Below are 109,139 nucleotides of genomic sequence, written 5' to 3' on the forward strand. Positions count from 1 at the left end.
GATGTGCGAGTAATTAGATTGTGGAAATTAAAAGATATCCAAGGGCCCTCTTCCTTCCTCAGCCCGGCCTTTCTGCTCTCTTAACTACCTGCTAAGGAAGGTTTTAGTCTCTGCTGTCTAGGTGAAGACACCAGTCCCAGGCAGGAACCCCTGTTTTGAAAGGGTTGTCCCGAGAGTCTCCACGGAAGACTTTTCACAGTGCATTAGCAGTGGTTGCACATGGAAACCTTCTCCTTTTGTTTCTGTGCCAGATCATCCTCCACTCCATGCACCGTTACAAGCCTCGCTTCCACATTGTGCAGGCAGATGACCTCTTCAGTGTCCGCTGGAGCATCTTCCAAGTCTTCAGCTTCCCTGAGACTGTCTTCACTTCTGTTACTGCCTACCAGAACGAGCAGGTACAGTGTGCAAGTCCTTTGACACATTGTTAAATATTCTGTCCTTAGAAGTCATGTAGAGGGAGATGTCTCCTTCAGAGCTGGGTGCCTGTGATGGACAGGGGAAAGAAATCAGCACGTTATTGTTCTTGTAGAAAACGTCTACTCAGGGATTAGATGAATCCTGCACACTAATTGTATTAAGTGCCCTGTCAGTGATCAACAGAATCCCAAATGCAGTAAAAAGTAGAGACAGAGGTCCAGATGTAGGTACCGGCCCTGTGTATGTGTCTGGTCAGATCAATATCACTCAAATTCCCACTGAACCTGTGAAAGTCACTTCTCTCTAGATCTTACTTCCTAATTAATAGAGGGAACTGCTGGGAGAGCTCAGATGCTGTGGCAAGGGCATCCCCCAAACACCTGCCCCTGCCCTTCTTCCCCCAAAACCTGTTGTGATAAATACTGAGGTGAAGGTCTTGAAATAATAATGAGCCCAACCAGTTACCACAATACTGAATCTTGGTCCTTTATTTTAAGATCACAAAGCTGAAGATTGACAACAATCCATTTGCTAAAGGTTTCCGGGAGCATGGGAAGAACACTCGACGGTAAGCTGTTTTTTCCATCTCAGTTTATGTATAACCAGAGTTTACTTGTGAATTCTACACAAGTCCACAGAGCAAAGTATACCAGCTAGTTCTGCAGAGCTTTTTGCTCTGGACATTGCATTTATCCGTATCTGGGAATGATGCTGTGCAGAAGCTGCCCAAGAGGCTTGGGGAATGGGAGGAAACAGAGGATTTCCTACAGAAATGTGTGAAACGTGACAGATTTGATACCTTACATTGTGTTGTAGTTTGGATCTAGATTGGAATCTGACATGGGAATAGTGGTGATAAAGGTAAAAGGACTCCACAGTAGATTGTTCTGTCCCTGTGAGATCAGCTTGCTTCTGACGTTTGAAGGCTCTCACACCTCCTTTTCTCTTTGGTGGAAAAGTGTCTCTTCCAGCAGCAAGTTTTGTCTGCAAGAGAGAAGTCGAATACCAGTACAAGTGAGGTCTCTCTGGTCTGAGCACAGCCAGTGGATGAGAGTTTAAACAAATAAGTAATCTTGAATGCAACCCACAAACTGGTAATAGGGAAAAAATGGTTTGTTTGTGTTTGTTTGTTTTTCCCCAAGCAGAAAATAGTACGAAAATATCTGAGATTTAGTTTTATCTTATGCCTGAAAAAAAAAATCCTGCAGAAAAAAGGCCCAACCTGACTCTTGTTATTTAAGCTTCAAAACTGTCAGAGATGTTCTTTCTCCTCATAACAGGATCATTTCTGTCTAAGCTTTCCATTTAGGAAAAAGGCTGCTTTTAAGCAAAACACCCACCCTACTATACGCATATCTAGTAGTATGTGTATCCAACACTGGGTACAGTTACTAACTCAGTGTAAAAACCTGCTGAGGTTTCCACTCTGATTTTGCCTTTTGTACAAGCATGAAGGGAGCAGCAACCCCTTTACTGATTTATCCCCAGTATCCTGTGGGGCAAGAGCTCTCCCTGGAAGCTGATGCTTGTGGCAGGCAACACAACTCTGTAAATCAACTGTGGCAAACATTCCCCATGGATCTGTCAAGTTGCTTTGTGAGCAGAAAGATAACATGCAGGACATCAGAGAGGTTCATCCCATCTTTTTGTCTTCCAGGCCTTTGTCCAGCATCCCTTGTGTTATTTATCTAGGTAGAAAGCTAACTGCAAACTACCCCCATGCACTGTTTCTTTCCCAGGGAAGGACGAGCCAAATCCCAGAAGCCCAGTCCAGCCAAGGGCCAGAAGAGGAAGCTGCCTGAGGAAAAGGAGTCTGGTGCTGAGGAACGTGGTAATCTTGATAACAACAAACCCAGAGTCAGTCCCAAACACTGCCTAAGCCACAGGAAGGAAACCAGGCAGTGACATTGCTCTGCTCTGTCTGTTGTCTGGGGAGAGTGGCCTGGGCAGGGCACCCAAAGGGTGTTGCATACGGCTTTGCAAAGCTGGAAAGTGGTGTTAATTCCCTAATTCAGGGAGGATGGCCAGGAATAGGGAATGACCGAGGGGGCAGCTTGAATGAGTAGGGAGAAGTGTGAGACAGGACCAGCGCATCCCTGTTTGAAGAAGATTTTGCTCTATGCAGGTGAGAGGGAAGCAGTACAGCCTGCTCTTCCAACACTGCATTTTCTGACATGATGCTTCCAGAATGCAGAGAGTGCACCACTTGCCCCTGCCCACAGGTGGCAGCCCTGGAGGGAAGCCCCAGCACAGAAGTTTGGCTAAATAGAGCAGGGGACTGGGATGGGGAGCCAGAGAACATGCACAGTGACACGGATTCAGCTGCTTAAAATTTCTGATGCTTGCTTATGCTTTTTAATTGTAATCCTTGAAGGGCACCCACTTTGCACCCACGACAGCAGCCAGGAAAGCAGCTCAGAGAGATGTCTTTTAGTAGAATGAGCCAACAAATGATGACTGATCATCCTTTGTGAGACCTTTCCCTCTCTTAATTTCTGCCTGATATCCCCCCACACACATTCAGTTTGTGTTAGGATGAGGAAGGGGTTAGGAAGTCTTCTGACTGTGTATGGTCCACAGGAGCCTGCTCACATGTCACTTGTCATTAGAGACTGCTCATCAGCTCTCCATGCACCAGCCTCCCAGCCATGCTTTGTGACCACATGTGATCAAAGGCTGCTCTTTCAAAACATTTTCTTTTCAACAGTGATGCCAGCTTGCAGTGTCGCCCATGGCTTTCTTCTACCCATCTGCCTTGGTTCTTGTGTGTGCAGTTGTGCCAGCACTGGCGCTTGTACAGCTGGGTCGTGATGCAGATGGGGGAACTGATACCATTTTAAAGTAATCTTTACTCTTTTTGTTAGGTTATTTTTAAGCTTGATCATTTGGTGTTCCAGTTCAGGGCACTACTTGCAGTGGCACAGCTAGGGAGAGGGGACAGGGAAGGACTGAATGCCGCAGTGTAAGGACAGAGAAAAGCAGCAAAGGGCTGGTTCCTTAAGGCAGTATGACTGCAGAAGAGGTAATAGTGGTTTCCTTCCACCACTCTGCAATTAATTCCGCTGCTAATAAACCGTTGTGAGCCCTGGCTCTCTCTTCTCCTTTCTCATTTTTCCCCGTTCTTTCTTTCCCCACTGTGAGTCAGATTTTGAGAAAGATGAGAATGTGGATGTGAAGGAAGAGAGTAACCCCATCGCCGTCAGCAGTGGCTACCCCTTCTGGATCTCCGAGCAGAACGGCAGCCATGCCTTTACTGCAGCATCGCCGGCGCCAGCCGACCAGAGGGAGGGTCCAGCCAGAGAGCAGCAAGTGCCTACCCCATCCTACCAGACATACCGGTAAGTCCCATCTCTCGGCGCTCGTGTCCAAAGCCACCCTTAAATTGATGGGAGTCCTCCTCTTCTACATGGTGTTTCCTAAGAAAAACAGCCAGAGTGAGTGAGGAAGGATATCTTTTTTTTGCATGCCATACTTGGGTGATAGGTACTCGAGCAGCATGGAGCTATCCCTGTAATAAAGCCTTTGTGTTACTTCTAGCCCACTGCTTCTGGGCATACTCATGTCTTAGTAGTGCTCTCTATTTCCCTGTCCTAAAATGCTTTCCCAGCCAACTTCATGTACCACAGAACTTGCCTGTCCTTTGGTGGGAGTGTGTTGGGGGAGTGGCAGGACTCCAGTGATGTTTCCCTCTTTGCCATTGCAAATTCAGACACGAGTTACAGTAAGCCCAGGCTAGAACTTAGCCAGAGCTAGGGCAGGCTGAGCTTACCTTCTCTGGCACTTAGCCCTTCTGTGTGGGTGACAGCTAGGTTTGGGCTAAAATCCACGTTAACAATAAGACAAAGCAGTAGGTGAGGCTGTATTTGCGTGGGAGTTAATGTGCAATCAGCCAACACGTGAAGGTGGAGAGTGACTGAGCTGATGCTCCTCTGCCCCCTTCTGATATGCAATGTGTGTAAGTGCATTGGAGAACAGGATGGCTCACTTTGCTTTCATGCAAGTATTCTCACGTGGGAAATCATTGTGAAATAGCTGACACATTGCACGTTCCCACTCCGGGTCAAGGCTTCTGGAAGCAAGGCACACGGAGGGAGTAAGAAGCCTGTACAGAGCCAAATGGTCCTTGTAGACATGCTTGTTTTGAATGGACAGCAGATGTTTGAAACAGTGAGGAGAAAAGGGCATGCTAAGGGCTTGCCCTGACTTTCCCTGGGGAATCTCTGTGGGTTTTCAGTGGTTTTCTGCTGCGGTAGGTTTGACTTGCTCTTCTCTCTGCCCTCGGGGCTCAGGTTCCATGAAGCTGGGGACAGCCAGCAGCTTCCTGCCCGCGACGTCGCCGCCTTGAATGACTTCCGAGCAAGGTGCCACCCCTTGGATCTTGCCACAGTGCCTGAGCATGACTCCAAACAGCTCCCAGAGGGCTTCACCAACCTGCCTCCGCTCCCCCCGCCTCTGCCCCCTCCCCAGGACTATACGGGAGTGGTGAACATGGCTCTGGACTCGGTGGGGAAACCTGGAGCCCGAGCGCCCATGTACAGTCCGTACGGCACCGAGCAAGGTCTTGGCCAGTGGATGGTGCCCTCCCACAGCCAGTACAGGGCAATGAGCTACTCGGCCTTCTCCACAGATTACAACGCACAGGGGGCTTCAGGACATGCCCACGGGACCGTGGCAGAGTGGAGCCAGTACCCGCTGTTCCCCTATGCCTGCTGGTGAGCAGGGAAGAACCTTCTCCATGAAAAGACTAAAAGAAAATTGTAAATGAGGACAAATTTGCTCTGGGGTGTTAACCTTGAAGCATTGAAGGAGGCATTGCCACACACGGGAGCATGGGACACCTTCAATTCCTTGTCTCCTTGCACAACAGCCCTCGTGGTATTTCACAAGCAGCAGCAGAAGTGCTGGCAGCCCTGGCTATGGCAGTGCACATCTGGCTGAATCAGTGTGTTCTGCATTGTTTGTTTCCAACAGGAGTGGCACACAAGCTGTAAGAGCAGTAGTTAAAGAGCTGCCAAACCCTGTCCCAGTCTGCATTTGCATCTTGCATGTGGCAGCTTCCAAAATCCAATCCTCACAGGAAAATCAGTGCAAGGAGATAGGGGCTGAGGAGCTTCAGTTAGCCTTCCAGGTGGCCAAGAAGCTGTAGAAGATTTTTGCGAAGACAAGCAAAAAATGCAATCCCAGTGACTCTTTGAGCAGTTCCCTCACTTAGTATAGTCAAACCGAAGCTAGAGTCTTGTCTTTTTTTTCCAGGAGCATGTGACAGTAAAATATGCAGTGAAACGTGTTTGCAGGTCATGCAGGCAGGGAAGAGTTTGTCCTCTGCAAGAGAATCAGCAGCAAGGCTCTGTGTTGTGTCTGCGTGTCCCTCATGCCCACCCCTCTTCTGTCACCCCTAGATTCGAGGTTAGTGAAATACTTTTCCTTCTGCTGGTGGTGGAGGGAGGTCGTTCACAGAATTTGGGGCTGCTCCGGGGGCCTCTGAAGGCCTGTGCCTGGCCCGAATAGGGCCCTGAGCAGTGGTGCTGGCCGTGTCACTCTGACCTCTTCCTTTCGAGGGAGAGGAAGTCTTTCGCTGTGAACTTCTTCCTTCCTCCACCCCCTGCCACCCCTGGGGAATTTAACTTATAGCTGTTGTGTGCTGTGCTATGAGAAAGCTTAGTCAGAAGACACTCCTGACCAGCCTGGCGCTGTGCTTCGCCCACATCCTTTAGCACAGTGAAAGCACCGTAGGCACGGAGCTGTGTGCCACGCTGCTCTCTGCCCCGCTGGAGAGCTCGGCACAGTCCTCGTGCTGCTGCTCGGGTGCCTGTAGGGATCTGCTTCCATGTCCAGTCAGCTGTCAGTGCTTTCACCTTCCTTACCTCTGGTCCCCTCTCCTGGAGGAGCTGTTCTGTCTGTGAGCAGCCTGCAAGGTGCCTGGCACAGAGGATTTATTTTTGTCCTTGTGTTCGAAGGGGGAAGTGTCCCCGTTTGCCCAAGTGGGGTCTTGTTTCAGACAGGCTCTTTGCTTCTCAGAGAGGATAGGTGTGTTCCTTGTTGTTATTTAGGGAATGTTTTCTTGTAACACTTGCAATAAACTGCTTTGTGGTCTGTAGCCGTCAGTAGGCAGTGAGGTGTGTCCTTTAGTCCGTTTGCCAGATGGCATCCTGTGTGTGTGTGTAGCAAGATGTTCTCTGAGCAGACCAGGCCAGCGCTGTGCGTGTGCATAGTGTAGAGGTGTTAAACTGTGTTTATTATTGTTAAAATGACTTTGAAGAGTAGCCCTACGTATTTGTGAAACTCCACTCCAATGACTACTTCCTTATTTAAATAGCATATTGCTAACCGGCCTTGCACCACAATTACATGTACAGAGCAGCCAAATACTTCCCCTCAGCCTCACAGGATGGGCGTGAGATGTGCAGCACACAAATAAAGGTCAGGCTTCACCACACTGCATGTGATGATGTCGGCTCGCTGCTCCTCCGGCAGCACCCTCGCCAGTATTGACCTGTACCCGCTGTGCACCACACGCCTGCGAACGCGAGTGATTCACTGCGGAGAAATCACTCGGGGAAGAAACGTGGAGGAGCTTGTTGTTAGCCCCAGAGCGCCGTGCTTTCCTGCTGCCCACAGGCCAGCTGCGTGCAAAGGGCAGCTGTAAAAGCCTGTCCTCTTCGGGCGAGGAGAGGTCGTGTCTCTGAGTGTCGGTAGTTCACTTTGCCACCGCTGCTTTTCTGAGTCTTGGAGATCAGGTGAGAAGCCTGCCGAGGAGTTGGCTAGTTCCTAGGTCAGGTCCTTTATCCTAGAAGTCGGGCTGTATTTCCCTAGGGTGCTAATGAGGATGGAAACCGTGCTGTGGTGAGTACGATGAGCTGAAGAGACCCGGGCTATTTTCAAACCTTCAGAGCAGCTCTGGGGGTGCTGCTGCCCCACAGGGCCTGTTGGTAGGGCTGGCTTGGCAGGCGGCCGCCGCGCCCGGGTGGAAGACCTAGCTGTGTGCATAGGAGGAGCCAGTAATTACTCATCAGCCTTCTGCTGCAGCAGGACTCCTTGCCCTTCAGTGAATCATCCTGCTCGTTAGCGAGGTACCTTCACTTGCCTCCCGCCCGCCTCTGGTTACAGACTGCAGCTCTGCTGCTCTGTGAAGCCTTGGAAAATGTTGCCCGTAGGTGTGTGCGCTCTGGACTCTGCTGCCGCCTCCTCCCTTTGCAGTTTCCACTCTGTTTTCTTCAGCTGTGGCATTTAAAATCTGTACGAGCTTGACTGAAGTCCTGTTTTTGCACACATGTGAGCTAATGTAATGCCTCCCTGACAGCTTCAATAAAAGGAAATGAGACATGCGGAAGGCAGGCCATTAAGAGCAATAAAATAAACTCTGAAATGTGGTTTTTGTGCATCTCTTTCCAGCACGCCAGTGGCTCCGCTGTGGTCATGTTACCTGGAGCCAGTTCCTACCTGGCACACGCTGTTGATCTCAGCGCTCGTTGTTCTCTGCAGCTTACTCAGCGAGCCCCAGGTTATCTGCTTGCAGTGCTCGCTATGACTCAGTCTTGTGCTAATTCTTTGCAGCAAGTTGTTTATTTTCTCTGTTTTCTGCTCCTCTCCCGCAGCGGAGTTACATAAGGATGGGGACAAACGGACTCGAAGTGGGATCTAGGTACATTTCCTATGGGAAATAAAGACCCTGATTTATTTTGGTTTCTACTGGTTTTGCAGCCACAAGCCCAGTCTGAGGCTGTTTCAATGCAAGTGGGGATGGCAGAAAAACACCACCTCGCTGCTCGCCGACCACAGACAGTGGCAGGGCCTGGGAGAAGCACCCGTGGTGCTGCTGCCATGACCCCACGGGGCGCTCGCCTCTCCCCAGGCCCTCACAAGGCACTGCGGTTCCTCCCAGAGGCGCGGTCCCTTCTCGCCTGGCCCAGGATGTGGCCTCTGCACGCTCAGCCACCCCCTGGCCCTACAGAAGCACCCCGCTGAGGGCAGTGGGGGTGGCGGTGGCGGGGGGAGCATCCTGCTGTGCCCTTCCTGCCGTAGCGCATATCCTGGGTCACCTCCACGGGAGCCGAGCGAGCAGCAGCAGCCCCCTCCCAGGAATAACAACATCCTTCGAGTCAAATGGTTTTTTATTGCAGGGCTTGAAAGCCACTTACACCGTGAGCCCCGCGTCGGGGTCCCATACGGAGCCTCTTAGCAGGGGGCACGCAGCATTTGGCTGACACCAGCAAACAGCAGCCGGCACCTGCTGGCCCCCGCTGCGTGGGGCCGTGCTGCTGCTGAGCCCAACACCTCCTGCCTGGCTCTGGCAGGAGCCTCAGCAGCGCTGCCAGCCCCTCTGTGCCCCCTCCTCAGCCCCCAGGTGTGCAGGGCGCAGGTGTCTTCACCTACCTGCATCTCGCCCAGGGGAGTGTGGGGGCAGATCTGAATTTAAACACCCAAGAGACGGCAGACAGAGGGGTCGGAGCATGCAGGCAGAGAGGAGGATGAGGGATTTTCCTCGAAGCGTGGGGAGGGGATGATTTGCTGCACTTTTCCCCTCTGCCCTGGGTGGTGCGTGCCCCAAAGCCCCCCTGCGGGCTGCGTGGGCTCCTGCAGCGCTCAGAGGTACGGTTTTGGTGTGGCGGCACCGGTGGGTGCCTGGCCCTGCCTGTTTCTCCAGGGCTCAGCTCTCGGTTCCCCCAGCTGCGAGGTGCAGGCGTGCTCCTGGCCAGGCTCCCAGCCGCTCCAGGTAAGCTGGTTTTGCTGCTGTGCTTTGTAGAGGTGTAATGAGGTGGAAATGTGGTTTCTCGAGGTTGCAGCCAGTGAATCTGAGCAAAGAAACCCAGGCAGAGCTAACGCTGCTGCTCGCAGGCTCCCAGGGCAAAGTAAAGCAAGCCAGGGAAGTGTTTCTCCTCTGCAGCCGGCGTTCCCTGCAGCGTGCAGCGTGTGCTGCCCCGAACAAACGCTGAAGCATTGCTGAGAGCTGGGCCCAAGCAGCAGCTTTAGACAAAATTTTAAACAAGTGTGAAGGAATCCTTTAATGCAGCGGTAACGAGAGGCCCTGCGGCCACGACAAACAGCCAGTCACCCTGTGCTTGCTGCTGGGCTTGATTTAGTGTTGTTCCTTTTTTGTTTTTCCAAGTCATGTGAGTTTGTTTTATGGCACGAAGTACTTTGCTGTAGGGTGCTGAATTACCTCTGACACTTCTGTAATACTCCATTATTTTTGCTTTGAATGTGCAGGTGTACAGCTCCAGCATTCCTGCCCAGACAGTGCCCCGCTCGGTGAGTGCAATGGGTGGATTCAATTTCCATCCCCTACGGTTCTTTGGGGGCATGCTGAGATTTTCTTCTTCCTCTCTGATTTTTACTGAAGAGGTAAAAATTTTGTGCCTCTGTAAAGGAGAGTCAGAGAGAGTAGCTTTCAGCCACACAGCTAGGCACAGAGCAGGGCTCACTTTTGGTATCTTTCCCTCGTGTTGGAACATGAGACCGTGCAGGTGAACTGCAGCAGCTCTCTGCAGGAGAAACCTCCTGCCCGCTGGCACTGCAGCTCCTCCAGCTCTAGCCGTGCTGAGGGGACAGCTGCATGGAAATGCAGATACAGAGCAGAAGGGGGTGACCAGGCCTGATTTCTGTTATGCTGTGGGATTCATCCCCGTGCTGGCTCTGTTCTCACTCAGCCTCTGCACTCCCACAGCCTGGTTTTAGCTCTAATTTACCACCTCGAAGGGGCTCTGTGGAGAGCGAGCTTGTCCAGAGCAGCTCAGCCCCCAGCCAGCACAAGGCACTGGGGTGATTTGAAAATTGTGGGTGAGAACAGCAGGCCAGTACAGCCCATTTTTTAACCCATCTGCCTCTCCCGAGGAGACTCCTGATGCTGCGTGCTTTGTGCTGAGAGCAGCTTCACACTGCTGCAGCGTGAGGCTGCATCTGAATTGCTGGGGATGCTCACAAACGAGATCTGCTTCATGGTTAGAAAACAAACAAACAAACAACAAAGCAGATGCAGGATAAATGATGTTATGTTGCTAAAAGAAATGAGCCTGGAGCCCAGACTGTCTTCCAGCCCTGCAGATGCTTCTTTGCCCTCCCGAGGTGTGTGGGTAGATGTAATGCCCCACAGAAGGGCGGCTGTCTCCTGCCACATGTGGCCAGCTCGGCTGCTCTTTTGGGAAGGAAAGGAGGACAGCCTCTGGCCCAAAGGCTGCCGGTCTCGCATGGAGCCTGGCCCCAAGTCTCTCATCCTTGGCTTCATCCTGCCCGTATGTCTGTTAATGGTCCTGCCCTGCCTCCATCCTCAGGGACTAATTGCCTCACACTTGAGCAAATGTGCTCGGTGTTTAAAAGGAGTCTATCGATCGGTGAGTGTTCCTGAAAGCCTCACAGGGCCCCGTTTCCTTTGAAGTGTAAAAGCATCTGTCTGTCTGTCTCTCTGCTTTGCCAGCAGCCTCCTGCTCCATTTTGCATCCCCAGCTACAGGGGCGCATCCTGGGGACCTGCCCCCGGCCCCACACCGTGCTCGGGGCTCCCTGCCGCAAGAAGATGGGGCTCGAAGACACAGGTACAAACCCCAGTCCAGGTGGGGTGCTGAGCTCAGGACCGAGCTCTTTCTGAAGGCCGATTTCCAGTACGCCAAACTTTGGGAACACCTTTGCTATGCTCGGGGCAGAAGCTGATTGTGCATTCGTCTGCAGTGCTTAGAAAGGAGAAGAAACAGCCCCAGCATTTTCCCCGTCGTGGTGCTCAGCTTCTCCTGCCAGCCAGCACCGGTCAGAAAGGAAACAAGGTAAGGCCCGGGCTGCTTTGGGTGATGCACCGTGCGGGAGCTGACACGCACAGGGCTGCCCAGCATGGTTCTGACCTGTGTTGAGAAAAATCCTGTTAAAATGCAACTGACTTCCCACCCCGTGCAGGCAACTTGGCCTGTAATTCTTCCCAGTTCCCAGACACTGGAACTGGCCCTGAACAGGCTGCTTGTCCCCACCGGGGCGTTTTAATTTAGGCACAGCCTTACAGGAGTGACCGTGCTTCTGGAGCCAGTACCCAAAGCTGTGTTACTGTGCCCAGGGTGGAGGAGAGAGGCAACCACAGCGAAATCCAGGCCTGAATTCCAGGGGCTGTGAGTAGCTGTGGCCGCCCTGCACCTCCCAGATGGTGCCGTGGGTTTCCTATTTCAATGGGGCTTCGGCAGCACAGCGGTGGCACCTCACTGTTGGAGGCAGTAAATGGGCTCCCATCTGGTTTTAATGATCAGTAGCACTTTGGTGCTTGTTTATTCCCATGTTTTATGCTTCAGCAATAAAATACTGCTTTGGTTTGTTCAATCCATCTTGGTGCTGGATGGAGATGAGTTCACAGTCTCTGACAAAGAGGTCCCAGAGGTACACAGGATGTTGCTTTTTTAGACAGCTGGGCAGGATCAGATGATATAGCGACAATTAGCTTGAGATACAAATGTCAGCAGGCAGCGGAGAAGGTAGGGAGGGCAGCTCACCATGTGCCTAGCAAAGAAATTGTATCCTTGGATTAAAGGAGGGGACTCAGCAGGGGCTTGGTTATGGAGCTGGGGCTGTGCTCGCTCCCTCCTGTACCCCCAGGACAGCACAGAGCTCTGATCCGGGGCTGGGATGAACCCAAAAACCAGGCAGTGGAGAGCCCCTGTTAGCAGCCACAGTGCTGGTGAGCCACTCGTCCCTCAGAAGGAGCAAGCAGTAACACTGTGTGTGCCTGTGGCACTTCTTATCGGGATTTCTGCAAGCACTAGGGATTTCAGCACAGCAAAATGCAGCTGTGTCCCACGGGGTAAGTGGGGACAGTCAGGAGAAGAGAGATTGCAGTTAAACCACAGAGGGGAGAAACAGGCTCTTTGCCTCCCTTCTGATGCTTACGGAGACCTGGAAGCCTTTTGCTTTCCCATCTCCCATTTGTCTCCTGCCTTGATGGCTGAGGAGCTTGGTCTCTTCCTTTTGCCAGGGCTTGGAGCTGTAGCAGGTAGCTAAAAAGCTTTCAGCAAACTAATTAAATCCCCCCCTGAGTTGCTCAGGGTCCATCCCCTCGGTGCCACTGCTGGCGCACTCGTGCTAATTTTCTCTGCAGGGTCTAATGGAGATTGAGCAAAGAAGGGAAGCTTCTCGGGCTGCTCTTACACGTCAGGATGAAGCACAGCGGGCAGCCACCGCTCCCTTCGGTCATCGCTTTGCCCGGGGTGGTGCTGGGGCTGCTGCCAGGGGCAGGGCTGGGCTCCTGCTTTAGGTTTCAGGCTGATGTGGGTCTGGAGTACGGCGCTGGGATGTGCGAGTCCTGGCAATGTGTGAAGTTAAACCCATCCCTTAATCTCCGCACCCTGCCCTCTGCGACGGGGCTCCCCCAGCACCACGTGTTGCCTCCCTCCAGCTTCCCAAGCACGGGGCTGTCAGCATGGAGGGAGGTGACCTTTATAGAGCCGAGTGGTTTTACTGTAGCGAGGCTGAGAAGGGCTGCTTTGTGCTCACAAAGACGAGCCCAGCCTCTGCCTTTCAATCCCAGCTGAAGCAGGAGGCTGCCCCAGCAAACGTGTGCCCACTGCCCAGAGCGGGGCTGTGGCTGCCCTGGCTCACCCGATGGCCTCGCGGCCCCCCGAGCTGGGGCAAGGCTGTGCTGGGCTGTGCTGCAAAGCAGAAATCCTGATCCCCGAGGGGGAAAGGAGCTCCCCTTGAGTGCTCTTGGTGAGCCCTTATGGGGCTCCAGGTGCCGTGCTCCGGGAAGGCTCCTCCCGGTGCTCCCAGCCTGGAGGGGGCGGCTGGGGGGGAAATTCCTGGGAATGGGGACTGGGACAGCCTCTGAGCTGCGGAGCTCACTCCCAGTGTCCAGACCATAAAGCACTTCACAGAGCCCTTCCAATTGCCTGCCCTATTAGTTTTATGGCGGGGGGATATTGTGAGGGCGCAGTTGATCTCGTTTTACCACCGTAATGAGAATGGAGGCGCAGTGGGGAGAGCCAGCCTCGCCGGCGGCCAGCCTGTGCTCTGGGCGCTTGGGACGGCTCCGTCACCTCCCTGCGGGCTGCCAGCCACCGCGGGGCCTCCGTCCCCTGCTGCCACAGCTGCGGCCCAGCCCCTGGCTGCCCTGCGTGGGCACGCTTTGGCCGGGGCAGTCATCACCCCATGGCCTCAGCTGTGGGTGCAGGCGGGTGGCTGCACAAGGCAGGGGCACAGTGCCACCCAGTGACTGCCAGGGGACGGCTGGGCCAGGACCCGGGCAGCACACGCAGGGGTTGCTGCAGAAGATTTTGGGGCCTGGGTGTCTCAGGGCAAGAGGGAGCACGGGGGAAGCCAAGCAGCAGCCGCGGTGCTTTGTAACCGGGGCGCGGAGCTCCCGCGCTGTCGCGACGTGTCTGCGGCGGGCGTTGGACGTGAGCGGGCTTGCTCAGACGCTGCCAGCGATGGGGCCCAGGGCAAGTTGGGGCTGAGGCAGCTCGCGTGCAGGAGGGACCCTGGCAGCAAGGCGAGTGAGCGGAGGAGGAGGAGGAGGAGGTGCTGCTCTCCGCAGGGAAGGAGGTGTCTGCGCATTGGAAAGCGCAGGCGAGCTCCCAGGGCAGCGTGGCTTCGGCAGGCTGTCAGAGCTGAACCCAGCGCCGGCCTGGGAGCAGCTCCCCGGATCTGCTGGGTGCTCCAGGCAGCCCTGCGTGGGCAGGGGTTTGTGCTGGCAGTAGTGAGAGGGATGGAGGAGCCGTGAGGCTTTGCAAACTGCCTTGTTCGATGGATCACCAGTGTCATCTGTCTGTTACAAATATCCCTGAAACTCTCCTTTCTCCAGCCAGCCCGGCTGGCCCCTCACCTCGCTGCTGGGCTGCGATCCTGGAGTGCTCTGGGGCCTCGCTGTCCTCCCAGCGCACAGCACCCACCCACAGGGGGGATGCCGTGGCTGTGGCAGGCAGCTGGGACCTGGTCCCCAGCTCTCTCCGGGCCAAAGGAGCTGAGCTCTGCGCCATCCCAGCCCACTCTGTGCTCTCAACTTTGATTTCCTCTCTGTCCAGGAGGAGTGAGCAAGGCTACGCGGAGCTGGAGAGCAGCTGAATGGCCTGGAGGGGCCCCAAACATCCACGCTTCAGGCACCTGCACCTCTCGCAGTCTGGGACTCCTCACCCCAGAGCAGCCAGAGAGGGCGAGGAGGAGCAGCGCCGTGGAAGCTGTGCTGTGGCCGTTCCCTCGCACACTGGAGACTTGGGCTTGGCAATTTGCTGGCTGAGGAAGGAGCTGCATCCACACCTCCTGCACTCTGGGCAAGTACCCTGCCTGCTGAAACAGCCCCAAAAAAGGTGGCCCAGCACCGCTGCTGCCATCTGTCCCCTGGGGAAGGTCCCAACTGCAGTGTAAAGTCTGCATTGGTAGAGCCAGAGAGCCCTGGCAGGGCTTAGGGGAGAGCATGGCCAGTCCTGGAGGATCCAGGCTACTGCAGGGGCTGCCTCAGAGCTGCTCAGCCTCCTCCAAAAGGCCCCCCTGGGGTTCAGGTGGCCCTGGCTTCAGATGATAGCCACGTGTGGTGGCTTTCTGATTTACACCCAAGGTCAACACAGGACCTTTCTTCCTTTCTGCCCAAACCCTGCCTACATTCCTTGCTGGGTCGAGCCCTGTGTCATGTTCCCAGGCTAGCAAGCATCAACAGGCAGCTTTAATGGTGGGGGAAAGGGAAAGCAGCCAGGTACAGTGGGGTGCGGTGTCAGCAGCTCCCCAAGTGGCTCCCTGTGCTGTAAATTGTTGCCCCAGCAATGCCCTGACATGTTTGCAGCAGGGACTGTCTCTTGGAGGAGACACAGACTATGGCTCTTGTTTTGGGTGATGACTACAGAGCTCAGAGTGTTTGGCAGTAGGGAGGGGCATTTAATCAGCCTGTCCTCCTCCAGGTACTCGTCTCCTTCCTCCACTCCCCTCCATTTTCCAAAGCTGTTTCAGTGCCACGCTGCCTTAGGGCTGCAGGACTGCAACGTGTGGCTGAAACCAGGCCACCGCAGTGAGGGAGGCAGGAGTCCCACACATCTGACGGATGGAAGTCCTACATCCTCACTGCCCTGTTAAGGACTGTGCAAGCTTTCTGTTCCCAAGCTAACATCTCTTTATTTTTATCTATTTAAATTCAGGCCAGCGTTGATAACACAATCGCCATGGTGGAGGTCTGTGGGCTACCACTGCTGTACAGCACTAACCCTTGCTCGGAGCCCAGCGTGCTGTCCCACCGGTTGGAGAGCTATTTCCATCCCATCAGCTACCTCTGCCTCGATCAAATGATGCCAAGTGCCCGTTCTGATGCAGGTGGGTTACTCAGCCCCGTACAGGCAGGAGCTGCTACTGAGTACTGGAAGAAAGCCTTACACTGCTACTGGGGACATCCTGTGGTTTGGGATGATTTCGAGCAGAAGTTTCTGACACTGCCAATACGCTGTGTGTGCTGCTCAGCCCGGTGTTACCCTGTTCAGCTTAATTCCAGACCTGAGCTCATTTGAGCCTTTCAGTGGCCAACCCCCTAGGCTGAGGTGTCCCATGTCCAGGTGTTATTTCATGCAGGGAAATTCTCTTTTTAATGTTGGAGCTGGGTCTCCAAAGTGCTGAGTACTCACAGCTATCGCAGGTAGTCGGGGCAGCAGGAGGTATTCTTTCTTTGAAGGATGTGGCTCTTCCTGCCCTTAAGAAGGCCTGGTGAGATGAATGACACTGCCTCTGTGCCATGCCTGCATTAGGTTGGAGGCCCGGCAGGAAGCCAGCCCCGTGTGCTGTGTGTGTACCCATCGGTGCTGCCAACGAGGAGCCAGTTCCCACTGTTCGTCAGCTGCCTCACCTGGGAAGAGAAAAGCTGTTCCTCTGCAAGGTCAGTCGATTAATGATAACACTGGTCACAAGATCAGGGCAAAAAAGAGAAAATCCAACATTTCAGAAATAGATTCAGCAAATAAAAGTCCCAGTGAGAGTCTCCTGCCTTGAACTACCTCCTAATTCAGATCAAATCAGTACAGTAACATAAAGTATAGTAAAAAAACCAACAAGCTCTGGGGCTAGAGTCTAGGCACACAAAGGCTTATAAATGATCAGGGGTGCTTCACCATAATGAGTAACGGGCAAGTTTGTATTGTTTTGTTTTTTTAATGACAAGTTAGGGACAGTGACAGTGCACTCTAGGACCCGGCTGGGATTGTCACTTCTTGTCAGGAGCACACCGGGGGTCTCATGGCCTGGCTTGGCTGCTGCAGGGCAGTGGGCAGAAGGAATAAGAGGAGTGCCAAGAGTTTCCATCTGGCCCCTGATGTTCACTTCTTTCAGTCCCTTCTGTCTTTTCCAAGTAGTGCCCCTGCCACTGACTCACCGCTCCCTGAGCCAGCCCCATCTTTGCAAAGCAGACCCCAACCAGTGCCCAGTGCCCCCTCATCTGAGCAAGAGCCCTTCCTGCCCCAGGGCCTGAAGGGGATTCCTTAGAGAGCCAGACTGGGAAACAGCACACGAGAGGGCTGTTGAGTCACTGAGATCCACGCTTCCTCGTGTGTTTTAGTGCTTAAGTTCTAGAGCAAATGCAGGATTACAAGTGATGGATTTTTCAGCGCTGACTTTGAGCTGCCCTTGTTGGACCAGGCAGGACGAACAAAGCAGGAGCTGGGTCCCTGCGGATAGCCTGCATTTAGCCCTGCTCCCGATTGTCTGGCGTGCCAGCGGCAGGCTAGACTAATAACTTGTGCCGGGAGGGCTCTGGTTACAAAATGCCCGGAATGAAGCAAGCAGGTGCTGGGAAGGTTATCTGAGGAGAACGCCGCGGTAAGTCCCTGCTGCCTCTCGCTCACCCCGGCCTGCTTCAGGAACAGCGTGGGGGGCACCTTCCACAGGTGAGGCTGCATCCAGCACCAGGAGCCGCTGGGTTTCTGGTGAGCAGTCACCACACCGCTGGGCAGCTGCAGGAGCTCAGCTGCCGGTTCCTGCAGGTGGTGCCCATCTGGGGACCCCACAAAGCAGAACTGGGCCTGAGGCACAGCACCGGGGTCCCCAGCTGCTGCTGCGGAGGGTGGTCCAGCTGGAGCAGCGCGGTGCTGACCAGATTCAGGCCGGGCACGCAATGGTCCCATTAAGAAGTTACAATAATTGATGCAACTTCTGCTTGCAGGCAAGCTCGTAGGGCTCAAATTTCAGAGCAGGAGGCTCACTCTGGGACAGCTGTGATGGTTTCTTTCCCTGCTGCCTTCCTGACCCTCATGGACTCACAGTCCTGCTGCAGGAGGGCTCAGCTGTTTGCAGAGTGACCGTCACCGTTTGCAGCTCGTGGTATTAAGGTAACCTGAAATTGGAACTGCTTTACCTTAATACACTGAGCTGTGGCTTGTGGTCCAACAGCTGCTACAAGAGCAGCTGATACGCTCCCTCAAAAAAGGGCAGAGGACATGGGGCAGAAACCACTACAGCTGCTCGAAGGTGAGCCATCCCTGTTGGCAGAGTCCCAAAGAGCTTTCCTGCGTGCACGTCACACTGGTTATTGTAAACCGTGTAAAAAAAGTTACAAGGAAACTTGTTCATGTGTTGTGACAGCATTTTATTTTAGTGTATTTAGGCATACTTGCTACTTGTGTAAGCTCAAGCCAGCATAGAGCTGGTTGAAACTAAAGGGGTATTTTCTATTGTACTGGTTTAGAAAGAAAACCTTTTATTTAAATGAAGGTGACAAACCAGCTCCTTCCACCTTGCTTGCACCTGGGCTTATGCTGCCTGCTGTTTGGCCTGACCTAGCCAAACTCGCTTAAATTTAAATAAGTGAAGGTCTGCATGCAGGTAAGCCACAACTAAACTCCGTTTGAGTCGTTGCTCATTTCTTGTTACCTTTGATGTTCTGCTGAGTAACCCTGGCTGTTCTGGAGCTGGAGGCAGCTGCAGCGTGGGTGCTCCTGGTACAAACCCTGAGCCCTGAGCGCAGGCAGCGAGAGCTGTGGGCCCCACCCAGGGGTCAGCCTGGTGGCAGGAAGGGAAGGCAGAGGGAGCTGGGGGCAAGCTGGTGCTGCTGGCACTTGGGGCGAGGGCTGCCAGGAACCAGGCTGCCTTTTAAAATGCAGACAAATGGCAGTCCCTTGCACCCTAGTTGCTGCAGCTCACTCAGACTGTGTAATGCATCCCTTCTGATAACATTGCCAAAGTAAAGCAACCCCCTCCCACCTCAAGTGGTAGGAAGAGGTCATTTATTTCTAAGCGCACGACAAAACAAGGCCATGCAGGGTTCTGTGGCCTCTTACCCCTATGTAGTGCAGATTTATACCAACCTGATGCATTTTGAGACAAATGCAAAGTTCTTCTGTTCAGAACACAGGTATTATTAAACTCCCCAAGCCTTCTGGCTCTGATAGCACTTTGTCTCCCACTGCCCGATAACAGTGTGTGTGGACACCTCAGGTTAGTGTCAGAGAAACCCAATTTTACTGAAACAAAAACCAGGGCAGGCCCTGTCTGGGCTGGCTGGTGCAGGCAGCCCGCCCCTTCCTCAGAGGATGGGCAGCAACTGCCTCTGTGTGCGTTGCACACCTCTTACCGTAGCCAGGAGCGGTGCTGCTTCTGCACATGCGGTCAGAATTCGGGCTGTAGGAAGCAGACTGCTGGTAAAGCAGGGGCCTTGGTTTTGCTACATAAATAGTGAAGCAACATAAATAGTGAGGCAATGATGTCCTGAGAAGCAGCTGCAGTGAGCAGCTCAGCACTTTCAGTTTTTGCTAGAAAGGTACACAAAATAATTTGAAGCAGTTCTCAGGCTGCCTGTATGCACTTTCCTTGGTCTTGCTTGAGTATTTGAGATTTTTTTTTTCCTGAAGAAAGGTAACTTGCCAAATACGAGTATTTGCTACTACACTATACAGAGTTGGCTATAACATTTATTAAAACACTGTAGAAATCTGTACTGCAGAGAACACACCCACTAGCCTTCATTGCAGTGAGCACATACCCACGACGAGGCCAGGGAAACAATGCAAGCTTTTAAGACTTCTCCCTTACAGCATTTACATGTTTGAAGTTCTGCTTTTTTTAATCTCATGTAAGCTCACTTCAAGTTTCAACACATTGTGAATGATTTACCTGAATGATCTCAAATATTAAAAAGAAGTTACTGTAATCTCTATTTTTGATCTGGATTGACTGTAAAAAGGCAAAAAGCTGACCTCCTGTTCTTGATTTACAAAAGCAGGGCTCTGTAACACCTTATGGTGACAACTTCAACAGGGGCTAGAAGGCTTCACTTGTCCCTACCTGCACCCGTCAGGCCTTAGTTACTAAAAAATAAGCTAAATTCAAAGCAAATGCCTAAATTGTTCTTACAGGCACAGTCAAGATAATTATCACAGTGAAAGAAGGTCATAATTTCCACACAGACTTTTAAAAGCCTCTACAAAAGAAGAGTTAAATGTAGTGACAGGAAGAGCGCTGGTGTCAGGTGCGAGGGGGAAGGAAACAGCGATTGGCGTTACCGGAGCTGCATCTTTCAGTTGAGCCTGCAGAGCACAGCAGAACAGTTGGAGAACACGCACAAGGATGGAGCATGACAGTGTCATTCACTCAGCATCAGTATTTTCTCCTGCTTACCTGTTGCTTTGACTCAGGAAAACTTCAGCTGGCACAGATTTACCTACGGAACAGGCCATGATACTGACACAGTAAGGACCTAAATACTCTGCCACTATCACCATGGGTTTAAGACTAAAGACAACAAGTGATACTGTAAGTTGAGGCAAGTTTTATTTAGACTGTACAAACAGGGCACTGGAAAAAAAAAAACAGTGGCTTGATGTTGGGACCAGTTCTATGAAAAAAGTGGAGTAAGAAATTAAAAGGCACTAATCTTAAGAAAAGACACTCCATATATTCTAAGAATATAATTCATTTAATACTGTTAATTTTATAGCACAAAAAATAAAACAAGCTATGATCCCCAAAATAAATTTTAAAAGCTTACACTTTAATATTATTGCCTGAAGTTCATGGTCTTTAAATTACATATTGTGTTTTAAAGTTTACACAGTGAAGACTGTCTCGAATACAAGGCCACCTTTCCCACTGCAATAATTGTATCCTTGTCTCAAAAAACATTTTCATTTAACAGAACAGAAAATGACAGCTATACAAGAATGCTTTCACTGGTCCCAAAAGGCAGTCTTTTAGGCAGGTCTCACTTTCAAATGCAGGTATTGAGAAATATGCTTGAAAACTTGACTAGAAAACAAAAGGCAGCCCACTCGTTCCCAGGATGTTAATATAATATTAAAAAATTACTTTACAGGCACATGAAATGGCACAAAGAATGCTGTATTTCCCTTTACAAAAATAATGCTCAGGCTCTTTAGAGCCCCAGCCCAGACAGGATATTCCCTTTTGTTTATTCTTTCCAATTTGTAAACAATCATGAATTAAATTAGCGCTTATCCAGTGATGGACACTGATTAAAACAGTTTTCGTTTAAACTTTCGGACTGGTCAGAGGCTTCAATGTCTATATACACACATACACAACAGGAGGGAGTCAAACAGTAAGCCTTTCATGATAGTTAACTAGTGTGGCACCTGGTGATTAAACCGGCTGCTAGTTCAAAAGCATGGACGATTTTAATGGTGCATAGATCGAAGCTGTCACTTGCAGACTCATGCTTCATAGTACGAATACCTGACACCCCCCGGGAACATCTACATGGATAGGTTAGCACTCGAATTCAGGAGGCTTCATAAAGCAACAGACAGCACACATGTAAGCAAGCAACAAGCGATTGAGAATCAAAAGAGTCCTTCAAAGAAAAACACCAACTGATCAAATGCAGTCTTTATATGAAAATATTCGTCTTATAGTAAAATGGCAAAGACACTTTGAAGCGAGTTTACAATCAGCTTAGGCTGGTCAGTATGCTACATTTAAACCGCATTGAACATCACCAATCTATACCGCTGCTACCGCAAGAAATACTGTTCGTCTGGGGCCCAAAACCAGGTTCACAGAGATGTACGAACTCTCATCTTTGCATCAGATCCCACTGCAAACAAATTTTGCATAGTTTTGAAGGAAAATAGTTTGCTTTTCTGCAGTATCAGAACATAATTGAACCTAAAACAATGCTTGTGTTCAAAGCGTATACCTTATTCAATGAGGAGATCAGTCAAGACACTCATTTTAGTGACAAAATCCAGGTTAAAAGTTGTGTTCAAGATCTCAAATCTCACAGTATTTATTCATGGACTTTAACATGCAAAAGAAGAATTCTACAACCAGTTTTCTGAAGAGCTACCTGCAGCTAGGTCAGGTCTGAAATAAGCTTTCTCTGCAGCAGACTGAGTTTAGTGCAGTTTCTGTATTCACATGATGACTCTCAGTAGTACAATCTATGTAGTAAACTTCAGGTGGAGTTGGGGCACAGAAGAATCACAACCTCCTCTAGTTAAGAGAGCTGCATAGCTTTTCTTTGCAAGACAACCTGTCAGCGCCTATTGTCAAGAAATTCTTTCAGCACCAAACACTTCAGTCAATGCTACGCTACTTCACAGTTAATTTGGTAGTAAAATGCTCTACAAGAACTTCTAGACTGTCAGCCACCTGATTAATACTACAGAAAATAACTAACAGATGAACCGAGTTTCTTAAAAAGAAAACAACCACAGCATTTTACATCTCTTGTTGTAAATGCCATTTTCGCATTTCTTCAGTGCCTTCCATTTAAGGGTCTCACAGCACCTTCACAGGAGTGAGAACAACGTTCTTTTACTAGGAAAAAGTGACACAAATCAACAAGAAAACATGCTGGAACTTAAGATGACAACTTCCATATAATTTAACACTTGTAAGAAGTGGTACAGTTCTGCAGGTGTCTGAAGTTTCTCATTTTGCTACAACTGACAGCCTTCACAAGTTGAAAAATGAATGTATTGTAGCACTGCTGTTTTCCTGTCAGATATTCCTGGCTTTCTGCAGCAGGCATTTTTCTTTATGCAGGCTGTCTGAAAAGGGAGGTTTCATAGTTACAGTCTTTGCAGACATGTTACTCTGTTAATTTGGCGTTATTTTTAAAAGAGCATTCCAGTTCACCTAGAAAACACATTTAAAGAGGAAGGTAGAAGACAGCACTGTACCTAAGCTTTCATATCCTGTAAATGGGCTAAGGACTTACCCTGCATGGCATTAATTATACTTACATAGCTACAGCCACGTAGATCCCTACTTTAGGTACAACAGTACAGCTTATGTACAGAAAAGGGGAAAAAACTATACTGATAAAAGACTTTGTGGCCTCCTCCAGCCTGAGCATTCACTTATCTGACAGGGAACCCAGGCAGCTGACTCCAATTCACCATTTTCTGGAGGGTGCTGGGAGTAGGAGGGATCTGGGGCATATATAAGCCAGAGCCAACTCATTTGGAGGGGGTAAAAATTGTAGCATGCAGAGGATCTGTGATACAAGGGAGTGATGGGGAGAAAAAAAAGGCCCAAAACGAAGAAGAACACAGTTCTGGAAGAGAAGCACGGCAACGCGGAGACACCCTGGAAAAAAGGTACTGTGTTTAAGGAGTCTTAAGCGAGGTGGGGCTGGCTTAGCTAGGGAACTCTGGAGTGATAAGGGAACCTGCAGAGAAATAGGTATAAAAGGTTTATGCTTAAATAAGAGGATTCCATCAGTATTTACCAGGTTCTTCTGTCCTGGTCCTTTTGTACTTCTCCACGCTGTGGTGAACTGACTCTTCTGTCTACCAAGTAACAGCTTGGTAACAAGCACTGCTGTGGCAGTAAACCAGACTTTCAGCACAGCAGAGGAGCTGTACATAGACCAGGCCAAAGTGTTTCCCTTTAAAGCTCACTTACTATAGTTAGTGCTCGCAAAATCAACAGAAATGCGTTAAGTATGTCAAAAATGAGTTACGAGTATTAACCCCTCCTAAATTTCCTTATAAATAAATGCCTCAGCTTCAATGCAGCTCAATCAATGGTTATCTGTATTTAACACACACTGTTTCAAGAAGGTCAACAACAAGCTCAAAAGTTAACAGAAACGAGCAGTTACTAATACAACTGCTTAGAATACATAGCTTCAATTATTGTCCTTTAAAGAGACCATCATCGTAAATGTACTACCTTAGGACAGGTTCACTTAAAACTATGTCTTCTTCAGTCCTAAAATTGCATTTTTGTTGTTGCTTTTTGTTGGACAGTAACACGAGTTGCATGTTTGATCTAAGGTTAGGGCTCTTCCTACTAAGCAGGCCAGAACAAGCCCGTGGAAGTCTTAAGAAAGGTTTTCCTCCCATACTTGTCTGCCACACACCTTGCGGTTCAGTCTTCTCCAGCTTACAGCCCAATACAGTTTTAAAAGTGAAACCAAATTCTGGTTGATGCAACTACGGCATGAAGGTCAGGCAGTGACTTGGGTTGTATGTATTCCAAATGTATATTAAAAGAACTGTCAAACTGCAGCAAGCTGGAAAATGGGCAATGCTAGCAACGTGCCATTTAGTCATTCCACCTCAAACAATGCTAATGATAGCCAGGAAAATGAAGCAGCAGTGTAAGTTGGGTAAAGGGAATCATTCATTCTCATCTGGGTTTTGAGGGTCAAATATTTTGACATGTGTGAAGGGGAAAAGCCCTTTCCGACCGTTGACTTCTCCTTCCCACTGACCGTTTATATTCATCCTTGTAACCTTCACAATATCTCCGACCTGCAGAATTAAAAAAAAAAATAAAAAAATCACACATAAGAATCTTACCTCAGATACAAATCTAATGAAGAACAATAAATACAATCCCATCACTTAAAAGAAAATTGATATAAGCTTCAAAGGGAAAGAAAAGTTAGTTTTACTCAACTAAAACACAGACACCATTCCTAAACATGTCTGCATTTGCTTTGAAAACTTTAACTAATGGGATACTTACGTATTTCAATAAATTACTGAACCACGCCTTTTCCTGTAGGAAAGCTTACTTCATGCAGCCATATATTTAGCTTAGATGTAAACTGACATCACTAAAGCTACCATAAATAATGAGATGCAAACCCCATTCAAAATAGCACAGCCCTCACTGGGTTTAGCATTAACATGCTTATTTCAAAGAAAACTTAGCTTTTCAAAGAACGATTCCTGTGACAGAGAAACCACTACATGAAGTTCTACTTCTGACTACCAGAGCCTAAGAAACTTGTGTAGTTTTCTAAAACAATGATACACTTCTCAAATGTTTTTAATAAGCATTAGATATGCAGATAGTAGCTTTATCTGGTGCTTTCACCTCCACTTCCCATCAAAGAATTTGGAACAGGAACAACATGTCAGGCCTTTCCTATCATAACTGTCTCTTCTATTTGGTGGTGAAAGAAGAGAAAAGCTATGATAAAGCAAAACAAAAAATCCGCCCAAATTATACTTTACCATTGTTCAGTGTCTGTATTTAACCTGAATTAGGATAATTTACAAAGCAAAATACTCAACATGACAACCAGCTTTTGAGACTGACTAAACAGTCATTTCTCCCTCAAACACTTCAGAATAGCTGAAGCCGTGGCCTGTTGCAGCAGCTCTTGAACTACACCTCCCTTCCTGTTTACTTAATTGCATCTATGTGGTAACTATAGTAAATATTAGAAAAGTGACATTAGCAGCTCATAACTAACTTCACAAAAAAGGTAGAACCTGCCTATGACTAACGGCCAGCAGTTCATAAGCTTCCTCCCCAAATGAGGTCCAAGCAATTTGTAGCTGGGTTTCAGATTACCAAACTACTTCTGCAAAATCCAAAGGAAACTAGCTTTGGTCTTGAAGGAAAAATTAGATTTTATTCTTGACACGGTGTATATATAACAACTTGTCCACACTATCTAAATACCATTAACATTTACAGCTGATGCAGATAGTTCAAGGGCCTTGGCAAAGGACCTTAGATTAAAACGTTTCAGATAAATTTTTTTTTTTTGTTTTCCAAAAAGGAAAAAAGCCGAGTCCACAAAATATCTTGCAGGAAACGCATCACCAGGTGATCCAAAGCCTGTTTAAAGCAGTTACCATTACTTCAATAGATATTTTTGACAACCACTCTGAAATATTCAGAAATCTTGAGCAAAGTTTAAGACACAACCACAAACTCTTTGGCAGTCACTCAGTGTTACATCTCTTAAAATAAGATGTCTCAAACATTGAAACTCTTTCCAGATATTTAAGCTTGATGTGTATTAGAATTGGACATTAACTCAAAATGTGTTGTTCTGTTCCCACCCAAATCCTCCCTCACCCTGCTTTTCTCATTACTTAGCGCTTTCCCCCTCCCCTTTCCCATCCGGAAATTCAAGACTCGCACTTGAGACAACTTTAATCCTGTGCTTTCAAGAGAGGAGAAAGTCCTCTGATCCCCACACAGTTTTGGGATATAATTGAGAGTCTCTTAAACTGTCAACTTTATGCATGCTGCTCATAAATTCAAACATGAAGCCAACATGTCCTACTGAGTAGTTAGACATTGCCCAGGTCATTTAGCACACACAGGTAGCATTAATTTGACTGGCTTTCTTCTCTTGGTGGACTACTGCAGCACGCTTTGTGTTTTTGATAAAAAGCACAATTTGTCTGACTTCTCGTTAAATGGAAAGTCTAGAGAAAGCTTTAAATAGTAACAAGATGATTTAGACAGGAACCTAACAAAAGTCTCTTTAGGAAAAGGCTGATAACATCTATAAATAGTCAGTGTTGCACTGCTAGATTTAAAATAACCCTTGAAGACAGATTCAAGTTCCAGGTTTTAGACTCGAAATCATGAAGGCACATCTGACACAACAGTTAAAACCCAGCAGGAAACTGCATTTACCCCACACCACGCAAACAATCCATTTGGAAACACTCTAATCTTATTCCTGGGATGGGGAGGGGAATCAGTAGTACACAGAATCAAACACGTGGACTTTTTTTTTTGTCTGACAACTTAATTCTGGACACATGCTGTAGAGATCAATCCAAAATTAATTCAGAAGCTCTAGGAAAACATACTTCAGTTTGACTCTGATTTCTACAGCTTGAACAGGTTGGGAGTCTTAGTTTAGTTGAGCAAAAAATGATAGAAAATGGCAATTTAAGTATCACCTTGCAAAAAAAACAGTGCAGTCTAACAATGCAAAGTGTTCTTTACACTGCTGGGCAGGTAAAGTTGCTACAAATCAGTAGCAGCTGTTAAAGAGTGGTAGGTGAGAAAAGGTTCGCAAAAAACATAAAAAAAAAAAATAATAATATACCAAGGACTTGAATAGTAGAGTGATTTGCAATAAACAGACCTCTTTTTTTCCCAAAGGAAAGCTGCCGAATATCCCCTCATGCTGTATTATTTACACAAAATACAGTCCCTTGAGAAAATTAAATGAAACAGCATGCTGAAACAAGATTTTTGGGGAAGGAATCTTGATGTCATGATAAAATCATTCTTGGATTTCATAAAGACTCTTTTTGAGAGCATCTCTAGAATCTGGTCAAGTAGTCTCTATGGGCATCACTCCCAAGTACTAACTGCAAGCAGTATTTGGTAAAGTCTCTTTAAAGCCTGTCAGCTGAGGTGTGATCTCCTACTAAAGTTATTTAACATGCTATTGTTTTCAGAGAATATTTTGGGCTAGTCAGAAGGATTGTCTTATGATTAGGCACAGGACAGAGTCAGGAGTCCTGGTTCTATTGTCATTTCTGCCACAAACTTCCTGTATGATTCTGGACAGCTCATGGGCCCTTATCTATAAATTAGGCTAATGCTTCCTTAGTCTCAGCATCTCTCAGACAAATAACTCACTTGCAAAGCATGCCAGCATCACTAGATGGAAGTAGCACCTACTGAAGTGAGTAATATTTCTGAAATGCAGCCATTTGGTTCCACCCAAACGATAAAATCAAAGCGTATTTTAGATAGCATCCTTTCATTACGTCCCTGTTACAGCACGAATTCAAAGCCCCAGGGAAATGTGAGTTGTGGAACATGCCAGTCAGAAAGGTTACTTCATTCACTCCAGACTCCTCTGTACCTGTCTTCCACTTGAAGCTGATTCATACACTGCACAAGGTTCCTGCATGCCATTTGAGTCACGTAGTCCATTAATTCAGCATGTTTTAGACATATTCCATCAAAGAAATCACTTGATATCCCACTGTCCCCCAAAATGTATAAAACTAAACAAAAGAGGCAGAATTCAGTTGTATACCAAGGAGAACGAATCGATACTTTGAAGGAGCTGGTGCTCTAAGTATTAGAAGATTCTAGAAACCAAATGGCTGATAACACACCTTTATTGCCCTGATCTTGATGCTGCGTGCCAGAACAGTAACAGCTGATGCCTCAAGTCATTCTGACCTGAGGAAAGACCTTTGACTGTTCCTGAGATGTGAGAGCAGGTCGAAGGGCAGTGCAGAACTGCTGAAACCCCAGATGCAGTTAACCTAGCCTCACCTAGAAAGAATGCTGCAGCGTGTACCTCAAGTAGAGCCAGAGCTGGGCTTAGAGCACCACAACAAAGAGCAGTTTTCATTAAATTGTGATAGCCTGTCCCCATCTGCTAAGTATGCTGTCACAACAGTCCAGAATCCGGAGAGCTCAGAACTCCCATGAACAGTCAGTCACTCTTTAGCCACACTAAAACTCATTTTAGCACAGGAACTTGTCTAGATTATCCCCATCGCTTTCAGTTTCATCTGAAAATAAACTCTGCAAACAGTTCTGAGGGTAAACATGTGTTAAATTGCGAGGCACTGACTGTTGTCCTGATGGGAACGATAAAGAATTCTGACTGGAAAAGGAAGCCCCAAAGGCTAAGAACGCACACAGCGTCCAATGTAATTGGCAGTTGCATTTTCAAAGATAGCATACTGAAAAGTTTGTGTGTATCAGCAGATACAGAAATCCTGCCACCAACATCACTTTCAATTCAATGGGTCTCCAAGCTAAAGCTCTGTGATCAACACTTAAAACCTAGAACCTATACTTGTGTAGTTAAAGCCAAATATTTATCTTGTCAGTTAGATGCATTTTAATGTTTAAAACAGCAATAGTGAATTTCCCTGACTTAAGAGAAGCATAACACTTGTTGTCTAGTGAAAATAGCAACCTAATTTCCTAATTAAGAAAGTTCTGCTACTAGCACATCTTGCCCTACTTGTCTCAACTTTAAAGAGAAGAAAGTTAACTATAACCTAATTGCAACGAGCTCAAGAGACACATTATGTCAGTTATATAACTGTGAGGAACAGGTATTTATTTCACCAAAACATCTCAGTGAAACATTAACCCCCTGATAGCACATGGATACATCTATGTGCTTGATATGCCACACACCGATAAGCTACTTCACACTATAATGTTGGCACAGGTTTGGGGAAAAAAATCACTATGATAAAAAAAAAAAAAAAGCTATAAAAATATAACGAAGCTCTGTATATATATATATAAAACCTTAAGATTCCCTAACACTGTCATGTCAGACTTGGATGTGAACTCTAGGACTACCACTGACTTCAAAGTGGTTTATGACACTTACTACAATGCTTGCAGTATATTTAAGAACCATTATTTAAACACATGGTGTATTTAAAACATCCTTAAGTCATTCCACACCATTTGATAAAGGAATTTGTAGTTCACAACCTGAGCCAACCTTCAAACAGCTCACCAGTTTTTAAGGGAATTACCTACCATTAGTTTACCTACTGACCAGGCTAGGCACGAAGAACTCTGTTGTGTAGCTATTAGCAATTAATCATCTTCCTTGGATCCAAGCAAAAAGTCCAAATACCAACAGATAAACTCCTTTTTAAGGTAAAATGCAGCAGGTCTTAGGCTTCTGGGCACTGCATAGGCTGGTTTCAGATGAGGCTTCATTAGCAGGCTGGCTGAAGAACTCCAAGTTATAAATGATGAGAAACTCTAAGGTAGACTTTGCTGTTCTGTACCTTAGTGACAGAGCAAACAGTCCCTGCATCACCGTGCGGTGCTGGTTTGTGTAACCTTTGAACGCAGGGCTGTCCTCCTCATTTTCCCACGGAAAATCAGGGGTGAAGAGGCGCAGTACATAGTCCCGTAACGTAGAGTTCTAGTTCCCATAAACGCAGGACACTGCATCCCTGTCCTTCGTATTTCTTCCTCTAGAGCACCAGAAAGGAAGGAAACTGCCTCTTGGCTGAAAGCACACAACTAGAGGAACAGACCTGGGCTGATGCTTTTGTGTGTGTGTGTGTGTGTGTGTGCGTGCGTGCAGTATTCTTGAAAACACTACACACAGTAGTAATCAAAATTAGTAAAGTTGCAGTGAGAAACTGCAGACAATCATCCCGCTAAAAAGCATTAAATGTGAACGGCCTATGTAATTAATAGAACTGACCACAGTCATGTGTGAATCTTTCACATACAATAAACTTATCGTAGGCTTTACTAATTGTTCACTGCTGCAGTGGAATGCACAAAACTATATGCACAGTAACTGTATGTTTGGGGATGACAGCAATATCTAAAATTGGTATTTTAGCTTGTAAAGCAGATTGCTGATGTTTTATCTTAGAGAATAAAAGTAGAGCATATAATGCAACAGGACCAAATCCCCATTTCGATGTTAGTCACTCCAGGAATATAAATATGGATGCTGAACAATTTTAGCCCAGTTAGGTCCAAGTTGTACCAAATGCCATGCTACCTACCTAGTATCCTTACAGGAAATCTATTGCAGACACTCTCAAACTTTCTTGCCCTTAAACTGTCACGCTTTAAATACTACTTCAAAGTTAAGCACTCCATCATTATCCAACCAACTAGATCTTGACAAGGATTTTCAAGAGAATATTCATTTTACAAGTTTAAAAAAAACATTTCTCACATGAAAAATGTAATTACCTTCCTTAAAACCAGGTTTCTTCTCAGTAACAGTCTATGAATATTTATCTTCTCTGACAGCTTAGGTAAACAATAGCGTGCAACAGACAAACTGGACCTGAAAGCAGACAGCTTGTCCCATTTTCAAGCTGAACCTTGCAAAATGGCATCCCTCCACTTAAAAGAAGCTGAGCAGGTTACCACTCAATAGCTGTATTTACTCCTGATGGTGTTCTGGTTCTTGTAAGTAGTGTCTGTGTGCTGATCACATAAAGTTCCAGCCAGCAAGCAGGTATTTTGCTTTCTTACTTTTATCAGTTTAAATGAGATTACACACAATCAGTAGCTGTACAATTATAGGAACAATTATCAGTACAAGCTGAACCATGATTGAGAGGTCATACTGAGGCACAACACTGTACAATACTATTACTCTGAAAGAACACCATTAGCTTTCTTCCCCCAAACGCCCTCATAACCCATCCTTTCCCTACCATTAGCTACCTTCCGTGCTCTTACCAAAGAGAAGCTTCTAGTCTAAATGAACCCTATTATTTCTAAGAATGTTGAACTATGACCTCGAATGGTTCAGATTATTTAGTGAGAAGCAAAGCCCTCACAAGGTTGGGATTAATACATCAGAGCCCAGCAGGTGTTAGGCAAGCTGAAGGAAGATAATGAAAAGAATCTGGAATTTTCTTTAAGGATAGAACACATGACAAAAATGTTGCTATAATGAGGTTGTTAATGTTCCCTGTGCATGGAAGGAGAAGCTGTAACCACCAATTTTAATGAAAATGTAGATCAATTCCCAGAATTCTACTTCTGAAACCTCTTGAGAAGCCACAGTGTGACTAAGGTGAACCTGTGAAAAAATAGACTCCATAGGAAGACAAAATATACCAGGGGTGGGAGATGCAAAGACACGAAGCCATAAGCAATTGGAGATCAGTGGAACAGAAGAATATTTCAAACAGAATTTCAGCAACTTGAAGGTTCCAAAGAACTCTGACCTATATGTTGGTCACAGAATTAATCCTACCACTACATTCTGGCAGCTAAAATTAACTAGATCACTAAACAGCAAATCAGAAAAATCTATTTGAGAGCCATCCTTCCACACAGTTCTGCTACCCTGCAGCAAAGCAAGCTCCCTGAAGTAATTCCACGACACACTGATAACAACAGCATCAATTGCTGCCAAAACTATTCACACTTCTGAAAACAGAGCAAGGCAAGCGATCTTCTGTACGGTACAGCTGGCAGTGAATTTACATTTCTTCCTATGATAATTTTCACACCTTGTTCATGAATAACAAGCAACTAGTTTTCCTAAGACTCAAAAAAAATCCAGTGATACATATTTAATTTCTAACCCTCTGAGAGTAATCACTTGTAGAAATTTTACAAGAGGAAAAAGCCTTAAGGTAACTTTTATTAGCGACTTCCAATTATTCATAAAACCTTAGTCTAAGTATCAGCTATAGCTAACAGCCTCAACTTGCAAACTAACAGGGCAAGGGCAACAGGCGAAGTTCAAAAGTATTTTTAAAACCACTATTTTACTTGCTAAAACGCTGTTGCTTCCTTTGCTTGTTTCCTTGCATTTGCTCCTTGAAGTATTTTACCACATTCAAATTTCATCACTCAGAATAACAACCAATAGCACTGCTTCCAGGTGAGACATTTCTGAAGCATGAGTTAACTAACTTTCAGTATAGTCAAAGCATGGGAGTAAGAGTGTCTGTATCCTAGATATAGTTTCAAAAACTTCTTCCATTCCATCATTTATGCCAATTTAATTACAATTGTAACATTAATTCTTTACCATTTAAAGAATGAAGCTCTAAAACCTTTAAGACGTCCCTAATAGAAAAAAGTGTTTTGGCAAGCACAGGAACTTATTAGAAGCTCAACACAAGGTTAGAGGCTACACTACAGTCTTTCATCTTATAAATAAACGCACCCTTCCCCTCCCCTTCTAGGTCTTAAGACCATTTCTCAAATTCCAATTTTCAAAAAAAATCTAGAGTCCTTCAGAAGACTCTTCCGCTTCTTTGTATTTCTGATGTGCCCAGACACGAGCTCTCAACACTAGCGTACTTCATGCTACAGCCGAGGATCAAAAAATAAGTAAAAATCTGTTCATAAACAATCCTTACCTTTCTCTGAAGGACGCTACTGCCAGTTCTCAACCTGGAACACTGCAACAATTAAACACCCCTTTCCTTCCCCAAGGTAAGGTGGAGAAGCAGGTCATCCCCCCTAGCACTTACTCCCACAGTAGGATGTATACATTCTACTACCCTTGAGCGTATTTGCACTGTTGCAGAGGCAAGAAAACAGTAAATTAAGTATAGGTTCTGACATAACTTAGTCACTTTTCTCAAAGGAAGTGGTATAGATGAAGCAATTCTTGTAATCTTCCTTTAGAACCTAACAGAACTTCTCAGTCCCTCGACACAGCTGAGCAGACTCCACATGAAGTCATTTACACCAACTTTGCCACTAACAATTTTTTGCTTCTTATTCTACAAAACCATTGAACAACTGTCAGACTTGAAAGGAAAAGAAACTTACCTCTAGTGCCAGTGCAGTCTTGTCATAAGCACAGGGTACTCTCTTTTGGATAGCTTTGGCATAGACTGGTCCATTCTGTGTTGACGGCAGAGGATTGATCACTGCTCCCGGTGTACTGGATACCGAGGGAAGGGGACTTGTGGTCTGAGGCTGAGCATAAGCATGGGCAGGTTCTGGAATACCGTAGCTGTTGGAATTCCTGTTTCCATGCTTCCCATGAGATCTGACTAGCTTTTCTACATAAGGAACAGGAATCATCCCAATCCGACCATCCTTGTTTCTGGCACTCCACCACTGTTCTTCTGGCTTCTCTACGATTGCCAGTATTTCACCCTTTTTAAATGGAAGATCCTCAGCATCATTGCCAGGAAAGTCATACAGAGTCCGAACATATTCCAAATTTTCTTCTGCAGTGGACATAGGGGCAGATCCAGATCCTGTTGGTGGACTTGGATACCTAAGTTTAAAAAAGTTAGTATTATCAATAGCTATCCCATAGCTATTGTTCTGTATTTCCAGTAACAAAGCCAACCACCACTTTTACACTAGGACCACCAAATGAAAGAGAACTACCTACGTTCACCTTTATAACAAAACTATTAGCTTGGTAACACTGGGAAACGTTTAACAAGTTTAACTCATGCTCTCAAGCAATTACCTAAGTACCCATCTTATTTTCCCCATAAATCCAATAAAAAACTATCAGGGATGCAAAAATTGGGAGAAATAATGCAAACTCTTATCTATTGGTTTACTTTTTCTTTTTTGGATTGTTTTGAAGATGTTAGGATAGATTAAAATGATTTCTATAGCTTAAGTGACAAGAGGCCACGATACTTAAATGAAAAAGATTTGGGTGTCTTGGGGTGAGGAGGGGAAGGGCTCTCAGAGAGCTAACTAATCCTCTTCAGTTCTTTGCATTCACGTTTTTAACCAAAGCATCCACTTTCCTCAAGAATTCAGAAACTCTGAGTGCCAGACTTGAGGGAGCATAGTGGAAAAAGAGAAAAGTAAGAGGAGGATATGATAATCTCAAGTCTTTCTGATTCTATAGGCAGTAGAGCATCTTTGTACCAGAAAGCTGCTGTTTATAGGTAGGATTTTGGGGACACTCAGTCTTGTTAATACTGAAAACTGCTTTGTTTAAGAAAAGAAAGGCAGATTCTGTGTTTTTATGAGACAATACTTTATTTTCCTTTTTGGAAAGTAATATGGAATAAGCTCCCTAATCTTATTGTTACCTGTGATGCTCCTCTGAAAATGCCAACTTTTAAAGAAAAATGACAGCTAGCAATAACAGCTCTGACACAAGTGCCTGTCCACCCCTATCCTAAATCTAGTCCATTAATTTAAAAATAATAATCTGGGAATGCTACCCCTCATTCTTCCTCTTGCGTCAGAATGTTTCTTTTAAACAGAAATTCAAACCACCAACCATGTCATTGATTTTTCAAGAAGTTTAGAACAAAATTTATGCTAGAAGGAAAAACATCTAGTCAACCCCATTTGGAGTTTTATATATATCTATATAAATATAAAAGCATGTGAGTTCACTGTATGCTTGGGGTTCCATCTGTCCCTGTATGCTGAGAGAACAACCAATGGCTGTACGGAATCAAACCTTGAAAATGAGGTGGCGTGTTCATGATGTCATGAAAACATTCACGAAATACTTCATGCAAGATTCTATACAAACACCAAGAGAGCAAGTGGCATCAGCTAAGTTTAAGCATCTTGATAAAGCTCAGGAAGTCATTGCCATACATGACTGAGAAGAAGCTTTTACTGTCAGAGAGGCACAGCAGTATGCAGGTTAACGAGAACAGAGGTAAGCATAAAAATTGCTGTAAATTTGACTTTTTTCATCCAAACCATCCTGAAATTTAAACACGCACAAAACCCTGGGCAGCTCCAGTTAAGTGTTCCTGCACCTGTGAAAGGTGAGTGAATTTTTCACCTATTCACTTCTTTAGCCTCCGCACAGCCACTACCCTGAAGATGTCTCAACAGCTTTATGAGTTCTTGAAGCTGGTGCTTTGTCACATTCCTCCCACCCACCACCTGAGAGCTTTACAGGAAGACTTTTGATCACGTGTGGTCAAAATTCAGTTTGACAACTTACTGTCAACCTTTGACAAGTTACTGACAGTTATTAAGAACTGGACTATGCCAAGATTAAAGTGTGGTTATAAAACTCAGTTATTTTTCCACCAAATAACTTGTCAATCTGAAAAAAAATAAAATCTTAAACCGCAGAATTTAGAAGTAAACCAATTTTTATTTTCCATGTTATTTTTCTAGCTTTTATTTTCATTTTGTTCTATTCAGGAAGCCCCAAAGATAAAAGAAATATGTTCTAGACTTATCAATAAGCTGTTTAGTGATGCAAGCTGCAGGTATGTCCCCTGTTGGGCTCAGGACAAAGAATGATCTCATAGTCAAGTCACATTTTCCCATCCTCCTAGAAAAGCATTTCCCAGTGTAGTATATGCAGATACAAAGAGTGCCATAACCAAACCGAGATGCATGTTTTTACATTTTTTTGGGGGAAATGTCACTCTAGAAGCTTGGGAAATGCTGTCCTAGAATGCATTAAAACTCAGTTAACAGGGTGAAGCAGTCTAATCACAAAGGTGTGTCATTGTGGATGCAGGGCCAGAGAGCAAGTTAAGCTCAGAGGCTGTACTTCAATCACCAAAAGGAAGATTTCTGAACCAGCTTCTCAACCTTCCTGGGAGCAGGACAATACCAGAAGGTTGATACAAAGCAAGACCACGCCCTCTCGCAAGGCAATTACAGGCAGCGACAGGGATGTACACACACTACCTTAGCATCCATCTACATGCAATGTAAGGCCAGGCCCCACGCACCATCTGGACAACGATGACCAAAAGAACAACCTATATTGGTCATCGTGCCCCAGAGCGCTGAGGACGGCTATTAGGAAGGGTTCCTGGGGAGGGCCAGAAAGAAAGGCTTCCTTGCTGCATGCAGCACGGCCCTACCTCCAGCCTTAGGGTGCTGGGGCTGAGCCCCCCGCCTCGCAGCGCCAGGAGCAGAGCTGGCGGTGGGAGTGGCGACGGGAGGGTGGCACTCACCTGGGCGCAGGCTCGATGAGGGTGGTGGTGTCCAGGTAGTGGATCTTGTAGAACTCCAGCAGGGCGGGCAGGTGGTCGAACTCCTGGTCGCCGATCTTAAAGCGGCGGTTGGGCAGGGAGTTAATGATGTAGTGGGAAACCCGCGAGTTCTCGGACACCGAGAGCACGTAGTCCCCGGGGCAGGTGGACGAGTCCCGCACCAGGAACATGCCGTGCCGCTGCCCCTGCAACCGCGTCTGCGCCTCCGCCCGGGACACCGGGCCCACGTACCAGCTGGAGCGGTCCGACGAATCGAAACGGGCGGCGGAGGACATGGCTCCGGCCGGGGAAGGCTGAGGGCGAGAGGGAGGAAGGCGGCGAGCCCGAAGGCCCGGCAGGAGGAGGAGAGCCGGGGAAGGGAAGGGCCGGGCGGGGAGGCCCGGCAGGCGGAGCGGGGCTGGGGGCTAGGAGGAAGAGGCGAGCGCCCGGCCCAGCAGCGAGGAAGCCCGGGGGTGAAAGGAGGGCAGCGATGCGGCAGGAGGAAGCCCCGAGGAGCGGCTGGGCTGGGGCCGGCCGGAGCCGGCGGTCAGGGCCCCCGAGTCTCCCTCAGCGGCGGGGCGTGCGGGGCATCCTTCCCGCCTCTCCCTCAGGCCTGCGGCGGGCCCGGGCGGGCGGGTGGCGAAGAGCAGCGGCGGCCGGCGAGGGATAAAGCGGCGAGGGCGGCCGGCCGGCTGCGATAGCGGCCGGGAGAAGGGAAGGGAAGGAGGGAGGGCTCGGCCGGCCGGCAGCGGGGCGCTGGGAGGGGGCTCGGTGTCCCGGCGCTCGGTGCCGTCCCGTTCCCTCCCCTCACGGATCCGAGCACCAAAATGGCGGCGGCGCCGGGCGCACCGCCCCGCGCAGGCGCCTCGCGCCCGCCTGAGGGGAGCGCGGCGGGGGAGGGGCGGCGCCGCTGAGGGAGGCGGCCCTGGAGGTGGCGGGTGGCTCCGCGCCTCGGTCTCGTTATTTGACGGGCTGCAGGAGGTCAAACGAGCCCCCGGCGCAATAACTGGGGTCCTCCCTGCCTGTGTGTGTGGTGGGGGAGTAATATGTGTAATATGTGTGTGAAAGGCGGCAAGATGGGAGGGAGGGGGCACCGCCCGCCTCCCCGCGCCAGCTGTAGGCGCTCTGTGCCGCAGGTCGCCCCCAAATGCCCGCCTGGTCCCCTCAGGTGAAGGTGTCTGAGGGAACAATGGCGCTCCTCTGCCTTCTCCTTGTCCTCCTGGGGCCTTCCTTGCTCGGTGCTGCCCGGGCTTTGCCCCCTGCCATGCCTCGGGCTGCCCTGGGGCTTTCCTTCCCTCCCGGCTCTGCAGGGTGCAGGCTGCAGGCAGCTGTTGGCAGGGCTCGCCTTCCCTGAGGATGTGTTGCCCTATTAATGCCTATTTATTAAGGGCCAAAGTGGACCACCGCGATAATCTCTTCTGATCTAGATATCTATACAACTTCCTACAGGCTGAGAGAGAGTTTCACCCCTTTCCACTGCCGTTCCCAGACAGCCGGGGGTCAAAGCCCTTTGGGGCGCGGGCAGGGGAAGATGCTGCCGCAGCCGCTGAAGAGGAAGGAAGCCCCGGAAAGGACTCAGCAGGGCCCGCGGGCAGCAGCCGGGCAAGAGCTTGGCCTGCAGCACGCACGAGCTGCTCGAGGCTGGGAGGGAGGCCGGTTGGCGCGCCCTGACCTCAGCAGAGCAGCGCCAGCCTTGGCAGAGGGGCCTGCAGGCTCTGACGCAAATTCGGGAGAGCTGGCGGTGGTAAGCAGCACAGCCAGCTGCAATAGGTAAGGGCACGGCAACATAAACCACACTAAGTCCCCAGGCGTACTTGAAACCTTGGCATATGCTGTGATTTTAGCTGAGTCTCGTGGCTTGGTTTGTGCTTTTGATTTCACTTTTTTCATTTTGCTTTTGAAGCTGTCAATGTGAAATGAAGCAGTGTTTGAAAGTAAACATTTCAAATGAAGAAACAGATTTAAGATGACTACCTTGAACCTGCCTAGCGAGGCTGTTGTGCAGAGTTAACTCCAGCATTGCCATCCTTCTCCCACGCTGTTGTTTTCCAAAAGATCAGTCACAGTACGGTTATGGTTTTCACTTTGTTTTTCTTCCTACGTTGGCAGCCAGTGCCAACTGATTTGTTTGGATTGGAACGTATGGGCTGTGCCTCTGTAGACATTTAGCAGAGTTCAGATAATCTAAAATGGAAGACCCACCTAGTTCAGATTCTTATGTTTCAGAAAAAAAATAACTCAGGAAAATCTTGTAATGTCACTAACAGAAAAGGATCGTAAAGTAGACCCTGAATACATATGCAGGTATTGCTTCACCAGCTGCTAAGTATAGCCATCTCCTGGGTGGAAAACAACAGCTGTTTAATCATGTAAGAGCAATATTAGCAAAACAATAGACCCAGAGATGAACAGTACCAGCCGAAAACTCACATCTATGCAAAAATATTTGTTCTTCTAGGGAAGCTTACTTAGCAGCTGTACCTTTGATCCATTCCGGCTGGTTTAAGTACTTCTGTCTGCCAATGACAGTCAGTTTTAAACACTGGTAGACAGACTGCAGTAGATTAGAAGGCTATTTTTTTTCTGTCATTTGAACAGGTTTGGTTCATTTTCTTTGTGGCTATGGCAAACTGCAGAGATTAAAAGATAGTACTTGCACTTGAATTAACAAGCCAAATAATGTTTAAAAATAATTATAAAAGCCACAAACGAGCAGCAAAATCAGTAATATGTAGTACATAAAGAGGAAATAAAAATTCCTATTGCTGCATTTTACTGAATTATAATTTTTGTTATAGTATAATAAAAATCACATGTAGTAAGTCAAATATGTAGTAATCTTGCTTCCATTTCATGTGGATAATAGTAATATCTCAAAAGAGTTGACACATGTCAGGAAAAAATAGTATTTGATCATAAAACAGTCTTGGTGCAGTACTGCACGGGATGGGATCCCCAGCTGGAGAGGCAGCATACCCACCTTCCCATCCAGAGAAGATGCTAAGGCATGGAGAGGTTTTCAGTTTGGAAGGAACTGCCACAATTTTCTGTTCTGACTTGTGTTTGTGCGGGTTGTGTGTATCCTTCAAGTAATTCTCCCTTCAGTTTCAGTAACTGGTCAATAACTAGGCCAGATCTTTTAGGTAAAATATCCCTTTTTCTACTTATAGAAAGAGAAAAAGCTGATTTGTTCAAGATCATTGTTATCAGATAAGACAAGGCATAAGCTTCCTAGACTACTATCATCTCAGACGTGTTACATCCCTACAACTACATTGTGTTTAGGAAGAGTGGAGAAATGTTGAAATTTTTAGGACAGTTTAATGGCGCCACTCTACATTTTTATTATGTATAAATAAGTTTATGTTCTTTGTCTTAGGTGTTGGCAGCTTCTACCCTCAGAGAACAGCCAAATATTTGCTGCAGTACAACTGAGGAGGTAAGGATCTCTTAAAGTGCATCAGCTGCTAATGAAATAAAAACTCCATTGGCAGAATATTCCCTTGAGTAGCTCCTGCTCCTCTTACCCCATGTCCAGCTGCCTCTTTCTCCTTTTGCCAGAAACTTCTGCCCCCATCAGTAGAGCTAAATGCCAAATAGATTGTGCCTGTGGCTGGTCTCCAGGTCAGGAGGAGTAACCTTGCATCAAGGGTATAGAATGAGAATCCTTATTTCTTTCTAATCAAGTATTGGGTATGTTTCCAAGGCAAAATTAACAATACTAATTTAAACGAAGAGGAAGTGGGAAAGGATATGTTGGATTTGGAGGTAGACAGCTGGAGAAGAAATAAGTAGTGAAAGCACTTATGAAACAAAAACTGAAGCAATTACAATCACTTGTACAAATATGGAAGCCTGAAAAACTTCAGGATATCATTTCACTAATTACAAATCTAGCAAATATGCCTCTACAGCTTTACCTCTGTGCTGGCAGGAAATAGGAAAACAGATCATCAAGAAACCTTGCTGTTATTCTTCTGGACTTCCTAGTGTATCAGCACTTTAAACTTTCGTATTTTGATCACTCTGTTCTGGAAGAGTTATTTGGCTACTCTTTGAGATCCCAGAAATAATTTAGTTTTCTTAGTTCACTGTTCATCTGTCTACAATGTCTTGTACTATGCTGTTGCTGAGGAAAATGAATGCTTCTTACCGTAAGTTACAAGACTGACATATCTAGGAGAGCAGTAAAAAACAAGAAACAGAATCAGGCTAAATTCCGTATAAGTGCATGTTTTTCTTGAGATAACACAGAGTTTATGTGGGCTAATGAAGGCTACATTCTTGAAGCAATATTCTTGATAGGAAAACAGATCAATAATAATCATAGCTCAGTATATCAATCTGTAATCTCTCCTGCAATTTCTTTATAAAGGTAACTGCAGTAAACAAGCAGAACAAAGCTCTTTATATCTGCTGAGTTAGATAAAACTGCCAATTTTAAAGCACAGCAATTTTACCATTGTTACCCTATGTGTTGGTTTGGAAAAAGTATGTGCTGGACTAAAGCAAGCTACTGCTAGATGATTAGGATGGTTTAACCTAAATTAAGCATCCTTGTTTTTTACCTAAACAAAATACATGCAAGTAAGATAGTGCATCTGGTAGCTTTCAATAGTCACATTATGCTCAGATAAAATTTTGGGGGTGAAAGCAAATGAAGCTTTGTTTTTAACAAATCCAAATACATAATACCTACCCTTAGGGTTAGTTCATGTAATGTAGATGTATCACACCGGTAACTTTAAATAAATAAATAACGCATCACTCCTCTGTAAGGTATATAATCAGCTTTAAGGAGCAGTTACTTCCTCATAACTGCATTCTAAGCTTTATATTGATTTGATTTGCACAACATCCAACTGCAACGTTGAGTAAATAATGCAATCAAAAATTGCATATACTGATAAGTGGACAAACTGATTGCCTGACTATCTAAAAATCTGTATTCAAACACCAGAGGAGTGATATAGGGAAGAATCCAGAAAAAATCAAGACATTGCTTTAGCTTAATAATTTGTCACAAATATTTTACGTTCTCCTATGTAATCTAAGAATTAGCCTACCAGCTTGGTTATTTGCAATAGGAAGTAATACCCTCTAGTGGTATACACAGGAAAAGGAAAATAAGCCAGATAGAATGATTACATTTTTTCATATCATGAAATAGGCTAAAAAACATTTTGACTTGAAAAACATTAGTTATCACTGGTCTGTCAAGATATGCCAATTAAAATGTAGAATGCACTGCAGGCAATCCAGTTAGACTTGAGCTGTGTGCCTGGGTTTAGCTACAACAGCCGGATCTGGAACATGGCCTGGGTCACTACAAGTCTTGAATTGCTTGTTGAGTTTGTGGGAAAAGAGATTGCTACTGCAACATTTGCAGCCCAGAAAGAGTGGTTCTTGTAATGTCCAGAGAGGTCTGCCCTTATATATGAGGGGTAATTTAATTCCTATGCATTGAAAATAACTCTGTAGGCAAAATATGAGTCCTCAGACTCCAATATTGCAGTGTAACAAAGTCTGTATTTCCAGACTGCATGTGCAGTTCAGTGTTTGTTATCAAAAAGGATTTTCTGAGGAAGCTCATGAGGTTTTCCTGCATTTACCAGGTCTTTTGATTTATTTGCCAATTGGCAAAGGTTCAGAGATTGAGGTAAAAACTGACAGTGCTGGAGAAAAAAAGTCCAACCCCCATCCCCAAAAAAGGCTGTGCAAATCCTCAGTCTTCTCCAGAAGCCCCGTCTACTAATGAAGAGTCAACTAAATTCATTTTGAAATCATCTTTGTTTCCATAAACAAAAATCCCTATGTGATGATAATGTACAGGAATTTTTCCATTTCTCTGAAGTAGCAGGCCAATGTGTCTCTCTGATGTGATGGTAATTGACTAGTATCGTATTGTTCTGGTCATCAGTTTTGTTTCACCCTTCTCCTGCAACTCCATTTCTATAAGATTTAAAAGCTTTTGGAAAATTGTCATTATTTTCTGGTGGCACTGACTGTTCCCTGCCCCTCTGAGAAGAAGGATCCCATACTGTATCACACTGGTTTGGACTTTAAATAGCTTCTAAACTAATGTCAAGCAAGATGGTAGTCAGAAGCCAATTATTTTAAGATCTCCTGAAGGAAGGCTTTTCTATGCCTTATCTTTCTGAGCTGTAGTGATTCTGTGTTATTTTCCTGTCATTAGTTCAGCTCCCACAGGGCCTTGGATGAGTGGCATCTTCAATACCTCTACTATATCCTTATTACTTATTTTCTTATGCTGAGGAAAACTGATTTCTGCTCTCTTTATCTTTTTCTACAGTATATAAATGCCTTAATGAAGAGGCAAAGAAAATGAATGAAAATGAAGAGAACGAAAAAAAAGGCATACATCCTAAGCTGGTTTAGCTTCACTGATATTCATGTGGTAATACGGGATCTAATTAAACTCACCAACTTTTAGATTCCATGTCATGGTTAATAAAACTGTGACAGTAGTTAAAAAGAAAAGTTCTGACAAGGATTTATTAATTTATGCTTGTGAACAAATGTGTCTGACAGTTGAATGATGAGATTGCCATATTCTGTACAGAGAGCTTTTTCTAGAAGTCTTCTTTCCACTGTGTTGACAGAACCTGCAGTATAGAAGTTCAGGAGTGGGTGTCAGTTCACAGACTCTAACCCAGTTATGAGGATGGCTGCATGCCCAGATGAAATGGAGGTTCAGACCTTCTTGCTACTGTTCCTGCTTCTGTATGTTCAATCTTGCTGAAAACCCAATCAGGCTGTCTGACACCTGGCACAGGAAGGAGACACTCGGTCTTACCTTCCTGAGTTAAGCTGGCTAGGTTTTATTACCAAAAAATTAAAAAAAAAAAATAAAAAAAAATATCAAAAAGCTATTTCAAGCTAAAAGCTGGAAGGAAAGAAGCTAGTCAAGCTGAGCCTTCTGTGCCATTTTTTCTGTTCATGCTGAGGGTTGAGAGAATTCTCCTTCAAAAGAAAAAAAAACTTCTATACTTTAACTGGGGGAAAATGGCAGTTCTGTGTTTACTTTAAAAATGCTGCTTTCCAGCAGGTGGGCAGACACTGACTGTAAGTGGCATTTTGTGCAAAACACTTGCAGAAGAGCAGATATTGACTGTGAATGGCATTTTGTGCAGAACACTTATTTTTCAAACTTTTAAATACAGATTTATATATATATATAAGAAAGACATATAAAATCTTTAAATGTTTTCTCCAAGCCTTAATTTCCTCATCAACCGGCAAAAAAATAAATACTAAAATTTTCTAATCTTCACTTGAATTGTCAAATTCCTCCCAGTCTGATACGCTCATGACTTCTGATGGAAGGTCAAGGTGATACTTCATGCGGTCTGCATGCCATTCTGAGAACCACTTCTCTGTTTCCATTAAAATAGCCCTGGGCAAAGTGAGGACACAGGCAGCCATCCCAGAAATATCATCCTCCAACTGCGGTCCATCCTCCCAACAGTCTCTCTCTGCATCGTAAATGTGGACATAGTCCATGCGGATTCCTCTGTTGTGGGATCTGCCTCCCAGGACGTAGATCCTGTTGTCTAAGACAGCAATACCTGGCTCTCCATGCCCCGCAGGAAGTGGACATACATTTGTCCACTGATCAGTGCTTGGCCTATAGCAGGCAACCTATAGAAAGAAAAAAAAAAAAAAAAAAAAAATTAGTCAAAATTGAACTTGTATCTTAGTGACAGAGCCTGGCCGTATGGCAAACTATTCATGTAGCCGTGTGATACCATCAGCCTTCTGACAGGGTGTTGATAATGGAGGGAGCGTATCACCATGCAGTAGAAGTACAATGCTCAGTGGAAAATGCTGTGCGTGGCTGCCATATAGCTCTGAATCACAACGTCTGACCCTGCTGCTGTGGGAACAGCTGTATGTCACTGAAAAAATGTATACAAAAGTGAGAGATGGGGACACATGCTAATATAAGCTCAGACATACTGCATCTGTTTTCATTAGGAAAAAATGTGCTGGAACATATAAATACGACAAATCTGCTAAACTGTCTCTGCACCATATGTTGGAAAGTTTTAGACTTCACTGGGTATCTCCTTGGCTAACTCCATTTATTTGTAAGCACCTTTTTATCACTCAGATACACTTCTCACTTGATTAAATTCTATCTTCATTGGCATTGTAAGAGCAGTTACTTTTTTTTTTTTCCTTTTCACGTCTCTAGCAGTTCTAGAAGCTGGAATAAGACACAAGAAAATTCTCTCCAGCCATCACTGCCCATCAGGTACTGTATATTTAATCGCATTATACAACTGCCATCCAATCCATTCAATGCCCTTTCTAACATATCCTTATCAGCTTCTGTCCTGCAACTTCATATTGTCAATTCAAAAATTCTTGACTTGGAAAAAAAATGTGCATGGAAAGACAAGGTAAAGGAAATTCAGTTGATGTGCTAATTATGGGGTGCATGCATGCCAATGAATGTTATCCATCAAAGATGTTTTAAAATTGATGGGAATCCTAAGTGCTAGAGCTTTAATGCTGTGTGTGTTGGACAATGCATTCAAGACTGACAGCAGTGAATAAATCATTGCAAGTTCTGCGGTTAAGTGGAGGAGAGCTGGTGCTATTGCTGGGCAGACAATTTTACTTGTGTATTTAGTAGGAGGAAGACATTACATCAGAGTGCAAACATCCGTAAAGAATTGCCTCTTCCAAGAAAGACATAGGTGTGACATGCTCTCACCTGGTGAACGTCCCTTCTGTAGCCAGAGTCATTGTTGCTTCCTCCAATGACATAGAGCTTTCCTAGCAGTGCAGCCATGCCATGCCAAGCACGTCTCTCTGGACCATCTGCTAAAACTTCCCAGCGGTCAGTCTTTGGATCATAACATTGCAGCTCCTTCAAATAGTCCTCTCCTCTCCTCCCACAGGTAATATACATTTTCCCATCCAGTGCTGCTCCAGCATGTGCATATACCTGCATCACCACGTGGGAAAGCAAGAAGTTGAGGTCTGCATTTATGTATTTCTTCCAGCTTCAAAGTATGGAGTAGACATTAAGGGAGTGACATTCTTTATGACTTATGCAGGTATTAACATCTGGAAGGATTTTCTGTTGTTTTTTACAGACAATTCCTATCAAGGTGATTATGCTGAAAGTGTGTATTTCTTAATTAATTACACTAGAATTTCCAAGACTTCCAGAACTGCAGTGGGTTGTCATTCTTTATTGTTTCTTAATTAGAAGATCATTCATGCAATTACTTTTCTCCCTTGTCTACTTGGAAGCCTTTCCACTGGAGATTATTCTTATACAATCAATGTTTTCAGCAATGTGATATATCCTACTTTGTAGTACTCAATTGGATCTTTATATTCCCAGCAATGACATATTTATTGGTTGTCACATCGTGCAAGCTGTTTGTCTTCTGCCTCTGCATCCCCTTTGTAAAGCGGCAATATTTATGTTTTTAAGGTGTCCTGAGATTCTCAACTGAGAAACATTATGAAATTACAAATATTATTTTGTGCTGGTCATTTGCCCCAAAGCTTTTAAAAGGTTTAGTAGAAATCAGTATAGTTTTTTGAAAGATTACTTAGGATCTTAGCTTTCTGCCCTAACCAATATTGTTTGTGTTCATCTTCCTCTTTTGCAATCTGAAAATGAAAATTCTTGCCTTTACTAGCTATATTAGACCTTAGAACAAACTTTTCCATTCATAACCCCCATTCCCATGTTAGTACATCATTTCCTGGCTCCTGGGGTCACAACTGGCAATTGCTGTTTTAGGAGGATAAATGGTACTGATAACAAAAGATAGCTGTTCACTCACATATTTCAGATGAGTAATAGTTTCACTTTAGCTGATTGAGATGTGATTGTGCATGACATAAGCTATTGTCACCAGAACTTGTTACACAGTCTCAGTTCTGCATCCAAAAATGAAGTAATCTATAAACACCGAGGTACCTTCCTACTAAGGCATGATTTCTTTTGATCAGGAACAAAGCACGTTGTCAGGGCTGTACATGAGAAGCTTGTACTACTGTGACTCATAGGTTACCTGGCCCAGGAGGAATGGAAACTTCCTGTTCCCAGTGGTTGTGTGTTCAATTTTAAATTATTTTAAGGATTAATACAGAAGAGGTGCAGGGAAAAACAGAAAGAAAGCAGGAAAAATAAACATTAAACCTAAAAATGAAAGTTCTATATTGTTATTCTTCTTTTTGGTATTTGTTTATTCTGTATACAGAGGCTACTGCTTCCCATCTGAATATCAGCAAATTGAAAGCTACACAGGAGAAAAGCATCTAAAAAGATGAAATCAGGAATTGGGGAACTTTAGTGTCTGTGGCTAATGCACTCCTTACCTCCTTCTTCAGAGGTGTCACATATTCCCAAGTGTTGCTTTTAGGGTCATACCTCTCCACTTCCCTCAGGTCTTCATGGTAATCTCGGCCTGCGACAGCATATATATAGTTGTCCACAACACAAACGCTGAGGTCAGCATGCTCTTGCTGTAGGGACTGGATCTGGAACCATTTGTTGTGTCGTGGGTCATACCTTTTAAAAGAATGGGATCAAATAAAGTTATTCATACAGCCAAAGAATCATTGCTGGGATACAAGACAACCACACGTGGGTTACTGTACTGTCTTTGGTTGAAATTGAGCTCAGCTGTAAGTGGAGTGAAATCTGGCCTTGTCAGCATTATATTATTAGCCAAGTTCCTTTAGTCTATTTTTAGAAGATGTATTTTAGCTGATACAATCACGCTACAGAAGCCTAGGATTTCTACTGTCTTACACCACAGAGCTGTCAGGTACATATCAACATCTCTGCTTGCACAAAGCCATTCTACAAGGTAAAACATTCTAAAAATATCACAAAGACTGAATCTGGATCTTCAAGAGATCAAGACGGGTATAAGCATTTGGTGGCTTCTTTGATTCTCTTCTCCAAGTATGTGCTGCTTGAAGTGAGCCTCATGATTATTTTTCAGATAAAACTATATCTGGTCTGAAAATTTTAGCTACAGTGACAACTGGTTTTGAAGTGAAACTATGTGTGCCGTGAAACAAGGGCAATTCAGCTAAACCTAGTAAAAATGACTATGTTATAAAGACAAAAAGGTTTATATCTGTTTTTGCAATGTAATGGGCATTAAGCTCTAAACCGTTCCTTTCTCCTGCTCTTTTTCCTTGCACAGAACTTAAGAGGACCCTGGAATGCTGCTTCTGTGCACACATTTTCTCAATAATTGACCAAAAATAGCATTTTATTTAAAACCCTTTTTTGATAACTAACTCCCTTTGTATTGGGATGAGGTCTCCACATAGAGGACTTCTGGGAAATCCTAGTTCAAGAGCATCTAGACAATCTAGGATACTGGAGAATCCTAGTTTACTGCCTCCCCCACCTTTAATACTTCCCCCTTTGGACAAAGAAGAGCAGGTTACAGATAAAACACTCTAGAATGAGTAGCTGTTTCTACCCAATCAGGCTTGGCTTTGTTCTGTAAGCACTGCTGGAATCTTCGCTATGATGCTCATTTCTTTATTTCCTATGATTTCTTTCAATGAGAGGCTCCTGTTCAGCTCTTATCTTTTTGCCAGCAAGCATACGGACTGCACTAACGGCTTACTGACTCAGAGATGGGCAACAGGGTGGAAATGAGAATAATAGCAGGATTATCCTTATCTTACCTCCAACACCTTGACTCTGCTCGAAAACCACTTACATTGTTGTCTCCGCCAATTAAATACACAAAATTATTGAGAACAGCAATCCCCTGGTTGGACATTCTGGGAGCTAGTGCAGCTGTAAAATGCCTCCACTCTCCCAACAAGGGGTTCAAATACTTGGCTTGATCACTGAGAACAATGGATGGAGTAGAATGCATCCCTCCAAATCCCACTACACACTGGAACTCTGATCTCAGCTGTGTCTGGGAGCTCTGAAGCATTGGCTGAAGACATTCATTCTTGTGGTACATTAGTGCATCTGCGACTGTATCTTTTAAAGGACATGGACTTAATTTGTCATGTAGCCTTTGCAGGATCTGGGGTTCCATCAGAGGAAAACGAACTGTCTCAAGTAGCTTAAGGGGCTCCATCAGGGAGACCTGATCTGTCTCCAGTTGCTCTGGGGAATAATGGTAAAAAAGTGCCCCATCATAAACTTCAAACTCATAGTTAACCTCCAAACGGTTGCTACTGAGAAGGGAGTAGACCTTCTGCAAGGGTAGCTGTCGGTACACTTGTGTCCTTGAGAAAGCTGCAAAGTTCTTCAAAATGTAGGAGTCGAGCTGATCGCTCAAATGTCTCAAGTCATAGTGGTCAGCTAGTCTGTACACATCGAGGATGTTCTCTTCATCCACCCATGACATTAGAAAATCACAACAGAACTTAATGACTTCTGGAATCTGCAAGAGAAAGAGAGAAAATCTTTCATTTTAGACACCACTTGCCTTACGCTCAAGAGACATGACAAAAGCATGAAGTAGCAAGAAAGCTGTCGATAAGAAGGCTGCTCTTCTCACAGTCTGACCACCGTGTTTACTTGTGCCCAATTCACGTTTCTCCAGAGAAAAAGAACAACTCAAGACGGGTATGTAAGTAAATATAACGCAGATCTAGCCACACTACTTCAAGCCTTTGAGTTTTGTTTCAGGTGCAGCAGCAGCAATGCATCTTCTGGGGCACATGGGACACTGGACAGCCAGGCTGCCTGGTGTGTTAGCACGGCACCAAGATACAGGCTGCTCGGGAGGCAGTCATGTAAACAGAAAGCGCGAAGGGCATGGTGACAGCCAGGCTTACAGCTGCCTCTGGAAGTTGTTCTCTCAGAGTACTACAGACACGGTGTATCAAAGATAAACTATAACAAATATATCTGCATCACCCAAGAGCACAGGAAGTCATTTGAAAGGAAAATTAATGTTTCATATTGTCTTCTGAGAACAACCTGAAGTTGTTTCCGTCAGGAGGACTAACAAATAGAGAAATAACTACTGTCCAAGAGCCCCTCTGCTAACAAACCAGTGCTAAGTGTGCAGAAATCAACCAAAGCACCCAGAAAGTTTAAGATTAGTACCAAAGCCTGGGCAGCAGTTAGTTGCAAGGGAAAATAAAGAAAAAAAAAAGCCTTGAATTCACAAAAACTCTGCACTTCATGCAGAAACCATGGTGGCAGGATTTCCTGTAGTGATGAGGTCAGGGAAGGTTATGTGCCTGTGGACTCAATCTGGGGAAGATCTTGGCAGGCTTGAGCAGCACAAGAGTTTCTGAGCTGCAAGCTGTCCTTTACCATAGGTCAGAGGTATACTATTCTAGGGAGGCTTTCACATGCTGATCAGTAGAAATGAGTGCTATATAAACTAATCCTTTAGCCCAATGGTTTGTAAGCGATAAAACCACTAGCACAAATGAGATGTGCAAGCACTCATTCATTGTTCCAACCCTTCTGTAGTTAGTTCCAGTGGATACAGCATCCCAAAGAGATTCTTCTTATTGGAACCATGGTTTCTTTCACCTCCTAGCCCTCCACCCAACCAGATATCCATGCTTTCTGTTTCTTTCAGTCTTGCTTTTGTTCCTTGCTTCTTTTTCGTCACATCTCCCAGTACCTCACCTGAAGCTGACAGGCTGCAGCTAAGGTTTCCTGTACAGTGTTCACGCTGAGTTCCAGCTCAGAAGTATAAATGAAGTTCAAGATTTTACACATTGCATTGTAGGAGATGCCATGAATATGGACTTCTTCTTGTTCCATCTCTCTCAGTCCTCCTGCAAACATTCCTCTGTAAAAAGAGACAATGAAATGTGCTATGGCAGATTTGCACTGAAGCTACATTCAATTTGCTTATCTCATGCTGTCCTGAGAACATAACAAAATATTCAGAAAGATAAATCCTAGTCAGACACTTCTATGGGATTACCTCTTCTCTAAGTCAATTAAATAAAAAGTACAGGCCTTTAGGACCTAAGAAAGTAATACCCCTCATTCTGTGGGAAAACAGTGGGGGCCATCTGAAAAGAACGGTTCACAGCTGAGGGATTTAAATACAGACCCAGAACATAGGGGTAATCAGGGGGTAAAGGCAGACACTAGGAATGGGAGAAGAGAAAAACAGAGGAACTTGGGTCCATAGGAGTTTTTTTCTAATCTAGAGCGGTTCTTGCAGTTACAAATTTGTCAGGATTGCTTTGGGATTTATATGTTTACTCTATGAAAATAAAGTTAGTTTAAGAAACTGCTAGTCAAATTGACCTGGGGATTGCCTTGTTGAATGGACGGCAAGGCACACTATAGGCATGTAACACAGGAATGACCTAGTCTGAGGGACTTCTTGTGTATTAGGAACCGATCACCACATTGGGCAAAGTCTTCCAATGCTACAGATATGTTAAAAGCCAGCACTTATGCAGATAACCTCTCCTCTTTATATACCTGTAAGCATTATAGGCTGTGATTTCAGTGGAAGTAAGCTCACTGTGCACTAATGAGAGTTTTATTTCTACAGAGACATAATACAGAGATGAATAAAGTTAACTTTAGTATTTTGAAACCCATTCAGCTCCACCTTATGGGTCTAATTTTACATCTGGAAGCAGTATGCTAAGTGTGCTACCACAGAAGATTTGAATATTGCAGTTTTGTGTTGCACTCAGACACATGCTTACTGCTGCTATATTGGAAATGTACCTGAAATAGTCACAGGATGCAGCTAGCAGTATCCGATGAGCCTCAATAGGTTTCTCTTCTACCACCAGAACTACATCGAAGAGGATGCTGCTGTCTCGAAGAGATACCAAGCCACTGAGCAAGGCCTGAGAGTGCTCTGCACTGCGGTATGTGTTGCTGGTGCGCTGCTGAAGGGAGGACTCAAGTTGAGCTTTGTGTGGCTGAGTCAGCTCCTGATCCTCCGCCATCCCAGGCAGAAAAGCTCAGCCACCAGCTGTAGCAGAATGAGATCTGTGAGACAACAGAATCAGCAAAGGTTTGTGCCTTTTACTTACAAATCGTCCTCTGACCCCTGCCTTTCACAGTAAATAAATCAAATAACCCTTCAGTCAGTGGAGAGCCATCAAACACAGCTCTACCCTTGAGAAATTATTCTGAATAATGATTTTGGAAATAGAAAGGTATACAACAGCATACCGAACTGACAGGTCACGGCATTGCAAACAAGTTTTCTTAGTCTTGGTTTTCCAGTCCAAGAGTATGCAGCATTTGGGGATTTTTTTTTTCTTAGCAAGAGTTTCACTTCCCAGCCCATAGCCAGAACCCCTTGTTTCCTTTGCATTTGTACACCATTTATAACAAAGAACAAATCTGTCAGAGTTTTTGCCAAATTCCACATTGCCTCATGTCCTCACATAACTTTGCTGCAATGCAAACTGCAACTTCAGTCCTTCTCTTGATATTTTAAGGCAGAATCTGAAAATGCTCATCTCTCCTGTTTTTTACTGTTTTCCTTAGCCGAGCATACTTCCATTTTCTGAAGTACTATATGAAACTATAGGCTTTGAAGAGAGTTTCTTTATTGTGACAACTTCAAGCTAGCATCCACAACTGCTTTTTACTTCACTGTGGATCCCTGCAGAGAGAAGGTATTTCCTTCAGTGTAGATATTGTAGAGGTCTCTCCTGTACCTCTTTATACTACTGCCATTGACATGGCAGGAAGGTTCCTATAGCATATGGGGACATGTCTGTAAAAAGCTAGCTGGAAGTCATTGTTTCATATCTATGGTTAAGCTCTCAAAATCTCATTACTTCTCACATAGAGAGAAATCCTGTAATTTACCCTTTCCATTGTCTTTGAAGAATGTGAGATGTTGTAGCAGTTAGATCTGATAGACTCTATCCAGTTGTCAGAGCACTCACACACACAGACACATGTGAAAACACATGAGGAAAAGGAAATACCTTAGCTGATACGGCCACTTAAGGCACAGTTATTATAGCCTCTGCTCAGTAGCTCTGGGAAATAGCTTAGTGGCACGGGGGATAGTCACAAGGGTTTATCAGCAGTCAGAGAAGCAAAAGCCGAACAAATCCAAACAATGAAGAAATGAACCCATTGTTTAGTTGTGCCAGCCATAGGCAGTGAATGCAGCATTAGAAATCTCTCAAAGTGCTGTGAAGTATTCTGGGTATGGTCAGTGAGGAAGGAGCTGTCTGGATGACACAAAGAAATACAAAAACATTTATTGTACTGCCTGAAGGAAGTTACCCTATACTGTCCAAAACAAAGGAAGCTAGGTGGCATTGCATAGTGCATGGGATGGGAATATGTATATATAATATATATATATTGCTTTTTGTCTGCTTTTTGCTAGCAAAACCAGGGCAGCAAGCTCAGAAGAGGAGCTCTGATAAGACTACCTTCTAGGAAGCACATTCAGGTCGATTATGATGATGAACTATCCATCATCAGCTGAAGAGATGAGTAACGGATTCTTTTTCATTACAGATAGACACTTTTTCCTAGAAATAAGATGACTGCTTTTAAAGCAGACAAAACGTTACTGTATCACTAGATTTGCTCCTGGGGAATACCAAAAGTGATGGATTGAGACGAGGGAGAAAATACTGTAAGAAAGGCAAGTGAAGGAAGCGAGGTTTATCTGAGTTCCAGTTCTAGATATGGACCTGAGTTATCCCACAGCTACTAGCAATACCTAAACAAGCCAGCCCTTCCAGCAGATCTGTGGCAAGCCCAGTGTAGTCAAATTTAGCTGCTGGGAGTACAATTGAACAATCCCCTACAACTGATTTTTGGCTAGTCAACAGCTGAGCCTACATACTTGCTAGGCTCTGTTTTCTGAATTTTGGCAGTCCCTACTTCTTGTTCTCAAATTCTGCCCCTGGATTATATCTGGGCTCTCACTGCTGAGCTGGACAGTCCTCAGGGTGTTCTCCATGCAGTGCTGTCCACCAACACAAGAGCTGCCGTGCACATTTGGGGCACAGTGCCACCACGGTATGGAAAGTCACCACTCTGGAGCTACCTGTGAGTACTCTGCCATCCACAGTTATTTACTGCTACGTAATTTCAGATAGGTTGCTTGATGACTGAGGCTGCTGTGGAAAAAGGGTGGATTACTACTGATGAGGTACAGTGTGTGGCCTAAAACTTGGCAGTACTCAGAAGCTCTTTTTGTACCTGTATACATGATATCTTTTAATTACATTGTGGCTACTCAGAAAAGCTACATTCTGTTATTTGCAGGTACCTGCTCTCCTAAACCAGGCTTCAAAGCTCAGGAATAATTATGTCTATTATCATAGTTTTAACCAATGGTAAGAGACTACTCTAGAAAAATTCTCCCTGCTCTGATTTTCATGAATTGTTGCCTACTTATAAAATTAAAGATGGACATTTACGGTATTCATCTGTGGTGTCTGACTGACATAGGTGGTTAAGTCCTTTCTTTGATCCAAAAGCCAAGGAAAGCCATTAAACAGTGAGTGGGGGGCGGCCAGCAAGATTCATTTAGCTGATTAGTGTGTGCCCTCAGCTTCATAATAGCTGTACGAGAGGCAGCTGGGCTTGGGTGGGTACAGTTATGAAGGGCAGTTGTTGAAGCAAGGTTAGTGGGAGTGTGTTGTAGGCTCCTTTGAAAGAGAAGTGGGGGTGTTTTGGCATTCTGCTTTTCTGGATTAAGTGCAGTGTTCTTGGTGAGCTGATAGTTTTGTGCACCTCTCTGAATGCTGTGCTGTCTGTGAATTTGCTGAGGAGGGGAATCGGTGTTAGCACAGTGTCTTGTTGTGCAGGCTCTGTAGTCTAACTGCAGTCTTTCTCCTTGTGTGCTTTCTCCTGTGTGCTTTGTGTCTCTTGTTACTGACTGAAAATCCGATAGCCCAAACAGTGGAAGTATGCTGTGTTGCGTGTGGTGTACCAGCTAGGTGTGGGGAATCTGCTCATATATCTAGGAATTGTTATGCCTTACAAGTGTCTGTCAATCTTAAAAATAGCCAGGAACTCTACTGAATAACCTCTGTATGTTTTTAACTGTGAACAATTTAACCTTATCTCCTCAAAACTGTATTTTGTTCAGTCCTTACTTCCCCCTTTTTTTAAAAAAAGAAAAAAGAAAAAAGTTAAATGTAATACAAGCAGTACAGCTGTGAATGAAAGGACAGAACAGGTTTGTTCGGTTTCCTGCATGCCTCAGAAATCCTTCTATTTACTAGTCTTTCCTCCCCACCACTCAGGAATTTTGCTGCCTTGTAGGACTGGAGACCCCTTTTTCGCATGCTGACATATCTGCCCCTAGAAGCGAAGGAGCTGCAGGCAGGCTCTTGCTTCTGCTGGAAGTGCGCAGCCCCTGGAGCCATACAGCTGAGTTCCCTCTGGTGTGAGCCTCTCTACCATCAGCTTCTTGCTTGTACAGCGTTCTTGTGGCCTGTTTTACTTCTGTTATTGAGAAACTTGATCTGGGATTGAGCCAAGTTCCTAGAAATCTAATATTTTCTCTTTCCTTTCCTCTTGTGCAAGTTTATCAGTGCTGGGCAGATGCTAACAGTGGTATTCAGGGGCTGAATGCTGCAGGACTGACCCAAAGGTGGAAGGGATGAGGAACTCAGCTGTTCTTCTTTAACAGTAGCAAAGATTTTTTTAAAAAAGTAATAATAAAGTATCATCTCATGTGCTGCGGAATGTGTCTCCAGAAAAATGGGAAGGCAATTCCCTGTTCCAAGCACTCTGAAACTGCAGAGAAAATCAGCCTAGAGATTTTTCTTAGCTGGTTGCACAAAGTGTTTGAGACTGCAGTTATGCTGGTTTATGCTCCTTCTTTAGAGGGCACAGGTTAGTGTGCTGACACTAGTGGGGTGCCACAATCGAATATCTAGTATGTAAAGAGGAAGGAAATGTATGGGGTCAATAATTGCATGTGTGCTTCTATAGGCAATGCTAATGTAGGAGGACTTGCTGTTTGGTTACTTCACATAAAAGAGACGAAAGAACAAAACAAAAAACCTCAATCACCCCCAAAAATCCTCAAAACAAAAATCTCAAAACCCTCAAAGGCACCTAGCAAGACGTGGCTGCTCTTACTCAATAGACTGAAGCTTTCTATGTTCTGTGCCTGGATTCCATTTAGAAACCAGGAGAAAGCAGCCGTGCCTTCCGATGGTGGATACAGAAGAAACTTCTGAAGGAAATTAGTGTTTCCTGGTATTTCTTATACTGTATTCAAAGTTCACTGTGTCACTTGTGGTCTCTAGTAATAATGCTGCGGATAGAGGGGAAGCTAGGTATCTTGGTGGCTTGCTGATAGCTCTGTATGGTTGCCTTGTATTCAACTTTCATTACCACAGCCTGCTTCTGCAGAATACTTGCATGAAAAAAGTATGACTCCAGTGAGGTTTCTGATTATTCAGCTGAAGTAACTGTTTATCAATGAGAGCTGTGGCTTGGTGTTTTAACAACATTCTGTCTCTGATTGATGACAGATTTGCCTTCACACTAAAGTTTTGTGGCCTATGACTGAGGAGATTGGCACTGGGACAGGAGGAGCTGAGGAAATAGGTTGTGGCCTGAGCATTCCACTGGCAAAACGGTGCGAGACTGATGTGCTGGCTTGCTCTTGTGCTCACTGAAAATCTTCATCTGTTCAAGAGCACAGGGTACAGGAATAGATGAGCTCAACTAGAACATGGAAAGGAGAAGTTAAAGGCCCAATAAATAAATGTAAAATCCTGGAGTTTTGAATGCAAAGCAATTGTAACACCAAGGTGTTTGTGTGCTGTTCCAGTAAAGAACATTCTGGGGAGTGGTAATTACAAGGCTTACGAGGTGTACCCTTCCTGAGCCTGAGAGCAAAGTCCTGCTTCCCTTAGATGTACCGTGCCTGGGAGCTCCTTCTAGCACTGGGTCTGGGCATGTCCTGAGCACATCCCGATGCCGTTACAGGTATGTACAGCCTTCAGCCTTTGGTGAGATGTGCTGTGCACTGATTGTGTGCTTTAAGCAGCAGGTAGGTGATTTACAGTGCTGTGTCTGTTACTGGTATGGCAGATCTCTGGGTATGTATTTGCTCCTTCTGTGACTAGCATCTAAGTCAGACAGTGATGCTTACTAGTGTGTGCTGTGGGTGGTGGTTTTGTTGTTGTTGGTTCTGTACAGTTGTGCTGACAGCCCTGAGGCTCTACTGTAGAGAAATGGCTGGGTATGGGGGGAGTAGCCGAGTGAGTTTCTATGGAAACTCAGACATTTTTGTCTTGGAGAGCTTCTGGCTGTCAAGTTACATCTCTGTACGAGGAGGTGTCTTATGCAGATTGTGATATTTTCCTGCGCGTCAGCTGTGCCCAAAATAAAACAGAACTTGCTGGTGTTGGATATCCTAATCCTGTTTAGCTTACTGCCATACAGACAGTTGATTCGAGCCTGGTGGGGGGTCTGATGCTTTCTTAGAATTGTGCAATAATTCTGGAGGTCTCTAGTCCCATCTCCTGCTTGAAGCAGGGAAAACTTCAAAATCAGGTCAGGATGCCGAGAGCCTTGTCTAGTCAACCATGGAATAGCCATCCTTGGTATCTGGAAAACTGAGTGCTTGACCATCAGACTTCTTTTCTTCTTTATCCCTTGTGAACTTCCATTCCTGCAATTGGATGCTTGCCTCTCATCCTCACCTGATCTCTACAAATAGGAGTCTGGCTCTGTCTCTTTCTGTAACAACACATTACCTTAAAAAAACAGCAACTGGCTCTTCTCCCCTTAGCCTGCTATTCTCTGTATTGAACAAACCCAACCATTTGATGACTTTGAGTCTGGCTTTGCATGTGCTTGTATCTCCCTGGACCTGCTCCTGCCCTGTAAGGTGGTCCTCTGCTGACCTCACCGGCTTTTTGTTCGCTACAGAGCTGAAGGCTGGGTATTGTATCCCAGATGTGGGCTCACAAGCACTGAGCAAAGGGGAAAATAATCACTTTCCACAACCTATTGCTGTGCTCTCACTGACACAGGCCAACATGAACTTGGCTCCCTTTGCAGGAAAGAAGCACTGCTGAATCATTCAGCTTGTTGCCCTTCAGGATGCCCCAGCTTCTTTTCTTGCAAAGCTGAATTCTAGCTAGGTTTGTTTCCAACCTGTACTGTTCCTGACTCAGGTGCATGGTGCATGACTGCTTTTGCTGTTGAAATCTGTGGTTCCTCTCCATCCATTCTTGCTAAGTTCCTCCCCCCATCTGCAGCTCTGTGCTCATTCTTGCAAGCCAGCCTCACAGTTTTCTCTCATGCAGAGCAACCAGTATGGCACGCTGATTGTGATTCCAGTGGTTCACACCCATTGAAACCCGAGTGCGTTGAAGGAAATGTAAAATCCATTCCCTAAGGCTTCCCACACCTTCATCTCTCCCAAGGGAGTAGGAAGAAGTGGGATCTATGCCAAGCTGATGGCCTGACAAGAAGGCAAGATACAAGACTAGAGCAAAATGCTAGTTATGCTGACTGTCGGGGATTGCAACTGTAAATAGGCAGAACCTGGCGAGGTACCAGGACTTTAACAGGGCAGAGGGCGCACAAACAAATAAATCAGCTAGTCAGGGAGTGTGCAGAGAGGGGAGGCAGCTGGGTGCCTGCCAAAATAGTTCAGAAGACAGATGTAATACCACAAACAATGTAAATTGAAAAGCAAAACTATTGTTCGGTTTAACTGGAGTGCAAATACTGGAATAATTCATCAATTATATAATTTGTAATGGGCACTTGTAAGTTTGTTCACTACAAAGACAATTGAGTATGCCATTATGCGTAGAAAAGACAAGCCAATTTCGTGCTTTTTCAAGACAATTGGAAAAGGGGAGGGCTGAAAGAAAAACAGCAGCTTTGCTTAGCAGTGCTTCTTTCAGAACTATCCCTCTGCATGCAAAACTGCAAAAAAAATGTACTTCCTGAAATACCTTTCCACTTATAGAACCTTCCCCAAGTTGGGGAAATAACCTGAACAATTGCTTTTGACTGAGGTCCCCATAGAACGAAAGAAGCAAAGACATCTGGTACCATAAAACATCTCAGCATCAGTTCTGAACACACAGCGATCACAGGTATGCTTTTGCTAGGTCTGTACGCACCGTCTCTCTTTAAGTCATGCATGGAAATTTGCAAGCACATTCCTCTGAGCTGACTTTGAGTCATTTTCAGTTTCTAGCCTTGGTAGTACACTTGAAGTGTGGGAGGATACCTAAAGGCGTGGCTTGGGAAACAGTTTCTGCAAACCACACTGCCAAACATCTGTTTGTTTGTTTTTTGCAAGCTTATTACAAGGTGTTTCTAAGACACACTGAAAATAAAACATCTCATTTAAAATGGATATAGCAAAACTTGCACAAAATGTATCTCCATTTCTATATAAAATGTAAAAAGAGGTGCCCCCCCCAGTGTGGCCTAAAGAGCATCATCTTGCTAACTTCAATATTTTGCCATATCCATTAATTGCTAACTTCATTTTTTCTTGCAACTTACCCAAATTCATGGGACTGATAAGTGATGCATTATGGGGAGGTGACCTGTGGCCCAAATGCTATGAAGGAGAAATAGTAAGGAACATTAAAATCCCTTCTCCTATGGCTTTGTCATCTCTAAGAGTTTGGTGATCTCTTGCCAGTTTTTTCTTGTTACTTATCTCAGAACAAGATTTGCTGGATACACTCATCTTTAATCTTTCAATAATAACGTTCTGGCTTGGATGGAGCTGCTGCTTGTGTCTGAAGGAAGGAGTTAACCAGCTACGTTCAGGCAGCACGTACCTGTCCACCCTTAAAACAAGTGGCTTCCCATTAAGGCTCCAGCGTTCTGCAGGCTGGGCAGGAAGTGCAGTCCTCAATGTTTAGTTCTGTGTCCAGAGAGATCTGGCAAATCTGTAAAGGATATTTTCTTCTGATCAAATTGTTTTAATTTTCCCAAGAACTCTCACAATAAGCTCCTAAAACAAAATGTAACTTTTCCATAAATTGAAGAGTGACACTTTTTAAAAAAATAAAGCTTCCATAGGATCAGACAAGTACTAACAATGCCAGAACTGAGAGCCTATAAATTAACCAATGGTACATGTCCTGCCAATCTTGAGACCTGGCTAATTGGCAGGGCTGCTTCGAGCTACTTCAACCACATTGTGAATTTTTAATTGTCTAAAATACATGGGGGGGGGGGGGGGGGGGGAAGTAATTCTGTGCCAACTGCAACAATTAAGTGACCGGGGGCAGAGCGAGCAGAGGGCTCTTGCAACACGTTCTAGCTCGGCTTTCCCTAGGAAATTAACCCAAAAAGGAACTAATTTGCACTATTCGCCGTGTGAGCTGTTCCTGGGGGGCCCTGGGCTCTTCTCCCCCCGTACCTGAGGTGTTGTCACACCGGGAGATCAGCGGGCGGCTCGGTGAGAGGGGAGGGGAGCTCCCTGGGGCCTCACAGCACGGAGAGGAGGCGCTGGGCTCCCAGTTACTGCGGGGAGCTGGGGGCTCAGCCCTGCCCGGCTTCCCCGGCCCCCACCGGCCCCGGGGGTGACCTCGGCGGGGCCTCCCCCGGCCGGCAGCAGCCGGGCTCCGACCGCGGCCTCCCCGGGGGCTCCCCACAGCCGGCGGGGCTCCTCCGCGCCCCCTCCTCCCCCCGGTGCCGCCTCCCCCGCGTCCCCCCCCGTCCGCCCCCAGCCACCTACCGGGGGACAGCGGCGGCCTCCGCCAGCGGCTTCCGCCTTCGCGCGCCGGAACCCGGCGCGGCCCCGCCCGCCCGCCGAGGGAGGGGCGGCGGCGGCGGCGGCGGCTGGGGCCGGGCCGGGCGGGGGGAGCCGCAGCCGGGGCTGCCGGGGCCGTTCCCGCGGAGAGGGGGCGTGCGGCGGGACTACAAGTCCCGGCGTGCCGCGCGGCGGGAAGCTCTCGCGAGACCGGCGCCGGGACTTTGTTTCTCTACGGCCCTCAGCGCGCCGGAAGTCGAGGCGGGAGAGCCGCTTCCGGGCGTGGCGTGTGGCGGAGCGGCGGCGGCTGAGGGGCGGCTGGGATGGACGTGACCGGGCCCGAGACCGACTGGCGCAGCACCAACTTCCGCCAGAAGCTCGTCAGCCAGATGTGAGTGCGGGGATGGGGGTTCCCCCCTAGCCTGGCCCGGCCCTCCCGGCTCCCCCTGCCCCCGGTAGCGGCCCCCCGGCCTGCCCCGCAGCCGCCGGTATTGGGTTCTGCTCCGGCAGGGCCCGCAGGGCTGCCGCGTTCGGTTCTGTGCAAACCCCGGTATAGGCTTCTGTCTGGCTCTGACAGCGAAATTAGTGTCAGAGACTGAATTGGTTAGCTGTTGTGCTTTCCTAGGTCTGGAGCAGCGATCGCAGTCGGTGTCTGCACGATCGCGGCAAGGTTGATCAGAAGAAAGTTCGGCTTGGTGCCTCCTCGGTCATGCTCTGTGACACGATCCCTTCGCTCGGGTCCCTTTGCCGCTCGCCGTGCTCTTTCTGTGACGGGGAGGCTCTTACCCTACAGAGGGTGCTCACTGTCGTGTTGAAAGCACTGCTCGGTGCTTCTAAAGCAACGTTAAAATCCTTATTTCTGTGCGCTTGAAAAGCTTGATTATGCTTTGTTTTAAATACCGATTCTCATAAGCAACAGACTGTTTCTTTGTGATATGTGAAGAATATGCTGTTTGCACACGGTTTTAGTGCCTAGCTCTGGGCTTTCCTTGTGATGATGTCTCAGAATTAAAATATTACAGTGTTCATGAAAGAAATCGGACAGTGAGTGCTTGTCAAAGCTGTGCGAGCTTCTTTGGCATCAGAGCTGATGTTTTGCTGTCTAAACTCTATGCAGCATCTATTGTCAGATGAATCTGTTGCATTTTCCTCTCCTTTTTTACTTCTTCATCAAAGCAAAGCCCCCCCCAAACTACTCTCTGATACTGTGCAACTCCGGGGAAGTAAACCTGAGTCAGCTGAAACAAAGCTCAGTGCAGTAACCTCTTGTTTGTGTGTTTGCTCTGCAAGCAGTCGCTGTCTTTCTGTGAGCACCAAAAATGACAAATGTTTCAGGGGGAAGCTTACAGTAAGAGATAAAGATTGAATAGGTCAATAGCAGTTAGGTTTTTAAAGGCTGATGGCACATGAAGAGATGTCGACTGTCTTACACTTTTAATTCTTGCAAGAAAGAATTAAAATTTCCTCTGTTTAGTCTTGCATATGCGCACAGATGTATTTTTTATCTGTGTGCTTTTTGTTATCAGTGTGTTGGCAGTCTTCCCTCCCTCCTCCCCCAGGATTGTGTTCTCTGAGTGATGTGTCTTCTTTGCACACCATCGTGCTGTGTAGTATCCTACAGATGTTTCTATTCCCTGTCTTATTTAAAGAGCAAGCATACTTGGTACTGGGATAACGGTGCAATGACTACAGTGGATTTTTTTTTAAATGTATTAACTTGTACTAGATATCAGCAGATGACTTGGTTTCATGCTGGCACTTGAAGTAAATGAAGGCTATCCAGGAGTAGAGTTTATAATAGACAGGTCCCTGGATGTCAACATATTTTCTTTTTTCCATAGTGACATTATCTGGCTAAACACTTCAGGGATACCATGTGCAGTAGGTGTCTTAGCGAACGTGTCTGTGTGTAGTTGGAGCACCGTGTGAGAGGTGATCTCGCTAGGAAATGATTCCCCTGGGAAGCCCCGCTCAGCGCTGGGTCCCTGTCAGATCACAGGCCCCAGCAGGACTCCCACAGCTGTGAGACCCAGGACTGCCAGAGCTCAGCTGATGGAGGCCAGGGAACAACTTTGGTTCCTGCCACGTTGTTCCAAGAGAGCAACGATGCAGGAGTGTGAATGTTTGTGCTTTCAAGGCACCTTTTTATTCCAGCCCTCACAGCGAACAGGCACCTATCAGTACCTTGGGAGCCTCTCTCTAAATGCCTTTCCTTAATACGCTTTTAAACGTTGGTATTGCCTGAAGGACAAAGCTGAGGTGGGTTGCGTGGTGGTAACCTCAGTGCCTTGCTGTGCAGTTCCTGCGCCGAGCTGCTTCTAGCCTGGGGTAAGGGGAATTGTGTCAAACAGGGTAACTTCAGCTGCGTGATGGTCAATAAAAGTGGTGTTCAGCTTTCTGCCTGGCTTTCATGCATACCTTCACGCTTAAGATCAAGTAGATCTTAGCTAATGGTTCAGTTAGATGAGAGGAAAGAGCATGCATGAGCATAAGTAAGGATGGGGAGGTGGAGAGCACGGGAAAGGAGGCAGAGGTGGGAGCAGAAACGAGCAGGCAGGAGGCGAGCAGAGCAGCTACAGTTTCTCAAGTGTGTGTGTGGGGGGAGATCATTTGCATTGCTGCTCTCTGTGAAATATGTCACAAAATCCGTTCATAAAGCAGCCTTATTTTTATATGCCAGCCTGGGCTGTCTGATGGGATTTCAGGAAAAAAAAAAAAAAGGGCCAAGAAGACAGCTGTGCCTCCTGTCCTGGTACTACAGAAAGGGAGGAGTCGGTCGCGTCAAAATAAGCATTTATAAAACTGTGAACTAAGAAGCTTCTGCCTCTGTAGTGCAAGTGTTTGGGTTGCCATGCAGTGAACCTGAAGGAGAAATTTGTTGAAGTTAAAAATAACTGAGGAAAAGTGTTTATTCTGAAGCTGGGTAGTGCTTCGGCCCTGCTGGTTGCACAGCCACACAAACAGTGGCACTGGCGTAACCTGGCGGGGAGGCTTCTGAAGGAATCGCTCCTGCGGGAGGATTTTCTGTGCCTTTGAAGCTCTGAGGGGGTGGTTCTGTGTAGCAGGACGGGGATTTTCCTCACTGCAGAGCTGGAAAGAAAGATAATGCGTTACGTTAAAAAAGAGAAGGCCTTACAAAGAGAAGGCCTTGCAGAGGTTGGATTGTCCTTAGCCTTCTCCTCTGTGGCTGAAGGTGGTGTCATGTGGGGCTGAGGCTGGTCCTAGGTGTCTGGGGACTCCTGATCTGGGTGTTCTTGCAGTGAGGGTTGTCATTAAATGTGCTGTGTCCAACCTGGAGCTAACAGAAACATTGTGTGGGGTGCTGTCGTGTACCCAAGATCAAGTAATTAACGTTTAATGTATTTGCTGGTGTTTATCTGGAGGTTTTTTAAGCTTGTGATGTGGATGGCTGTGGTTAACGGCCTACCAGCATGCTTTTATTTTCCTTCCTGTTGTTTTAAGAAAGAAAGATTTATTTTGAGTGACCAGTCCGTTTCATGAGGCAGCATCTGGTGGTGTTAATGTGGGGTTGGTCCTAGAGCTCATTGCCCTTTCGTCTCACTGGAAGTCCTGGTGCAGTTCATGGTGTGAAGGAGAGGAGAGCTGGTGGAGTGGTGAAGAAGAACGTGTTTTGCAAGATTTTTCTGCTAGACCAGTTGGCCTGAGTGAGAGGTTGCAGTTGTAGGGCTGGAAACGAACTTCTTGGTAAGGGAGGGGGAATTCCTGAAGCTGGCAGTGGTGCTGAATGCTTCATGGCACCAGTTTTGAGTGTTGTGGAGGAGCTGAAAAAGGCAGAGCTTTAGTACACATCTTACATGCTTAGTAAGTGCTTGTGAGGCAGATGAAGGCTGTATTGGCTGGAACATCTGGTTTTCAAAGTTGTGTTGAATTTCATTTCTGGAAGGATGTGATACCTTATTTGGTACACTTATAAAGTGTAAAGCTGTCTTTTTCTAGTGACTTTTCCAGCCTTTTAACTTAGGTGTTTTTGTGCTGATTGAAGATAAATGTGGGGACAAAGAAACAGACGAGGAGGAAGAAACCACACACAGCTGAACTTGTGGAATACGAAGAGATCTGGCATGGAGTGCTAGGCAGCATCAACAAGAAATGGTGGCTACACAGAATAAATAACTTGCTGTGTTTTTTTTCCAAACTTCCTGCTACGCCATGGATCACAGTCTCTGTATCAGCCACTCTAGTACTAGCTGCACGATACATCCTTTATTTGGGTCTGTGTCACTGGTCTTTCTGCCTGCTCAGTTCTTGGTGGCCTTGAAATGAGAGGCATTGTCGTTCGCTGTGGGACTAAGGCGGTGAGGAAGATTCAGAGAGAGTAGCGTGGGTTTAGAGGCAGCTTTTCTGAAAGAGAAAGTGTTGGAAAGAGGGAGGTGAAGGACTGGATGCTCTGCTTCTTCTGCAGCAGACTTCTTTTATGAGGAGCTCACTTTAAGGCTTGCTTGCACATGAAAGAGTAGTTACTCTGTGTTATGTTTGAATTTGGCTTCATTTTAAGTAACCTTCCTGCGTAACCAGCATTTTTAGTGTCCGTCAGGCCATGTGAGCAGGTTACCGTGAGGGACACATGCAGGTGGCTGTGCTCTGCTCCCTATTTCTTTGCAAGTTACACCAGGTAAGCTACATGCTACTAGGCTACAACTTTGCAAGGTAAAGGTGTGAGTTTGGACAGCTTCAGCTCCTTCACCTAAGTCTGTTGTTTCTGCTCTTCATGCCTGTCTTGAGGGGGATACTGAGTTACTTCAGGACACTCGACTAGCTCACTGCTCACACAAGCACCACTCGCAAGGGAGGTTGTCAGAACTCGAGGGGGCAGAAAGCAGCAGTCCCACTTCAGGCTGCATGAAGCTTCCAAGGATCCCCACCCTAAGATGCATTTAGGGTAGGGTAGTTGCTCATTCAACAGCAGAGAAATGGGTTGCTGAGATGGTAATTACAAGGTGAAAGTATTTCCTGGTAACTTGCTCGTGGAATGCAGGCTGCAGCTACTAGGCTGTAACACAGAACAGGTTTTGCAGTGAAGTGAAATGTTTCCAAGAATGAGAATGCCCAGCAGATTTGAATAGGGCTGCTCTCCTGTCTGAGTCCTTGATTTAAGATGTTTTTTGTCTCAGTGCTTATGTTGCAGTGGAATTGCTTGGTTTTTGATGTGCTGAGGATACACGCTGGAGGGAAGGGATGCCAAGCAGGAGAGGGACTGGGCAGGCTGGAGAGCTGGGCCTGAGCCTCCTGGAGTTCAACAAGGCCAAGTGCAAGGTCCTGCACCTGGGCTGGGGCAATCCCAAGCACAAATCCAGGCTGGGTGGAGAACGGAATGAGAGCTGCCCTGAGGAGAGGGACCTGGGGGCACTGGTTGATGAGAAGCTTGACATGAGCTGGTGATATGTGCTTGTAGCCCAGAAAGCCACCCGTACTCTGGGCTGCACCAAAAGCAGACCCCACAGCGTCTTTCTAGTACCTAAGGGGGGCAATAGGAAAGCCGGGGAGGGACTCTGTGTCAGAGGGTGTGGTGACAGGACAGGAGTAATGGCTTTAAACTAAAAAAGGGGATGTTTAGGTTAGATATAAGGAAGAAATTCTTCACTCTGAGGGTGGTGAGGCACTGCCACAGGCTGCCCAGAGAAGCTGTGGCTGCCCCATCCTTGGCAGTGCTCAAGGCCAGGCTGGACGGGCCTCTGGGACACCCGGGGTGGTGGGAGGCAGCGTGCCCATGGCACGGGTTGGAACTAGATGGTCTTTAAGGTCCCTTCCAACCCAAACCGTTCTGAGTCTGTGAACACCCCTTCTTTCCTACCAATTTCTTTAGCAGAGTGTTTTGGTGTGGGGGGTTTATTTCCTTTTCTTCTCGTGCTTTCAATTTCTCATCCAGAGGGCAGATCTAGTTCCAGTTTACTAGTGGTGTGATGGCCCTGCACTTCTGATTGATAAATAGAAAAGAACAGTAAGGGGGTAAAAAAAGGTTTTTATTACCAACTGTCCATCAGCAGGACCTTCTTCTTATCTACTGCTCATTGCCTAAAGGCGTTTGATGTTTTACCAAGCAATTTTTGTTATTCCACCTTATGTTTAGAGGATTCTTTTGGAAATGCCTGGTACTATGCAGGCTCAAGCCCGTAGTTCACTGAACATGGATTACATTAGAGGAAAGCTGAATGACTGGATTCATCAACAGGTCCTAGTATTTTGTCAAACTAACACTTCAAGCAGCAAATAGTGACTTGCTTAGCCGCTATTCTTGAATATCTGCAAAGAACTAATTTCTAAAAGGCAACAAAAAAAAGACTTTTTTCCTCAGTTATTTGAATAAGTTTTAAAAAGCAACAATTTTAAGTAATGCCATTTTTGTTTTTTAATCTATACATGGATTTAACAATAAGAGAGGGGTAAAAAGCTGTTACACAGACATTCTAACTACAGAAAGTATTTTCTGATGTCCTCAGTTAATGCCCAGCATTGTTTTTTTCTTTTTCAGTGATGAAGCTATGAGAAAGGCTGGTGTTGCCCATAATAAGTCCAGCAAAGAGATGGAGAGCCACGTGTTTATGAAGGCTAAAACAAGGGTAAAGTATCTGGATGTGTGTGTGTTCCTTTTACCCTGAGGGGAAATGAAGTGTTTGGTGTCCAATACATGCGGCAGACTGGACTTCAGGCCAATAGAGCTTTGCTGATACTGCAGCATTTAATGCATACGTGGTTCTGTGCTTAATTAAGTCTTATCTAAAGACTTGTATGTAGTGAATTGCATAGAGTTTGTTTTATCTACAGTGTGGCATTATTCCATCTAACCAGTTTGGTGATCAGGAGAGACTGAGATATCAATAAAAAGGCTGTCTTGGGAGTAAGAAAAAAAGGAATTTCTCAGGTCTCTGTGAAAGTCTGTTTTTTGTGTACAATTCTAGGTGCTACCCAAACGTATAAGCTCTTCTTTCCTGGGGTTGTGTTATAAGAAATTGGATCCTATTGCTGTCTACAAAGAAGACATGTTTGAGATAGAACTTGGTGAAAGTTTTATAACGCTTATTTATGCCTGCTGATGGCATTCTCACTGGTGAGTGGTACTTAAAGGAGCAGGGAGGCTGTCTCAGCACTGTGGCAGATTCTCTTGTGCATTATGAAGCACATTAATAAATTGCAGCAAAGACTATTTGTCCTTTCACCTCTGGCACTTCTGCCATGTATAAGTCTTAAAAACAATTAAGTTAATATCTTTAATAATAATAACTTAGCATAAAAAAGTTCTTGTAGTATGAATATGACCTAGTTAAAGGACTGAAGTGAGTCAATGTACCCAATAAGAAATTTTGATCCTTAAGGAAAGAACTAGAATGGGTGAGAAAAGGAAAATGGATGTATTAGTATATAAGTAGGTATACACGTTATGTTCCTGCTACTGTGACAGTCACAGAAGTTCTTTCCAGTGAATTTTATGGACTTTTGGGCTACTTGGACCATCAGCTACGCTGACCTTCTGGTAAAAAGCATTTCCAGTTAGTTTGTGAACAGACTGGTCCTTGTAAGTGAACTAAAAGCTCTCAGGCCTTGTAAAGTAAAATCTGGTACACTGAGGAAGAATACTGAAGGACCAGAAAGTTGTGGTTGCTCTGTTTTTATTTCCTGCACTGATACACTTTTTTTTTTTTTTTTTTTTTTACCTTTAGGAGGAGTATCTTTCTCTTGTGGCCAGGCTTATTATCCATTTTCGAGATATCCGTAAGTAATTTTTATCCCAGTGACTGCTCATCGGGGGCGGAGGGGGAATAAAAGGAAATCTTCTGGCTGGCTTGTATGTGTGGGTCTGCGTGTGACTCCTCACAAGTTGCTCCAAAACTTCAACCAGTAATATATATGCTTAACTTCTAAATATTGTTTCTTTTATAACATCCATCTACAATTGAAGAGTCTTTGAGTGAGAAATAATTTAATGTTTTCAGTGTTTTTGTAGTGTTCTGAGTACAAAATTAGGTTATTTAATGTTTTATGTAATTACAAAGATAAAAATACCTTTTTTTCCACTCAGCTTGTTACAGCTATGATACAGCTGTCTGGAATTATGGGTTTGGATAAATTGTTTGGAGACGTAACTACAGTAGACAGTGATTTTTTTTTTTTAATTATTATGTGACTATATTTCTTGGAGAGTGTATTTGAAATGTCAAATCTGTGTGATGAGATTAACAAAGATAATTAATGTGATGTTCTTTTGCAGACAATAAGAAATCTCAAGCTTCAGTCAGTGGTAAGAGGCCTTTTATTTATTTATTTATTTATTTATTTATTTATTTTCTGACTAGAACAGCTCAAAAAACAGGGCTGTGGTGTACTAAGAGGGCAGTGGATTTCCTAGCTGCAATATTACTATTGGTGGAGGAAAGGAAAGGTAGCACAGTATCCTTGTGATTTGTTCAGTTCTGAGGGTGACAGGCCTAGATGGTGTTTTGGATGCAGCACAGGGGACTTGTTTGTTTCCCTGTTTGTGCTTCTCTTAGCCCACAACACTGAGATTCTTGGAAGAACAAGAGTGATTGAAAATAACTTCCTGCTGGGCATTCAGGTTTCTCCCTGTCGTCAACTTTGGGTTTTTCACTGTGCTGCATTAGAGGCAAACATTGTGTCTGCGGGCCGTGTGCTCTACTCTGCCACTTGACTCTGGTTAGATCCAATCATGTATTCTATCTCTGTGCTAATTCTTACAGCAGTTATATTAGGAACGTAATATGATGTTCATAGTGATGATGATGAAAATGAATACATCATTTTTATCCCCCCATAAACTAACTATGCAGTGGTTGGGGTTGATTAACACCTCACCTAGACAGTTAAAAACTGATATGTATTCCTAAGGAAGCGTTGCATTCTGTACCTAATTAATACTGCATCTGCACCCTGTGTTCTGTTTTGCCCTTCTGAATTGCCTTTCCTTCTTTGACTTCACTTTTCTACATGCCCAGGATTGAGACTGTGACAATTCTCTTGAAAGACAAAGTTTATCCTCTGTGTAAAAACATGATGTTATGGTGGGAACTTTAGGGAACTGCATTGCAAAGGACTTCCTCTGGTTTGAGCACTGCTCCTCCTCAGGAGGAAGAGGCCAATGGAATCCGCAGTGGGAGCTCTGTTCTTCATATGCTTTTTTTGAGGTTACAGGTGGTACAGCTGCATGGAGTTTTGTTGGTAGCCAGTTTTGACTTGCATGTAAATTCAGAGGCAGCTAATGAGTTCCTTTTGTCTGATATATTTAGAATCTATTTGCAGATCTGAAGCACTTTAAACAATCTTCACTCTGTTTACAGAGAGGCAAAGACCTGCCAGAAGCTTCTTGTGGTCTTGCAGGCAGAGCAGTGAGCAGTAGGTTCTCAGGATTTGCATCTAGTTGTGGTCTGAAGCCAGCAGATCAGAGAGTGGACGCTGGAAAGCAGAGGATTTGGGGGAGGCAATTGCATGGCTGGCTGCATAATGCTAACTGTTTTCTTTGTAGATCCCATGAATGCCTTGCAGAATCTGACTGGGGGTCCCCCAGCAGGGGCACCTGGAATGGGCATGGCTTCCCGAGCTCAAGGAGCACCGATGGCTGGGATGGGTGGCCTTGGCCCAATGGGGCAACAGATGAGTCTCCCAGGGCAGCAGCAGCCTCCTGGGACCTCGGGAATGGCCCCTCACGGTATGCCTGGTGTCTCTACAGCTACTCAGCAGAGTAAGTGTTTGGTTTGTTTCAACCACTGAAACTGTTGGATCAGTCTTTCAGTAAATAACTCTTTTCCACAAGGAGAGGGTACTGAAAGAATTTCATACTGCTGGCTAAATCAGCCAAGGGAACTGTTGGAAGAGTTGATTTCAGACACTGCTACTTACTGGGATAGATGTCGTCCTTAGCATAGAGAGGAACAGCCTCTCTTCTATGAGCAAATGCTTCTCCCATCCTTCAAGATGTCAACTTCAGAACTTTGTTCTGTGAAACCCACGTATACGTTCTATGGCTGTTATGCTTCCTGCTGGTAGCCTCTCTGCATATGTTTTCTTCAATAGCTTCTATTTCTTAGAGAATTCTGTGGAGACTAAGGTGTGATCCTGTTGTGGTCCTTCCAGGTGGCCACAGAGCCATACAATTTCTGCACATTTTTACATTTTTAATTCAGTTGCTGACTAAATACAGGCAGGGGGCTGTAGAGATAGTAGGCAGTGTCATCAATTCTGCTGTTAATGTACCTACTCCGTTTGAGGATGCAAAAGTATATGCTGTCAGTGATGAGTATTTTATACTTTAGCGATTATCTTTGATTATTGTGGAGTTATACTGTGTAACTGTCTCTTGTACTGTTCGGGTTTCGTGTGTTAAGCATAGCCTCCCTTCTTTTTAGCCCAACTTCAGCTTCAGCAGATAGCTCAGCAGCAACAGCAGCAGCAGCAGCAATTCCAGCAGCAACAGGTGGCTTTGCAGCAGCAGCAGTTCCAGGCCCAGCAGTCAGCCATGCAACAACAATTTCAGGTCCAGCAGCAGCAGGCAGCAGCAGCTGCAGCAGCCCAACAGCAGCAGCAGCAACAGCAGCAGTTACAAGCCGTCCAGCAGCAGCAGCAGCACATGCTGAAACTGCAGATGCAGCAGCAGCAAAACCAACAGCAGGTGATGACAAACAAGAATTACAATGGCAATCGGGGTGATCTGTGATCAGTTACTTGTCAAGTGAAATTTAGCTTGCATGGAAGTACTGAGTATCAGCTCTTCCCATTATTAATACACTTCCACTTTGGGATAGGACTTCAGTTTAGACTGGCAACATTACATTACAACCCAGAAGGAAGGCTTAACAATGAGGGTTTTTGGTTGCTTTCTTCTGCCATAATAGAGAACTAAAAACCTCTGTCTCTTTCTCTTTATAAACATCAGGACATTGTTTCATTCTGACAAGAACAGGGGTGTGGTAAAGAACTAAAAGCACTGTATTAAAAGCACTGTATTATTCTAGAAATAGTGGTTATTTTGTCATTGTGTGAATTACAGATTGCTACTTTAAAAAATGTGTACTGAGCACTTACATGCATCATCCTTAGGCACAAGAGCAGAAGAGGAAACTTCAGCTGTCATGCTCTTGTGCATTTCTGGTAAATGGCAGTGCTGATGCAGGCTGATTACATTTAAGAAGTGATTTTGAGCCCATTTGTAAAGGAAAAAGTGATGGACTTATCTTTGCTTTTGAAAACTATTTTAGTATAGTGAGAAAAGCTTGGAATAGTGAAACCACAGGACATGCACTACATAGAGTTGAGATATCTGGAGAGTGAGTTAATACGAGGTCTGGGCTTTCTATACAGGCTTGAAAACTTAGCCTGATACATCAGGATTCAGTTTGCTTTTCATCTACGCTATAAAAATAAGGCTACCATTGCACTGCTGGAAGCTTTAGCATCCTGGCTTTTCCTGCTTTTCAGATGCAACAGCAACAGCAGCAACAGCAACTACAGCGAATTGCCCAAATGCAGCAGCTGCAGGCAGCGCAGGCTATGCAGGCACAACAGCAGCAGCAGCAACAACAGCAACAAATCCCACAGCAGCAGCTACAGCAGCAGCCACCTCAACAAGTAATGCAACAGCAGATGCAACAGATGCAGCAGCAGCAACAACAACAGCAGCAGCAGCAACAGCAGCAGCAGCAGGTTGCTCAGGCACAACAGTCTCAGCTTCCACCACAATCCCAGCCTCAACCCCAGCCCATGGTATCTCAGGCACAGGCAATCTCGGGACAAATTCCTGGTCAGGTTATGCCTGTTACTCTCACACCACAGCAATTAAAAGCAATGCAGGTAAGGGCTGGTGACCATTTCATTGTTGGTTCATTATGATCCTCTAAAGAAATAAAAAGTTTCCTTGACTTTTGCTAATAACAAAATAAGAAAAAAGCATAGTTTTTTAAGAGATCTGTAGTTAGGTTGTTTGAGTATGGTGGTTTTAAAGCTTTATGTCTGGACCTGTCAGAAGAGAATGACTTAGTATCAGCGAAGAACAGGGATTCTATAAATGTGTGAAAACCATTTATGAATCTAAAAAAAATCACTGCCTTGATTATTTTTGTTCTTGAATATTAGCAAGTGCTTTGAGGCACCTAGTGCGTGTGGCTGGAGCCCGTGTTGGCTCTTTAGCACACTGGCTTTGCTTCTGCTGCCACGTTTAGAAGTTTTGGACAAAATTTAAGATACTAGTAGTTCCTGACTTGAAGAGAATGTGGACAAGATGATGGTTTTACTGTGAACGTCTTACTGCTTCATCTTAGAAGCTGAGTCATCCTGTTAATGTTGCAGCTTTTCAAACTTCCGCATTAGTCATGAGTGCTGTGTGCTGTTGAGCAAAAAGCTCAGATGTCATTCTGAAGCCTGCTTTTCTCTGAGTGTTGCTGGGGAGTAGTGAAGTGTCAGCCACTCTTGAGAAATTCTTGAACCCCCCATGGAATAGATGGAGTACCCACTATGTGCTCCTACCAGTTAAGCTAGTAGTTAGATGTCACGTACATCCCTCTGACTTGTCCTAATGAGTGCATAGACATTTGAAATGCTGGTCATTAATATATGTTTTAAATATTATGCTTGAGAGAAATCATCACATGGAGTTAACTGTTTGCCAGAAAGCTGACATATTTAGTATTGTCGTAAGAAGACCTTACAGTACAGAGAAGTTGCAGGAAGTCACGTCTTGAGTGCACAGTCTGTGAGAAAACTTCCAAATGTTAGAAGCATGGGAACTTGCTTTCATAAGGAAAGTTCATGAAACGCTTCTAGAGATGGATATGTGAAGCTGATCTTTTAGTCTTGTCTCCAAAACTCCCCTTTTTATGAGTATAGTCAAAGCAACTGAAAGAGAAATGTTACACACTGATCAGGTACATGTGTTTACTTTGTTCTTTTTATACTCAAGGTAAGAGCTCAGCTGGTCCAGCAGCAGCAGCAGCAGGCAGCAGCAGCAGTGCAAGCAGCTCAGGCTCAAGCTGCTCAGATGGGAGCTTCAGGGCAGGTAAGAGCCCTGGAGGCAGTGTCCTTAGGTACAGGCCTGTAGCAAGTGCATGCTAAAGACGAGCATGGAAATGGGTCTCTGGTGGCTTTCTAATGAGGTCTGAGCAGTCATCGCTATACAGAGGGGATGTGGGCTTTTATGCTGCTTCCCCTTTGCCCGGACTCAGAGGCAGGATTTCATGGACAACCTCTTTGTGCATGCTCTCTGTCCTGAGTAGGTAAGATTGTTGCCTGAAGTGATACACAAATGCACAACAGTAAGAGGGCCTTCTGTGGTCACACTGCAAGTTTGACTGTTGGTTTCTGGTGTGTATCACCTCTCTTTTCGTTACACTTTCCTAGGTGACCGGTTTTTTGTCAACTGATTTCCATGCTGTGAATCTTTGCCTGCTATCTTAACTCACATGTGATCTACCTTCCATCTCCATGTACCAAGCATAAAAAGCAATATAGATAGTGAAATCTCTCAGTATTCCCCTTTCATTCCTTTCATTCTTTTTCTGAGTGAAATGAGCTGTAGATTTAGAATGCTCTTGTTCTGGATGTGAATTGTCAAGAAAAAATGGCATGTGTCACAAGTGCAGAGTTACGTTTTTAAAAAAAAAAAAGGCTGGTTGAAAGCTTATTGTCTAATACACTGTTCTTAACCTGCAATACAGCTGTAGCCCTAGTGATTGTTCCTTGATGTGTGTCTGATGTGAAGGAGACACGGGGGAGAAAAACTGGGGATGGCTTGAGCTGAACCTCTCATCCCATTTTCCACAAGAATATGAAATAGTCTTTCATGGTTTGCCTCTGTAGTCTTTCATGCTGAGACATTTTACAGACACGGTAAGTACAATTATCACCACTTTGTATATGGAGAGACTGAGGCAGATAGATAAAAAGAGGTTGACCAGGATTAATGTCTGGCAATACAGGAAGATCTCTGCCATTTCAGGTATCGCACCATTTCCCCGTCATCACACAAGAAATGCTTTAGATTCAGTAAGACCATTAGAAGTTTTTGCATGGATAGAGGGATAACAATTGGTTCTTCAACATTCATCTCACAGACCGCTATCAGGAATAGTGTCTTGTACCATGTTAACTCTCATGTGGCCCACATACTTGGTGGTGGCTATGTTCTGTTTCTGGTCCTTTTGCTTGAGCCAATGTAACATAGGATGTAAAAGCTGAGGAGTGGTAAGTACAGTTGGTACAGTGCTGGCAGTAATATAGAATTCTTCTACAGTTGAAATGCAAATTAAAGCTTTTCTTTGTTTCTTAAATAATTTCCAGGTGAAAGCTACAGGGACTTAGGCTGCCTAAAAGGAGACTGACTTCTTTTTTTTTTTTTTCTTTTTACTAACTTAATGGTAATGGTGCTTTTTCCAACCTCTAAACAGATGGATTTTGTTTACATAGTCACCTTAATTCTTGTCCCATTTAGGGAATTTATATGCCAGTGGCTTAACAGCACAGTGCATTTGAAAAGTTTTGGGTAATAAGATGGTTGACAGCTGGTTTTGCATTGCAACTTTATTTATAACGAGCAGGGATTGCTCATTATCTATTGCATATGGAGTTTAGAAAACTACACAGCCAGACTTACGTTTGTGCTGTTACAATGTAAATCTACTAAAATTCACTAGACGCTGTGAAGTCCAATGATTAAACTGGTTTCCTATACTTGTATAAAAATTTTCTGTATATAATGTTTAGCTTTAAGTTGATGGTTGTGTACAATATTACAATGCAGCTTTGGCGTTGAGAACATGGTTACATTTTCTTTGATTTATAAGAAGCTTGAGAGTAGATTTCTCTTTGCATTTCTCTAGTCCATTTTCCACTAGCACTAGATTTTATTTTAATAAATCTGTCTTGATTTCCTTATTTGGTTTGGGGAAGCTTTTGTTATAAACAAACCCTGTCCTAATACTTGCTTGTTAAACTTAAGCTTGGTCTCTAGGGGCTTTCAGTCTGGGAATTTGGGTTGATGTGCCTGTGTTTTTTCCTTTTCCATAAAGTTTCTGTTCAGCATTCCTACATAAAAGTAAAACCAATCCTAAATTCAAACATGGATACATGTAAGTTTTGGAGTTCTCTGAAGGCATAAAGACACAGGTGAATGTTATCCTGCTTGGATGTCTAGTCCTTACAACTATGTAACTCAAAGGTGAAACTGATAAATAAGCAAAATAGTGTCCTAGTGACCACAGAGTGCTACAGAAGTGCTTGGAGCACCAGGAGAAACTCTGTAATCAACTGGAGTTAAGTATTAATAATGTTTAAATTACTGTTCTGCTGCAATTCGTTCAGGTGCTCAGAATGCAAATTGGCTGTTGCTCTTTGAAAAGCAGAGCTGGCCTGCCTTTAGTGGAGTGGTAGTGTCATGGTACGTGTGTATTCCTACCAGAAGCTGCATATTGAAGGAATTCTGAATCCTTGGATTTTAGATACAAGAAAATTATAGGTTCAGGATTCTAATACTTACATTGCACTTCATTTTTTAATCAGATAATGAGGTCTGTATCTTACAGTGGAGAGATACTCCATTCTTCTGCTTGCTCCCTTTTTTTTTTTTTTTTTTTTTTGAGTAAAATTCTCAATTCTGTAAACCGATTTCTCAATTTCAGCTGTGGAGAAGGATTTGCCTTCAGTTTAAATGCTTCTCAAAAGTACCTGAACACTTCTAGCTGTCTTCCATTTTTAGACTATCTGATGAACTCCTTTGTAGATGCATTGCTTTGCATAAAACAGATGCAATCTTTGAAATCCGCTTTCCCTGCTGCTTTGTTGAAGGGTGACTGGTTTCATAAATGTAAATATGCTGGAAGAAGGGAAAAATAAATTACTTTCATCAAGAGAGTGGAATTGGTGTCATTTTATATATACACTTCCTTTCCAAAGCACACGTTTCAAAAATATGTGAATAAAACTCAGAATTATGTGCATGTACACACATTCATTCGGCTACGATACAACAGCTGAAAGCCTTTGAATCAGAGTTGTCCCACTGGTGTTCAGTGGTTTGCCAGACAGTTAATATACTTCTAATTTCCATGACCTTGGAGGAAGTGATCTAAATCTGCACACTTTGGTGGTGTGGCATGAAAAACGGGACCAAGATGGGACATGTGAGTCACTGTAACATCCCTGGGATTTCACACGCTCCAGAGATCCATGTGCATTCACGAGGGTCTGAGATGGGGTGATTGTGCCTGGAAGGTTTTATTTTATTTTATTTTATTTTTGCCAGCGATTTCCTTTTTTTTTTTTTATTTTATTTTTTTTATTATTTTTTTGTTTTGTTAGGGTTGTGTTGCTTCACCAGCTCTCATGTTGATAAAGTAGCTCTTCACTGCACTTCGTAGCATCCACCTGTGCTTTGTGCCAGTGCTGGGTTGTTGTGTTTGCTTGTGGTGGCTGTTGCATGCTGTGTGTGTACATGTGCATGTGTGTGTGATGTCTGAAGCGCTCTCATTTGTTTTCCTTTTGAAATCCTGTCTCTGACCATCCCTCTTTGCCTGGATGGAAAGTGACCGCATTGCTCTGATGTTGTGAACTAACAGTTGTGCTGAATTTGACACTTATTTTCTTTATCAGTTATTGCTTTCCGTTTTCAGTCTTGCTATGTTGTATTTAATTTTATTTATTTTTAACAATTGTAAGCACATGCATTCTCTGACTCTCTAGAGACATGTTGCTGGCTGCTTCAGTCCATTTGCACAGAACACTAAGCAAGAATGCCCCAAATCCTTTACTGAAAGGAGACTTCTTTTAACTCCTAGGTTAGTTAGAGCCTGTGTAGGTTCCTTGGTGACGTATACTCTGGGGGAAAAAATAATAAAGTGGTCCAGAGACCTTTACTGTAGATCTTTAAAATATCAAACAGAAGCTCCTTTGCTGATAAGTGAATTAGCAAAGTTAGCTGAGTGCTACCTCAAAAATATGCTGTATTTCCTATAAATTTAAATTGTACTCTAATTGGCAGCATATGTGGTATAACATTAAAGCCTACCATTACTTAAAATTCATAGATATTATAGATACGTATGATTAAAACTGTGTGACTCATTTGGGCTGATGGGTCGGAAAGGCACTTCTAGACACTGCAGAGCAACATCCTAATCCTATTTTAGAGTAATTTCTAATTCAAAATTTAACCTGCAGTATTTGTTCTAAATGATTGTGCTTTTAGGGTGTGCTCAGTCTATACAACTGAAGAATCAAATAATGCAAGAATGAGCTCGAAGCAGATTACGGGCTCATAACAACAAGTCTTAGTGTAGCTTAGCAATAGAGGAATGGGCGTTTGTCAAAATTACAGAAATTACAGGGAAATAATTGACTTATTCTGTGGGGTGCAAAAGGAAGGAAATAGCTTTTTCAAAAATAAGTCCTTTTTGTTGTCCTGGTGTTATAGTGTCATAGGTTACTCTGAAATTTTGCTCACTGTTGGACAGCTCACTGGAGCATTGCTGGTAGCAGTTGCTGCTGAACTGTCTGCCAGAGTCTTTTAGAACGGAAGGTGGCATACGCAAATACTCCTAAATCCTGTGAGTCCAACAGTGTGGGAAGGTGCATCAGAAACCTATGGCATTATAGAGACAAAGAAGCTTCTTATATGGAGAATTCTTGACAGCTGTCTTGGAGAACTTATCTCTAAGAATTCTAGAAATTCAAGATGTTAGGCAAAATTAGGAAAAACCCTTCCTGCAAATAATAGCTTTGTCAGTCTTCGACCTACAAATCTGAATCTGCCTATCAGCACCATCGAGATATCTAGAATTCATTAGATGCTTTCTAAAAATAGATAGAAAAGGTGTAAAAAGGAGTTTGATTTATAAGCTAGCATGTTAGGTTAACCTTTAGAGAAAAGCTCACTAACCTTCCCTTCATGCTCCCCTCTCCCCTAATTCCTGGAGGTTGCATGTGCTTCTCATCCTGCCAGTGCACTGCATTTCTTGTTTTGCGATTACTTTTGTCTGTTGTCCCTCTGTCCTCAAAGATGATCACCGCACCTATGGCCCGAGGTGGGATGCAAATAAGACCACGGTTCCCGCCTACCACCGCAGTGTCTGCTACACCGCCAAGCTCCATTCCTTTGGGCGGACAGCAAATGCCACAGGTATTTACTGAGTCAAAGCACATTGTGTCAGGTATTGCACAAAGCATTCAATACGTGATTGTGTAGCACTTGCTTTCAAGCAAGGGGAAGTTCACTTTTTCATGGAACAACTAACTTGCCGGTGTTAGGGTGTTGGGCTCTTCAGGTTTTCCATGGATCCTTTTTTGGTTTAAACAACACGTTTTCTGATAGCATGGGTTATCAAATAAAGCATTGCTAGAGTGGCGTAGATCTTTATTTTAGCATTTAGAATATTTAAATGTTTATAACTGATTTAGGTCACAAATTAGAGCTTCCAGGTTCCTGTTCAGTCTTTGTTGAAATTCCACAATGAATGTGCATTTTGGAGAGTCTCCAGAAGTGCCGCAAGTCAGTACTGCAGTGCAGTGATTGAGTTCTGCCTAGGAACTTACTTATCATGTACTCGTGCTCTTTACAGGTGCTTCATTCATTAATAGCAAAGTTGGCTCGTTTCAGTTTGAGTAGCATCTTTGCATGCAATCAGGGACCAAGAAAAATGGAACTATTCTCTTCCTTCACAGTTGTGAAGGAGGAACTACCAAAAGGGCTCCACTTGTACCTGTATCAAAGAAGAACCTGTGTAGACTGGCTGACAGCACCTAGCCAGCTGTTGCTGGAAGATGCTTGAGGTCAGTGTACTGCATCTGCATGGTGTAGGTCCTGATCTTCTGAAGACCTCACAGCCCTGTTCAACAAGCAAAATCTTTAATTTGAGGGACAGGAGGAGAGCAGGAGTGGGGAGAACTGGACTGAAATAGAACTGAGTTCTTACCAGTTTTACTTCTTAACACTGCTGCCTTTTGCTTGTAGGTTTCTTTACTTTTGCATTTTTTCTTATTTCTGTTGCACCAAGTTTAGTAGAGACAGCCCATTCTTGTCAGGCGTTTACTAAGGTAGATAATGTGATCAGAAAGATTCTGCAGACCTAGGCAAGCACATCTGTCACTTCTGGTTTCAGATGGTCAGTCATTTCTATCCAGGTAACTATGTTAACTGAAATAAAACCCAGACATAGCTGTTGAATCGAAGGAGAATTTACTTTGAGCTTTGTTTGCTGTAGCAGTTTATGTACACTGAGACAATCACCTCCAGTATGAAGTATTCACAGTCTGATTTGGACTGACAGTGAGGCCTTCCGATGGGTATTTAAGTATTAGATTGGCTTATATTTGAGTCATAACAGAAGGGCTCTAGTTAAAGTGTTCAGTGCTGTAGGCTGACCTTTTAGTGCTGTCATGTCTGTGCTTGTTGAGGAGCTTTGATTTATGACACCAGGCGAATCAGTAAATAAGGAGAGTTCTTAGTAGCATGTCAAGGACTGTGAAAATGTTGTAGAAAACTGAACAACCAAAGAAGGAAGAAGAAGAAAAAACTTATTTATGAAAAGGGCTCCTAAACATGTGGTAGGCTAAGCGAGTAAGTCATCATTTTGTTAGTGGGAAGCACTGTTTTAAAGACAGCTTGACGTGCCATGCAATTGGTAGCTCTGGATCAGTGTGAATCTCTAGTGCTCTGTGCCAAAGCATTTTGTCAGGTTCTAGGTGAATCGGAATTTAGAAATGTTATTTATGCCTCTTTAGTTTTGTAAATGCTTAAATAATATTATCTGTTGGATATGTTTAATTACCTTGTCATCAGAGCTCTTGAAGCTGTTCACAATAGGAGACAAATGGTTGTAGCTTACATCTGGTATTATTCATCTAAGACTCTGTCATCTCTTTACAGCATTAAGAAGTCTTTAGACTTCATGATAGATGGCTCTGAATGTCCTTTCACTTTAGATGAGAATCTTGGTATTACAGTGAAGAGTCTCTTTCACCAGAAGAACTAGCTGTTATATCCATATTGTTTGGCTATTTGTTTTTATCTCGTATGACACACTTCTTCTCTGTCCTTCTAACTTGGCTCAGTTAATTCTGCAGTGGTTTCTTTTTGTTCAGTAGGTTGTTGATTTCTCTTGCTATTAATTAGATTTTTTTTTTCTTAGCTGAAGTTTGGTTTTGCCTGAATAGTTACCATACATGAACTACACTCAATATTAGTTCTTGAACACTAAGGAAAAAAAAAAGTTCAGCAGTTCAGCACTTTTTAAACAGCTAAGGAAAGTTTCCTACACAATATTTGTGTTGGTCCAAGAAACCTACTGATAGGAATTTTGAAAGGTTAATCTTATGGTTAGAGTTTGTTTTAGCAATTAGATGACTAATGTGTTAATCCCAGTCTCTCTGTTGTATTTCTAGTGTCAAAACCTCCAAGTTCTACCTACAAATCTATTGCAGTCTGCATTTATATGGACTTCCAATTTATGGTTGGTGCAGAAATCTTCAGCAAACCAAAAATCTAGGGAAAAAGTCAAACTGATTTAAATATTAAAATAAAGCAAGGTATATTATCCTGATTTGGAATATGGAAACCGGTATCTGAATTCTTTTGAAAAAAAGGTTTGGCAAAAGGCTTGGAAAACCTTTTGCAAAGGTTTTGCTTTGTCCCGCAAAGCAACATAATGGTGAGCTTTAAACCCAATTTGCTACAGAGTAGGCAAGGCTGTGCTTACTGGCTTAATATTGAAACTGTAAGTACAGTAGTTTAAAATGCTTTCTGGATTTTTACTTCAGATTCTTTCTGCTCTTCCTCATTATTACCCATTACTTCCTTATTGCAGACTCCTTTTCCTTGCTTTTAGTTCCTGCATATTGTACTGGCTTGCTACTGAGAGTCTCTGAAAAACTCAGTGCTGTCTACTGAGTGCTGTTCCTTGCCTGATACTTAGTTAAGTGGAGGTAAGCCTCATAGCTAAGTTTATCTTCCAGCATGTTATACTCTAAACACTAGGAATAGCTTTGATTTAGTGAATATTATTGAGCGCAAAATTTTGTCATGCAAACATAAGTAAGTTTTGGGCAGGACTTCAAAGATAGGTTTCAGTGTTGTGATCAGGTCACTGCAGGGTTGCTTCATGTTCAGCTGTGGTAGTTGTCAGTCTGTTGTAAAGAGCATTCCCTGGAAGTTGAAATTTCATTAAATTGTTATATTCTCAGTGCGTAGCCCGGAAACAATGTGGAAATCTAAAGCTGAAGGTATCTTTATATCTAAACCATACAAAGACATCTGAAATGATTGTGTAGCAAATTAACCACTTTCAAAGAAAAATAAGGCAGTAAGTTTGGAACTGCATACTTTTGAGTAAAAGTTACTGAAAATATCACAGTTTTGTGTGATATTAGATATTAGCCTTTAGAGTTCTGAAATGAAACCAGCAGAGAGCAAACCTGTTGCAAGAAGGAAAGCTGTGTGCCTCTGTATGTACTTAATGAGAAGAGGTAATGCTGTTAAAAAGATGACAGCACTAATGTATTTTATGCTTATATCAGGTGCTGTATGTTCTTTTCTTTGCTTTTCTGCAACATTTGTAAACTAATGTAAAGGGACCTTGGTGTTGAAGTAGATACAGAGGCTTGAATCTGGGCACAAACCTTAATGCAATCTTTTTTGTTCCTTCCTTCCTTCCTAAAATACAAGGATTTAAGTTTTCAAAAGTGATTTTATGTAACCAGCTTGAGACGCTTTAAAGGTGCATGGTTTTCAAGAAGTGCTAAACCACTCAAAAGTGATCTTAGTTTGACTTGATGAAAATGGGTACAACACCTCTATGGGTAAGTTCTCAATCACTTGCTGTTTAGAAGAACATTAAATAGAATTGCAAAAAAATACAGGGAGTACTCTTTGGAGTGTTCATTCTAGCTTCTTTATGGTGCTGAGGTGGTTGGTTTCTATAGGAAGTAGATCATGCTTTTCAGTCTCAGAAATATTTTTCCAACTGCTGAGTGAACACAGGTTGTTAATGAATCTTGTTCTGGATGTTACTTTTGTAGAGGAGGTTGGGAAGGTAATGGAGCTAACGAAGGTTTTTTGGAAAAAAAAACACATAATATTGAAGGCTGTATTTGATTTTAAACTGTGCTGTAGTTAACTAGTATCTTCAAGTTTAGTAGTTTTACATTTGCACCTAGCTGAGGAGTGCTTGGGCCCATCATTTATTTATGTTTTTCTTACATAGCTGTAATGTGATATTCCATACAAAGCAAATTATGTTGCATTCAGTGTCCCCTGGAAACAGTTGGATGATTTAGGTAGATAAGTAATGACTGAATGAAGGACAGCACCAAACTGGCAGTGCCCATGAAGTGTCTAGGGCTGGTAGGGGACTTCTGCTTAAAAACAGTTTATACTGATGGAAAGAGTTGTTGGTTCATAAAGGTGCCAATTGAGGACTTGCAGAATGTTTGCATCAGTTACTGAGTCACAATATGTGGTCTTATAGGCTAGTGTGACTGATGACCTAAGCCTACATACATGAAAACATAAGAATTCTTTATGTGCTTTATGCTTATGTAATATCTGCATTACTATACCATGTTTCTGGCTGGTATAGGATGTTTTTTGTTTGTTTTTAATCGATGAAGGGGAAAAACGACCATGAAATGAACATATGTAAGTGGTTGCTCTAATCTGAGCATCATCTGGCTCTTGGACTTTATAGTGTGCAGAATAAACTTCGTTGTTGCCTGGAGTTTGGTGCTGTTCTGAAAACTCCTTATTTTTCTTTTTGCTCTTTAGGCATACCTTACCATTCTCCACAGGTCAGAACGCTGCTTCACACTTTTCCATCCAGACATTACACCCAGATTTGCAAAGCTGTATAGTTAAACAACATGGTGGTGGTTTCGTTTACGTAATTGTTCTTCTTTCCTCTTGAAGAAAACCGCTTGAGAAGCTACAGACAAATCTGACATACCTTTGAAGGCTGTAATGAAAATACCAAAACAAGAAGGTTTTTTTAATGGCTGTTAATTCTCAAGTTAGAACTGTCTTTTTTCCCCTGCTCTTCTTTACCCTATTTCTAATAAAGCACAAGTTTTTCAGATGGTACTTCTGACGCTTTAACTTTAAATGTGTTGGTTTGGGACATGAGAAACAGTTATCTGATTGCATGCAGTTTTAACGTTTATTTCTAGTGAAGTCAATATGAAGTACTGCCATAATATCCTCAAGAGAGATACAGGTGAGACTGTTTCATTGTGTATGAGAACAGGAAACTAACGCTTTCATTTCTTGTAGGGCTGAGGATATGCTTCTCTCCATAGATAAAACCTTTAATTTAGGATCCCCTCATCAACTCCCTTTTGTTGTTGTTGATCTTATTCTTTTTCCTTGTTTCAGGTGAGCCAGAACAATATTACCATGATGTCATCCCCATCTCCTGTCCAACAAGCTCAGACACCCCAATCAATGCCTCCACCACCACAGCCACAGCCATCTCCTCAACCAGGCCAACCAACTTCTCAGCCAAACTCAAATGTGAGGTGAGCTAGACTATAACTTTTGAAGATCTTTGTCAAAACCATAAAGGTGAAGAGGTGAAGTTTTTAGAAGCATTCAACATGTCGTAGCAGTGGTTACTAAGAGCATATCTGTTTGCAGGCTGATCTTGCTTCCTTGTTGTCAGGTTTGATTTTACATTTTTTTTCTTTTTTTAAACTTATTCTTATTTTTTAGCTCTGGTCCAGCTCCATCACCCAGCAGCTTTCTTCCCAGTCCATCTCCACAACCATCTCAGAGCCCAGCAGCTGCACGAACACCTCAGAACTTTAGCGTCCCATCCCCAGGTCCTTTAAACACTCCAGGTAAATGTCCTGAGGTCTATAATGCAGAGCATGAATTGGGGTATATTTTGATAACAGGCCTTTAGGAACTATTACAGTTACTATTTGGCATGACTGAAGCTTTAAGGAGCTTTGATAAGCAGCCAGCATTGCAAGTAGTGAGCTTGTTGTATGTATGATGTTACACAACATGAATATCTCCTATTGAAATCAAATGAAACCCATTTTCTCATCACTGAACCTATATAGTGTGTTTTTCCAACTTCCCTGTTGTTTTGAAAGAAAGAACAGTACTTTCTTTAATTAAGCAAGTTTTTACAACTGTAGTGATTCCTTGGTTACGTGCAGAAAGGAGTCCTTAGCAATGGCGTGAAGTCGTAAAGGAAATAACCGCTTAATGACTGCTTTCCTCTAAAACACCTTCCTAGGTGTACTGTGACACTTGTGCACTTCTTTACCCTGGTTGTAATAAACACTTTCTGATACTGTGAAATGAAGTAACATACTGGCTCCTTCTCATACCAGCGTTGTATGCTCTGCAGATTAGAAAGCATGGGCTTAAGGAATACTGCAGCAAATTCAGTGTTGATGTAGTGTTTAATGCACCAGAGTGAGGCAAAATGAGGACCTAGGAAATACGTGTATGAAAATGTGGACCTTTTCAGGAAAAAAATAAAAATAATAAATGGGAGTTATTGTTCTGTCTGTAACATCTGCTGTCTGACATAATTACTCTAAAAAGATGAGAGGGCTGGACAAGAACTTAAACTTTGACGCGCATCCAGTTGTGGATTTATGTATTTGACCTGAGCTATGCTTTGAGTTTCTGCATTTCAAATCTAGAGTCTGAAACATGAGAATGCTGTTCTGCACTATCTTTTATCATCCATGTGACATGCAGTCTTTACTTCTTGGCAGGAAATCCAAACTCTGTCATGAGTCCAGCCAGTTCTAGCCAGTCAGAGGAGCAACAGTATCTGGAGAAACTCAAACAGTTATCAAAATACATTGAACCACTCCGTAGGATGATCAATAAAATAGATAAAAACGAAGGTGAGCTTCCTTGTATTTAGTCATGTAAACACATGACTTTGTCAACTCTCTCTTCTGATGGAAGAGCAGTGCATTGCCTTTTTGTGATGGTTTATTCCAGGGATTAAAAATGACAGTGACAGTTACTCTTTCTTCCTCAGGAATGTAAAGATTTTACTGTGAAGAGTGGGTAAAATCATCATCCTTAAATTCCCACCAGTTTTCCTTCACTTCTGATGTTTTTGGGACACATTCTGTTAGAGCTTATGCAATGGGTATACTTATGGTGAGATAAAAGATCTTTGATCCTCACTGCTTTCTTCAGTGTTGGCTAACATTTTCACTTGTAGCAGCATCCTGTATTTCCGTCTGTAAGTGTGAAAGCTGTTCTTGTAGTCAATGTTTGTGTCTCTGATATTATTTCAGATAGGAAGAAGGACCTGAGTAAAATGAAGAGTCTCTTGGATATCCTGACTGACCCTTCAAAACGGTAACTTTTTTCATTTTGTCTGGATATCAGATTACCTACCTCTTCCAGAAATTTATTGTTCAGCATCCAGCTATGTTGGCATTAAAGTTGGTTGAGGGGTTTAGGCAACAGAAACACTTAAGTTGAGTTGACTGTTTTGTGATGGTGGACTTTCTCCTCTTCTGCAGATGCCCTCTGAAGACACTGCAGAAATGTGAAATTGCTCTGGAAAAGCTGAAGAATGATATGGCTGTGGTACGTGCTTTGCTTTGCTTTAGCAAAAGATAAGTGATTCATTTTTATGTTGCTTATGCCATTACAACTTCAAGTAGAGCTGGACAGAATAAGAAAATGGGGGAAAAATGGGCAAACTTCACATAAATCACCTTGTAGGTGAGCTTTCAAGTCCTTGTGTTCTGTGCGAACACTTGAGTAATTCTTTCTGTGAATTTTTGCAGCTGATTTCAGGACGTACTTCTGAAAGTGGAAAATGCAGACTTCTTAATGTTACCACATGCAGTTTTGAGAATTGTTTGCATTTTATGCATTGGAAGTTTACTGATGTAAAGTTGTAGAGATGTTTTTATTTGTGGTGACTATTAAGAGAAAATGTGGTCCTTTTGTGTTATAGCCTACTCCACCTCCTCCCCCAGTGCCCCCCACCAAACAGCAGTACTTGTGTCAGCCACTTTTGGATGCTGTCTTGGCCAACATCCGTTCACCAGTCTTCAACCATTCCCTTTACCGTACATTTATGCCGGCTATGACTGCAATTCATGGCCCGCCGATCACGTATGTATCCTTAACCAGATGTTTGTATTAAATGTTTGTTTTTTTAGGAAAAAAAATATTTGTTCAAATTGTTGAAAGAATGGATGGGTTTATGGCAAGGTTCGAGTTGTACCTTTTTCCTTTTTACACCTGTAAAATATCCGACAAATGTGGTGTTGGTATAATGTTTTCACCTCGTTCTTTTGTGTATTGTGTTTTACATAGGGCCCCAGTTGTCTCCCCTCGAAAGCGGAAATATGAAGAGGATGAAAGACAGACCATACCAAATGTCTTACAAGGGGAAGTTGCAAGGTTAAATCCTAAATTCCTGGTGAACCTGGACCCCTCGCATTGCAGTAATAATGGAACAGTTCATCTTATATGCAAGCTAGGTAAGTGAGAAGACACAAAGGGCTGAATTCAGAAAGAACTGTTGATCTTGATTCTAGAAATTTGAAGAAGCTTTTTTTTGCTTAGTCTTGAAATTTGCTAACCTGTGACTTCTGTGTGAAGTCTGTACTTATCAGTGTTGTAGAGCAGCTTCAGGGAATGCATGGAAATTTCATTCATGCTAAACAATCCGTTCCTCGTACTGAGGGTTGAAATCAGTGAATCATACGTTGTCTTGAAAATTACTTATTGCTGGCAACAGTCTTGATTCTTGACTTGATTTGTGCTGATATGTGTGAATTGTTCCATCTCCAACAAGTCGGATGGAGAAATGGTGAGTTAATCTCTGGAAGGGTCTATCGCAATTTGTACTACTGATGACTGACAATGATGTACGTTCTAAAAAGGAACTCAGATCACAACTTTGTGGTTTCTATCTCAGCTGAGTAAGAAGACAGTGTTACTGTCTATGAACTTGTTTTCCCCATTGGAATCCAAAAGCAAAACAGATTTTTTCCTCCCATTGTTTGAGAAATCTGAACTGTTCTCATCTTAATGTTAGTACAGAAGGCACCTAATTCTCAAAAATGAGGTGTCCAATTTAGTGAAGGTCTGCTAATGAAATGATTGGCAGTGTGCAGAAATGCTTAAGAGATGGAGCTGTGTTTTGCCAGGCTTTCCTTACAAGGAATTAAGTGTCGTTAAAATGAGCAATGAGATTGCTGTACAACAGAAATGGAAAAGTACACCTTGGTTCCTTCTTGGTGCTCAGAGGTTAGAAACCATGCTGAATGATGTATGAAAAAAATGTACATACAGCAAAACATACTTTATTCTGATGGGAAGTGTGCTTACATTCTAGATGACAAGAATCTTCCAAACGTCCCGCCACTACAGCTCAGCGTTCCAGCAGACTATCCTGATCAGAGCCCTCTGTGGATAAAAAACCCTAGACAATATGGTATGAGGATGCTAGCATGACATTTTGGGGGCATGTGTATGTAGTAGTGTTGGGGAAATTTGAGGACTGTGTGTGTGTATTTATAACTCTATCCATTATCTTCTTTTCCAGCAGCCAATCCCTTCTTGCAGTCAGTGTATCGATACATGACTTCAAAACTATTGCAACTTCCAGACAAGCATTCAGTCACAGCACTCTTAAACACCTGGGCACAAAGTATTCGTCAAGCCTGCCTCTCTGCTGCATAACATCTCACTTCCTAAATCGTGAATCAAGAAATAAGGTCTTGAAAGCTGGCCTTTTCCACGTGCCATTGGAAAACCACAGGCATTTTGGGGAGGTTACTTCAGAAGAAAGAAGCCTTATGTTGTTTTGTTTCTAGGTGTCGGGTTCACTAGAGAACCTGGTGTTAGATTTAGCTTTCATGCTTTTTATCTTCTGCCTCTGTGGACTTTTGCCAGCATTTTCAAATATACAAAATGTGTATATATGGTTCTTGAGACTGTATTAGGAGAAGTTTTTATTGTCTTCTTAGAGAAGAAATTATTTGTGGACTTCCATCAGGGAGTCTGATTGATAAAAGAGGAAGCAGGGAGAGAATGCTCTAATTTGCTTCAGTTTGCAGAGTGCCAGTATTTCTTTCACTTTGTATGTTTTGTGACCTGATGCCATCCCAGAAATAAATAAGCTGCAGCTAGAATGTGCTTGCGAACTTCCCTGTTTTGGAAGGAATCTTTTGCCTATTAGCTTTGCCCAGGAATGGGATAAATTATAGCCTTTTAAGGGCATCCCTCAAATATGTGAGATAAATCTGGGTAATTATGTTGGGGAAGAGGGGAGACCAAATAGAAGAGAATATATTTAATAGCTTTTTTTAAATGATACTTTGTATAAATGGTTTTTGGTTAGCATGGACCACATTTCTCTTGCTCCAAAAATGAGGTGATCAGAAAGAGGAGATATCAGTGTGCACACTGACTTCCCCTGTAAGAATATGTGTGTGTAAAGGTGGTGGTGAAACAACAGTTTAAAGTTTTAGTACCAGAAATCAATCCAGCAGCCTTGTAGCTATATGTTGTCTTTTACTGATGGAATAGAATCAATCTCTAAGGCATCTGGCTTACTTGGGGGAGTTGATGCAGTTTAGTGGAAATGCTTCCATACTACATGGTGTTGTTTTTAATTATTATCTTTTTTTTGAGAGTGAAGGAAGAAACAGGAACAGAACTGACAACTAATGTTTTGTGCCTTGAGCAATGATGGGCACTCAAGCTGGTCACCAGCTACTATATAGTTGGGCACTTCTAATGAGAACATTTGCCATAAGTAACTATAAATTCATGCATAGTGTGATTGTTTTTTTTCCATCCTTGTAATTTGTTCACTCAACTTCCTAGTGCAGAAAAATTTCAAATTTCAGATTTTCCCATTACATCCTGCTCCACCTCTCTGTACTGTGCAGCAAACCTTAAAGAGTAGCTGGACTCTCTTACGGTAGTGTCATGAAATTGCAATGACCTATGTAAATCTGTGTGATGTCAACACTTCTAGGATTTTTTAAATGTGGGTACTTAGTAAGCACTGACTGAGGCAGCAGAATGCTATCAGTATTTTGTATATGAACTAATGCATTATCTGTTTGTTTCTATTGTAATAAATTTATTATTATTCCTGTGTTGGATGCTAACATTATGCTGCTCTTCCCATGTTGATCCTCAGATACCAGTTCTGTTGCATCCGTTGGATGATGGTTACTTTGTTCTATGGTAAGTGAAAGCTCATGCTTTGAAGGTCAGGAGAAGAAATCATAAATGGCTCTTCATTCCATGCAACACTATCTCTACTGTTCTCATAGTGAATTGGAAGACCTGGTCAAGAGATCAGTAATGGTGTCTACAAACAAAAGATGTAGTTTTTTAACAGGTACTGTTACGTGACTGCCTCTTTGCACCAAAAGAACCAGTGGCATCAATCCAGTTCTGGTGGAGAGATGTTCACATCACAAAAGTTTTGTCTGTCTATAATTGTCATAACCCAAGAAATGAGGATGGAGACTTTTTTAAAGCTAAAACAGATGGTCTAAAACAGACATTTATAGCATTTGTTTCTTAATTTGGTTAAAGCATACCTGGAAATGGATGCAAAATATACTATAAATGTCCCTCAGGTTTACAATACTTCCCTTAGTGCAGTTTTCAGAGCTGTCATTGTGGTTTTCTTTCAAAAAAGACGTAAGATGTTATACTGAGAGGTTGATGTAGGGTAGGCATCCTACCATGCCGCAACATTTCATTTGGGAAATAAATATTGAAAACTGGAAGTTGATCATGTGCCTGCAGCACGTATGGTTAATAGCTTGATACCAACATAGATGGGTTTCTTTTCTGTTGATGCGCAAACTGTCATAAACCGGCATAGATATTTTCAAAATTAATAAATAAATGCAAGGTTATTCCCAAATCCTTGGAAAGGTGCACCAAGTTGGGAATAAATTATCATCAGCGTTTGGGTACTTTATCAGCTGTCAGGGGCACTGTGATTTCAAAAGCAATTCAGAAAATGCATGTTATGCACAATTCAGGGATTCGTACCTTTCAGAAATAGACAAGTATATTGTGAAATCAGAAATACGGAAGCCTGATCCTTTCATTTCTTGAACAACTGGTGTACAAAATGAAGTCAATCAAACTTTACTTGAAATGAAGTGATAATAGCAGTTGAACATTTGTTGTTGAAGTCCAGCATAAAAGGTCAAAGGAGTCGTAAGGAAACAAGATGAAGAACAGGAGTGTTGACTTCAAGAACAGTTTGAAGATAGCTCCTTTTAATAGCCCGAGTTCTGTTTCTCAACAAAGTTGTTCACTAGTGTTTGTTTCATTGGTAGCAGAATTGCCTTTTTTTATAATGGGCACTGGGTGGCTATCAATCTGATTGCTAAATAAATATTGTGATTGCCTGAAACAATTTCCTTTTCAATTAGGAAAGGTAATAAGTTACAGTTCTTGTCCTACTGCTGAGCTGTGTGGTAGTGTCCTACCTGGCTGATTAGACTTCCAGCTTCAGAGAGAACTTTTTACCTCCCCAAAGTTTTGTTGTTTTGAATGAATTAGAGTTTTTCTTCCTGGAACCAAGGACGCTGTGGTGTTGGATGTTCCTGTTCTTCCAAATTTGTTAGCTAAAGCACACCTCTTGTATGGGTGCAACAACTGCTCTGACCTAGTTCATTTTGTACAAAGGGAATAGCGTTACTGCTTGTAGAACCAAAGGCAAAATTTGATCATAAAAGGCATGAAATATACTAGAGAGAAATTTATAGCTAATGTTGACACATGCTAGTATAACTTAATTAATAGCAATAGTCTAAGTGAAAGGAATTCTTTATAATTCTATGCTGATAAAAAGCTATCTCCAAAAGAGGCTTATATTACCATGCATCCTCTCTGTTTCTCACCTATGAGTTTTCTGAGAATGTTTCATATAGACAACACCTCTATTTGAGAAGGGAATAGGAAGCTATAGGAAGCAGCGCAGTTCCTATCCTCTTGAGTCTTCTTTGTCAACAACAGGCTCAATATTGAGGCAGCAGTATGCCCTGGCAGCCACGAAGGCAAACCTCATTTTGGGGTGCATTAAATGCAGCATAACCAGCTGTCAAAAAAGTTGATTCTCCCACTACATTTAGTGTTGGTGTGGCCTTACCTTAAATATTGTATGCAGTTCTGAAACCCACAGTATAAAAAGCATCCAGAGGAGGGCCGTGAAGCTGGTAAAAGGACTGGAAAGTATGCCCTGCGAAGAGAGGCTGAGGATGCTTGGATTGTCTAGTCTGTAAAGGAGGCTGAGAGTCAACCTTGTTGCTCAAGCAGGGCCAGTCTCTTCCTCCTGGTAACCAATGACAGCACACATGGGAATGACAAGTTTCTTACTGTGAGGAGGGTAGTCGAACACTGGAACAGGCTTCCTAATGAGGTGGTTGATGCCCCATGCCTGTCAGTATTCAAGAGGCATTTCTCATTAATATGCTCTCATTAATATGCTTTAACTTTTGTTTAGCCCTAAAGTCATCAGGCAGTTGGACTCGGTCTTTTTAGGTCCCTTCTACTTGAATGATAATGTGAATCTTTGAGGAAGTGGGACTGGTAATAAATAAGCAAAGGCAGTTTTTGTAATGAGTATAGTTTCTTTGCGTGGATTCATGTTGGGAAGTGACAGAACATTAGTTTTCTTTTTTCAATTGTTCTGGAATTACTTTCCCTTAATTCTCTTTAACCCTCTGAAGTCACCTAGCTCCTTCTTTAGGCAGTCCTGCTTTTAAAGAGAGTGGGGGACTGCAAGGAGTTGACTTATTTATAACCTTGATAGGATTTCTCAAAGTAGAGTGAACTTGGTTATAAACATCTGATTGTATTACATAGATATGACTTCTCTTCTGTTTTTTCAAGTTCTCACCCTTTTTCAGGAGTGTTCCTGAGTGACAGTTTGGGCAAGCATGTAACTTCTGGATTACTGAATAAAAATGTTTGTAGATGTATACTTTATGAAAGAAACAAAGCAGTGGTTATGATTTCTCCCTAACCTAGTTTGAGGAACAACCTTAATGAATGGTACTTCTGAGGGAGCTGAATATGTGTGCAGGTTAAGCTGAAGGATGGAGTCCTGTAGATGCTGTAAAATGGCATGGAATAAGGTGAGTCACATCTGGATAACCTACTAAATACATGGACTGTGTAGTGCAACCAGATAAATGCTATCCTTCAGACCAACAGAGTTTAGGCCATGTCTCTAGAACAGGGCTTGCATTAATAGATAATGTAGAACAGATAACAATGACTTTCAAATATCTAGCATTCATAATGAAAAAGAAACCAGACCTTTAGTCTCAGTGTGATGGCACATTCTTCCCACGCTCAAAAAAACCACTCACATTCACTCAATTGCATAGGAAAGCTTTTATAAAAATAAAATTTACATTGATTATTCCACACAACCACAGTTGTTTAAAAACTCAACTGACTTTAGTATTTAAAAATACTTTTAAGAAGATCTGATAATTCACACATTTTAGTCACTGAATATCCCAGGATGATTTATTTTACAAGTATAAGCTGAGAGAAGGAAATTAGTGTTCGTGTGGTTTCCATCCTTCATAGAAGAAAGTCATTATTACAGCATAAAGAAAATAGCCCAACAGGATAATGAATGTGCAACCTACTGGCCCAATGTAAAACCAGGATGCAATGAAGTACATCATTAGCAAGGAAACAAGAGTCCTGTAGCTAGCCAGAAACCTCAGACTGATTCTTGGTCCCCAGTTCTGGTTTGTTCTGTCCTTCAGCACAGGACTATACCTGATTTTCTGTATGATGTGGGGATTGGTAAGATGATAGCGACAAAATCTGCCAACAAAATCTTCCCTGGAGCAAAGCATATCCATCTGATCAGCAAACTGAGGTAAGAAAAGTTCAAACATTAGTTTTCTACTGCAACTAATAAAGTGAGTCTAACTTCCTTTTACAATTTCCTTTTATAGGATGAGGATAGGAGATGGAGTATTATAGGAGATTTTTTTAAAGTATTTCAAATACAGTAAAGCAGTTCTTTGTAAGTGTGGACTTCCATCCTATATCACACCAATAGGAAGAAAAAGATTGCTTTTTCTTTCTTAGTTGCAAAAAAGAACAGGACTTTGCAATGAAAAATATAAAAAGTTGGTACTGTACTTACCCTTTCATTAAGTGCTGAGGATAAACGAAATAAGAGGCGGACAAGAGTGGCATTTTCATAGCTCCTGATGGGCTGAAGCTCAGTATCTCCTTGATACTGTACCTCAAATCTACGTAAGCCATTTATCATCTAGGAACAGGAAAATAAACCCTGTATCTTGTAGCTCCCATTTGAAATGCCTTTATAGTGGAACCTCTCTTAGCCCCCAGAAAAAATGCATTTCTCTTGCTGTAAAAGGTAACTTTTCTCAAAAACAATGTAGGGTAGCAATACGGAAACTTTCTTCTCTTACCTGGTACCTGCCAAGAGGTGTAAGAATGAGGCCATCCTCACTTTCAATGCAGTCTGGAAGCTGCTTTTTTCCATTCTCATCTTGAGCTGTCCCACACTTCATCATCATCTGGGTCAGTTGTGCTTCATTCAGCTACTCAAGAATAACACACTTCTAAAGCATATGTTTGATCTACTTTCATCTATTTCGTTTACCTTCACAAACTCCTTAACAGTGGAAGCCTTTGACAGCCAGCAAAAGAAAGCCTTAACATCACTTCCCTTAGAAATGAAAAGGAGAAAATCTCCACGTGGGCATTTATCAAATCCCAGAGAGGTGTTTTGATATCTCCTTACTCCTGAAGAGCTGTAAAATAGCTGTCTTCTCAGATCTGTATGAGTGAGTGTGGTAAAAAATTAATCTGTTCTAAGTTTAGTTAAAGAAACGGGCAACGTCTAGTTCCTCCATTCATCTATAGCTACAACTGTATGTTGTATTTTTGTAGTTCTTTACATTTAGTAGCTAGAAGACTGTTCTTAGAGTTTGAGCCATGCAGTGGCTATACATAAACATGAGAGTAGGCATAATTTAAGACTCAACTTTGGTATCAACTACTGTAGAGTCCAACAGAGTGGTCATAAAGTGTGCTTGATAGAAGTTCAGAGCATCTAGTTCCATTTATATTGAAAAGGGTTTTGAAGTATTTGGGTGAAGTAAAGCCTAAACAATGTTTAAAACAAAGTTTTCTAGCTGGATCACTGGATGGCTTTGTGACCCCACAAAGCACAAGAACTAGAAGTACATTTGAGGAATCCTGATTCTTATTCATGCTGCCACATGGGAAGTTATTAGAAAGATGTTACATACCTTAAAGATTTGGCATAAATATTCCAATGCTTTCTCTAAATATTCATCTGTTTTTTTGATGCTGTCTTGCCCAATTTCATCAAGGTCATTGCCAGTGTAGGAACCATTCATCTCTGATGGTGTAAATTTAAACCATGAAAAGAAGGAGTGGCTAGCACTTGTCTCTGCAGAATGGTCAGATATGGATTTTGCTGTCTGCTGTGCCTGACAGATTAACTGAGCCAGTTTTAATACCTAAAACAAACAAAAAGCTATTAAATATGGGGTGTAAAAGGCAACTAAGCATCAGTAGAGGGATAAAACTGCCTTGACGCTTGGCAGAGAGAGCAAATCCAGACAACTTGCTCTTTTAGCTCGCGTGGAATTGTGCTATGATTGTCAGTTGCATTTCCAGTTGCTGTTGAAGTACTTAAGAAGAGCTCTGCTTGTTTTTTATCTGCTTTTTTTCTAATGCTAGTTTCATCTGAATGGCTGATGGATACTGATCAATACAATAAATCAGAAGTTCACAGTAAGCATATTTGAAAAAAAGTACTAGCAATATACTACTCTAAGGTAGCAAGCACTTAAATTAACTTATTTGGTAAAGAGTGGGTAGCTTTTTACACCTGTGCTAGATTGAGACCTCTCAGATTCCAAAAGTCACCATCAGCGATCTTCTAACTATATGGTACTGCCGATTGGAGTTTTCTACCTTATCGTGTGGATGCTCAGCATTAAGGTAACACCTGTCAAAATAGAAAGACTTTAAGAAATTTGCTTACCAAATTCCTGACTTCCGTGCCAAACATCTGTTTATACTGGAAGTCCTGTCCTTCCAGGCTGTAAACATGACTCTTCACCTTAAATGAGGCATCTGTAATAGTCGGAGGCCATGATGAGAAGAAGCTTCCAGAGAGCGTGGGGGTCATAAAAAGTCGGTGTTGACGATGAGGCATAACAAGTTCTGGCTCCAGGAATAACTGTTCTCCTAGAGTTTGAAAAGAGTAGTGCAGATGGTTATGCAATATTCTAGCTTTTGCTTGGGGGAAAGTCTAGCTGAAAGGATCTGAAAAGCAAATTGCCAAGCAGACTTAGGTAGATAGGTAGTTTTTCCATTTTAATCCTCTCCACACAGAACAGAAAATACTTTTGCATTTAAATCAAAGTGCATTTAAATGCAGACCACATAGCATTTTAAGCCTGTAATTGGTTTCCAACAAGGGCATTGGGGAATCATGACACTTAACACTTTGATACTTGTCAAATCTTGAGTCTCCCAAACTTGCTAATTATCCTGAAGTACATCCATGACTAGCTCTTTTGTTAAATATAGACACATTTAGAAGTATAAGAAATTCTAATCCTGAGCTAAATAACCAAGTAAAACCATTGTAAGAAATGCCACTTTATTGTAAACACACAGTATTGTGTTCTCCATTCTTCAAAGAAAAATTGCTGAAAGAAATCTAAGTGATGGTGACCACAAGTGAACTGTAGACATATTAAAACAAAAAAGTGAAAACATGTAAATATCTGAATAGCTAAATGGCATGTAAAATAGGAGAGTAAATCTATTCAATGCTTCTGAGATAAGATGTAGCTGTTGAGAAGAGCATGAAACAGGATAGCATTGAGATATCAGAATATCCATTTACCTTTCAGAATCATTTCAGCTAGGTTGGGCTGAGCAAAGACCTTGGCTACTCGGAACACCATAAGTGCATTTTTTGGACTGACCAAGTCTGTTCGAAGAGCTCTGTTCAGAAATCCTACAAACAGCTTAGTGTACATAAGTAGGTTTTCCTGAATGAAGGCAGCCCTAAAAAAGTGAGTACAGGATTTGTGAGTACAGTTATATAAACAATCATGATTTTGTCTTCTGGGAAGCAATTAAGGGAATGTTTTTATACTTTCTCTGGAAAGATCCCCTATTTGCACTGAAACAAAAGAATACTCTCAAAACAAAAGCTTGTATCATGAGATGTCATCTCTTTTCCTGTACAGGAAGCTAATTCAGATTGGTGGATGCTTCCTGAAATCCTGCTATTAGACTCAGGATCTGCATAAACTTGAGGCTTGTTTCAGATTACCCACAGCTGCTTTCCTACTTACCATTTCTCAGACACACTTCGAGGTAAGAGCTCTGCAGTTTGAGGTGGTTTTTCAGGAGCATACCTCCAAGGCTGCAAGTAACTTAACCACATCTCAAGAACCTAAGCAAAAATCATAGAACAACAAGTGAGTAGTGATAGTTCTTTAAAAGGAAGATGGAAAGATTTTTTGGTTAGCTATTATAAGTACTGGTCTGATTTTTTTTTCCTGCTTGCAGAAAGTAGTATTTATACTATCTTTCTACATTAAATTAATACTATATTACTTCTGTTTATGATGTTATTAGGTGAGACCCATAATTAGGTTAGAACCTCTAAGTATGTAACTGTTTTAAGAGTAAGACCTGTTTCTGTTCAATCAAGAACTGTTTTCAGTGTCAGAAAACTGAGCCAATGCCATGTAGTAATTCTCACCAAAATGTATTAGACATAAGATGACAAACTGGTATGCTTTTCCTAACATTAAATAGTAGTGTTATATAAACTATTTCACCGCTTTATGGAAAAAATAAATAAATTTGAAGACCAATAGAGAGCTGCTAAGCAGCAAAAACTAAGTACTAGTTTTGTTGACTACATGCTCAGGAAGATACGTAGATACATACTGCTCTGAAAGAGGCATCCAGGGGCCAGTGGCCAAAGCAATGTTGCAGAAAGATATAAAGTTTCTGCTGGACAAACCGAGGAATCACAACCCTGCAAGAAGATTCAAATATTGTCAAATCAGCAGCAAATCTCTAAAACAACTACCCATCCCCTTTCCACAAATGCAAATACAGAAAGGACTGACCCAATTTTGTTCTTTCTTAACTGAAGCTATTTCTGGCCACTGAATTTCAGTTCAACTGCATCTGTAAAATTCTCCATTAACCTTAACCAGAATCCTCTGGTAGCATTTTCTTTTCTTTGACTCATACCCTATCAGTTTAACAGCAAGACCCCTGTATTTTGAGGCTGACGTCCCATCTAATGGATGTAAGAAACATTGTTTGTTAGCTGTCACATACGCTGAATAATGTACTTCTGTACTTCAACACCTCAAGGAAAGCAGTTTGTCAGGGAGAAGATCTGTATGTTCCATAGACAGGCTGCTCATGTACTTACGTACCTTTTAAACTCCTCCAGTGGGCTGGCTGTGTGGGAGTGAGCTGAAGGGGAGAGAGGCTCTGGTTTCAGGCTGTTGCTGAAAGCATGCAAATGCTTTACGAGAAGTCTTACCACTAGCACATGCTCTTCAGTGGGTTTAAATGACTCCTAGATTTGAAGCAAAAGACAGGAAGATAGCATTATATGCTAACTCTCCAGGAGATAATTCAGGAAAATTAAATTTTCAGATCAAAAATTCAAACACAAGAAATACTCTCTCGTGCAGGCTCTTCAGTGTAGTTTGGTGCCAGGTGACTTTAGACAGACTTGCTCCCTAGGACAAACTGCATCAATCTTTTGCTTGGTTCACTAAGAAACAATCAAGTATTTATGATGTGATTGTAAGAAGCATCTACAGTATCTCTGGGCATTGAATTTCAAGCCAGCATTCTCTGTGTGAGCATAACAAAACAGAATGCATAGATTTCCACTTACCCCATCTGAAAAAAGGATTCAGCTGTTCATTATGGTTATAAGTTCACTGCTGCAAACAGCACAACAAATCCTTTGTTATGCTCTTGGCTGACTTTCCTAAGAATTCTCCTTCCTATGCTATTACTCATCTGTCTTATACAAAAGGATAATCATAGGAAGAGTTACAGTAAGAATATGAACTGCTTCAAGTCCTGCATGATTCTGCTACTTCTAACATTGTTATAGGTAGAAGTAGCCCAGGCGGAAATAGCACAAAGAGTGATGGTGAGCCACAGTGATGTTGCTAACATGACTGAGTGTATGATATAGCAGCAAGATGAATGAGGTTAAAAAAAAAAAAAAAGGAACTAGTTCTTCTGGGTGAGTGCACAACACTAGAGCTTGTCTGCTGCACAGCCTAGGGACAAAGCACTAACTCCTTTGCTACTGTAATCTGCTTTAGGAGCAGTGAACTAACCTCAATCCACTACTGAAGGTGGTTTATAAGATAGATACCATTTGTATTCTAAATCTCACAGCTCTCATTTATACAAAGTCAAGAGGAATGTAGAAGAAACTAAAGTTACAGCTGCAAGTATAATGGACGATGCTGGAAGAGTGTATTAGACAGTAGCTGCGAGGTATTTCCAGGATTCCACAATGAAGCTATGCTGAGGTAAGATTTTAAATACGACTGTAGGGGACTGGCAGGCATATTATACTAAAAGCCTCTGCTTCCTGAATTCAGCAGTAATTTCACTGCTATGGTTCTATATACACACATATATAAACTATATTGTATATGGGTCCATGTCCTTTTTGTCTGCAATGCCTGAGGCAAAGCAGATGTCTTTCTACATTCCTCATCAGGTCAAACTTTTTTCTGAAGGTTTTACTACACCGTAAAGTTCACTCCAGGAAAAGATTCAAGGCATGATGACAGACCTCTTAATATGGTAGATCTGAGTTTTCTCTAGGGGAGCAGATAACATGTTACCAGTTCTAATGCAGGTCTTGTACTTACCAGCTCCTGGTAAGTAAGCATGTTTCCTAGTCCTACCAAGCTTAGATAAAGATTCCTAAAAGTAATTAGATTTAGTACCCTGCTATAGGCCTTGAATGGGTGTCACTTCCTAAAAATTCTAGACTCCCCTTGAAGGTGCCTTTGGAACTTGCAAAGCCACCATTTCAATGCAAGGTTTCAGATCACATTAGTAGTTTCTCCACATACAAGTTCTTACTTCCTCCTAGCCAGAATCACCAACGTGACGAATGTTACTGTTTTAAAAGTATTGTTCCTCATAAGTGTTTTGGTTGTCAAACCTTAGCTTACAGGATATGTTTTTTTTCTTCAACACGTTAATTAGATAAATATAGTTTTTTGTTTTTTTTTTTTTTTAAAAAAAAAGAGTTAAAGCCAACTATTAGTTCCTGTTTTCCTTTTTAAGTAGTACCTTGAGATTTCATAGTACTTAATACAAAAATAAAGGATTTAACAGCAGGAAAATTCAATATAGTGCTAAAGAGCTTTATAGTATAGTAAGAGATTTATACTGTATATGATTAGCCCTCCCCTTTCCCAAAATGAAAACCCAATGAATAAAGAGCTGGAGTAAGGAAAGAGGAATCAACAATCCGTTCCAACAGGAATGTTTTTACATGCACATTTCCTGAACAATCTGCAAATGTACCACGTGTGTCATTTTGCAAACACTACTACAAATTTGGCACTATCCAACGGTATTTCACTGGCCAAAAAGAAACTAGACATTACCTACTTTCATTTTACTTTACAGCCATGCAAATTCTGAACTTCCACACAAAATTTGCTTAAATAATTGGCTTGTGAGGCCAGTTCAGGCACCAAAAGATGTTAGCATAGCTGATAAAAAAAACAACTCCTTCTACGATGCATTATAAGAATGCATCTCTAAAAACTGAGTTTCCAGTTAGTCCTAATATGCTAGACTTTAACTGTTTTCTCCATGAGCTTTGCTAGTAGCCCTCGCTATCTGCTTTCACTAAAAATTTAGTAAATCTCAATGTGGTGTACTCAAGTTGTAAAACCACATTTTATCTGTACAGCAGCTTTTTCTGCTAGCGCCAATACACTTTGCAGATTATAAGATGGAACAAGATTTTAAAAAAGGAAACAAAATGAAAAGATGATAATACTTGGTATGCGTGGAGGGCCTGGTAGCTGGATTGGGCAGGACTACCGTGGTGTTTACTGGAGATACTGAGTCGGTAGTGGAGAACCTCCAGCTGAGACAACAGAAACAAAAAAGGAAGGGGGGAGGGAAAAAAGGAGAGAAGAGAGCAAGAGAAAAAAAAAGTGAGAATGAGCCCAAGGAAGAAGGGTGGGGGGAAAAAAATGAACATCACAAATACTGTCAGGGACAACATATCACAGTAACAACTGCAGCCACAGTATCCTCTTCTTTTTGGTGTTCATTAGCATGATTTCACAATGTTTCATACCCTTTATCAACCTGCAAATACAAGTGGGATCAGGGGTCAAAGAATGTGCAGCTGTGGCCTGTTTTTTGCACAGAGAGCCTCAGAGCAAATAGTGGTAGGGGATATGGAGCTTTTGCCAAATATACTACAGACAGACCTGCATCAGGTCTGCAGGAACAACTGATCCAAACTGAATTTGAAAGCTTTGTCGTCAGTGGAGAAGCAGGGTTTGTATACTGGGAAGAAACTGAAATTAATATTTTGTTCTTCCCAAAGATGAAGAGGAGGAAAAGGTTGGCTTTTTAAAATCACTGTGAGCCTGTCCAGTAAGTTTCCAGTTCAGAGAAATCGTCAGTCCTCTGCTTCTACTTATAGGCTATCTGTGAGGGCTGCAGGTCTTGCGAATTTCCTTAGGAGGAGAAATTGCTTTTACTGTTAGGGAAACATGAGTGTCTAAAAAGATAAGTGGCAAACCCAACATACAGCACATTGTATGCTGATGCAAAGGCATCTAGCTTTAACGCTGAAATCCCTGCAAGCCTCTGCCAGACCCCTTCTTGGTAATGTACAGAGTATTTTCTGGACAATGTGATGGTGAACAGGATACTGTAGCGACAGTGACACGCATGTATGAAATTATGAAAAAACATAAAACAAAATGTACACTACACAGATCCCAATGACTACTGTTAGGCAGCTAAACTAACTCTCCAGATCACACCTCTGCTATCATTGATCAGCCCCTACTCAATTTCCTCTAGTGCCAGTTGGTATCTTTTGGTTTTATACTTTTCTAGGAGTGGTAGAATTGTTACTGTAAGCTCTTTGACAGCTCAAACACATCATCCACTGCATAATCAACAGCAAGAACCTGTTGTCTAATGGGTGTTCCACATGCAGTGCTGGGGTTTCTGGCACATGGTATTGGAAGGTCAGGAAGCATTATGTAAAGTGTCAATCTCTTAAGAGTTCAGTGTGATTACAGCAGAATGAAATAGGAAAAAAGATGCTGCACGCTTGGGCTCTGGAACATCTGAGGAGAAAGTGAATGGAGAATGTAAAAAAACAGGGAAACAGCTCAATTAATGGAGAAAGCAGTGAAACTCAGCATAACAAATAGTGACAGCCTATGTTCCCACCAGACACAGAAAAAATTCAAAGCAGGAAAAGTAGAAAAGAAAGCATATCTTCTCAAAAGGAATTCTTTACTATTCGTTCCCTCCCTTCTAAAGAGATGTCTGTGATGAGATGACAAGTTTTAAGAGGAACCTATCATTCCTTGAAGCACTTCACAGGAAGAAGTTGGATATCTGGGATTTGAGTTGGCCCATCAATACAAGTCTGGCTGCTGGACAAAGAAAGAACAAGTTCTGTGGAACCCCATACCACCCTCCAATACAGGTGTGTAACCATTTCAAGTCACTAATAGTGAAACAGGTCCCAGATTCAGGGATCAGTGGTCACTAATTGCCCCTCCCAACCACACAAGGCTAAGTGGCATCAAGTGAGTCTGCATAGTTATTAATCATTTTAAGAACAAGGTTTAGGGTGTTCTTGGATTTCCAGTTGAACCCTTTAACCCTTATGTTAAAACAAAATTTGTATTTCTGTGTATTTTCCTTCCTCGTCTGAGGAACTATGAAACAAGCTATTATCCTGAAACTAATGTACAAAGCTTTTAAGTAACACTGACTTATGAACAGTCCTGTCCCCTGCTCAACTGGAACCTTTCCTCAGTCCTGCAAGAGAGGTCCTTTGTCCATTTTTTGATGTCATGGGGAATTAGTCCCTTACTCAGATGTTTGTAGCCTTAAAGAGTGAAGGCCCTGCTTTTTTGTTTATTTTTTTTAATTCAAGTCCACAATTGCTTCCTGTAAGGGATGAAAGTAAAATATCATGTAGTTGTGGCCTCCAGTTGTGGTTTAACACACCTTGCAGAGGAGCACAAAGTGATGAATTTTAGAAAACTTTAAGCTCCTCCAAATCCCTACTTCACCATCAAAGTTGCTGTCTAAATTGTTGTTTCTTAATAAAGAGAACATCTGAAATACAGAGGGTGAACAGAGGAGAGAAGTTTAAAGCAATCATCATTTCTGGTTTAAGCACAGCGCTTGATGCACAGAGACTAGACAGACAGACAGACGACAGGTACTTCAAGCAAAGCCTTCCCATCACCAGTGCATAGCCATGCTGCTGGGGGTCTCAAGTAGAGACTTTGCAACATTAGTAAGAGTTTGCAGTTTAACCTTAACTTTAAAAATAAAAGACAGAACCCATTGCACTTCAGCTCTTCCCCAGCAAAACATGCGTTTGCTATTTTTAATGCCTGGTGAAGTGGAAGATTAGAATTTCGCAGTTGATCAACCTGCATGTTTCACACGGGAGTAAATCCTGTGTAGCTTTTACATTTTTTCTTCTCCTTCTATAAAGTCCCACTACATCTCAAGAGGGAATTCTGAGGATCAAAAATTTCTCCTCCAAATTCCCATTGCATTTATAGTGCCTAGTGTTAGCCTCGAGAGCACTTAGTTTTCAAATGCAATAGCTTTACTGGACGGCCACGACAAACTGCTTAAAACAGTGCAATGTAAGAGAACTTGCAAGATGTTTTGAACTCTGTAGCTACAGAGCTGCTTCTGACACCATTTTATGGTGAAAATCCTGTTTTGGAATACAAAATAACAAAAATGGTTTATTCACTTATTATTAAACTGTCATTCAGTTTTATTTCCCTTTCGCATTTGGCTTTATGCTATAAAACGGTTACAGATTTTAGAAATAACTCATGGGTATTTCAGGAACACTGAATTGCTATTACTGCTGGACATTAATTTTAGATTATTTTAGTAGCATTGTTGCCCCAGCAGGATTTAATATGGTATTATAATACGATATTTCTACTCACTTAGTGCTTTGATTGTTGTGACCATCCCACAAACTCATCTTTAAAAAACAAAACAAAACAAACAAAAAAAAAAAGACAACGAAACAAGTTCTGCAATGAAGGCAAGTCTGGATGACACACTTACTCACAACATTTTCTGTAACTGGAGACTAGCATTTTTGACACACTGACACAGATGCTTTGACAAGTTCTTTCTTTCCTTTGAACAATATACCAAAAAAACCAACAACAACAACAAAAAAAACACCTCTACTTAGAACAGAAGGTTTTACCCTAAGATAAGAAGTCAACCACCAGGTGATGTTCATGAATGAAGTACAAGCTGTTACCTTGACATGAGGGGACTGCATTTTCTGATACATTTCCAGTGAATAATGATGAAGCCACATTTCAACAAATATCTGTAAAAGAAATATTTTCTGAGCTAAGGGAAAAGAGAAATAATCTAAGTCATGTCAGTTACAAACTACATACAGAAAACCACAGTATCTAATTTGAAAAATAAGCTGTAATTGTAAATAGACAGGCACCTATTCAGAGATGTTTTGGGTTATCATATAAAATCATGGCAAATGACTGAGTTAGCACAGTTTAGAGGTGCTAACACATCGGTAATTCAGTTCAGCTAAACAGTAGCAAGTTGTTTGAGAAAAACTGTTAAGTCCAGATTCTCCTTTCAACCCCTGATGGTGAACAGAAGCAACTTTTCTGCTTTTGCCCTTTGCTTAGAGCATAGAATTGATGTAAGGTTTTTTTTGTTTTTTTTTTTTTTGTTTTTTTTTTTTAAGTTTGCATATTTTTTTCCAGAGAATTTTCTACATAGAGACTGGTTGTTAGGTATTCAATCTAACAAAAAGATATGAAGTGCCTTTCTATATTACAACTTAACAGTTTAACAGTACTACTTTGCTTCACTAACAGAAAAGAACAGCTGCACTGCCCAGTGCTCCATACAAGCTAGAGCAAAACAGACTAACTCTATATGTTTTAAAAAGAAGACATCCCTCAGCAACAAGAAATGTTTTTACCTCCTGCCCTAAATCCAACTTACTTGAAGCAGTGTTTCTGATCTCCAGATCTCCTGGGAAGCAGGGTCAGCATTGACAGAAGGCTGATGGGCAATGTGCCGTTTCAGCAAGCTGGTGTGGTGCATGCCATAGGAAGTGAAAGGCACTGCTGGAGACCTTTAATGACAAATTAATAAAAGTACTGAAGTCATTAAGCCTCAGGACAGGGAGATGTATCATTGCTTTTGATCACTGGTTTGTAAAGTGGGAAAGAGTTGTTAAGAAGTAAAACTTGATAATACAGCATGTAATGATTAGTCATTTTAATTTAAAAAACAAAGCACGTCATTATTCATACTGCATTGAACCAGCTTGACCCAGACCTTATGTCATGTTCAGTAACATTATTTATTTATTTATTTATTTTACTTTCTCCAGTTGTATATTTTTTCCCTTTTCCTTTCGTATTCATGAAATGTATTCAAAATGCAATTATAAAAGATATTACTACTCTTTTTTTTTTTTGTTAGTATAAGCTTGCTAACACTGATAATACTCCAAACGTAGTGATTTCATTATATGATTTTATAATTAATATGTCCCAGCTTTTTATATTGGGAAGTTATAGATACAACTGGAATCAATCAACAGATGATTCTCTGTTGCTTGTACATACCTTTTCTGTTCCAATGACAGATACATTTCAGACTTTCAAATGAAACCTCTATGTTAAAATAGAGTGAATATAACACAGAATCATAGAACAGCTTGGGCTAGAAGGGACCTTAAAGACCATCTAGTTCCTATCCCCTTGTCACAGACAGGGATGCCACCCATGAGTTCAGGCTGCCTGGGGTCTCACCCAACCTTGGTCTTGAACACCTCCAGGGATGGGGTATCCACAACCTCTCTAGGTAACCTGATCCTGTGCCTCACTGCCCTCTGAGTGAAGAATTTCCTCCTAACCTCTAATCTAAATCTCCCCTCTTTCAGTTTAAAACCATTCTCCCTTGTCCTATCATTATCTGCCCAAGCAAAAGTTGCTCTCCATCTTTTTTTTTTTTTTTTTTTTTTTTATTATTATTATTATAAGCCCCCTTTAAGTATTGAAAAGCTGCAAGGAGATCTCCCTGGAACAAATATAGAATTTATATAAATATACATTTTTATTTCTGTAATAAATACATAGTGATGATAGAGTAGAGGTGTTCTCTTCCTGTTAGAAATTTAGTTCCAACAAGCCACATTTTATAAGGAGTGCTCCCCAAATCTGCCTCTGGCACTGTAGTTATTACCTGGGAGTCGGGGAAGGGATGGCTCCACCAGGATTTGAAGAAGGTGGAGGAAGGACACTTCCTTCTGTGGGTAGGAAACACTTCAAGTATGTGTCCACCAAGATGAAGTAAGCACTGTTGGAAGGGCTGATGTGATGGGCGATGGGTGAGTTCTGAAACAGACACAGGTTATGCTTGGAGTTATAAACTGTTCCTAGTGGTGACAAAGTGAGCATCTGCTACACAGCTTTATCCATTCAGCATAAACAGTCAAAAGCCCAACAAAGACACTTTGGAGCAAAGTTAAAGCAACTAGTTGTATAGGAACCACTGCTGTGAATGTAATGAAGTATGAGAAGAGTACATTGCAAGTGACTCAGCTAACAACAGTAAAAGGAACCAAATAACCAAACACCACAGCGCACTGCTGTGATTTTGACTGTATAAATGGTGTTAGTGGAGGAAGGGGTAGGAAACCCACTGGGAGGCCACTGCACGCCGTTTGTACATTGCTGGACAGACTGCATGCTGGTGCATACAAGTATTTTGTCTATCACCCAATCTTACATCGTCTCCTTAGAGAACTGACCCAAAGCAGTAACAGCAATAGTTCTGTCTGTAATTTTAGGATTTAATTTAGCTAGACAGCACCTCAGAAGGCTCTTAAAGCATTGTGAAGACAGGCTTAGGCTATTTAAGGGAAAAAATTGTGACATGTACTTACCTTCTGTGTAATTAAACTAATTGCAAAATAAAACATGTAATATTCAAATGGATCTGGAAGAATAGAGTCAAGGATTAGATTAAAAAAACAGGTACAGCTGTTAGATAGCTAGAGATGCTGACTGGATGTTAAATTTGTTTCGTCAGGGGTAAATTAATTTGTTAGGGACTTAACAGCAAATTCAGCTTTGACTTCTTGTTTTCCAACTGACTTCAACATACTAGTAAGTTAAGTTTTCTCTATGTGGCAAGATGTGTTTGCATTACACTTCTTAGCACATTAGACTAACTGAAACCAGTGCAGTGGCAGCTAGATGGCTTCTAACAAGCACACAAGCTGCAAATTTAATGTGTCTTTTGGCTTTTTCTATGCTATTACATAAAGTAAGAGTAGTTACAAAAATGAAAATAGTGAAATACCGGCCCTAGTAAAGTCACTGGACTTTTGTTTTTGACTTGAATAAGGCCAGAATTTCCCTAAAGGTTTATACAAAGAGGACAAATTTATTTTTAATTGGCTTCTAAACATGTCTGACTTGTCCAGACTTTTCAGCATGACAGCGATTTACCATAAACATATAATAAATACATAACAATTACTTTGTAACATCCCAATTTTAGACAATTAAAAGGAATTAAATATCCAACTGCTGAAAGGATACTAAGAGCCAAATTCAAACCTAAGCCACCAGATGAAGGAAACTGGACTTTATTGTGGTATAGAGAGCATTCTGGTAGGACTTGCTCTTGTATTGAAGCCTTCACAGGACCCTAAAAGACAGAGTAATGAGATATCAGTCAGGCTACTCAGCATATTCACAGCGTATGTTTTCAGATTGTGAAGCTCTGCTGCATTCCAGGAGCATGTCAATATTCATCTCAGTGGGATTTTACTGCATTGCAGTATTTCCTTGTGCAAATCCATGCTCTTTAGATAACTACCAATTTTTTCACAGAAAACGAGTATTTCAATGCAAGGAAAAAAAAAGCCTTCACAAAGACACTTCCAGTTGTAGTGAGAACAGCAGGAGACTGATGTCTTTATGACAGCTTTGTTAGGGCAGCTGAGCTGTGGACTAGCAATTGCTGAATACTTAACTGATGTTTCTTTTTTTAAAGGCTATAGAAATATCTAGATCAATTTCTAAATAGCACGTAAGTGGTCAAAATAATAGAAATACAGTGAAAGAACTCTGCAGATAAACACTTTTGTATAGTTGTTATGTGTTATACTTCATATCCAGGACAGTAGTAGGCCTTCAAACACATGGGCTAAAGTGCTGCCAGAGAACTCACTGTTCCCTTACGAGCTTGGAAAACGATTTTCAATTCCACAACTACTGGTACACCACTTTCTCTGGGGACAGGATTAGAATCACAGTGCACCTTTCCTGGCTGAACAGCACAAATATCTAGCTGCAGACAGCCATCATCTCCTACAGTTTATGGTCAGGAATTCTCCTTTCCAGGCTACCATTTAAGGATGCTCTAAAACTGGAGCACTAAGGCTATCAACATGACCTATATCAAATACTACATAGAAAGCGTGTGCAATGTTCCATCCAATAGCTGCAAAACCAATTACATTCTCTTCTTACAAATTTTTCAGTTACTTACTGGAAGATATGAGACTGGGAAATCATATCTGTACTCTTCTGCTTGGAGTTTGTATACCAGCTTCATCATTGGACCACTGCAAACAAGCATTGGAAAGAAAATCCATAGTAAGTACCCTCTTCTGTCTCACTATTGTAATTATGTTTGCAGTAACGGAGAAAAGTTAAGTGCTGGTTATTCATTCACCAGACCTTTTTCTGTACTGAAATGCATGAGCTTACCTGGGATCCAGGAAATCCAAAGCCACAGAATATTCAGTAGGATTTGTTCTTCCTTGCAAACAGCGAAGATTCCAGCCTACGATAATGCCATCCAGGCTACCAAAAATGCTCTCCACCAACCATGGGAAGATGCTGTGTAGTTCCTTTAGGGAAAACAGACACCAATAATGTATGTGCTTCCTTACTTGAACAATCTCTCTTGTAGGCTCCAGAGTGCACACAGATAGTCTGCCAGCTGTTAACAGGACCCTAGTTAACAGGATTAGTTATTACTGTTTCTAGATTATCACTATCTGGGCAGAGCTTCCATTCAAAGTAATTTATTATGTTACAGCAGTTACAGGAATTCTGTCCTGACTTCCGATCTAACTCAGGATGCCACAATACTGATCAGTATCACATGCAATTGTTTGTTAGAGCGTGAACATTAGTTCCCCCCATAAAGAAGGCTGAAAGCTATACAAGTGCAGTCGGCTGAAACAACTATTTAGCGACTGGATAAGTTGTTTTTTGTTTTTAATTCTCGGAAATACCGGATTCCCACTGCTTCACCAGAGGTTCTCAAAGCTCTGGGTAATGGGAGCAGGAGCAATGCCGGGGGCACACCGCCGGCCGCTCACCTTGGCGGGGAACTCCTCGATCACCGTCTCCAGGTCGTGGCACCTCTGCGCGAAGGGCTTGTTCACGCAGTCCGCCTTCAGCGTGGCCTGTCGGAAAGCACACGGGGAATGAGGGCACGGCGCCGCAGGACACAACGCTTACAAAAACGAGCCCGCGCCACCGCGCCCGGCATCCCTGAGGTAACACCGCCCATAAACTTGCAATCGGCGGTGCCCACCCCGCAGCTACTTCACGGGGCTGCTCCCTCAACCGCCACCGCGGCCCCGACCCACCAGCAGGAAGCTGGGCTGCTGCAGGTGCGGGCCGGCCATGGTGCGCTGTGGTGCCGTGCCGTGCCGTGCCTCCCTCCCGCTCCCTGCCGCTTCTCCTCAGCGTCACCGCTCCCGGGCGGCGCAGGGCGCTGACGCCATCTTTGTCCCGCCTCCCCTACCGGGGCAGGGGCTGCAGGTTGCCATGGCGACGGGCCGGCGGCTTCCATGCCTAAGATGGCGGCCGCGCTGAGGGGAGGGGGCGCCATTGTGCTCCTTGCTTGCCTTGCACTGGTGTGAGGGTCAAAAGGTGCTAAAATGTAACCGTGGCCCCAGGCTAATGGCAGTCAGACGTTAATTATGTGGGGTTTGGGGCATGATGGACTCCAAGCAGAGTCCAGCGTTTGCTCAGATGGCGGTGTTTGTAGGGAATCTTGTGAGCGAGGTGTGTGCGGCCTGGACAGAGCAGAGAGACCTCGCTGATCAGACGTGTGTGTCCCCAGTGTTCAAAGGGACAAC

The 109,139-nt window shown here is 43.3% G+C and overlaps 5 protein-coding genes across 11 annotated transcripts in view; 2 read left to right on the forward strand and 3 right to left on the reverse strand.

Annotated features, from left to right (window-relative positions):
- LOC311215966 (T-box-containing protein TBX6L) overlaps window positions 1-5,136 on the forward strand; it is a gene marked incomplete at both ends in the record, with an annotated part of 8,453 nt that extends 3,317 nt beyond the window's left edge. The window contains 5 exons of the mRNA XM_084297424.1: window positions 252-398; window positions 918-988; window positions 2,160-2,251; window positions 3,566-3,758; window positions 4,710-5,136. Of these exons, the coding sequence (XP_084153550.1) occupies window positions 252-398; window positions 918-988; window positions 2,160-2,251; window positions 3,566-3,758; window positions 4,710-5,136 (930 nt within the window). The remainder of the gene's footprint in view (window positions 1-251; window positions 399-917; window positions 989-2,159; window positions 2,252-3,565; window positions 3,759-4,709) is intronic.
- Window positions 5,137-20,089: 14,953 nt separating this feature from the next.
- CRKL (CRK like proto-oncogene, adaptor protein) lies at window positions 20,090-36,739 on the reverse strand. Its single transcript, XM_084297245.1, has 3 exons — window positions 35,900-36,739; window positions 32,802-33,258; window positions 20,090-24,061 (listed from the first exon to the last, which is right to left on the reverse strand). Exons 1-3 carry the CDS (start codon window positions 36,211-36,213, stop codon window positions 23,927-23,929), a joined length of 906 nt encoding a protein of 301 aa, XP_084153371.1. The 5' UTR covers window positions 36,214-36,739; the 3' UTR covers window positions 20,090-23,926.
- Window positions 36,740-42,427: 5,688 nt separating this feature from the next.
- On the reverse strand, window positions 42,428-59,741 carry KLHL22 (kelch like family member 22). 4 transcript variants are annotated; one of them, XM_084297361.1, is made up of 8 exons: window positions 59,581-59,741; window positions 58,676-58,786; window positions 50,622-50,874; window positions 49,551-49,716; window positions 47,624-48,342; window positions 46,289-46,481; window positions 44,661-44,894; window positions 42,428-43,579 (listed from the first exon to the last, which is right to left on the reverse strand). In XM_084297361.1, exons 3-8 carry the CDS (start codon window positions 50,846-50,848, stop codon window positions 43,202-43,204), a joined length of 1,917 nt encoding a protein of 638 aa, XP_084153487.1. In that variant the 5' UTR covers window positions 50,849-50,874; window positions 58,676-58,786; window positions 59,581-59,741; the 3' UTR covers window positions 42,428-43,201. The 4 variants fall into 4 exon arrangements, with proteins under 4 accessions (XP_084153487.1, XP_084153485.1, XP_084153486.1 ...); XM_084297359.1 differs by having other exon boundaries at window positions 50,622-50,891; XM_084297360.1 differs by lacking the exon at window positions 59,581-59,741 and adding an exon at window positions 59,263-59,471 and having other exon boundaries at window positions 50,622-50,891.
- Window positions 59,742-59,872: 131 nt separating this feature from the next.
- MED15 (mediator complex subunit 15) lies at window positions 59,873-88,768 on the forward strand. 2 transcript variants are annotated; one of them, XM_084297251.1, is made up of 18 exons: window positions 59,873-59,986; window positions 66,086-66,173; window positions 67,272-67,323; window positions 67,820-67,849; window positions 69,089-69,304; window positions 69,969-70,231; window positions 71,038-71,409; window positions 72,515-72,610; window positions 77,603-77,722; window positions 82,964-83,106; window positions 83,300-83,427; window positions 84,325-84,459; window positions 84,865-84,928; window positions 85,096-85,162; window positions 85,539-85,699; window positions 85,904-86,070; window positions 86,931-87,029; window positions 87,141-88,768. In XM_084297251.1, exons 1-18 carry the CDS (start codon window positions 59,919-59,921, stop codon window positions 87,275-87,277), a joined length of 2,406 nt encoding a protein of 801 aa, XP_084153377.1. In that variant the 5' UTR covers window positions 59,873-59,918; the 3' UTR covers window positions 87,278-88,768. The 2 variants fall into 2 exon arrangements, with proteins under 2 accessions (XP_084153377.1, XP_084153378.1); XM_084297252.1 differs by lacking the exon at window positions 77,603-77,722.
- Window positions 88,769-92,079: 3,311 nt separating this feature from the next.
- On the reverse strand, window positions 92,080-108,716 carry SMPD4 (sphingomyelin phosphodiesterase 4). 3 transcript variants are annotated; one of them, XM_084297041.1, is made up of 19 exons: window positions 108,645-108,716; window positions 108,372-108,458; window positions 107,752-107,894; window positions 107,531-107,606; window positions 106,594-106,684; window positions 105,915-105,967; window positions 105,212-105,363; window positions 103,961-104,093; window positions 103,182-103,310; window positions 99,720-99,809; window positions 97,093-97,238; window positions 96,590-96,680; window positions 95,986-96,086; window positions 95,529-95,692; window positions 94,656-94,861; window positions 93,892-94,125; window positions 93,046-93,177; window positions 92,754-92,882; window positions 92,080-92,475 (listed from the first exon to the last, which is right to left on the reverse strand). In XM_084297041.1, exons 1-19 carry the CDS (start codon window positions 108,681-108,683, stop codon window positions 92,149-92,151), a joined length of 2,523 nt encoding a protein of 840 aa, XP_084153167.1. In that variant the 5' UTR covers window positions 108,684-108,716; the 3' UTR covers window positions 92,080-92,148. The 3 variants fall into 3 exon arrangements, with proteins under 3 accessions (XP_084153167.1, XP_084153168.1, XP_084153166.1); XM_084297042.1 differs by having other exon boundaries at window positions 103,239-103,310; window positions 106,576-106,684; XM_084297040.1 differs by having other exon boundaries at window positions 106,576-106,684.
- Window positions 108,717-109,139: the final 423 nt, after the last annotated feature.

This window comes from Netta rufina (genome assembly GCF_964035555.1).
Source record: "Netta rufina genome assembly, chromosome: 17".
Classification (NCBI taxonomy): domain Eukaryota; kingdom Metazoa; phylum Chordata; class Aves; order Anseriformes; family Anatidae; genus Netta; species Netta rufina.

What these genes read in the sequence shown, in the direction of transcription:
- SMPD4 (XM_084297040.1), bottom strand. Translation starts at nt 108,683, where the DNA reads ATGGCCGGCCCGCACCTGCAGCAGCCCAGCTTCCTGCTG. An exon ending in TTAGTTTAATTACACAGAAG is followed by an intron (nt 105,364 to 105,914) that starts GTAAGTACATGT and finishes TGTCTGTTTCAG; the next exon opens with AACTCACCCATCGCCCATCA. An exon ending in CACCTCTTGGCAGGTACCAG is followed by an intron (nt 92,883 to 93,045) that starts GTAAGAGAAGAA and finishes TCCTGTTCCTAG; the next exon opens with ATGATAAATGGCTTACGTAG.
- MED15 (XM_084297251.1), top strand. Translation starts at nt 59,919, where the DNA reads ATGGACGTGACCGGGCCCGAGACCGACTGGCGCAGCACCAACTTCCGC. An exon ending in AGCAATTAAAAGCAATGCAG is followed by an intron (nt 71,410 to 72,514) that starts GTAAGGGCTGGT and finishes TTTATACTCAAG; the next exon opens with GTAAGAGCTCAGCTGGTCCA. An exon ending in GCGGACAGCAAATGCCACAG is followed by an intron (nt 77,723 to 82,963) that starts GTATTTACTGAG and finishes TCCTTGTTTCAG; the next exon opens with GTGAGCCAGAACAATATTAC.
- CRKL (XM_084297245.1), bottom strand. Translation starts at nt 36,213, where the DNA reads ATGTCCTCCGCCGCCCGTTTCGATTCGTCGGACCGCTCCAGCTGGTAC. An exon ending in CTCATCGAGCCTGCGCCCAG is followed by an intron (nt 33,259 to 35,899) that starts GTGAGTGCCACC and finishes TTTTAAACTTAG; the next exon opens with GTATCCAAGTCCACCAACAG. An exon ending in AGACTGCACTGGCACTAGAG is followed by an intron (nt 24,062 to 32,801) that starts GTAAGTTTCTTT and finishes TTAATTCTGCAG; the next exon opens with GTCGGAGATATTGTGAAGGT.
- KLHL22 (XM_084297361.1), bottom strand. Translation starts at nt 50,848, where the DNA reads ATGGCGGAGGATCAGGAGCTGACTCAGCCACACAAAGCTCAACTTGAG. An exon ending in GCAGAGTCAAGGTGTTGGAG is followed by an intron (nt 46,482 to 47,623) that starts GTAAGATAAGGA and finishes TTCTTTTAAAAG; the next exon opens with GTATGACCCACGACACAACA. An exon ending in ACAGAAGGGACGTTCACCAG is followed by an intron (nt 43,580 to 44,660) that starts GTGAGAGCATGT and finishes TTCTTTCTATAG; the next exon opens with GTTGCCTGCTATAGGCCAAG.